The sequence below is a fragment of the Pezoporus occidentalis genome, unplaced genomic scaffold, assembly GCF_034315485.1.
Source record: "Pezoporus occidentalis ecotype Australia unplaced genomic scaffold, CSIRO_AGI_Poc_V1 ctg259, whole genome shotgun sequence".
In the NCBI taxonomy this organism is placed as follows: domain Eukaryota; kingdom Metazoa; phylum Chordata; class Aves; order Psittaciformes; family Psittacidae; genus Pezoporus; species Pezoporus occidentalis.
In genome coordinates, this window is record NW_026914491.1 from 806,929 (window position 1) to 922,646 (window position 115,718).

The 115,718-nt window shown below is 59.5% G+C and overlaps 11 protein-coding genes and 3 long non-coding RNA genes across 23 annotated transcripts; 4 read left to right on the forward strand and 10 right to left on the reverse strand.

The window, feature by feature from the left end:
• Positions 1–584: 584 nt before the first annotated feature.
• POFUT1 (protein O-fucosyltransferase 1) lies at positions 585–3,998 on the reverse strand. Its single transcript, XM_062623860.1, has 7 exons — positions 3,763–3,998; positions 3,547–3,668; positions 3,266–3,448; positions 2,669–2,781; positions 2,011–2,203; positions 1,539–1,781; positions 585–1,122 (listed from the first exon to the last, which is right to left on the reverse strand). The coding sequence occupies exons 1-7, from the start codon at positions 3,887–3,889 to the stop codon at positions 934–936; spliced, it is 1,170 nt and encodes a 389-aa protein (XP_062479844.1). The 5' UTR covers positions 3,890–3,998; the 3' UTR covers positions 585–933.
• PLAGL2 (PLAG1 like zinc finger 2) lies at positions 3,947–11,493 on the forward strand. Its single transcript, XM_062623859.1, has 4 exons — positions 3,947–4,084; positions 6,541–6,650; positions 8,007–8,402; positions 9,256–11,493. Exons 3-4 carry the CDS (start codon positions 8,140–8,142, stop codon positions 10,475–10,477), a joined length of 1,485 nt encoding a protein of 494 aa, XP_062479843.1. The 5' UTR covers positions 3,947–4,084; positions 6,541–6,650; positions 8,007–8,139; the 3' UTR covers positions 10,478–11,493.
• Positions 11,494–15,761: 4,268 nt separating this feature from the next.
• On the reverse strand, positions 15,762–29,407 carry TM9SF4 (transmembrane 9 superfamily member 4). Its single transcript, XM_062623853.1, has 18 exons — positions 29,342–29,407; positions 24,855–24,965; positions 23,278–23,377; positions 22,702–22,870; positions 22,492–22,621; positions 21,905–22,028; positions 21,266–21,384; positions 21,043–21,154; positions 20,489–20,559; positions 19,923–20,055; positions 19,390–19,471; positions 19,220–19,295; positions 18,802–18,885; positions 18,410–18,585; positions 18,026–18,089; positions 17,177–17,296; positions 16,473–16,562; positions 15,762–16,210 (listed from the first exon to the last, which is right to left on the reverse strand). Exons 1-18 carry the CDS (start codon positions 29,360–29,362, stop codon positions 16,061–16,063), a joined length of 1,932 nt encoding a protein of 643 aa, XP_062479837.1. The 5' UTR covers positions 29,363–29,407; the 3' UTR covers positions 15,762–16,060.
• Positions 29,408–30,245: 838 nt separating this feature from the next.
• On the reverse strand, positions 30,246–37,363 carry HCK (HCK proto-oncogene, Src family tyrosine kinase). 7 transcript variants are annotated; one of them, XM_062623836.1, is made up of 13 exons: positions 37,347–37,363; positions 36,258–36,396; positions 35,852–35,894; positions 35,495–35,624; positions 35,251–35,349; positions 35,026–35,129; positions 34,793–34,930; positions 34,195–34,347; positions 33,766–33,948; positions 33,342–33,418; positions 31,614–31,767; positions 31,231–31,362; positions 30,246–30,816 (listed from the first exon to the last, which is right to left on the reverse strand). In XM_062623836.1, the coding sequence occupies exons 2-13, from the start codon at positions 36,393–36,395 to the stop codon at positions 30,614–30,616; spliced, it is 1,554 nt and encodes a 517-aa protein (XP_062479820.1). In that variant the 5' UTR covers position 36,396; positions 37,347–37,363; the 3' UTR covers positions 30,246–30,613. The 7 variants fall into 7 exon arrangements, with proteins under 7 accessions (XP_062479820.1, XP_062479815.1, XP_062479814.1 ...); XM_062623831.1 differs by lacking the exon at positions 37,347–37,363 and having other exon boundaries at positions 35,495–35,621; positions 36,258–36,534; XM_062623830.1 differs by lacking the exon at positions 37,347–37,363 and having other exon boundaries at positions 36,258–36,534.
• A 1,465-nt stretch (positions 37,364–38,828) lies between these two features.
• On the reverse strand, positions 38,829–43,088 carry CCM2L (CCM2 like scaffold protein). Of its 3 annotated transcripts, none has more exons than XM_062623855.1 (10): positions 42,957–43,088; positions 42,566–42,733; positions 42,303–42,386; positions 42,020–42,200; positions 40,983–41,407; positions 40,298–40,433; positions 40,128–40,191; positions 39,824–39,971; positions 39,550–39,688; positions 38,829–39,381 (listed from the first exon to the last, which is right to left on the reverse strand). In XM_062623855.1, the coding sequence occupies exons 1-10, from the start codon at positions 42,984–42,986 to the stop codon at positions 39,065–39,067; spliced, it is 1,692 nt and encodes a 563-aa protein (XP_062479839.1). In that variant the 5' UTR covers positions 42,987–43,088; the 3' UTR covers positions 38,829–39,064. The 3 variants fall into 3 exon arrangements, with proteins under 3 accessions (XP_062479839.1, XP_062479840.1, XP_062479838.1); XM_062623856.1 differs by having other exon boundaries at positions 38,829–39,345; positions 42,020–42,203; XM_062623854.1 differs by having other exon boundaries at positions 42,020–42,203.
• Positions 43,089–47,158: 4,070 nt separating this feature from the next.
• XKR7 (XK related 7) lies at positions 47,159–54,512 on the reverse strand. Its single transcript, XM_062623837.1, has 3 exons — positions 54,035–54,512; positions 49,163–49,362; positions 47,159–49,071 (listed from the first exon to the last, which is right to left on the reverse strand). The coding sequence occupies exons 1-3, from the start codon at positions 54,466–54,468 to the stop codon at positions 48,119–48,121; spliced, it is 1,587 nt and encodes a 528-aa protein (XP_062479821.1). The 5' UTR covers positions 54,469–54,512; the 3' UTR covers positions 47,159–48,118.
• Positions 54,513–54,877: 365 nt separating this feature from the next.
• On the reverse strand, positions 54,878–56,454 carry LOC134166334 (uncharacterized). Its single transcript, XR_009965827.1, has 2 exons — positions 55,537–56,454; positions 54,878–55,424 (listed from the first exon to the last, which is right to left on the reverse strand). It is a non-coding gene; the product is annotated as an uncharacterized LOC134166334 (long non-coding RNA).
• A 2,509-nt stretch (positions 56,455–58,963) lies between these two features.
• Positions 58,964–60,693, forward strand: PDRG1 (p53 and DNA damage regulated 1). Its single transcript, XM_062623862.1, has 5 exons — positions 58,964–59,169; positions 59,246–59,321; positions 59,412–59,486; positions 59,971–60,051; positions 60,317–60,693. The coding sequence occupies exons 1-5, from the start codon at positions 59,086–59,088 to the stop codon at positions 60,397–60,399; spliced, it is 399 nt and encodes a 132-aa protein (XP_062479846.1). The 5' UTR covers positions 58,964–59,085; the 3' UTR covers positions 60,400–60,693.
• A 923-nt stretch (positions 60,694–61,616) lies between these two features.
• LOC134166314 (uncharacterized) lies at positions 61,617–68,741 on the reverse strand. Of its 2 annotated transcripts, XR_009965823.1 has the most exons (4): positions 68,341–68,741; positions 66,692–66,754; positions 66,189–66,298; positions 61,617–62,230 (listed from the first exon to the last, which is right to left on the reverse strand). It is a non-coding gene; the product is annotated as an uncharacterized LOC134166314 (long non-coding RNA). The 2 variants fall into 2 exon arrangements; XR_009965822.1 differs by lacking the exon at positions 68,341–68,741 and having other exon boundaries at positions 66,692–67,176.
• On the reverse strand, positions 63,233–64,412 carry LOC134166315 (uncharacterized). Its single transcript, XR_009965824.1, has 2 exons — positions 64,246–64,412; positions 63,233–63,467 (listed from the first exon to the last, which is right to left on the reverse strand). It is a non-coding gene; the product is annotated as an uncharacterized LOC134166315 (long non-coding RNA).
• Positions 68,742–71,032: 2,291 nt separating the features above from the next.
• Positions 71,033–83,597, forward strand: DUSP15 (dual specificity phosphatase 15). The gene is given in 16 exon segments (XM_062623884.1): positions 71,033–71,498; positions 73,038–73,071; positions 74,791–74,873; positions 75,251–75,300; positions 75,826–75,900; positions 76,293–76,464; positions 76,624–76,834; positions 80,280–80,368; positions 80,371–80,595; positions 80,960–81,149; positions 81,721–81,761; positions 81,862–81,961; positions 82,269–82,370; positions 82,453–82,848; positions 82,930–83,048; positions 83,150–83,597. Coding segments are annotated over 16 exon segments (2,049 nt in total). The 5' UTR covers positions 71,033–71,477; the 3' UTR covers positions 83,291–83,597.
• Positions 83,598–83,940: 343 nt separating this feature from the next.
• FOXS1 (forkhead box S1) lies at positions 83,941–85,683 on the forward strand. Its single transcript, XM_062623857.1, has one exon. It carries the CDS (start codon positions 83,995–83,997, stop codon positions 85,642–85,644), a length of 1,650 nt encoding a protein of 549 aa, XP_062479841.1. The 5' UTR covers positions 83,941–83,994; the 3' UTR covers positions 85,645–85,683.
• A 2,897-nt stretch (positions 85,684–88,580) lies between these two features.
• On the reverse strand, positions 88,581–97,202 carry MYLK2 (myosin light chain kinase 2). The gene is made up of 13 exons (XM_062623839.1): positions 97,054–97,202; positions 95,747–96,265; positions 94,617–95,677; positions 94,197–94,495; positions 93,298–93,403; positions 92,982–93,075; positions 92,705–92,814; positions 92,168–92,309; positions 91,963–92,033; positions 91,623–91,751; positions 91,218–91,370; positions 90,756–90,888; positions 88,581–90,268 (listed from the first exon to the last, which is right to left on the reverse strand). The coding sequence occupies exons 2-13, from the start codon at positions 96,206–96,208 to the stop codon at positions 90,188–90,190; spliced, it is 2,841 nt and encodes a 946-aa protein (XP_062479823.1). The 5' UTR covers positions 96,209–96,265; positions 97,054–97,202; the 3' UTR covers positions 88,581–90,187.
• A 4,378-nt stretch (positions 97,203–101,580) lies between these two features.
• Positions 101,581–110,872, reverse strand: TPX2 (TPX2 microtubule nucleation factor). The gene is made up of 17 exons (XM_062623840.1): positions 110,638–110,872; positions 110,272–110,394; positions 109,989–110,097; positions 109,324–109,449; positions 108,776–108,826; positions 108,070–108,192; positions 107,509–107,642; positions 107,055–107,212; positions 106,507–106,678; positions 106,221–106,359; positions 105,480–105,696; positions 105,170–105,268; positions 104,281–104,457; positions 103,992–104,138; positions 103,404–103,515; positions 102,614–102,801; positions 101,581–102,252 (listed from the first exon to the last, which is right to left on the reverse strand). Exons 1-17 carry the CDS (start codon positions 110,741–110,743, stop codon positions 102,142–102,144), a joined length of 2,292 nt encoding a protein of 763 aa, XP_062479824.1. The 5' UTR covers positions 110,744–110,872; the 3' UTR covers positions 101,581–102,141.
• Between the last annotated feature and the right edge of the window lie 4,846 nt (positions 110,873–115,718).

The window sequence follows — 115,718 nt, forward strand, 5'->3', positions numbered from 1 at the left end:
AACCGAGGGATTCACCATCGGTGAACGCTGCCCACAGCCCTTTCAGGCAGGGCTCTGTGTCAGGGGGGGCTACTTCACAAAGTACAAAACCAAGAACACAAACCATTACCACAGACCAAGGTACAACCTTCACCAACCCCGCTACAGCTACTCTACAAGTCCCAGCTCAAAACCAGCTTCACTCTGACCACGGATCTCCACCTGACAACAGCTATGGGACCTCTAACACTCAGCTGGCTATGGAAGCTCTCCCAGCCAGGTCTCTGCCAACACCTTCTCCCCAGTTCAATACAGAGGTGGGCTGAGCAGCTGCCATGTCAAAACACACTTCTCTCTCTGCAGTGCCTCCAGCACCACCACGCATGGGTGTGAAGTCCCCTATGACAGGGGAATGGAAACAGAGGCACTGCAGTGACACGGGGCTGCTGAGGCCACCACAGTCCTTGGTAAAACCCAGAGCTCATCTCCAGTTGTAAGCTTTGTCCTGTGCCCACTTACCAGGGACTGGGATGTGCCTGGCAATACTCTGCAGTTAAAAAGAAGTTCTGGTCTGGTTTGGAGAGGAGCTTCACAACATCTCCAGGAAAAATTAACGGAATAAAATACTGGAGCAGCAGCAACCCGAGCAGCTGCTTCACCACGAGTGCTGGTGAGCCCTGAAGAGCAAGGACAGATTGCTCTATAACTACATCATAAAAACTACATCAAACTGATAGTTTCCTACAAACTATGCAATTTAAAATCCCTTTTCTGTCTGCTCTCACACTGGAAATCCAGGAGAAGCCAGACAGAACAGTCTGGAAGCAACTGTGAGGAGGAGCAGAGGGTGCAGCAGCCCTGCAGCGTGCCCTGCATGCAGGAGAGCACCAGCAGCACCCAGGCAAGGCACCGAGCTCAGCGCCATGAGAACCACGGAGCCCGTTCCAGTTGCAGTCAGAACTCATCCCGTAACCTCGGTGGGTGATCCATGCCAAAGAACGAGGAGGGTTTTCCATGCACATCTCGCTCCCTTTTCACAAAAGCTGTAAAGGAGGAGACGCAGTTCCCGATGAAGTGATCGGACTGGCCAAGAATGTACAAATCAACCTGAGGCACCTCTGGCTGCAAGCTCACAACCTTCACCTGCAGAGAAAGGGGGAACACAGAGGACTCCAGTCAGCTATGATTACAACCAAAACACCTTGGCATGATATTAGTAATGGGAAGAAACAACAGAGTGGATTCTCTCTTAAGTTGACCTAGAATTCATTTATGAATGGATAAATATCAAAAAATTTCTGAAAATCACTTTGGTTTATTTAACCAAAGTCTTTTACAAGGAGAAATTTCCTACATGCAGGACAATGCTCTTCAACCTCTAGGAAAGGAAGTTCCACAGTCTAATTTTTCTTGCTATGAACAAAATTCACTCTGAGATGTCAGTATGTGCCTGGGAATAACACATCACACAACCCCCTGCCTGCTGTCCACAGCAGTGATGGGCCAGGATCCAAGGGTGGGTTTATTAAAGCCCTCCGGCTGTGGGGGTTCAGACTCACCTTTCCCTGGAAGAACTGCTCTATTTCTCTTGTGTAGGGCTCTGAATCAGTAGCGATGTAAACAGATTTAGCTTCTGTCTTCTTCACCCAGAGCTTGAGGGCACGCTTGATCTCCGTGAGGTCGGGCAGGCACATGTCCATGGTGAGAGGTGCTGCAGTGCTCCGGTCGTAGCCCACACACTGTGGGGAAGCCATGAAGTGGGGCCCGGCCGTCCCATCCTTCAGCATATTGCAAGCATTTTTCTGTGGGAAGAGGAGAAAACACCATGTTTGAATGGCAAATGTGAGGAAGCTGCATCCCCAGCTCCAACAGCAGCGTTACAGCCCACTGGAAGGGGGAATCCCAATGGCATTGCTAATGCACAGAGCATTAACACGGCAGGGCTCAGGCTGGGGCTCCCACAGCACATCCTCCTCAGGCAGCTCTTCCCACAGGGCGTTCCCAGTGGTCACAGCAGCACAGGATCCGTACCCAGTCCGAGCCGATCCTCAGGTGAATTCCCACGTAGGGCCGGAGAAGCAGGGACTGAATGTAGGAGTCTCCTTTCTTCACCATCTCATCAGACCACACCATGTACTTGTGGAGCAGCCGGTGCTCCTCCAAGACTGGGAACTGGGCTGGAGCTCCAGGTAGGGCGAGTACAGGGTGCTCAGAGGGGGGAAACCTAAGGAAAAAAACCCAAACAGGTGGTCTGCACCATGACACAACCCTGCGTGCATCCCTAGCACAATTACTGTCATGGTTGGACAGGAACTATGAACCCCTGGAACATGCAGCACCTCCTGCTCCAAATGTAGATCCATTTGAACTGGTTTGCCATCTGAACATACCACTGAAGGAAACAGGTCCTACAGTTAACCTCAGGCCTCATCTTTGACACGCAGACTCTCACACAGCTCATAGTGCTCAGCTTATGTTTTCACCCCAGCCCAGAGCTATTCCACCTAAACTTACTGATAGCACTGCCCACAGAAGAGCATGCCATGGGAATATGTACTGGAAAAGGCATGAAGATATTTAATCATATCACTAATCACTTTAGACTCTCCGCCAAAGGCTTTTTGCCATGATGAGCATAACTGTTTTCCTGAGGTGCTTGTGAGCACTCTTCCACCCTCTCTCTCACTACCTTTGGATCCAGTGGTCCTTGTATGCAGGACTGAAGGAAATTCCCTTGAAGAGCTCAGACTTATCGAAATCCACTTGAAACTGATCCCAGAAGGGGCCAAACGGGTTCCCGTCCTGCAAGGGGAAGACAAGTGTTTGTTCAGCAGAGCCTGGAAGAGCACCAAGCTGAGGAGCTGTTCTGGCACGGGAGGAACGCAGCAGTTTGTCACGGACCAGCTCCACAGGAAGGACTTGAAGAGCTTAAAGAAACTTAACCAAGAATTAATGCAAAAGCTGCTCAAAAAAGTGAGACCACCTCAGCTCCCGAGCTTGTGTTTTAAAGTTGCTTTAAAAACATCTGGGCTGGACCACAGATGGGAAACAGGCAGAGAGGAGGGGCTAAGCAGCAGTTCTGCTCTTACAGCCACAGTCAAGTCTGAGGTGATAAAACCTACTTATGCAGCCAAGCAAAGCAGGACGGCTCAGCCAAGGAATGCAGCACAGGTCTGGGGGAATAACGCCTCAATTCCCGAGCCAACAATGCCCCGGATGAGGCAGCCCGGCTGGGGCAGCCCTTCCCTGGAGCCCAGCGGCTGCCGGGCCCGCGGGAGGTGCTCACCTTCATGGGACAGGTGGCTTTGTCCGCGCTCCGCTGCGCCGCCGCCTCGAAGCAATAGGCCACCCGCCTGCCCGGCGGCCAGTGCGCGGGGGCCAGCTCCGCCATGAACTGCTCCAGGGCCACGACGCGGTGGTACCGGCGCAGCGGCTCCAGCCGGAACAGCTTTGCATAGGGAACGTGCAGCTGCAGAGACACGGCCCCCATCACTCACGGGACGGCGCTGGGGACCCTCCTCCCTCCCGCCCGCGATACCGCCGCAGCCGCCTCCCCGCGGGGCTCACGTTGGTGTAGGGCGGCCGGTGGTGGCGGTACTCGATCCACGGCGGCACGGCCAGGGTCCGGTTGAGGGCGCGGGCGAAGGCGAGGGCTCCGAGGAAGTGCTCGGCCTGGTTCCCGAACCGGCCTGCAAAGAGGGGCGAGAGCGGCGCTGAGCGGGGACTCCCCCGGGGCTCACCGGGGGGGGATCCACCGGGCCCGCCGCGGCGGGAGGGCCTCACCCATGCAGGGACAGTAGAGCAGGTAACCGGCCTCGTCCCATGCGGGCGCCGCGCCGCCTCCCGCCGCCGCCATCACCGCCGGGAGGAGGAGGAAGATGAGGAGGAGAGCGACCGGCAGCGCCGCCATGGCTGCTCGGCGGAGGCCAGCGAGGGGCGGCCCCGTCCCGGCATGCCCCGGGGCCCGCCGGAACGGCCCCTCTAGCGCGCCGCGGCCGCCATCGAGGCGGAAGCGGGAGGGCGACGTCACTCCCACAATGCCCCGCACAATGGGGCCGCCGGGGCCTGGGCCGGAGCCGCGCCTGGCGGGGCCCGGGGGAACGGGGTGAGTGCGGGGGGGGGGGGCGTGCGGGGGGCGGCGTCACGGGGGCCCCGGCCCGCGGCGGCGGGGACCCCGCAGGGAGAGGGCGGCCTGCGGGGAGGGGGAGGAGGAGGAGGCGGCGGGGGGCGTAGGCCGGGCCCGCCTCTCCCCTCCCTCCCCTCAGGGCTGCGCCATGGTAACGGGAGGAGGGGGGGGGCACCGGGGCGGAGGGAGCTCCCGTTGCGCTCCCGGGGCACCCGGCACCGCCGCGCTCTGTGCTGGCGCCTTTCGGGGCTTAGCGGGTGGGAAAAGCGGGTTCTGTAGCGGCCATGAACCGCCCCGAGCCGTGCCGGTGTGTGCGGCGCTGCCCGGGCTGCGGGAAGGGCTCGGGGCTGCTGCCGTGTCAGGGAAGCGGGGGGTGAGCGCGGAGCGCGGCCAGGTGCCGAAGTGACCCCGCGGGGCCGCTGCGGCCGGTTACACCGGTGGGGAAGGTACCGGGGCCGTGCAAGTAAACGCAGGTTTTACACAGAGTTTTCCCTATACGTGATCGAGTGGTGGAAACTGATACCGGGGCTCGAGCAGCTCAACAGGTCAATAATGGGGTTAGTAGGGAAAATCAGGGAATGGTAACAACGGGTGAGTCAGTGTTTGTGCCTGTAGGGAAACTGTAATAAAAGGGTCATTGCGAGAAGTGCAGAGTGGTGGCAGAGTGGGTTTGCCATCAGGTGTGGATTGGCCAGGCTGGTGCTGTGTGTCTGGGTCTGGTGTCCACTTCCCTCCCTTATAATTGAAAGAAATCATATTGGAAAATGACAGAAGATGCAGAAAAGCCACCAGGTGACCCTGAGGTGTGGAAGCAGAGCCTTGATGTCATGGGTCAGGCCTGGACTCGGTCAGAATTCCCTACAGGAAAGTGGGGTTGGTTTTGTTAATGATGCTTTGAAAGACCTGCTCCAAGGGCTGCTGCTGCAGCGGCTGAAGGTGCTGTGGTCACCGGCCAGTGTTTAATGTCTGTAAGGAATGAGGGAGCCTGTGCTGCCCACAGCTGGGATCACTGCAGAAGCTGGGGTGGAGGTGAGACAGGGTCTGAAGCTCTGCTCCCTGCCGTGGAACTGGTACCTTCTGCTTGAACAACTTAAAATAAGCCTAACAAACCTGAGGGGGCCCTGGCCTGCCTGGGGGAGGAAAAACTGAAGAAGAAGTAACTTTTCAGCTGGGTGGGTTCCTTCAGCCACGGTCATGCAGCTGGAGAACAGTGGGGCCCATGCGGAGCAGAAGCAGGAGTGAGGGCTGAGGGGACACAGGAGTCCCCGGGCCAAGACTGTCCCTGCAGGAAGAAAAGCGACAGCAGTGGAGCAGCTCCTAGCAAAGGGACCACAGGACACAGCAGGTAGAAGCTGGGGCAGACAAATCCAAGTCAGGCACAGGAGATCCCTTTAGGACAGGGAAACCACAGCTCCGTGATGCCGGGGCTGGATAGGATCCCTGTCAGGCCGTGTCCCTGCTCCCGCTGCTGCCGTTCCCGCTTTCCTCAGGAACTCATCCAGGCTCCTTTGTAGTTTTCCCCCTGGTTATTTTTAACCTGGCAGTCCCCTGCTCTGGTTCCAGCCTGGGTCACCAGGTTTTCCCCACAGCTGTGGAATGCTGCTCTGTGTCACCGGAGTGACTCTGAGGGGCAGGAGCTGTGCAGAAGTGCTCTATCATTCACCCACACTGCGGGACAAGCTGCCAAAGCAGGACTCAGTGCCAGGGACTTGCTTTGGAACCTGAGAGCTTTCCTGTACCAAGTACCAGCACAGTCACCTCATTGCTTTCTGTGCAACGACAAGTGGCTGGAAATCTCATACAATCCAGCAGCTTATACAAGCTCTTGTAGCTGCAGTTTGCACAGCCCTGACGACTGTGGTAATGAAACATTTCATGTAAGCGGGCAACCACTGGGAATGCAGATAAATTGAGGTGGATTGAATTGTTTGCTGGTAGCAGCCTCCTGAGGTACAAGATGTTCTTTGAACACTTGGGGGTGATTGTGCCTCTCTGGTGGCTACAGAGTTCCAGTGAACAGGAGCACATTGGAAACATTCTGTGGGGAAAGGTTACTAAGAAAACAAGTCGAGTTTCTTACAAATGTGACTATGCAGCTCAGGCAGAGAGATTTCCAGCCAAGTGTGAATTACATTGTTAACCTTCCACAGCTACTCTATGCCACTGACAGGATGCAAGACCTTCACCTTGTTTTTCTAATTCTGGAGCTGTCAGGGTGTCCTAGGACGTGCATTTAGACTTCGAAAGGATCTTAAATGGGTAGAGAAAGTGGTTTTTGTTGCTACACCCTTACAATTTTAGAGGGAAGATGATAAAACTTTACAAAAATGTTAGAGATTACCATATCTGAACTCACTTGTGTTTGGGTTTGTGCTCTGAAGGCGTTGGCTTGTGCATCTCACTACTCAAGACAGCAAAACTCTCTTTTCTTCCAGGTAGCTTCGAAGCTGGCACAGATGGCTGGGCTCTTTCAGAGGAGAAGCAGCAACTACCTGGTGAAGGCATCAGAGGCTCCTGGAATGTGTGTGCAGCTCTGAAGCAGGAGGTAGAGAACAGTTATCTCTTCCAACACACATCTTGTACACAGGTGACATTCACAGTTGTAGACGCCTACAGAAGAAGACTGCTTTGAGCCACGACACTCTTGCACCCCAGGGGCAGGAGTCCCATCCCATCACACGGGGTTGTACCCAATTCTGTCCTGAATGGGTATTTCCAAACCTCATAGTGATGCTTTTTCTCAGAGTCATCCCCCTTTCCCATGTTTCCATCTTGAGTGAACCCCTCCCAGCCCTGTGAGGGATGGTGCAGTCGCAGTCATTGTCGTTTCAGCTCCTCACAGCGTTCAGCGGTGCAGGTTCCTACCGGGGCGGTTTGTTCCCTCGCAGTTGCACATCCTGCCCACAACTGGCACTCGTGCTGCCGTGCAGGCAGGAAGTTCCTCCCTCTGAAGCAATCATGGAGTGAGAAAGAGCTTGAGGGTTTGATGCTATTTTAAGAAGAGCTTCTCGGGCAGCTAGGTTCAATGGCAGAGCGCTTCTCTGAGGTTACTGGGTTAACTGTTGGTAGGACCCTTTAGAACTGCAGTACTTTACCAACAAGGCAAACACAGCTCAAGAAGAACCTACTGAGAGATTAACGTAGACCTTCATCAGCAGAGGATACAGGGGGTAGGTGCTGTTGAAGAGGAAACAATTTGAGCTTCCATTAGCAACGGCTCATTACTGTAGAAAACTGTAATGCAGAGAGGCAGCCTCTGCCCCACAGCAGACAAGTGAGACTAGAATGACTAATCACACCCTGGAGAAAAGCAGCATCTGTTGCCTTCCTGAAAGAGGTGCAGAGTTGCTGATAACAGCAAGTTTTCTTCCCCAGCCCCGCTCACACACGTGTGGTAGGTCAGATTGGCTTGCTAAGAGATGGTCTCACCAGTGCATTGGGCTGGTAGAAGAGTGGGTGGAAAAAAACCCATACAAGAGAACCATGGTTTCTCTGAGAAGCTCTAGAAGGAAATTCCATGTAAGGAAAGATAAAGAACGAGTAAGAATAGACTTGTGAATATGAAAAAGGGAATGAGAAGCAATCCACAAAAGACAGGAGGGGAAGTTGAGGTATTTAGAGCTGTAAAGAGACACCCATCTGCAACATTTCAGGAGGAGATGCATGTAACAGGTAACACTGGCTCTTAATAGCTGCAGAAATGTAATTCAGAAGAGGTTTAACATCATTTATTCAGGTAACAGGTTAAGGGAGAAAAGAGCCAAAGGCTTTCAGGGGATGGGAGTTGCTGTGTCTCTGAACACACATCTCCATGTTTAGGGTGCTTGCTGGAGGCTCACCCCTGTTTGTGTGCAGAGGTGAAGGAGGCAGAGTCTTATCACCAGCCCTTCTGTGATTTCAGGTGGAGATGTTTTGCTATTAAAGGAGTTTGGTCACAGAGGGATCCAACAGGCAACTGCACTGGGACAACATCACAGCAAGACACCCGCAGGCTCGAGTTCTGCTGGACATGGCCATGTTCTACTAGACCTGCCATGACGGCATTTTTTCCCAGTGTTCCCAACTGGATTCAAGATGCAAAGCAGGAGGAGGAAGAGACAGGCTGGAAATTAGTCCCCAGACCAAGAGGTGAAGAGCCGGAAAGTCAGGGAAAGTGCCAATGTGAAATATCAGAGGCCTCCTTCACAGCCGTGGACAAGCTGAGAGCTCACACGCTTCCTCACAGCGAGCAGAGGCCGTACAACTGCCCGCAGCTGCACTGTGGCAAAGCCTTTGCGTCCAAGTACAAGCTCTATAGGTAGGTGACTGCTGGGTGCCTCTCTGAACTGTGCTGCTCTGCCAGAGCAGGGGAAATACCCCCATCGTGGGCTTTGCTTGAATTTCTGAGAAGGAGGAGGAGGGGGAATGCCCTGGTTACCTTGAGAAGCAGCCGAGTCCCAGACGTTACTGCACTTGGCATTTCTTTAAGTGTTTTCCTGAGAACCTCAGATAATACTTTATCCTGAGCTCAAGCTGTTTTCTGTTTTACTAAGGAGGAAATTGAAGCAGAAAGTGAAGTTTTCAGAAGTGAAGTGCACAGATTAAAAACAAGACGAAAAGCAAGAACAGCACTTTCATAAGCTCTGCCTTTAATGGCAGGAATATTTCTGGGGCAGCTGTTATTCTAGCATGAAGAGTAGGGTTCTCATTTCTGTACTGAAATACAGCATAGAATAATTCAACTGTGTGATCATGAGGAACTTGAAACTAGATGAACCACAGTGTCAGAGAGGGCAAGATACCAAAGTGAAACCAGCCCACAGTGGCTGTGGACACAGGCACTACCAGTCTGGTACCTCCTGGTGACATGAGGCTGCCTCAGCAGCAGATGAGCATTCTTGTCATAAACTCCCCAGTTTTCCTTTGTCCTTCCCCCTTTGACAGCCTCAGCGGGGAGAACAGGGCCTGAGCAGGTGGCTGAAGTGTCTGTGTGTGGAGGTGATGCGTGCTGGGGGGGCCTCTAACTTCCTTGCAGTGTTCTATGTCTGTGCAGTGTTGGGTGCCAGCAGTTTGGGATTTGTGTAGAGAACAAGGTAATGTGTTGAGGAAGCAGCGCGTGTTCTCTTGGGGGTCAGACACTGGCCTGAACTTTCCTGCTTTCCCCCCCAAAGGCACATGGCCACGCACTCTGCTCAGAAGCCTCATCAGTGCATGTACTGCGAGAAGATGTTTCACCGGAAGGATCACCTCCGGAACCACCTCCAGACCCACGACCCCAACAAGGAGGCTCTTCACTGCCCCGAGTGCGGCAAGAACTACAACACCAAGCTGGGCTTCAGGCGGCACCTGGCCATGCACGCGGCGGCCAGCGGGGACCTCAGCTGCAAGGTGTGCCTCCAGACCTTCGAGAGCACCCAGGTCCTGCTGGAGCACCTCAAGGCGCATTCGAGGCGGGCTTCTGGTGGAGCCAAGGAGAAGAAGCATCCGTGCGACCACTGTGACAGGCGCTTCTACACCCGCAAGGACGTGCGGAGACACTTGGTGGTGCACACGGGGCGGAAGGACTTCTTGTGCCAGTACTGCGCCCAGAGGTTTGGCAGGAAGGATCATCTCACCAGGCACATGAAGAAAAGCCACTCCCAGGAACTGCTGAAGATTAAGACGGAGCCAGTTGACATGTTGGGCCTCCTGAGCTGTAGCTCCTCTGTTGCAGTGAAAGAGGAGCTGAGTCCCGTCCTGTGCGTGGCATCCAGAGACATGATAGGTGGTAAGAGCTTCCCAGGCATGCTGCCCGTGGGCATGTACAGCACTCATCTCCAAACCGTGCCGAGCTCAGGGATGCCCCATTCTTTGGTTCCTAACTCTCTTCCAATGGGAGTGAGCTATCCTCTGGAGTCGTCTTCCCCCATCTCTTCCCCACCGCAACCTCCTCCAAAGTATCAGCTTGGATCTACCTCATATTTGCCTGAGAAACTACCCAAAGTAGAGGTGGACAGCTTCTTGTCAGACTTCCCTGGCAGCCTGTCTCTCTCATCTGGTGAGCCTCAGTCCTCTTCACCTCAGCCACCCCCTCTGGATGAGGCTTTGCTTTCCAAGAGCCCTGCGAACCTTTCAGAGGCTCTCTGTGCTGCTAACATGGACTTCTCTCATCTTCTCGGCTTCCTCCCCTTAAATCTTCCTCCTTGCAATCCACCTGTGTCCTCAGGGGGATTGGTCATGGGCTACTCACAGGGGGAGACACAGCCACTGCTTACCACTTTGCAACACCAACCTCAAGAATCTCCCGGAGCTGGGGCCTCGCTGAACTTTGGGCCCCTTCATTCACTGCCCCCTGTCTTCACCTCCAGCTTGAGCACAACCACGCTGCCACGTTTCCACCAGGCATTCCAATAAGCTGGAAACAGCACTGGAGAACAGATCTTTCAGTCACCCTTCAGTGGAGAGCCTTAAAAACGCACAACTCTTACTCCCCTTTGGGGTGTGAAAGCTTGGCAAAGCTGTTTCCGACGGGAGGTTTCTGATCTCTAGAGGGAGCACTTGTAGACTGGAACAGGAGATACCCCCCTGCGAGTCTCAGTCCTGTACAGTGAGAAGATTTCAGCTCAGAGACTGGATCCATTTGATGTAATTGTTAATCTGTGAATCAGGAGCCGCGCTTAGCACTGACCTTCCCCTAGCCCCCGGAGCTGCCCGTGTTCCTCCTGGGGAAGGGACTGTCCCTGAGAAGGAGTTGAGACTCTTTCATCGTGGGCTAAACGTCTGAAGAGTCCAGCTTCCATTTCATGTTCCCACACTGCAGTTCTGGCCCAAGAGCCAGCACCTCCACATGGAGGAGGAGACGTCAGGATACCCACCCTGTATGAAGCCATGGGGAAGAGGCCGACCTTCCCCACTACCTCTCACCCATCACCTAACAGCTTACTCCACCCAGCGCCGCTTACTCCACATCAGTGTTAAGCAACGAGACCGTTTACACGGTGACTTCAGAGCCGTCACCTCATTCTCCTCCACGGAGCCCTTAGGTTAAACTCAGCACAGCGCCATTGTTTACACAACTCAGATCTCTTCCTGCCATTACAAGAATAGGAGGCACCAGAATACACCAGGATTATCCCTGGTGGAACTAGAACACTGTTTACACGACGAAGTCAGGTTGCACTGATTTCTCTTCACTGCTCATGTTCTTCCCCCATGGGGAAACCCTCTGCTTCTGGACCACTGCAGCCCCTGCACCGCCGCTTCCCGCGTGTCCCTCTGGCTGTCCACGTCTCGAGGGGATGGAGCAGCGCTCGCAGCTGAGCTTGTTCACATGGGGTGTGGGTAGAGCCCTTGAAACCTCTCCCACAGGCAGACAGATGGTGCATCTGTTCTGGAAACCAAAGCTGGGTTGGGGCTGGGGGCATTGCGTACTGTCAGCGAGAACAGGCTGCAGGGGCCCGCAAGAGGACTAGCAGAGGAGGAGTTCCTACGTGGGCTTTTTACCACAGCAGTTCAGTGAGGTCAGAACCCTTTTGGCTTATCCATGAAGCAGTCTCGAGGTGTGATTTACCTCAGTCCCAGGGTGATAACGGCCAGGAATCAGGAGGAAAAATCAGTCCCAACTTCACATACGCTCTGTCAGTGTATTTGAAGCATCCTCCCCAACACTAGTACTCTTAACAAAGGCTGAGGGTTTGGGCTGCAGTCAGCCACCCTCTCACTGAGGATTTGGTTCCATCAGCCTTTTTGTTCTCTCCCTCCCCAGCATTGCCTCCTGAAGTTAAAGCCCTGCTCCCTGCCCCTCCTCGTACTTTCTCCCACAGCCTGCCTACTGCCAAGACTTACACTGGGAAGTGCCAGCCCCACTGCTGGTGCCATTCAGCATCTGCATCATCTCCTGCTCTCATTTCCCTGGGCACTGTTCCTGCAGATGGTAACACACAGAGGTCGATCCCACTATGTATTAGTGCAAATCTTCACACCTCGGCGTGGAGGAACCATTGTAGGGCAACACAAACCAGGAAATTGGTCAATATTTTTCTCTATAAATGTAGAAAATGCAAAATCTACCTCTACTGTGTCTCTCAGCTCCTCAGGTGAAGCTGATGCTGCCCTCCCCAGAGAACATCCCTTCTCCCTGCCACGGAGCCCTCAGTGGGACATTGGCCATGCCTCGACTGCCCCTTGGCTTCTCCCCTTCTGCTCCAGAATGTTATTTTGAATTTAGCTTAGTAACTCTTCCCAGAATGACTGTTTAGTGATCCACTGATCTCCGGCCATCCAGCAGGTGCGTTAGGTTAGCCAGCAATGCTGCAAATACTACTTTTGTATCAAAATGTAATATAAGATTTATTTACCTCAGCAATATCCTGTGGCAATGATCCCCCGAGTTAAATGCAGTACTTCCTTCTCTCCACTGGAAAACGTTGCCTTTGAAGTTCAACGAGTGCCTTCTTGTTCTCTAACAGAAAAGGTAAATGGGGCATTTCAGCCAGTCTTCTGTTTACCACCACTGAATACCTCAGGCCTGTCTCCTGTTGCTTTTCTCTTTGCAAAGTGAAGAGTCCCACACTGTTCCCAGTTATATGCAAACCTTCTGCCTGTCTCCAGGTGAGAGGATTAGTATTTTTCTTTTGTAAAGTAATAAATGGTGAGAACTGATCCCTTCCTGCAAGGGAGGAGTCCCAGATTTATGCAATGCCACCATACACCTTCCCCTGTGTCCGGAACATCCAGCTCGCTTGCTTGGTGCCTGCATTGTACCTGACAGATGTCAGCACTGGAATTTCTTTAGCAGAGGTAGCTGAATTAGAGCCAGGCAGCTTTTTCCTCCCAGTAGTCTGTCAAAGAATAAATGGATTTCATTTTGCTATTATTTGCACGTGTGATTTGCTTTCCCAGCTCTTCCAACAGCAGAACCGCACCAACGGGTCAGTGCAGGGAAGGGCCAGGCCAGCAAAGGGAGCAGCATGTCTGGAGGCAGCACACTGGAGCTAATGCCAAGTGTTCGGGCTGGGAAGTGGATTCCAAGTGCCCATTCCACAGCAGTTTATAACCTGTAAGTACCTTGTCAGCAGGTCTAGAGCTATTGAGGCTGCTCCCATTGGAAACACCAAATACACAATTCACAACTGATTTCCTGAGGCTGGTCAGTGAGCTCTTACCTGCTCATAGAAAATACTTAGAGCATCTCAGCTCTGCTTGGGACTGTGTCCATCAGGAAGCGTGTTCCAAGTGTGCATTAGGAAATACATCCTGAGCCATGAGGAGAATCAGGAGTCGGCTGAGACGAGCACGTGCCAGTGGCACTGTGGGCAAGACACAGCAGGAAGCTGCTGCAGTGCAGCCAGGAAAGCTGCTGGGGCGGGGGTGCATGTGTGCACAAGGGGATGGAGCCATGAGGCTCCTCCTGTGCTCTGAAGGGTTGGTTTGAAGCAAAGACAGAATCCTGAGGCCAAAAGTCCAGGTCCCTCCATGAATCCAGAGATTAAGTTTCTTTCAAGCAAAGAATTAGACCCAAAACCAGACTCAGTGCCCTGCTGGGGACACAGACACAGCAGAGACTGTCACCTCCTGTCAGGGAGAGCCATGTTTGGTAGACAGAAAGTTGTGGTTACTGGGGCTCACGGGGGTTACCGGCCATGTGGCAGCATTTCCCCTGCAGACTCTTCCAGTGATTGCTGAGCTTTCATTCAGGTATCTGCCACCCCCAGCCCCAGCAGCAACACACAAGCTCTGGGAAAGGGATCAAGCCGGAAGCCAACACTGAAGATCCAGCTCCCACAGCACCAACACACCTGCAGAATGCTCTGGCTCCCATCCGACCCCTACTCTCACCTCCATCTGCTCAGCACTACCAGCCTGTTGCTGTCCCAGTCCAGCTGCTCCCCCATTGGCACTTCATGAATCAAAGTATTTCACACACGGGGGATGAGTCGCTGAAGTCCCACGGGCAGCCCACGAGAGCAGCCCAGCGAGACACAGTGCTTGATCCAGGTGCACAGCAGCACACAGGATGTGCCACACCAGGAGAGGCCTCAAGCTCAGCCAATGTTACCAGGAAGAAAAATGTTACAGAAAGAACCAGGCTCATTGCAGGCTCTGCTGCTGCTGAAGCCACACGTCAAAGACCATGCGGGTGCTGATGAAAAGGCAATCCCCAGAGGTGGTTTAGGACAAGGCAGAGAGCAGGACAACAGGACAATGGCCGATTTATTTACAATAGGACACAGAGAATACATACATTAATTAAAAATTACAAAGAATACAGAGAAAACACTTTGGGGAAGGGAGAGAAATTAAATCACTGCTTGCAGAGCCCCTCCACTGGGGCAGCACGGAAAAAGGGGAAAGAAAAATCAACCAAAAGCTAGAGAGGGACCTCAAATCAGAACCGACACAGACTCCACAGCACAGCTGGCTCAGGCATCCCCTGCTCCCTCTTCCCATCCTTGCTTCCTGGTGGATTAGGCTTTGGCACGATGGAGGCCAAAGAAGCCATCAGGGAAGGCTGGAGGGGTAGGTGCCAAGGACTTGGCTCCCCAGCAGTGAGAGATGGGTCCCTGAGGGGACCTGGTGGAACCTTCTGGCAACTGGGGTTCAAAAAGCCCCCGAGCCCTCACCAGAGCACAGCAGGGCTGGGAACAGGGGGCTCAGGACAGCTCTGGTTGGGTGTCACCTGGCTGGTTGGAGCCCATGCTGCTCACAACAGCAAGGAGCACAACGTTCATAGATGTCACTACACCTCCCCTGCAGTGCAGAGTGAACCGGCTGCTCGGGGCTGGAGGGAGCCTTTGCTGTGACCTGGGACCTTTCACAGGTAAAGAGCATTTACGTGACCAAAATAACAGAAACCACTTTTCATCTCTTTCAGAAAGAGCTTCCCATGGACTGGTTCGGGCACGGGGTCATGGGAAGAGAGGAGCTGCAGGAGAGCCCGCACCAGCCATCCTGAGCCCTGCACCAAAGTACAGCTGAGGGGAGCCCGCGTTTCTGTTCCCTGGAGGTAGAGAATCTAAGAGGAGGAGGAGGGAGCAGCAAGGGCAGGCAGGGAGCCAGCCTGGCCCTGGCCATGGGAGCGCTCCTGGGGCCCGTCCCTGCACACACCTCGGGCCCAATACTGCATCATTGCTTGGCACTGACGTGACAGCAGCGGCGCAGCCGTGTCTCAGCAAGGCTCCCAGGAAACCTCCTGGAGCAGAGCCATGGACAGGACAAACCCTTGTAGTTACCTCGTGCTTCCTCCCAGTCCTGGGCTCCAGCACCAGCACAACCACGGCACTTCCATCCTGCTGCAGTGGCTGCGCCGCCCGAGCGAGGGGAATCCCAGCAGTGCAGCATCCAAAGTGGCCTGTGCCGGCCCAGGCTGGAGGGAGGGAAAAGTGATGCTGAAGGCTGCAGTTCCCAAGTGCTCCCAGGGTGAAATTGCACTTCCCAGGCTCCAAATGGCACCTCCATTGAATTGTAAACAAGCCAAAGGCTCGGCTCTGAAGCCTTCAGGCTCCTTGGATTTTGCCATAGTCAAGCTCCCTCTTCTGTGCAGACACAAAGGCAGGAAAGAAACCCAGTCTGGTGTTTGTCTGAAGAGTCTCCCTGAATCCTAGAGCACCCATGGGGCTGGAAGAAAACAGCTTCACAAGTGTTTCCATTGCTGTCCCAAATCCATTCGTCATCAACATAAAAAAAAAAAAAGGATGAATTAGCAAAAAAGGGGTTTACTTATACAGAGGGGTATTTCTCTGCTAAAAAACTCCCTCAAATATGGAACAGGATAATAAAGTTAAAATGTAAGGTATCTACAGACCCCTCTTCCCCCCAGAAGTAGCCCGGAATCCATGTACACTGTGCCACAGTTACATTCCAAAAAAGGAGGAGTTATTTATTTCTCTTGTCACTCTCCCATGGGATTTTGTTTCCTTAAAAGAGCTGGGAGAAGATGTCCCCTTGGCTCCCAGGACACACGTTCAGGTGTCTGCTTCCTGCTGGGTCTCTGCACCTTCAGTCTATTTTCACTGCGGCGTAGATCTTCCGGACAAACATGTAGGCTGCATAGAAGCCAATGGTGCCAGTGAGGAGCCAGAAGGACAGGACCATGAGGGCCGTGTAGCCGAAGTATAGTAGGGAGGGAATGAACTCAACAATATCCAGCTAAAACAAGAGGAAGAAAGAGGCAAAATCAAGCAGAGGTAACAGTTCTCTCCCCAGACCAGGCAGTGCCCTCTGCAAGGGGACAATGGGAGGAATCCCTCCACTTTGATGGGAACTGAAAAGAGATTCCCTCAAGGCAGGGACTGGGAACACCCAGAGGCACTACCACCCTCTCCCCCACTCTGGAAGGCCTCTGTCCTTTCCCAAATCCAACAGTCTCCTCTGGTAAGGCTGCACTTTCACACAAGGGGAAGGACAATACCTTGTTCACAAAGTAGAAGACCGCATAGATCAGCACGTAGAAGGCAGAGCCTCCAGACACCAGGAAGGTTCTCCACCACCAGCGGTAATCCTGACAGGGCAGAAAGCATCATTACCCCTGAGGCTGCCTTCTGTGCCACTGCCCCAGGGAGCTGGGACCTTTCTGGGGCAGGGAGAACACCCATTTCCTTCAAGGCCACGCTGGACAGGGCTTGGAGCAAGCTGCTCTAGTGGAAGGTGTCCCTGCCCATGGCAGGGGGTTGGAGCTGGAGGAGCTTTCACCCTCCCAACTCAAACCATTCTATGGTTCCATGACTCAAAGGAAACCCAGTTTGGGGCTGGGGAGCTATTGTGGCACAGAAGTGTTTCCAAACGGAGAGGACAAAAAGCTGGCAGTGAAGTGAAGATCACAGCTACTGAGGAACACTGCTCACTTGTGGCCATGTGTTTCATTTACTATGTGGAGGGAATAAGACAGTTCCTTTGGGAAGAGATGTCAGCTCAAAACACCCCACACTCCCAGCAGAATTCCTGGGATGAAGCCACAGTTTCCAGCCTAGCAGGTATCAGGTAGCTTCAATTCTCCTTGAAGTTCAGAGCTGTTAACAACAACCCCCCTCGGGAAGCCGGGCTGCACCGGCTTCCTATGGAGCAGCAGCACTAACGTGAGCTGACCGACTGAACCTACAACCACGGAGCTCTCACCTCAGCACAGAGCTGGAAGTACACCATGACAATGCTGATCTGGGAGCACGATACCACCAGGATTATAAACACCAGGAAGAGAAAGCCAAAAAGGTAATAGAACTGGTTCTCCCAGATTGCCTGGAACAAAGACACAGAGGAGGTTTGTTTCCACACTACTGGCATCAAGCAGCAAACATGAGACTAACTCTAGCAGTTAACCCAAGGAAAAACAAGGCCTCGTGGAGCTGCAGGTTTAATAAGTTTCACAACATTAGTTCAGAGGAATCTGGTTGCAAAAAGGTGCCCAAAGACAGCTCTGAGGTAAATTGTTCATTCCCTCCATCCCCCAGCAATGGAACAGCAAATTCCTCCCTGTCCATAAGAGCAGCAGCTGGAACAGCTCAGGGAATGCCTCCAGACCAGGACCCCTCCCTGCCATAATGTTACAGCACCTTTCAGCCCTACCATTGTCCTTCACAGCCCCTAGGAGCATCCTGAGACACCTCCAGGTGCCTTCAGCAAGGAAACACTCCAGAGACCCACAGCCCAGCTCTCCCTGAAACAGCCTGGAGGGAACCTGCTGCTGCCCTGTTCCAGGGCAGGAACAGCCTGGAGGGAACCTGCTGCTGCCCTGTTCCAGGGCAGGAACAGCCTGGAGGGAACCTGCTGCTGCCCTGTTTCAGGGCAGGAACAGCCTGGAGGGAACCTGCTGCTGCCCTGTTCCAGGGCAGGAACAGCCTGGAGGGAACCTGCTGCTGCCCTGTTCCAGGGCAGGAACCAGAGACTGATCCAGGGGAAAAACCCTCCCTTCAAAAGCTATGGCACAAAACGGACCCTGAATAGGAGCAGAGAGGGTTAAACGCTTACACTGAAGATGAAGAACAGCTCAATGAACATTGCTCCAAACGGCAGAATTCCAGCCATGAGAATCCTACAGAACAAGAGAAAAAGCTCATGAGCAGCACCATACAACTGTCCGGCCATGACGTGTCCCCTGTGACCACACAGAGCACTGCCAGCAGAAGCTCTGCAGCCCCAGGGCACCAGAATGAGTTTCACACTGTAACTGGCACAGCTGCTCCACTGTTGAGCACGTACCACTGCCACAGGCACCAGTCCTGGCACGGCTCTGGTTGCTCAAGGAAACCCATTTGCCATCTGGCTGCGCCCAGAGACCAGCAGAAGGCGACATTCAGCAGCACAAGGAGACCGAGGGGAGGAGCCTGAACTCACCAGACGCTGCTTACTCACCCCACGAATTTATTCATGTACCACCTCTGCTCCGGGATCTGCCTGGGAATCTGGTTTGTCCGAACAGGGTTGTCATAGGGCTGTTTGCGAAACCCAAAGTAGTAACCCAGGTAGACCAAGGGCAAGGAGATGCCAAACCACATGCAGAGCAAGGCCACCATGGTCGGGAAAGGCACCTGGAACCACACCAAGAGTCACAACATGAGGCTGAGAACTCAGCCTGCCCTGGAGACTGAAGTTGCCAGCCAGACCAACCCTCTGCTCACCCGCTGCACTGACAGCCACATGTGGGGAGATGTGGTGACACCAAGTGATCCCTGACAGCCCAGCCACCCTCTAGGGTGATCCCTGACAGCCCAGCCACCCACAGGCTCCAGGGTGAAGGTACCCACCGCTCCAGAGGAGTGCTTCCCCCAGATGAAGCAGTTCAGGACGAAGCAGATCCCAAAGACGACGCCGGGATACAGGGTGGCTGTCTGCAAGAGCAACACAGGGTCAGAGAAAGCCCTGATGGAGCAGATGTTTCTCTTTAATGGTCCATTGCTGGGACAAGGCACACACGGAGGAAGCAGCCCTTTTCCTTAGCACTAAGGGGCAGTGGAAGGGCCCAGGGAGGATCTCAGACAACCCTCCTGCTGTGCTGTAGTACAGGCTCTGGCGTTTGCCCTTTCATGTAAAGCTACAAGGACTCGACCCACCCCACATCCCTGCAGTACAGCCAGGCCGTGCCCAGCTACCCACAGGTACGTGTGGAGCTCACCCACAGATCAGCAAATGTGGATAAACAGCACAGAGCACCACAAGACTCACACAAAAAGCTCCCTTCTTCCATCGATGTCCTTTCAGAGTCCGGTATAAGCGGCCAGCAAAGAACCCTCCAAAAACCCTGCACAGAAACAAGACAGAGAAAATCAGTGCTCATTGCTGGGGAGAAGGGCAGGCAGGACAGCACTGCTGGGGGAAGCAGTGGAAGCACTTACCCCATGAACATGAAGAGGAAGCAGGCTGTAGTCATCAGCGCACCCCGGCTGGAGGGCGACAGCATCCCCAGCATAGCAACAACTGCAGAGGGGAAGAGGACAAAGAACAGCGGCTCTGATGACCGTGTGCTCACCAGCACCTGGAGAACAGGGGCATCCCCACACGCAGACCACAGCTGCCTGGAGCCTGCCTCATTGCCTTTAAGGCACAACACATCCACAGCCTCCAGCACTGGCCAGAGGGAGGAAGCCCCGGCTTTAGCCTCAGTTTCCCCAGGGATCTGAGCAGGTGCAGCTCTGGGGTGGAGTGCACACATGCAGGAGCCTCTCAGCCCACTGTGACCCAGGGTTTGTGTCTTGATTACAGGAAACAGAGAGACAAAAGATGCCTCAGCTGGGAAATGCCACTGAGAGACTCAGGAATGCCAAGCACAGACCCTGATCCAGCGAAGGTGAGCATCAATGGGAGCTACACACCCCCTCAGGCATTGTTCCCCTTCTGACAGCCACCCCATGCAACTCCTGCCACTTACAGATGACAATCAGGATCATACAGAAGAGCTGAATTCCAGAGCCCAGGAGAGAGCTGAGGATCATAGGATACTGCGGAGGCCTGAAGACATCTCCATGGACAAGTTTCCAACCAGATTCCTCCATCGTATCTTCCTGTAGCAACAACAAGAAAAAGAAGGTTATTCAGGTGTGATATTCCAGTGGAAATTAAGGTCCTACCGCAGCCAGGCTGAGGTTATTTCCCTGTATCTGGTTCTTCTACAGAACTTTATCCCTCTGCTTAAGAAACTTCTTTCCTCTTGAGCTTAGAACACTGAAGACCAGAACTGCCAGTGCCAGGACACACATTTAGGGACCTGTCTGCTGTCATTGCTTAGGTCTGAAGGCACCTGAACCTGAACTGCTGTTGTACACAGACAGCCAGAGGTGTCCTGAGCACACACGACACAACTTTCCCTCCTGTTTCCAGGGCTCCAAGCAAACCAGGGGCAAAGAAAGAGACAAGACATCCAAGTCTTCATCCTAGATCCCTCCTCATCCATGCTTCCCTCCCTCTCTGCTCCCAGCCCCCGGAACACACACTCACAATGTCATCTTCCTTGTTGTAGTTGGCAATGTCCTTCCGGAGCGTGCGGATGATGATCATGCTGAGAATACCTGAAACAAGCACAAAGTGAGGTTGGCTCAGAGGCTCCTGCATGGCTCTGCTGCTCTCATGATGTGCAGCTACACAGTGCCCACCAACACACAGTTCTGGCTAGAAGAGGAGGTCTCAAGTCATCACCCATCTCCCCAGCCTTCAGAGAGACAGAAACAAACCCCAGGGAGCAGGGGGTGGTATTCCAGCAGGAATGGGGCACTCTGGTTGTTTTTTTTTTCCTTAAATATGGACATGCAAGATGGGCATTAATGACATTCTGCTCCTTCAACTGCCCTACTCAGAGAGCAGAAGTGGGTAAAACTGTCTGACCCCAGGGGTGCTGCCTGAACAGGAGGTTTCGTGTGCTGATGGCTGTTTCCTGCCCCTTCTGACCAGGTTCAGACACGGCCACATCCCCTCGAGGCACCTGCAGCTGAGGCTTACAGGAGGCTCCCTGCACACTAATGGCAAAGGCTTCGCCCTCCCCAGTTCTCACTCACCTGAAAGGAAGAAGACGACCACAACGGAGTTAATGATGGAAAACCAGTGGATCTGCACGTCACTCATGGTCAGGTACGTGTCCCAGCGGGAAGCCCATTTGATGTCACTTTCCTGAAAGACCAGCAAAGCCCTTCTCACACCAGCACATTCCCAGTGCCTCCCACCACACCTCAGACACACACAGAGCAGGGCGCAAGCTGCCAGCCAGCTTCTGTTCCTCACCTCCCAGTGGACAGAGTAGGTGAAGAGCAACTGGTTCTCCTTAGAAGGATCTATTTCCTGAGGGGCAGAGCCGGTAGCTTCAGGCAGGGTGCACATACTCTTCTCATCAGCTTTCAAGTCTGCAGGGGAAAACGTGGCACACCGGAGATCCAGAGGTCAGCCCATCCCTCTGGACCACCTCCCGCCTGGCCCATCCTCATCCCAGGCACCCATAAGGTGCTCCTTAATTGCTCCAAACAGGGGAAAAACTTCCCTTACCCAAAGTTAGAGGCTAGAAACCAAGATCTAGACAGGGAACAAATCCCCTATTCCACGTGATATGCTGGGAAACAAGACCTGTTCAGCAGAGCCTGCTGCTGCCAGAGGGATGCTACACACTATGAGCAACTTCCCTTCAACACACGTTTCCCATTGAGCTCACACACGTAGGAGCGTTTTCCTCCCAGCTTTTAAGTTCAATTTTCCATGGATTCCGTTTCAAGGATCTCTCTCACTGTTGGTACTTCCTTAATAGCAAAGGGGTTTATTTATCCTGTAATTTGGACTCTCTCATTTCTGGGCCTCTGACACATCAGTGGCATTCAGCTCGTGGCCCTACGAGACTTCTCTCCCTTGTGCCCCTCCTGAAGAGCCTCTTACCTTCTAGTTTAATACTTTGGGGAATGACTTCAAAGCGCACAACCCTGTAGGTGTGCTCCTGGTTCTCTTCCACATCCTCTCTGTGGTAGTAAAGGATGAAGGAGAGGTGGTTGTGCAGGTAGAACTGAAAGAGATCAACATTAAATAAAGCGTTAGCACCCCAAGGGAGGAACGGGGAAGGTTTAGAAAGAACGAGTTCAGAAAGCAGCTTCAGTGAAGGAAACTAAAGACTCCAACTGTTCCCAGATACACTGTGCTACAGGGCAACATCAGGCTAATGCTTTTCAAGGCTAAAGGAACAAGAGGAGTGAAAAGAGATGTTGAAAAGGTAACACCTCAACCACCCCAAGCACCAGGGACAATGCTTTGGTCTGCTTCTGGCCTGAAAAACATCACTGTATCTCACATCCCAACCACGTGGCAGCCACCCGCTTCTTCCAGTGAGAGACCTCTCTCTCATCTTCCCACTCTTTATAAGAGCTTCTGGTTGCATGCCCAACTCATACTCCCTGGCAGACTTCTAACACGCCCTGACAGACACCCCAGTCCCCTCCAGGCATCCCTCAGACAGCATCTGGATTCCCTACCTTGTTACCATCCATAAAGCCAAGCCTGTATCCATGCTCAAACTGCACATCCTTCTCCTTCTTCTTCTCCTCTTCCTCACGATTGGAATAGAACTCCAGCCGTGTTGCCACAGGGAGGTTATCGGCAATGCTGAAAACAGAGATTCCAGATGAGACTTGGCCACAGCACCGAGTCCTCACAGACACAGACCCACACTTGAGGTGACTCACAGATGGACATAGTAATCCTCCCTGATCCGCTCGGCCATCAGCTTGCTCTGCTCCACTGTCAGAGTGACCGGTTTGTTGGGGAAGTTGCACAGAACTTCACATTTCTTCTCCACGTTCATGGAGACCTGGAAAGGGGTATTTACAATTCGGTCCCCCCGAAGAACCTCACCTGGAAAACAGGAAAACAAGGGCAGGGTTGGAGACCACCAGGCTTCTCAGCAGGGATCCTGCCCTGGGTGAGCAGTGTAAGCAGGAATGACGGCAGCACGTCCGCTCTGTTAGCACAGATGCAAGGGTGAACTGAAGGACAGTTCAGCTGCTGTGTCAGAAGCATCAAGCATTACTTGTGCAGCAGGTTACAAGCCCTCCGTGAAGAAAGGCATTTCCCCTTTCCACTACAGCGAAATCCCAGCTTGCAAACAGCCAGCACATCATGGATTAGAGGAAGCAGGCTCCCCACAAACAGTTTATTAGAGATGACATTTGCAATTGCTTTTACTCCTGTAAACACCCTCACACAGCTCATGAACGGCAGCCCACTGACTGCTGGCAACATGCTGTTCAACAGATACATACCCAGGTTCTCAGCCTTGTATGTTATCTTGGTGGGCTGGCAAAAGGGCAGGGAGTAGTACTCGTACGGGAGCTGGGTTCGGGAGCTGGTGAGCTTCACAGCCTGCAGGAAGAACAGAAGGATTATCCCCATGAAAGGACTGAGTTCTCTGTCCCCTCTCAGCACCAGCCAGCAGCTGATACAAGGCACCTCCCATAAAGCTCACTTGAAGCTGTTAAATAATGGAAAAGGAGACAGATGTTCCTGGGAGAGCTCCAACTCCCTTTCCTCTGCACGGTTCCTGGGTGCACATTCTCTACGCTACGGTTTAGTAGTGGTTCATTCACAAAGGAACGCTTGAAGAAAGAAACACTGGGGATTGGCTTCACAAATTTATGACTCAGTGGAGTCCTAGGAAGCAACAAAAGCCTCAAAAGAGGCTCAGGAGTCATGTTTCCTACACTAAGAAACCAACCAGGTCACACTGGCTGCAGGGCTCGGGCCTCCTGCGATAGGTTTTATCTCTGGAGCCATCATATCGGGGAGACAAGGGACGGTGACAAACCCCAGGCATTTCTGGAGAGCTCCCACCAATCGCATGCCACAAGGAAGCGGAGAGACCACGATAGCCAAGGCCACGGCTGCTCTAAGAACAGAAGTGTCTGTATTGCTGCCAAGCTCACTTACTGGAAGAGGGCTGGCAGTCACTGACTCGCCTCATCACTTGAGGCAGCATTTGGCTCCTGAAATCCCTTTGAGAACAGCCATTCCAATGCCCCCTCGGCTGGGAAGCTCCCTGTAGCCACAGGCAAGTCTCTTTTGCTTAAAAATAGCCTATGTCTGGCAGCCTGTGGCCAAAGAGAAAACTGTGCTGTGCTTCCCGTGGGAGCCCCAGCCTCAGCATCCCCACAGGGGCTGCATTCTGCTGAGGCGAGGCCACAGCTTCAGAGACATAAATGAAATGGGCTACAAGTTGCTGATGTGTGGAAAGGAAACCTGGCCTCCTCCTGCTCCATCGCTCCCTCCCAGCAACACTGCACAGGACCAGCTCTGCAGCCAGCCAGGCCGGCAAGATCTGCTCAAGGACAAACACCTGCACTTGGAAAGGGTTTATCATGGACTTCACTGGACTCGAAGACACAACACGAGCCAAGCAGAAGAGCAGGAAGAAGAGAGAACTGAAAAGGTCTGATTCAAACCACTTCTTTATTCTATCATTCACCTGAAGGTCCAAACTCTACAAGCACTGAGAGGCAGTACAGCGCTGGAGAAAAGCCTCTGAGAAATTCACTTCACAGCTATGGTGAGAAAGAGAGCTCCCAGACAGAGCCACATCTCGAGGGCTCTGGTGCAGCCACTGAAGGAACTGGGTAGATTTCAGAAGGAAGGAAGAGAATCCTGTTGGGCACTGCAGGGCAAGATGATGACAGCGACCACCAAGCGCTGCTTACTGTGAAAAAGAGAAAGTACCTGCCCCCAGTTTAGAACCAGGATCCCCACATTTGACTTCCTAGTCCCACTTATCTGCTGTGATATAAAGAAGAAAACACAAGAAAACCCAGAAGAGGCAGACTAACAGTTCCGTCCGAGTTCATCCTACCTTAATTTCTACAGGGTCATTGCGGTGGAAGTTGATAGGAGCCACCCCAGGTACATAGAAGGAGTCTGTACTGTGCAGGAACAGCAGGAGCAGTGTGTACCTCAGCCTTTCCTGCGAGAGGAGAAGAAACATCATCACAACAGAAACATGGAAGAACACCAGAGACGGGCAATGGCACCGAACGTGTCCACCCCAGGGCTGGGAAGGCTGCACTCAGGTGATCAAACACAAACTGAATTCAGAAGAGCTATCCTTGACTTGTTTTGTGATTCCCATCGAGTCCCTTTCTGCTCTCTGCCTCTTCATCTGAATTAGGAAAACACTGGCTTTGCTCAGCCACTTCTCTGTACCCCGCTCCATCCAGCGGGCTGTCAGCTGCGTGTTGCACTCTCCCCCAGCCAACACCCCTGTGTCAGGGTCCAGGGGTCGCCAGAGAAGGGGGGCACAGCCCTGGGGCTGGATTTCTGTCAGCCCTGCACATCAGGAGTTAATGCAGGGTAAGCTCTGACAGCGAGATAACCACTCGCTGCACCCACAGGACGGTCACATCACTGCTCCCCTCTTCTTCCCTCTCCCCTCCAGGCTAGAGCACAGCTCAGTAACATGACAAAACAAAATGAGCTTCCACCCCTTTGTCAGGGTCAGGCTGGAAGGTTCAATTCCATGGGGGCTCCAACCCAAATCAGGCCCCGTACACCAGCAGCAGCAAACCCAGTCCCAGACTTTGCTGCTTCCTTGGTCTCTCATCACCAGAGGTGACCAGCCCCCTCCAGCACGGTGGGAAAGCTGTGAGATGAAAATCAAGCTTTAGAGTATTAGAAAGCAGCACCCTGGCTGGGTTCAAGCACCAGCCCTGCTGTAATCTCACTGTATTACAGGCTCCAGCCCAGCCTCTTGACCCCTCTGTGTGTACGGCACCACTGGATAACCACAGAAACCCGGGGTCTGAGTTGGGATGCCTCCTGAGCTCATGCTGCAGCCACAGTAAACCCAACTGCTGCCTTCCCCAGCAGCTCCGTGACCCACTGCCCTCCCACCAACAAGCAGGGGCTTGGCAATCAGGGCTGGAAGACAAATATAGACGGGAAAGGGAGAGGAATCAGCCTGAAGAAGTGAGGCTGGAACCAGACCGAGCCACCTCCACCAGCCTGGTGCCTGCTCTGGCTCAGCTCTACCCTCCCACCAATAGACACAGTCTGTGCAGGCTGGGAGGGAAGTAAACCTGAGGCTGGCTCATGGATACAAGCTGGATACCACAGGGAGCAGAGAGGAAAGCACACGGAGCTCCAGGATCCCAGCAGCCGCCCGCAGAGCCTGTCCCAAATGGATCCTCTGTGTTTATGGCCCCACAGCCCCTTCCTCTTCATCACATTCCCTTTGCCTTATTCTGAGCCTGGTAAGGTACATTTGGCCCAGACACCAGCAAGGGTCAACAGAGTATCCAGAATTAACTGCAACGGAGCAGGATGAAAGGAAAAGTCATGAATATCAGGGGGTTAAAATGTAAAACGTACCCAAGATGCAAACACGAGGCACCTCCAGAAATGGGTTAGTACTAAATCATAGAATCATGATCAGATCTGTTTTCTGACCACGGAGGTTTTCAGATCTCTTCTAAGCACCTCTTAATGGAATCGGAACCAGCAGAAAGCTTCCTCTGGAAAGCAGGTGGGCAGCACTCTTTCAGATTGCTTAGACTTCAGTCCCGCTCTGCCTCGGAACACTGTGGAGCTGTTCTCTGTGCTCCACTATGCTTTGCCTTCTCCCATCTGGTAAAAGGGGACCCTGTGAGGTTCTGACCAAGCAGGACAAGGCTTGGTGCCCAGGGCAGGTGCAGCACGGGAAGGACACCACACTCCTGCCCTCCATCACGCTCCAGAGCAGCCACTGACCTGTAGCTCCCTTTGTCACTGAAGTGCCAGGCATCCAGCGCAGCACCCAATAAAACCCAAACCACACCAGTGCCACCCGTGCACTAAGAGCCTGTGGGCGACAAGAGCAGGCCAGAACTGGGGAGGTGCTCAGGAGACCTGCAGGCACGGGGAAGATGAGAGTTCTGATGAGCTCTGGCAGCAATGAGGCTCCTCGCATGCAGATGACGATGACTCAGGCAGCACCCGGCAACAGAAAAGCCACGAGGGGGACCATGGAAAGCCTTGCCAGGAAAACACATTCGGTAGCAAGAGACGGGAATGGTGCTGCTGTGCAGCAGGTGGGCAGCTCGGGAAGTGGGATGTGAAGGAAATGGCCAGTGCAGGTTCCTAAACCACAGCTCACAGCCCAAGGTGAAGCCAGGGCCCCTCCTTCTCAGGCTCTTTGCTTTCATACGGACCGACACATTTCATTTTCTCCAGATGAAGGCAGGAGCTCAGCAAGGAGAGCACAGCCCAATGCCAAAACACCTGCACAGCTCCCGGGCCTGGCCGGGCCATCAGCCCAGCTGGGGGATGCTGCAGGCCAAGTTATCCCCCCTGCAAGGTCACAACTCACGGGGCAGAGCCCTGCTTCTGTTCAGTCACAGAGCCCTGCTGCGGCTCCGACCCCAGCAGATGGGAGGCACCTTTGTGGCCTTCACCAACTGCTCCTACCCCAGAACACCCCCAGGAGGCTCACAGCTGAGGGAATCGGAACACCAAACGTGCACAACACTAGAGCACACAAACCCCACTGCACGGGGACACCACCATAGGGACTGACTAAGCCTGATGATTTTACCAGATGAGCAAATGCAGTCGCAAGCTTGCAAGAGACCCTTCCTTAGGAGAAAAGGAGCTGAATGAGAGGATCAACCCCTCCTGCGTCAGCTGCTCTCCCCCTTGGCACACACCGTGTCACATGCAGCCTCTGAGGGCAGCAACAACCACCCTGGTGTTTGTGGGGTCTCTCGGGGGGGGACGACTCTGAAATAGATTTCTGTGATTACCTTTGGCACTTGGCTCTCAGAATAAGTTAACTCCACCCTTCCTTGCAGCCATTCTACAGGCAGGGACACCTTCCACTGGAGCAGCTTGCTCCAAGCCCCGTGCAACCTGGCCTTGAACACTGCCAGGGATGGGGCAGCCACAGCTTCTCTGGGCACTTACCAGGAGCTTTTCCTGTGGTGACAGAAAGGGAGGAGACACAACCCACAACTGGGAAACAAAGGACCCACAGGTAACAGAGCAAACTGGAGCTCTCTCCCCGCTGTGTACCATCCATTCTACTGTCAGGCACACCAAGAGGACACACACAGCACTAATGGCACCTGCTCTGCACCCCCTGAGGACCAGCCCAGTGCTCACCCCCTTTCCCCAGCGCTGCCTCCTCAGATGCTCTCAACAACTGCTTGGACAAGCTCATCTTTCTTGTGCCTCTCCCTGCTCACCCCTGCACCCAGAGGAGTCCCTGAAAGCCTCTGAAAGGAGACAAGTGCTGCATTCACATTGATTTCAGAGAGCATCTTTGATGCCTGGAGAGCTGGCAGCAGCCTTCTCTGTTGCCACAACAGGGAAGGCCTCAGGGAAGTTCTCAGCAGGACCATCCCCAGCCCGCTCAGGCTCTTCCCTCCTCCCTGCCTGGGAGAAAGCCACTGGAGTCTGAAGGTGCTTGAAGCAGAACGAATGGAAACCTCCGCTCTTCCAACATCCCTTGCAGTTTCTGCCAATCTTTATGCTGCCTCACATCCCCTACCCCAGCCAGCACCGACCCTTGCATCAGCACACATCCTTTCCTCATGTGGCTATTCCACAACACGACATTAAGGACACATCCTTCTGTGAAAGCAAGGAGGGAAATCCATTTGTCTGCAAAACTTCAGAGAGAAAATTAACATCTCAGAGCTCATTTCCTCCTCCGTGAGGTGGCACCGATGCTCTCCTACCTCAGCAAATCCCCATGGGAAACATCTCCAGCTCCCCAAGGACTCGGAATAACTCAGTCATAGTAATTGAGACGTGGGGAGGCAAAGCAGCCGCTATCACTGCCGAACGCTTGTTAAAACCGCACAGAACACAGCAGCCCTTTGCCTGGCACCAGTACCTGGTGCAAGCCAACGCTCCCCTTGCAGGGAACCGCACGGGAGCAGAACACGGCCCGGTGCTGCCGGGTGCTCGGGGCAGCCAACAGCGCCCGAAGTCCCCGCCCCCGGTCCCTCCCGCCCGGACAGCGCCGTGAGCGGAGCACCCGGAGCCGGTTCTGCCGCCGCGGGGCCAGGCAGGGCTGAGCCGGGCCCCGCTCCGCCCCTGCCCTCCCCCGGTGCCACCGCCGGCCGGGCCGCGGGGACACCCCCGGGAGAGGCGCGATCGCTGCACGGCCCCGGGCGGACGAGAGAGCGCTCCGCGGGCCGGGCCCGGCGCAGCCCGCGGGGCCGGGCGGGACGAGGCGCGGGGCCGGGGGGGGGCTGCGGACCTGGAGCCGCGTCCTCCGCCGCCAGGGGCCCGCCCGGCCCGGAGCCCCCGCGCCCAGCGGGCCCCAGCGGACACGGGCCCGGCCCGGGCCGCCGCACTCACCATCGCCGCCGACGCCGCCATCTTGGATCCACGTGTCGGGATGCACGTGACGTCAGCGGAAGTCAGCCGCGGGGCTCATCGCCATGGCGACAGCGGCCGCGCCGCGCCGGGCCTAGCGCCGGAGCTCCGGGGGCCGGGCCGGGCCGGGCCCAGCGCTGCCGCCGGCCGGGGCCACAGTTCCGGTGCCCGGCGGGACCGGCCCTGAGGTCAGGGGAGCAGCGCCACCATCTTTGCTGAGGGCAGCGGCCTTCGCGAGCAGCGCGGCCACGACGCCGCGGGCGCCATGTCCGGTGCGGGCACTGCGGCTCCGGGGCTTTGGGGCGGCCCCGACCCCGCTGTCCCGCTCCCAGCGGTGCTGAGGGCTCCGGCACGGCCGGAAAGGCGGCAGGGTGAGGGCTGCATTGATCACTACTTTATTGGTTACAGAAAGCAGCTCCCAAATGGGCACTAAAGCTCATTAGCACCGGACTTTGCCTCCTTGTAGAGGGAGAACTAACGGCTGGAAGGGCCCTGCTGGAAGGCGTGCAGGGCGGTCCCGTAGAAACCAAGTACTGCTTCTTCCCTTTCCCCAGATAATGCGTTATTAAATAACATACAGAGAGTGCAAGGGGGGCCGGGCCCGGTGCTAAGGCTGCGAAGCTCTGGCCGATGTTAAATCAGAGCTGGGAGCGGAGCAAAACTCCGTCTGGGTTCATCTGCACCAGTGCTGCCTCCCTCCTGCTGCCCTGTGCAGAGCGGGCACCATGAGCAGCCCCCAAGAGCGAGCTGGGGCAACACATCCCATGGGAACCCACTGGGATGCCCCTGGCACACAGGGGCCAGGGGCTATGGGTGCTGAACTGCACACCCGGAGCGTAGCAGCAATGCACAGGGCCGGTGCAGCTGAAGTACCTACTGCTAATAATAACAATCTGTGTTTGTCTCTTTGCAGCTGGAACAGGCCCAGTCTTGGCCCTCCTCGGGTGATGCCACTGGTGCAGGCACCCACTGTCCAGCCCGTGCTTCCCAGAGCAGTGGCACTGAGGCCACTCAGGCACGTGTGAAAGGCACAAGGTGCGTGCCTGGGTCACATCTCCCTTCATCCAGCTTCCTCCTGCCCCACTTCCAGCCCAGCCTCAGCAGGAAGGCTCCAGCTCCTGGGCCGGGTGGGCAGGGGAAGGTGGGAGCAGGCAGATCACAAGTGGGATGGAAAGAGCAGGGAGCCTGTGTTCACTGCCACCAGCGCAGCGTGCATAGTGCCAGGTATCCCCTGCCTTCCCCAGGCTCCCTGCATTATGGCTGCTGCTGATACTGGCTCTCTGTGGCAGTGAAGAAATCCTCCAGAATGCTTTGCACGTACTCAAAGGTGGGCCGGTCCTCAGGTTTGGCTCTCCAGCACCTCATCATAACATCATAGAGCTCCTCGGGGCAGTTCTCGGTGCAGGGCATCCGGTACCCGTGCTCCAGTGCCCTGATCACCTCCACGCTTGTCATCCCTGGAGGAACGGGGCCGGTTGGTGAATGGGGCAAGATTTAGCACTGCTTGCTTTAAAAAGCAATAAAACCCCCAAACCACCCTTTGGGCAATGGCACTAGGAAGAAAAAGGACAGGTTAGGGGGTAGGGAAGGGGGATCTGCAGCTCCTGGTCAGGGAACTATGCAGATAACCGTGGTGCCGAGTGCGCTGTGGCACACAGGTTTGTACCCACTTGAGTGAATCAGGTGGGAATTCTAAGAGTTATATATAAATTTAACAAATAAAGGCTATGCTTCTCCATCTGCTGAGCCTTAAATGAGCCATTCCTTCCACTAATGTCCCAAACAGCCCTTCCTGCACCCCAGAGCCAGCAGTCTGTTTGTGGCAGCATTTACTTGTCTTGTACAGAACCATTTCCCCCAAAGGAAGGTACCTGGGTAGGGCACACGCCCGTAGGTGATGATCTCGGTCAGGAGGATCCCGAAGGACCAAACATCTGACTTTATAGTGAAAGAGCCGTAGTTGATGGCTTCTGGCGCAGTCCATTTGATGGGAAACTTGGCACCTGACAAAGAGATCCCACGGGAAACATGAGCTGTAACCCAACTGCTGAGGAACTGGTGGGGAAATATGGGGAACAAGAACCAAACAAACAAGAGGAAGATGTGGAGTGATGCAAATGAGGAGCTTCCCTCTTCGGCCCGGTTACACAGCGCATCCCCAAGGGGCTTTGCACCGAGGTGACGCCTTGGGGAGTGACTTCAAGGGGATCCCACAACCCCTCAGCACCCAGAGGGCGGCCAGCCCCCCCCGCACCTTCCCGTGCTGTGTACTCATCGTCCTCGATGACCCGCGCCAGCCCGAAGTCCGCGATCTTGCAGAGCAGCGCCGCTGACACCAGCACGTTGGCAGCTCGCAGGTCGCGGTGGATGTAGTTCCTCTTCTCGATGTAAGCCATCCCTTCTGCAATCTGCACAAAGGGGGAACACAACGTGCAAAGGGGCCTTGAACTGACACAGCCCCCTCCGCGGGGGGGTTACCGGGAAGGGAAGGGGTTCGGCTGCCTGTGGGCAGTGCTGGTGGAGGGGTGAAAGGAACCGAGTGGCAGCAGGGGCTGACCCTGCTGCGTGGGACTTGTTCTCTGTTCAGGGAAGGGGTCAGGCTCCGGGTGACCGGCCCAGCACCACCCTGCAGCAGAAAAGCAGCAAGAAGGGGCACCCGCGCTCATGAGCACGTCTGTGGATGCTGCAGGACAAGGTGCAACTGCTTCATCCCTGGCTATGCAATGAGGGGTAAATCAGCCTCTGCTCAGAGACAACGCGAGACCAGCCTCTAAACACATAAACTCGAGGGGAGCAGGGAGTGATTCCCTCCCTACACCAAGGGAACAGCAAATGGACCTGAATCAGCAGCACTGCAGAGCCTCCAGGGCGAGGGCAGGAGAGCACGGTGCTGGGTCTCTCAAGGAGGGTGGGGAGCCCTGATCCATGCAGAGATGACCCCGTTTGTGCCAAATAATCCCATACCTGGATGCTACCAGCATCCGTGAGCGGAAGGGGCTGGAGCAGACAGGGGGAACCCCTCCCCATCCCCATCCCGCCTGCCCGGCCAGGCCAGGGTAAGGTGCAGCAGCTCCGAGCCCCCCCCACAAAGCACAGCAGGAAGCAGGCGCTGCAGGAGCAGGATTGTTTCCATGAGCACAGACACTGCTGCGCTTGCAGTGACTCAGCCCCAGCACAAGCCTGGGTGCCAGCCCTGCTGCCTGCACATGGCAGCTCTTCAGGCTGTGCTCTCGGGGCAGGGATGGGCTGTCTGCAGGAGCCAGCTTCCTGGGAGCAGATGGGGCAAGACTGCAGGGCTCAGTGCAGCCCTGGCACAGCCGCCCCACAGGCAGGGACCTGGGCTAAGCCCCCAGGGCCTGAGCTCCTGGCCCTGCTTCCCTATTGTGCTCAGGACCCTCCATGAGTTCTCTCACAGCAGCACCGAGCTTAGCTCAAAGGGTCCCTGGATTTGGCTGGCGCCTGGGGACGCTGCAGAAGCGGCAGGGCCAGGACAGGGGTTGTGCCCATGGAGCTGGATGGGCAGCCCTGAAACCAGCTCCTGAAAACATCCCTGCTCGGGAGTTCCCTGGGGTCCTCCTGCCTCCCGCAGCCCCTGACAGCCCTTCGGCAGGGAGCAGATTGTGAGCACCCACAGCCGTCCCGGAGGCATTCCTGTGGGATCACACAACACGTTCCTTCTGGAAACCATGCCCAGGCACCGTGAACACAGCAGCACCGCGCTGCAGGTCTGCTGCTAAACCACAGAGCTGCAGCCGCAGCTGAGCCCTGCCCGGGGCACGGTGAGGGTGGCTCTGCTGCACGCAGGGGGCAGGCCGCAGGTAACCATCACAGCAGCAGGGGATGCTGAGCCGGCAGCCGGGTCCCCGCCGCCCTGCATCCCCCGCCCCGGTGTTGCCCGGTCCAAGCAGGCTCTGCCCAACCCCAGCGGAGACCTTGGGCTCCTCTCTCGCCGTTCCCAGGGGCAGGTCTGCGCCCTCCTCACCTGGGCGGAGAAGTCGATGAGCTTCGGGAGCGGCTGCCTGTGCCCCTCGCTGCTCTTCAGGAAATCCAGGAGGCTCCCTGTGGAGGCGGCAGAGAGCGGCTCAGGGCCCCGGGAGCCGAGCACGACGCGGGCACTCGGGATGCACACCTGAGCCCCCATCCCGGTGCCGTGGGTTGGGAAGAGCGGCAGCACCGCTGCAGGTGCCCTCCGTGTCTGTCCCATCCCCATCCCTCCATCGCACAGGGCTGTCCCTGCATCCCCCATCCAGCACCCTCAGATGTGCCGTGGCAGGAGCTGGACCCGCTCCCAGTGTCCCAGGAGCCAGCACAGAGCCCGTGGCTGACCCCAGGGGTACAGGAGGGGCCGGATACTGCTGCGCCATCCCTGGGTACCACCAGTGACCGCGCAGGGACGCGGGCATCACCTTTCTCCATGAACTCGGTGATGATGTAGATGGGCTCATCCCTGGTGACCACCGCGTGCAGCCTCACCAGCTTGTCGTGCTGCAGCGTCTTCATCAGGCTGGCCTCCTCCAGGAAGGCATCCGCAGACATGCTGCCCGGCTTCATCGTCTTCACCGCCACCTTGGTGTGCTTGTTGTAGGTAGCTGGGAGACGCACAACACACCATTCCCAGTGCCCAGGCGCTGGATTCTGGAGCCCAGAGCTGTCCCCGTGGCCCCAGCCTCAAGTAGTCCCTGTATTAAGGCCAGGGCCACCTCCTCTTCCCTGTGCTCCTCCTGCAAGTCCTCCCCTCCCTGCCTCCTCCACCCCACCACCTCCTCTCCCATCCCTCACCCTTCATCCCTCCTCACCACCCTCACCTTCCTCCCGGCTGCCCCCCCCACTCTCACCCATCCACACTTCTCCGAACTGCCCGGCTCCCAGCTTCCTCTCCAGCCTCAGCAACTCCCGAGGGATCTCCCAGGCATCTTTCTCCCAGGGTTTCTGGGGTCTGGGCACGCAGCAGGGGTAGGTGAGCTTCTGGCACAGCCCATCGCTCTGCCCTGCGGGGAGCAGCCACAGCCATCAGCTGGTGCCTCTCACGGGGTGCTTCGTACTTGGAGCCCACTGCAGCCTCCCTGGCCACAGGCCATGTCCTGGCACCATGCGCCACGCACCACGCTGCAAGCCCTGAGGACACATTGGACACCAGCCACTGCAGCCTGGCCCCGACAGCACCGCTCTGCCCTGCCCTGTGCTGGTGGTCAGAGCCCAGGTTGGGGCGTCCTGGGCACTGGGCATTCAGGGACACAACACCCCCAGATGTGACAGCCAGCAAAAGCCAGCCCCCTGGTCCAGTGCTCACTGCACATCCTGGATGGAGCCACAGCAGGAGCCCAGCGGTGATGGGCAGGAGCCCCATGGTCTCCGAGTGCCCCTGGCTGCCCCACAGCCACCCAGGGGCACAGCCCCATCTGGGATGCAGGATCCAGGCACCCCAGGGCTCACCTCTGTAGTACTGGACCAGCTCCTGCAGGGTGTCAAAGCTGCTGCGTGCGGACACGTAGAAGCCGCCAGTGTCCAGTGTCCGGATCTTGTAATGCTTCACCGCGCTGTCCCCGTCCCGCACTGACAGCGAGTAGCAGCCTGTCCGGGGAGGGTGAGGGCATCGCATCCCTGTGCCACCCATCCCGCACGGTGCCATCACCCAGCGGAGCCAGCGCCGTGGGCACCCTCCAGACCTTTGCTTGTCTCGCTGTCCCGTATCATGAAGGATCCGATCACGTTCCCGGGACCAAGGAGCTGCCGCTCCGCATCCTTCCGGCTGATGCCCTTGAAAAACCACCTGCAGAAAGGAATGAACCAGGGAATGGGGCTGGGGAGCTGAGGCTGGCGTGGGGCAGGGCTGGGAGCAGCCACAGCAGGGGACCGTGGCACCGGGATGTGCCACCGAGGGCTGGACTCACTCCTCCGTCTCCAGCGAGTCAGCTCGGGCAACGTAGTTGCTGGGGATGAAGCCTTCGTGCCCCGTCACCAGCGACCGCGCTCGCCACCACTCCCCTGACCTGCGGCAGGCACGGCACTGGGTGATCCCATGGCACTGGGTGATCCCATGGCACTGGGCACTGCTGGCAGCTCCAGGGCAAATTCCATAAGGAGACCCCACCCCAGCAGGGCCGCGAGACCCTCGGGAGCCCTGGCAGCACTTACTGCTCCAGCACCTTCAGCCGCTCCCCTTTCTGGAAGCTCAGGTCCCCGGCATGCATCGCCTCGTAGTCATAGAGCGCCAGCACCACAGCGTCCCCCGAGCCTGCAGCGAGGGAGCTCCCTGGGCACCCTGCTGGGGTGGGACGGGGGGGACCCATCCCTGCCATGGACAACCAGGACACCGGGCAGGACCCCCGCAGCACCCAGCGCCTCCGGCTTCACCGTGCCACGGTCACGTCTGGCCCCCAAGGAAGCCCAGAGCTCCCATCCTGCCTGGACCGGCAGCGCTGGACCCAGGTTGGAGAGGAGCTGACACGCACCCACCCCTCGCACCCACCTTCACCCCCACCCCAGACCTACCATCCTCGGGAGGGGGCACGGCCGCGCTGGGGACGTTATTGCTCTGGAAAGTGGGAATAAAGCAGAGAGCGACATTGTGGGGGCAGAGATTCGTACCCCAGGGGGGTCTCAGTCCCTAGAAGCAGGCTCAAGGGGGCACCCGAGGGGCAGCACCAGCACCACCAGCGCACCAAAGCGCCAGCACCTCTGTCCCACCTCCCAGCACCTTCATTTTCCTCTCCCTTTCTCCATGATTCCTTAATTCCCAGCAGGATCACTCTGTGCTTTGCTCCAGCATGGACGAGGCTCCCATCCCATGGCCAAGCCCCTGCTGGCACCCGCATCCAGCCCCGCTCTTGGTGCTGGGAGCTTTGGTGGGAAGTGGGGCTGAGCCCCACAATGGCTCAGCCCTGTGCCCCCAGCTCACCCAGTGGCTCCCACTCACCCTCCTGTTGGTGGCGGTGGGGTCCCTCACGTAGTGGCCCTGCTGGAGGCTGGGGCTGGGGTCAGGGTCGGTTTTCATCTTCTCTTGGACACCAGCTTCCTTTGACTTCAGGCAACCCATCCTGGAGCCTGGGGAGGGGAAGTGAGGCCGTTGCGACAGAGGTGAAAGCCCCACTGCACCCCCAGCTATGGGGCGCATGGCATGGGGCTGTGATGCCGCATTGCCACGGGCAGGGAGGGCTCTGCTCCCATCAGGGAGCCGGGGGGGGGGCAGCATGTGGAGGGGAAAAGGAACCTCCCTGTGCAGAGAAAGGAGAAGCCACAGGAGGCAAGGTTTGGGCAGGTGACAGCGGCTGCCATGGGGCAGCTTCACAGCCCTTCCCCAGCCAGGGATGCAGGCACTGAGCACCACGGGGGCCGAGAGCCGCTTGGCTTGGTCTGCAGAGCGGGGCCCCCATCACAGTGGGGCTCCCCCACAGCCCAGGGCTCCGCACCCAGCACCAGCCCAGGGCAAACGCAAGCGCTCAGCGTCCTGCAGCTCCCCAAGGAGCACCCGTGGGGAAACGGCTGCAAAGAGCAGGGGGAAACCCCACAAAGGCTCTTCCCTTGCTCGGGGAAGAGCTCGGTACGGGGAAAGGAGAAGGTGCCCAGGGTGACAGTGAAGGAGGAAGCTCGGGGCTGAGCAGGACCCTGCGGTGCGCCCAGCACCGCTGGCCTTGCTGCATGGCTCTCGAGGGACATCGCTGTCGCCTCCCAACCACTGCTCCTTGTCCTTCCCAGTGTGGCAAAGCCTGGCTCAGCCCCGCTGCCCGTGGCAGGGCCGCATTCAGCCCTGCAAAGCACAAACAGCTCTGAGGGTCCCCGGCGGCCCCTGCAGGGACACCAGCAGGGACCACAGCGAGGGGCTGCACCGGGACGCACCGGGACCGCTGCCACCGCCTCCCCTCGGGCACCGCCGCACCGAGCGGGGCCGGCACGGAGCAGGACCGGGGCAGGGACGGACCCACCGGGCTGCCCGGCACCGGGGCTCCCCCCGCCGCTCCCGGGGTCCCGCTTTCGGCTCCGCTCTCACCTGCGCTGCCGTCCCGGGTCCCGGTTCCCGGTCCCCGGTCCCTGTCCCGGCTGCTGCTGCTGCCGCCGCTCCGCTCTGCCCGGCTGCGCCCCCGCCGCCCCTCCCCGGTAAATCCGCCCCCGCCCGGTGAAACCACGCCTCTCCCGGTAAGGCCCCGCCCCTGTCCCCCGGTGCTGCCCGACGGGGAGGGCGCGGCTGATACCGCGTGTCCCAGCGCCGGGGTCCCAAACCGGGACAGGAGCGGGGATCCCGTTGCACGCAGAACAGGACCTCGCGCTCCAAGCGGGGCACCCATCTACTGAAGGCTTTCGAGGGCACCCGTAATGCCTGCAGGGACTTCCCATCCCACCCCGGCCCTGTGATGGGTGCCAGAGCCCTGCTCGCCCCCCCAGCCCTGCTGCCCTGGAGGGTTCGGGAGGATTTGGGGTCCGACACCCCAGAGTGGTTCCTGGCTGGCAGCAGGGATCGTGGGGTGAGCCCAGGCTGGTGTGGGGTGAGCCCAGGCTGGTGTGGGGTGAGCCTGGTTCTCCACCCCTGCAGAGGGGAAAGAGGAGACCCCCAAGCGCTGTCCCGTGATGGGGTGCAGGGCACAGAGCAGTGCAGGGCACGGGGCTCCTGCTCTCCTGGCCCTCGTGTTCCCATGCCAAAATCATCCCAGGTCCCCTCTCCAGCCTTTGCTCCGGTTCAGCCAGAGCAGCCCTGAATTTGGGGCCGGGACAGCAGCAGCAAAGGGCCCTGCGGTGACACCCCCCATGGTGGGCAGGCCCAGGCGGACCCAGGCCGTGCTCTGGAGCATCAGAGGAAGCGGCCGGGGCCTCTCCTGCACAGGGTTTGCATATGGAAATCAAAGAGAGGAAAAAGAAGGTGCTGCGGTAACCCCCGCGTCTGCTGCCCACGCTGCGGCCCGGACCCCATCCTGCAGCCCCCAGCGAGGGACATCGGCCACGGGACATCATCCGGGGCCGGGCGTGCGGGAGGGCAGCGGGAGGGCTGCGGCAGCGCTGCAGGAAGCCGGTCCCGGGGCAGGAACTTCCTCTCACGGAACACCCTCGGCCGCGGCCGGGCCGGTGTTGCGGGGCCGTCACCCGCGGTAACGGGGAGCGGCTGCCCATGGCATGGCCCATCTCGGTGTGCCCCAGCCCGGCCCTCACCCCGGGGCTTGGCAGCAGGATGGGGGCAGCCCCACAGCAGCCCCTGCTCAGGCAGGCAGCCCCAGTCCCTTCCTGTCCCGTCCCGTCCCGTCCCATCCCACCCTCTCTGCCCCCCCCGGGTTGCTCCGGGGGTCCCGCGCTGCCAGGACTGTCCCCGGGGAACCCCGGCTCTGGGAGCAGCCTGCGTGTGGGTGAGCACTGGGGTGAGCAGCGTGCCCCAGCCCAGCAGCCGCACGGTGCCTGGCAGGGCTGCAGCAGCCCCTGCCCCGCTCAGCCCCAGCCATAGCATCCCATGTGCCCCGGCATGTCCTTTGCCCAGGATAGAACCTGCTCCACTCCCAGCTCTGGCATTTAATTGCAATCCGCAGCGATTACAGCACATGGCGCTGCTGGCCGGGGGCTCCCCCACCACCATGGGGTACCTGCGATGCCATCAGCCCCGCCGAGAGCTGCCAGGGCAGTGCAGAGCCCCTGTCCCCTGCCACAATGACAGAGAGGGGTACAATGTCCTCCCTTCCAGGCACGGGGGCAGAGCTGGTCACCTTGGGCAGCAGGGAGGGCACCCCCTCACAGGTAGTTGTCCTCTTCCTCGTCCTCCTCCTCCTCCTCATCCCGCGCCAGCGCCTCGATGTCGTGGGTGATGTCCGTGATCATGCGGTTGAAGGACTCGGACTCGGAGCGCAGGGACCAGCTGTCGTAGCTGCGCACGGCTGAGGCTGAGGTGTTGCTCATGCTGCGCTTGATGCGGCCGAAGCTGTCGGTGAGGATCCCGCCCTCCCGGATGCCGATGCTCTCCAGGAACGTCTCGAAGTACCCGATGTCTTGGTCGGGGATGAAGGGTCTCATTCCTGCCATGGGCACCGTGAGTGCTGGAGTAGCCCTGCCTGGGTGGGCAGCACTGGGGTGCAATGCCAACCATCCCCACTGCTGGCTCATCCCATCCCATCCCATCGCATCCCATCCCATCCCATCCCAGCACCCCCCAGAGCACACCCAGCGCACACACCCCATCCCCAGGATGACACGCTGACACAGGGAGCCCAAACCCTCACCCAGGAGGAGGAATTTCCTGCGGTCCCCATAGAGGCGCAGGAGCTCGGTGCAGTATTCCTGCACCGGCGTGCCCAGGCGGTATTCCCGCAGGAGGAGGGCGAACTGCTGGATCTCCTGTGGTGACAGCTTGTTGCGCAGCTGCAGTGACACAGGGGCAGGTCAGGGCTGGGGGTACCAGCAGCACAGAGGCCCTGCTCCCTGTTGGCTGCTGGGCACAGGGCCTCAGACCTGCCAGCACTGAGCAGGGCCCTTCTCCCGTCCCTGTCCCCTCACCGTCACCATGTAGTCCTGCAGCTGCTCCAGCCCCGCGCCGCTCTGGTCGCTGCCGCTGCAGGCAGTGGCCAGGCTGTGGTGGGACCGGTGGAAGGAGGGCGAGGAGGCACCGCTGTAATACGCCTCGAAGGTCTCGTGGGAGCTGTTGCTGTGGGAGAATGGGGGTCAGGGGGTCCTGGCACCCCTCATCTGCCTGGCTGACCCCATCTCACTGCACAGCACCCATCGGGGCATCTCTGCAGTCACCCATCCCAGTGCAGGGAACCCACCCGGGGCACGGGCATCCTGAGGGTACCAGACTCACAAAGAGCTGCAGCAGCTGAAGTCAGCATCATAGGCGTACGTCCCGTCTGTGCGGCAGCTCTCACCTGGGGAGGGAGAAATGAGGGTCTCAGAGTGGGGCCAAGCCTCTGCCCCTGCACACAGCCCCATGCCACCCGCTTGGTGTCCCCATGCCTGCCCCCCACCACTCACTGCGGCTGGAGAGCCAGGGCCGTGTTGGGGTGGAGGTGTAGTGGTACCCGGCACGATCCACGCACTCGATGCTCTGGTCCCCGTAGATGATCTGGAAGACCTGGCAGATGAGCGCACAGGACTCCTCGGCAGCATCCTGCAGTGGGAGGGACAGGGAGCACATGTGCCATTGGGTGCCCAAGTGCCGTTGAGTGCCCAAGTGCCACCGGGTGCCCATGTCCCATTGGGTGCCCAAGTGCCATTGAGTGCCCATGTGCCATGGATGCCCATGTCCCATTAGGTGCTCATGTGCCACTGGATGCCCGTGTGCCGCTGGATGCCCGTGTGCCACTGGGTGCCCATGTGCCCATGTGCCATTGGGTGTCCATGTCCCATTAGGTGCTCATGTGCCACTGGGTGCCCATGTGCCATTGGGTGCCCATGTCCCATTAGGTGCTCATGTGCCACTGGGTGCCCATGTGCCATTGGGTGCCCATGTCCCATTAGGTGCTCATGTGCCACTGGGTGCCCATGTGCCATTGGGTGCCTGTGTCCCATTAGGTGCCCATGTGCCACTGGATGCCTGTGTGCCACTGGATGCCCGTGTGCCGCTGGGTGCCCATGTGCCGCTGGGTGCCCGTGTGCCGCTGGGTGCCCGTGTGCCGGCAGGCGAATGCCGTGTGCCGTGGGTGCCGGCGCCGCTCACCCTGTTGGGCACGGCGAGGATGATGAGGTTGGAGTAGGCGTCAGGGCAGGGCTCCTGCGGCTCCAGAGGGTTGCTGCCCGCGTGCCGCCGCTCCCAGCTGCCGAAGCCGGTGCCGCGCTCCCAGCTCCCGCCGGCGGTGCCCGGTCTCCGCCGCTCCCAGCTGCCCGAGGGCCGCCCGCGCTGCCGCCGCTCCCAGCTGCCGCCGCGGCGCCGCTCGAGGCTGCCGCCCTGGCGGCCGTCCTGCCCGCCCCGCGCCGCCCGCCAGTCCAGGCTGCAGATGGTGTGCCGCCGCTCCATGGCCCCCCCCAGCCGCCCGCCCTCCGGCCACGAGCCCCCCGCCCGCTTCTCGGCCGGGAAGGCCTCCGGTAACCCGGGGGGCGCCGCCTCCGGGTGCGCTCCGGCGGGAACCGGGTCCACTCCCAGGCCTGGGGCAGCGGGGAGAGAGCGGGCATCAGGGCGGGGGCTGCGCTGCCCACCCTGCCCCGAGCCCTGCCCCTGCCCTGGCTGCCCCAGGGGATCCTAGAGCCCCAGGATGGGTTGGGTTGGAAGGGACCTTAAAGCTCCTCCAGCTCCAACCCCTGCCACGGGCAGGGACCCCTTCCACTGGAGCAGCTTGCTCCAAGCCCCTGTGTCCAACCTGGCCTTGAGCACTGCCAGGGATGGGGCAGCCACAGCTTCTCTGGGCACCCTGTGCCAGCGCCTCAGCACCCTCACAGGGAAGAGCTTCTGCCTGATACCTAATCTAAATCTGACCCTTTTTCAGGTTAAAGCCATTTCCCCTTGGGATGGGTGGGATGGAACGGGGATGGGGGAGCCCCAGTGGGTTGGAGGATTAGGGACAAAGATTAGGGGACTGCTCTGTGTGCAGGCTGGAGCTCAGACCCCACCAGCTCAGGGGGGCAAGGTGGGGTTTTTATGCCCCAACCGGACCCAGCACCTCCCCATCACCCTCAAAGCTCCAGCCCCTCATGCCCTGGGCACACTGGGTGCTCGGGGCCAGCTGTGCCGCACCGGTGGCCCTGTCCCAATGCCCGCACCGGTTTTGAGGATGAGGAGGTGCAGGGCATCATCCCGCAGGTAGGACGCGGCGGCGATCTCGTGTGTGGGGATGCGCAGGATCAGCTCCTCGTTGTCTCGCCATGTGAGCAGGAGGCAGCGGGCAGAGAGGCTGAGGATGCTGTCCTGCTCCGGCGTCGTCTGCAGCGGCAGCTCCTTCAGCTGCTGTGGGGCAGTGTGTGCCATGGGGCACCCGGTGGCATGGAGCACCCGGCACCCACCCTCTGGGCAGCACTGGGGGCAGTCCAGTGGGGCCCCTCTTACCCTGGCTGTGTCCAGCAGCTGCAGCACCTCATCCCGGCTGGAGGGGTTCAGCGAGGCTGTCACCCACGTCAGGTGGCCTAAAAACTGGGACACAAAACCCAGGGCAGCTTGGGGGTCCCTGAGACGGGGGCCCCATCCCACCACCCCCTTACCGGAGTGTTTGTCTGGGCAGGAAGGGGACCAGCACCCTCCTGGCCACAATGGGCAGTGCCTTTCAGCGTGCTGTGGACCCGGGCACCCCTGGGGCTCCCCCACCCCTTTACCTTCACCTCCTTCTCCACGTAGTCGTGCAGCAGGATCTGGGGGTCGATCAGGTAGTCGGGGGGGTAGAGGGGCACCGAGTGCAGCGGCCGCCGGTAGACGCTGCTGCGGAGCGCGTGCCGCCGGGCTGCCTTGGGGAACACCAGCCGCTTGATGGGCGACACGAAGCCCTGGGGAGAGAAGGGGTGCAGGGACACATCAGCACCCAACCCCGGCACCCAGGGCACCCCTCTGCTCCCTGACCTCCCTTTGGGTGGGTGGGAAACAGCAAGTGCAGACCCCACCTCTCCCCAGCACCCTATAGGAAGGGCTGCAAGGCCCTTTTGTCCCATGAGTCTCGCCCGCTCCCACCTTCCCGCAGCCCCCCCCGGACACCACCCGCGGCCCCAGCACCTTCTTCCCCTTCTTGGCCTCGCAGTCCATGGCGGCCGCGGCGCTGGCTCTCGGCACGGCCGCCCCGCTCGGCGCCGCTGCGCTTTCCTGTGTCGGAAACTCCACCAGGATGGCCGGGATGTGAGTTCCTGCCCCTCCTGCGGGGTGCTGGGACTGGACTGGGCTGGGCTGGGACTGGGATTAGGAGTGGGAATAGGACTGGGACTGTGGCTGCATCTGGGATTGGGACCAGGACTTGGACCAGGATTGGGACTACGCTGGTACTTGGGGAGAAACGGGCCGAAGGAGGCTGGGATGGGACTGGAGCAGGGGCTTGGGCTGGTGCTGGGCTGGAACACGGGCTGGGACCAGGGATGGGATTTGTGCTGGGAGTGGGCTGGGATTTGGTCAGCAGCAGGGACTGAAGTGGGCTGGATGGGACCGGAGCAGGTGCCGGGCCTGGGTTTGGGGCTGGGGGTGCTGGTGGGACCTGACTGCAGAGCAGCCCCTGCCCCTCACTGCTACAGGGCTCCCCCCGGGCTTGGGTCTGGTTCTGCTGCCCCATGGCCCCACATCAGCCATATCTTCATGGGCAGAGCTGGCAGCTCCTGGCCCTCACTGCCCCTTTCTCGCCGTGCCCATGGGACCATGAGGCAGGGAACGGCACCAGCAGGATCCTGCTCAACTGCACCCAGCTCCTCATCCCCACGGGCACCCATGGGGCCCGAGCCCACCGTGGGTCTGGGGGCTGCGCAGGGCCTCCGGCAGGGAGGAGGTTGGTCCGGCAGCAGCCCCATCCAGCGGCTTCCTGCCCAGCATCCTGCCCGCGCACCCCTTCGCTGCCGGCCAGAGGCACCGCGCACACAGCACCACCGCAGCCATCCTGCTCCATGGGGAGCACCCCGGGACACAGCGTCCCGCCCCGCTGCAGGGCGCTGAGGCGGGGCCGCGGCAAGGAGCGGACCCGCAGGCCGGGGTTATTGAAATGAATTTAATTTCTCATGTTGCAGCAAAATTAAAAATATACAAAAAGTTCGTGGAGTACAAAAAAGTCTCGGTCCGGCCCCGGCCTCCCCTCGACCCTGCCCGCGCCGGCTCCCAGAGAAGAAGGTGGCACACACAGTATTTACAGTACGTGACAGCGGCCGCCATGGAGGGGGGGGACAGGGATGTGGCCGACACCCCCCCGGCAGCCCCCGCCGGGATCCAGCGACCCTGACCGGGGGCAAACCCTGACCAAGGGCCCCATCCCAAACCTCTCCCCGCTCCCTGACGCCGGGGTGGCCCCGGGGACACCCCCAGGGACCAGGACCCCCATCTGCAGCGGGAGCTCGAGCACCCCCAGCGCTGCCCCATCCCGCAGCACCCAGCTCGGCCCCAGGTCGTGCCCCCTCGCCGTGGTCCCGGTGCTGCCGCTGGCTCCGGGGCGCTGGGTTTGGCTTCCCCTGCGGCACAGGCTGAGGGGGCGGCTGAGCCCTGGGGCTCGCTGCTGCTGAGCCCCCTGCCCGGAGCAGCCCAGGGCTGAGGGTACCGTGGCTTGAGTGCATAGAAAAGTGTCCCTCTGTGCCCAGGGTCCCCGCGCAAGCCCCAGGGCACTGGGGGGGGGGATGCGGATTGACCCGACCGGTGGCTTCTCTCTGCTCTGGGGGGAGACAGGGAGAGGGGCTGGGGCAGAGGGAGCTCAGAGGAGCCCCCCCTGTGCTGGCACCCGGTCCCCATGCGCAGGGACCGCAGGGACGAGCCCCGGCCCCAGCCCGGCTCCCCCGGCCGCTGCCCCCGACCTTCCCTGAGGAAATGAGACCCCCCTAAAGCTGCCCCTGGCACCGTCAGCACCCGCCGCGGGGTCTGTGGGGTGCAGCTCACGGGGAGCCCGGCCCCAGCCAAGTGCCGCCCCCCTCCTCCGAAACGAAAGGGATTCCGAGGCTTCCAGTTAGCACCAGTTAGCACCAGTGTCCCCAGCGCCGGCCCTGCCCGCTCCCCCCCCCCCGCCCCCGGCCTTCCAGCTACAGAGAAATGGGAAAGAAAAACGTGATGACACCGACACCGCGCTGCCGCCGCCTTCCCAAGCGCAGATCCCACGATCCAGCCCTCCCCGCGGCTGGTCCCTTGTGCCGCTCCTCATCCCATCTCATCCCATCCCATCCCATCCCATCCCATCCCATCCCATCCCATGGCAGGGCTTGGCACCGCGGCACGGGGCAGCCGGGGGCCGGGACCCGACGTGGCTGTGGCGGGGGGCACAGGGGACACGGGGAAGGCACAGGGGCTGTGGGAGTGGGCGGCAAAGGGCTGTGGGGTCCGGCAGCATCACAGCCCTGCAAACCTCTGCCAGCCCCTGCACACGCACACACACACGTGTACACACACATGCACACACACACATGTACACACACACGTGTACACACACGTGCACACACACACGTGTACACACACGTGTACACACACATGTACACATTCACACATAGAATCAGAGAATCACAGAACAGTTCGAGGTGGAAAGGACCTTAAGATCATCCAGTTCCAACCCCCTGCCATGGCCAGGGACACCTCACACTAAACCATCTCACCCAAGGCTCTGTCCAACCTGGCCTTGAACACTGCCAGGGATGGAGCATTCACAACCTCCCTGGGCAACCCATTCCAGTGCCTCAGCACCCTCACAGGAAAGAATTTCCTCCTTAGATCCAATCTAAACTTCCCCTGTTTCAGTTTGAACCCGTTACCCCTTGTCCTGTCACTGCAGTCCCTAATGAAGAGTCCCTCCCCAGCATCCCTATAGGCCCCCTTCAGGTACTGGAAGCTGCTCTGAGGTCCCACACAGCCTTCTCTTCTCCAGGCTGAACAGCCCCAACTTCCTCAGCCTGTCTCCATACAGGAGGTGCTCCAGTCCCTGATCATCCTCGTGGCCTCCTCTGGACTTGTTCCAACAGTTCCATGTCCTTTTTATGTTGAGGACACCAGAACTGCACACAATGCTCCAGGTGAGGTCTCACAAGAGCAGAGCAGAGGGGCAGGATCACCTCCTCCGACCTTCTGGTCACGCTCCTTTGGATGCAGCCCAGGACACGGTTGCTTTCTGGGCTGCAAGTGCACACTGAAGCCGGCTCATGTTCATTTTCTCATCCACCAACACCCCCAAGTCCTTCTCCTTGGACTGCTCTGAATCTCTTCTCTGCCCAACCTGTAGCTGGGCCTGGGATTGCTCTGACCCAGGTGTAGGACCTTGCACTTGGCATGGTTAAACTCCATGAGGTTGGCATCAGCCCACCTCACAAGCGTGTCGAGGTCCCTCTGGATGGCATTCCTTCCCTCCAGGGTATCAACCGAACCACACAGCTTGGTGTCATCGGCAAACTTGCACACACGCATGTACACATTCACACATGCACGCACACACATGCACACACATGTACACACACATGCACACACACATGCACACACGTACACACACATGTACACACACATGCACACACGCATGTACACACACATGTACACACACATGTACACATTCACACACGCACATGCACACACACATGCACACACACATGTACACACACACATGTACACACACATGTACACACATGTACACACACACATGCACACACACGCACACACACATGCACATGTACACACACACATGTACACACACACATGTACACACACATGTACACACACGTACACACACACATGCACACACACATGCACACACACATGCACATGTACACACACACATGTACACACACACATGTACACACACGTACACACACACGCACACACACATGCACACACACGTGCACACACACGCGCACACACATGCACACACACGTACACGTACACACACACACATGCACACACACGTACACACACACACACACATGCACACACACGTACACACACACACACATGCACACATGCACACACACACACATGCACACACACGTACACACACACACACACATGCACACACACGTACACACACACACACACACACACACGCACACACACGTACACACACACACACACATGCACACACACATGCACACACACGTACACACACACACACACACATGTACACACACATGTACACACACACACACACACTCCCCTGGGACGTGCCTGGCCCTGGGGACCTTGACTACATTCAGCCCTCTGGGTGGGCGCACACCAATGGGTCCGGACCAGGGACACATTCAGACCCGGAGAGCGGGGCAGCCCCAAGCCTGGGGCAGGCAGGATTCTCGCTCAGGTTCATACTGGGGAGCTGGAGGGGGCTGATGCTGATGGGGGGGTGAATGGGAACACTCCTGGGTGGATAGAGATGCCGAACCCGGGAGGGGGGAACCTCTGGGGGTGAATCCCACTTTGGGGAGCCCCTGGAATGCCGGTGCCTCCTCAGTGGTGCCAGACCCTGCCCCCCGGCTGCAGTGGAGGTAGAAAATGTCACACAAAATGTCACCATTGCGGTGAAAACAAACCCGATGAGATGAAGTGGTTCCCGCGGGGACAGGAGGGACAGCGGGGGCCAGGTGGAGCAGGGTCCCATGAGAGGACCCCAGGACAGGATCTGCACCCCACAGCACAGACAGGACCCGTGGGGCTGGGGACATGGCTCAACCCTGAACCGGGGGGAGCAAGAGTGGAGATAAAGGGGCTCCCCTGGGGCAAGAAGGTGACATGGAGGGGCTGGCCGGACCCCGGCTGTCCCCTACTCCAGCTCCATGGGGGGTGAGGAGCCCCACACACAGCCCGGTTCAGCCACACTCCAGCCCCATGGCGCTGCTGTGACACAGGCACCCGTGTCCCCAGCTGCTGCCCTCCCGGGTCACGCTGTGCCCCTCCGTGCCCCAAGCCCCTCACAGCTGCCGGCCCCCACTCAGGGGTGCCCCCGACCCCCATCCTGCACCATGGAAACTGCTGAGCACCGCGGGGCCGCAGCACCCCCGCCTCGGGCTCAGGCACCGGTGAGGTATTTGGCAAGGACGAGCCCCGGGCGGGGGGGAGCCATGGGGTGGAACTGGGGTCTCGGCTGCGGGAGGGCGGCGCGGGGCGGGGATAGCACCAAGAGACCCCCCCCCGGCCCCTTCCCGCTCGGCAGCGCCCGCAAACCCAACAGAAAGGCAAAGGGCTGCGGAGCCGCGGGGTGCTCGGGATGGCACCGGAGGACCCCGCTGTGGCCCCGCGCCCTACACGGTGGTCTCGTACTCCAGCACCTCCTGGGGGGCGCCGGGGGTGCGGTACTGCAGGCGCGGGGTGCTGGGTGACGCGTACTCCAGCGCCAGGATGGTTTTCCGCAGGCGCCGGTCGATGAAGTGGGCGTCCCAGGCCGGGTACTTCTTCCTGGGCAGGTCAATGCGGATGACGGGCCCCTCTGTCCGCGGGGCGCGGGCGGCCGGCGCCGGCGGCGCGCAGGGTCTCACCTGGAAGACGGGCACACAACTGTCCCGCTCCCCCGGCGCCCCGTCCCGCTCCCCCCCTGTAGTCCGCGGCAGCGAGCGGGGCGGGCTGGTGACGGCGTCCACGGGGGACCCCGGCACCGGGGCCGGCTGCTGCCGGAAAATGCACCCCCCGCCGCTGGAGCTGAAGATGGGGCCGTTGGGGTGCAAGAGGCAGTAGTAGATGAACATGAAGAAGATGCCGAGGGCGAAGCTGGAGCTGACCACGCAGACGAGGATTAAGGCGTCGAAGTCGGAGGTGGTCTCGCGGTCGTAGTAGAGGAACCAGAGGATGGTGAGGGCGGCGTTCTCCGACAGCGTGATGATGTAGTAGATGCACATTCGGTAGCGGCTCCGGCCCTCCTTGACGTTGAACCAGCAGAAGATGTAGATGATGCCCACCACCATGTTGTAGATGATCTCCTCCCACTTGGACATGCAGAAGTCCGTCTCGCCCTGGATGATCCAGAAGGTCATGATGCACCAGTGGGTGACGATGAAGATGCCGAAGTAGAGCTGGAACACGGAGGCGAAGAGGGCGAAGGCGATGGCACGGGCGGCGATGGTGAAGAGGTGCCACAGGATCTGCACCACGGCCCCCTTGTAGGACATGGGCATCTTGTCCTCCCGCGAGTCCCGCAGCACCTTCTGGTAGGAGGCGATCATCCACGCCAGGGACACCAGCGAGGCCGAGGCCGAGAACCCTGCATGGGGAAGGGGCAGTGAGAGCCTGCAGCAGCCCCAGGTCCCCCCTCCGGCCACCCCGTCCCCCTGCCGTGGACACCATGCCCTTACCCTGCAGGGGCTCGATGCTGTTCTGCTGCACCATGATGCTGAGCTGCAGCACGAGCTGGGGCGCGCTCTTCAGGAAGGTCTCGAGCAGCCGCAGCATGCTGATGTCCGCGCTCTCAAACATCATGCGCCAGTAGAAGTGCCGCCGGCGGTGCTCGGCCTGCCACCGGCTCTGCAGCCCCAGGTACAGCGTGCGGAGGTACCTGCGGGGGGGTGGGAGCGGAGATGAGCCCCAGGGCACAGGCAGCTGAGCTCAGCCCCTGCCCATGCCAGCCATGCCCTGTGACCGCTGCCGACCCCACCCAGAAGCACTTCCCACATGATCTGGGGCCACAGAAAGCCCCATGCACCCAGGATGCAAGGGGGCTGCAAGGTGTAACCCTCCCATAGAATGGTTTGGGTTAGAAGGGACCTTGAAAGCTCTTCCAGTTCCTAAGAGCTCAGCTCAATCTCCCCTCGGGCAGGTTCAAGCCATTCCCCTTGGCCTGTCCCTACATCCCTTGTCCCAAGCCCCTCTCCAGCTTTCCTGCAGCCCCTTCAGGCACTGGAGCTGCTCTCAGGTCTCCCCTTCAGGAGCCTTCTCTTCTCCAGGCTGACCCAGCCCAGCTCTCTCAGCCTGGCTCCAGAGCAGAGCTGCTCCAGCCCTTGCAGCAGCCCCGTGGCCTTTGGACCCGCTCGAGCAGGTCCACATCCCTCTTGTGCTGGGGGCCCAGAGCTGAACGCACGTCCCTGTCCCACCCCGAGGTGCCAGGGAGGAGCAGCTTATGCAAAGCCAGCTCAGCACCCGGGGCTCACCCGGCCACCACCTCTGGGTGCTGCCCTTGTGCAGTCTCCCCCATGCAGGATCTGGCTTCCCCCCACCAAGTCAGGGATCCGGCCCCTCTCTCCGGCCACCCATGGACTCGGGGTGCCCCATCCCAGCACCGCGTCCGGCTGCTTCCCAAAGGGGATATTTTGGTCCCATGGCACGGATCCCCCCCACGTCCCCTGCCCTGGCCAGCACGGAGGCACCAGCTGGTCGTGCGGCGCTGCCGGTGGGAAGCACCGGGAGCTGGTGCCGGTGCTGCCTCGGCTCTTGGCACTGCCGCGGGCGCAGGCACACACTGGCCGCGGCCATCTGGTCGTGGGCCGGGGTCACTGGAGGTGTGTGTGGCACCGACCCGCACCGGATGAGTCACCGCCGCCGGGGACCCCTCCCCGTGGCACGGGGATGGATCCGGGCACTGCCGGAGGGGCACGGCCCGAGGGGCAGGACATCCCCGCAGCCCCGCCGGCACCACGGGAAGGCAGGAAGCTGAAGCAGGAGGATATCAGGCCATAAAGCTTCTCCCAGCCCCATCAAACCCTCACACAGAGCGACAGCCTCTCCATCAGCTCCAGAAGCGCTGCCAGCCAAATCCATTATCCCGGAGCGCAGGAGAAACCCTGATCCCAGCACTTTCAGCTCATCCGTCAGCGGAAGGAGCAGGAGCCAGCCCTGCTCCCGCTGCAGGGACAGCCCCAAGACCACAGTGGGGGCCGTCAGCTGGGAACACCCCACTGCAGCCATGGGAGGGCAGGGGGAGCATCCTGGGCCCATGGGGCTCCCGTGGTCCTCCTTGGTGGTCCTGCCGGGTGTCAGCAGCCCCATCACCATCTGCTCCATCCCCTACAGCTCCCCCCGCCCCCCGAACCTCCCCCAGGAGCCGGTGGCCAGGCAGGATGTTGCTGTCGTCAAACAGCACGGCTTCAGTAGCTCTGCCCCGGTTGCAGCCGGTGCCGATGGCTGCAGGGGCCAGCCCAGCTCCGGGCCCTCCCTGCACTGGTGACAAAGCGATGCTTTAACCTCCACCTCGGGGGGCGCAGCTGATTTTAGGCTCTGCTGCTGCCTGTCCCTCGCTGCTCGGAGGGGGAGGCTGCAGCTGCTCAGCTCCTGGCACAGGTTTGCACCCTGGCACCACTGCCCCGGCCCCCCTCCTCACCAGCCCCCAGGGACAGACTCCCCCCTTCACTGGGAGCAGAGCAGGGATGGGGGGCACAGCTTAGGGAGAACACAATGGGAGAAGCAACACAGAGCCTGGGATGCTGTGGGGCACCACTGCTGGTCCCAGGGCACCCATTCATGAATGGGCCCAGGCAGCAGTGACCTCACCCTCTCCCTGCAATCAGCCTCACCAACTGGGCTCTGCAGCTGTGAGCCCGCTGCCCGCTGCGTGCAGACCCCACAGCCACAGCGTCCCCGGCCCCTCCACTGCTCAACAAGTGACCTGCAGCCTCCCCCAGCCTCCAGAGAGGGCCCCGCTCTCCCCCGCCTGCCCATCAGCTCCACGGATCTCATTAACCCGAGGCTTCATCTCCCATCCACACATCAGAATGAAACGCTGGCTCCTGTTTGCGATGCATTTGATCACCCCGTGGGGGTTCAGCCCAGAGAAACATCCCCGCGCTGACAGCGCAGGCGGGCGCTCCCCAGCCCTGCACATGGTGGGAAACACGGAATCAATCACGGAGGGGGGGACTCATTTCACTTTCAAAGAGCTGGTGATGAGGCAGGAGCTGAGCGTGGTGCTCGCAGCGCTGATTGCTCCCTGCTCCGTGGGGCACAGAGGAACCCAGCGCAACCCCTGCAGTGGGAAGGTGCTGGGTGCTGACGGGTGCTGGGTTCGCCAGAGCCCCACCATGGATGGGGTTGTCACCAATGTCCCCATTTGCCACCAGCTCCCAGCGACTGACCCCAGTTTAAAAGCGTTGGAACAAACAGAAGTGTAAGGAGAAAAGGCCAGCTCTGGTTATCACCAAATGCACTACTCATCGTCCTCAGATGGAGCAGGATGTGGGACCCCTGGGTTCACAGAGCATTTTCCTAGGAGGCAGTTTGGGATATCAGCCCTGAATCTTTTATTCCAACAAGGAGATTGCTTCCCTGTTGCAGCCATTTTAATCCCCACACATCCCACCAAGTCAGGTCATCAGGGAGAGCCAAGGAAAGCCCCAGGTGCCACCATCCCTGCACCCCAGTATGCCTGGGGCACCCGGGTGCTCAGGGACAGGCTCGGCCCAGCCCTATAAAGTGGAGACCCCAGGGAGTGACTGCCCCAGCAGCAGAGCAGAGGGGCTGGTGGGGACCTGTGTGTCCCAGATCTGCCCCCCTTCATGAGCCCAGGGAGTGTCTATGCCCCAGGGGGCTGGCACCAGGACCGAGGGGTGGCACCGGGTTCCCAAGCCAGAGGATGGGGGAACTGATGGGAGGCCCCTGGGGAGGACCTGCAGGTGCAGAGAGCACCCCAGGTCTGCTCCTGGGGACCCCCAGGCAGCCCAAACCCTAACCCTAACCCTGGGCTAAAGTGGAGACAGGGCACAGCGGGCACCAGCAGGGCTGTCCCCCAGTGCAAGGGGATGCACAGAGCCCCATCAGCTGCCAGCCCATGGGGGTGTCAGGGACCCCGGCACGCTGCCGGTGGGAGGCACACGCGGTGGGTTTGGTGGGGGTGAGCCCTGCTGAGGCAGGGGGGAGGCAGGGAAAGGGGGAAGGGGGAGGCGTTTGGCCAGGGCAGAGCCTTCCCTTCACACGCAGCCTTCAGCCGACACTTCCTTAACTGCCACATCCACCTGCACCGGATCCAGCCTCGCTAATGGGTTTAGCAAACTGCATTTCACTGCTCACCCGAGCTAATCCCAAATCCCAGGTTTAGGAAGAGCCTCAGCTGCAGCTTGAGACCAACATGTCCTGGAGGGTCAGTGCTGAGTTACCGCTTTAATTGGCTTAAGAGGCTCCGTGGTGCAGCAGATCAGGAGAGCGTGGCTGACACTACCGGGAGCAAAGACCCAACCACAGCCCAGCCCCAGCTCCAGCCAGGACCGGGTCATTGCCTGCAGGGTGCTGGGGACAAGGCCGCTGCAGGCAGGCTCCTGTCCCCTCCCTCACCAGCTCCTCCTGCACACCATGGCAGGGTTTGCACCCATCCTGCCCCCCGCATACCCCGAGGGCTGTCATGTGGATGGGCAGCAGCTGCTGGTGAGGGAAGGGGCAGGAGCCCCCCCAGCACGGTGCTTACTGCACTGTGAAGCAAAGTTGGACATCCCAGAGCATCCCGGGAAAAGCAGTGGATGAAGCAATGCATGCAGGCAACAATGGGAAGTGGAGGAGCCTCGGTACTACAGAAGCCCAGGAGGGGAAGCAGCATGGAAACCCGAGCTGAGCACTGCCTGCTCCATGCATTGTTCCCGGAATTTGCCATTGTCTCCACTCCCCTCCCAGCACCAACCCTGGGAAGCAGCTCAATGCCAGAGCCACGGCTCTTCCCCAGCACCCAAGGATGGAGCTCAGCAGGGATGGGGGGAGCAGGGCTCCATGGCACAAGGGAGGAAGGTGCCAGCAAACCCCCAGCTCGGTTTGGAGGGGCTGCAGGGACTCAGGCAAAGGGCCTCCTGGCGCCTGCTCCGCTCTGCCCAGAGCTGCCTTCCCCGGGCCCTGCACAACCAGCACCTCCTCACCTGCACCCACAGCTCCTGCCCACCCGCACCCACAGCAGGGCTGTGCTGGGGCTGTCCTGGGGCTCCCCCCAGCACCCATCCTGCCGTGCATGCAGAGGGGTCGATCCCTGAGCACACCCCGGATTGCATGGGCTGCACCTCGCCATCCCAGCCCCTGCCAGCCCCTGCTCAGCCCTCCCTGCTGCACCCCACCACTCCCTCCAGCCCAGCCCGGCTCCGCCACCCCAGACCTGCCCCAGCTGCAGGAGGTGGATGAGGCCCTGCAGCACCCCCATACCCCCCCTGCACCCCCACAGCCCTGCACCCCCGTACCTCCAGACCTGCCCCAGCTGCAGGAGGTGGATGGGGCCCTGCAGCACCCCCATACCCCCCCTGCACCCCCACAGCCCTGCACCCCCGTACCTCCAGACCTGCCCCAGCTGCAGGAGGTGGATGAGGCCCTGCAGCACCCAGACGCAGAGGCGGCAGCAGCCGCGGGGGCCGCGGGCGCTGTCCTTGGTGCTGCCGGCGCTGTCCTTGGTGCTGCCGGCGGCGAAGTCGTAGACGAACCACCTGAAGCTGAGGAGCTGCACCACGAGCGAGGGCAGCAGCACGAAGAGCAGCGTCAGCCCGAACCACCACCGCTGACCCCGCACGTAGTAATGGGCCGCCAGCCACAGGTCCGAGGCACCGTCCGCGAAGCAGACGAGGAGGGCGCAGAGCACCCAGCACCCGTCCCGCAGCCGGTACCGCCGCGCCGGGGGGGCCGCGCTCCCCTCCCGCCGCCCGCCGCCGCCGCCCCCCGGGCTCTCCAGCAGCACGGCCGGGCCGCCGCCGCCGTCCGACTTCGCGGCCATGTTGTCGGGGGAGAGGAGGAGAAAGGAGGGAGCGGGAGAGACTTCCGGAGGGAGGACGGAGCCGACGAGCCCGCCCCGGCAGCGCCCGCCCCGCCGGCCTCGCCCCGCGGCCCCACCGAGACCGGCCCCGGCAGCCCCCGCCCCGCCGCCGCCGCCAGGTCCCGCGGGAGCGCTCGGGGCCGCTGGGCGCCGCCCCGCCGGGAAGGGGAACCGGTAACGATCCCCCGGGGCTCCCCGCCCGGTGCCGGCAGGACCCCCCCGGGGCAGCGGCCGCGCCGCCCCGGCGCCCCCCGCCCGGCTCATCAAGGACCGGGGCTCCCCGGGCAGCCCAGGTGGGACCCCCTCCAGGGAGGTGAGAGCCCCCCGGGGCTGCAACGGGAGGCTCCGGTCCTCGGGGCAGGGGCAGCGCCGCAGGGCACCGAGCTCCTGCCCGAGGGACTCCCGCAGGGAGCTGCTGCGCTGGACCTGAGCCCCGCTCTGCAGGAACAGCCCAGCCTTGGGGAGGCCCCCAGAGGCGCTGCACAAGCCGGTGAAGTGCCAAGGTCATCCAATGGACCTGGGGTTTGGGTGCCCATGAGCCCAAACGCTGCCCTGCTCCTTGGTTTTGCCCCATCACCTCTTCTCCTTTGTTGCCCGTCGCGACTGGGATGCCCCATGGGCAGCACGAGGGGTTGGTACCCCTGTGGGACACGTGAAGCAGCTCTGGGCTGGCATTCCAGCACTGCTAGGAGGGGAAGAGCTTTTGGCTCCTTTGCAGCAAATCATCTCCATGGACAGGCTCTGCCTTGCTGCATTTCAGTCCCCAAAGCTCTGTGTGCCTGGGGAGGAACCTCATGCATGGCCCAGAGCCTGCCCCACGGTGAGCACACGGCAGCACGCAGTGAGGGGAGCATGTTATATCCCAGGAAACAGCCAACATCCAAACCTGGGCTAAGCCTGGATCCTGGCGCACAAAGCTGAGGGAGCACAGGGGGAAGGTGTTAGTCGGCACAAGGGAGCAGTCAGGCCCTCTGTGAGGCTCTCTCTGTGCTGCATGTATTAGCATGGGTAATGCAACAAATACCTAACCTTGAGCTGCTCCTGACAGATCCCCTCGAGAGATGCCTGCCTGGGGGAGGGGATGCTCCCAGCATCCCAGAGCCTGAGGAACGGAGCCTTTCAGGAGCCTGGGCCCCTCTGGAGGACGGGCACTGCTGGCCAGAGCTCCCCAGTGCCAGATCAATCCCAATCTGTCCTGGTTGGCCAACAGAGCAGAACTGGTGCCTCTGCAACAGTGGGCACAGCACCAGGGAGAGGGGACCTGGAAACCAGGGAGAGATGGACCCACTTTCCTTCAGTGGTCCTGAAATGCCCCTTCTGAAACAGCGTTAAAGATCCACAGCCTGGCAACACAGGGACAGTGGTTTGAAGTCTGATCTATGAACAACAGGCCCCAGCAGGCACATGGTAAAATGAGAGAGAAAAAAAAAACCATAAACAGCCCCTAAGCTTCCTGTGCAGCTGCCAGCAGGCAGGGATGGGTTCTAGCTGCATACATAAAAGAGCTGCAAGGAAGAAAAAGGAACAGGCTGAAACCAAACCTGCTCTTTGCACAGCGAAGTACAGAGCGAAGCAGAGCAGCCCTCAGCAGCGGGCGGGTGGCTGGTCCCTGACTGCTGGTCCCCAGCAGGGCACATCAAGGTGCATCTGGCCCTCGCAGACCTCTGGTCCCCGGGCTGAGTCCAGCTCCCAAGCAGAAGGCCTGTCCCAGCTCCAGGAGGAGAGATCTGGGATGGTTTGCAGCTGGCTCAGAGCTTGGCTGGGGAGAGGCCGCAGAGCTCAGCACCAGCTGCTGCTCCCTGCCCAGGAAATGTTTCCCAGGTGCTTTGAGATCCCTCCTGCTGCAGCTCAATCTGCTGCTGCTTCCCCCATGCCTGTGCTGAGCTGGGACCCCCTTCCCAGGCTTCCCCTGCCCCTCTGCAATTGGAGGGGGCAGGTGGCAGCCTGTCCCCATCACTGTCCACTTCTGATCCCTGTCCCCGTCCCATCCCCATCCCTGTCACCATTACAACCCAATCCTTGTCCCCATCCCATCCCCACCCCTGTCACCATTACAACCCAATCCTTGTCCCCATCCCATCCCCCTCTCTATCCCCATCACTGTCACCATTCCATTCTAGTCCCTGTCCTAACCCAACCCATGCCCATCTCCATCCTCATCCCATCCCAGTCCCTGTCCCCTCCCACACTGACTTTGAAAGCCCTCCCTCCTCCCAGTGTGCATAACAAGAGCTGCTGATGGACGTGGTGGCAAGAGGTCTCCAGCCCACCAAAGGGGATGGGCACCACCCGGACAGGACACACATCCCAAGCACCACCTCCAGCTCTGGAGCCAAACCCCACCTGTGTCTGCAGCAGGATGGACAGTTTGGCTTTCCCTGCCCACAGAGCTTTATGCCACTGGTCCCCAGGAGGGAAATGCAGCTCCAGGTCCAGGTGGGTCCCAGCACTCAGCATGAGAATCATCAGGCTCTTCTCCCATCCCACCAAAGCAACAAGGATCAGATGCTGCCTTTGTGTCTGCAGAAAGCTGAAGGGAATCGCTCCATGGTGGATGCTGTGGTGCGAGGCTGCAAGAGAAAAGCAGATACAGGTCCTGCATCCTGCACCCCATGTCCTGCATCCCACCCTGCAGCTGCCCCGGTGCCCCCATCCTGCTGGGATGCCATGGGAGCCAGCCCTGGGACACAGGATGGATCCAGGCTGCAGGTCTCCAGCCAGACACCCCCACTGAAAAAGGAGCATTTTCCAGTGTTGGTGCCAGCCCCGATCCCACTGCTTCACATCAGGAAAAGCTCCAACCAAGAGCATGAATGACTTCATCCCGGGCCGGCCGCTCACTGCCACCGCTGCCCTGGGAGCGCCTGGTCTCAGTGCACGCAGACGAGATCTCCCGTTAACTGCAGCAAACAACCTGATGGGATTAGGGAGGTAATCTTCCCGCCTGGTAATCTCCTTTAAGAGATTATTTGCCCACAAGTGCGGTGACCACCGGCCAGACGCTGCCTCGCTCCCTCCTTCCCCATCCCCTGTGGTCCCTGTGTGGTGTCCGGCAGCACTGGGGTCACCACGTGCCCTCGGGGAGCTCCTCACCCAGCTGAGTCCCATGGAGGGCAGGAGCCAACAGGCCCTGTTGTGTCCCCACCACCGCTGGTCCTCCTCTCCCCCAGCCCACGTTTGGTGTCACTGGGGCTCCCTCCTACAAAACCCCCTCTCCAAGACTGGACGTTCCCCCACCATCAACGTGGAACAAACAGCGTCACCGGCACCATCACCCCGCGATGCTGAGTGAGCGGCAGCACCAGGCACAGGGCTGCTTTTGGAAACCCAAGAGATGGTTCTGAGCACCAGCACCCTCCTGCTGAGCAGTATGCCCAGAGCAGAGGGGAGCCAGAGGGGCTCGTGCTGTGCAGTGCCCTCCACCCTGGCCTCAGGGCTCTGGGGGCCCAGTGAGGCGAAGCAGCTCTCCAGGGCTGTCTCACAACAGCATTCCCGGGTGGAGCTGCTTTGGGCCATGGGATATTAAACACGGCTCCTGGGTCCTCCCCTCCCGCCAGTCCCTGCCATCGGGGCTGGGGCTACTGAGCCCCCATTTCTCCATCTCCTGCTGCTCACGGGCTGGGAGGAAGGGAACAGAGGCCGTTCCGAGGTGCGGTGCTTCCCCTTGCCGCGGGCAGGGTCTGTCAGGGCAGGAGCCTGATGCAGCCGGGGCCGCAGCCGTGTCCCTCCCTGGGGACGCAGCCCTCACCGCCGAGCCCCGGAGCAGCCGCTCAGCTGCACCAAAGGCAATCTGAGCTCATCGCCCCGTGCTTTTAGCGCTGTTTATTGCCTCCTGGGGAGAAGAAGGGGATGCAAAGGCCACTCCGGGCTCTAAGAGCACAGCTGCCCGGCACCGGCGCCATGCTGGGAAGAGGCGAGGAAGAGCCAGAAGTGCAGCGCTGGTGGGGAGCGGGGACGGGCTCTGACATGGTATAAATCATGGAACGGGTTGGGTTGGAAGGGACCTTAAAGCTCCACCAGCTCAAAGTCCTGCCACGGGCAGGGACCCCTTCCACTGGAGCAGCTTGCTCCAAGCCTCTGTGTCCAACCTGGCCTTGAACACTGCCAGGGATGGGGCAGCCACAGCTTCTCTGGGCACCCTGTGCCAGCGCCTCAGCACCCTCACAGGGAAGAGCTTCTGCCTGAGAGCACATCTCAGCCTCCTCGGGCAGGTTCAAGCCGTTCCCCTTGTCCAAAGCCCCTCTCCGGGGGGGACAAATGGGATTTGGGTGAGGAGGGCTCTGGCCTGGAGGGCTCTTTCCCCCCTGCCTGGGGGCGCTGGGGCTGACCCCTGCCCTTATGCCCACACGTGTGAGCCGGCAGAGCCGGGGGCCGTGCCCCGGGTCCCCGCTGTCCCGCGGGTCCCCAACCCCTCGGCTCGGGGCCGCGGAGCGCTCCGGGGGTGAGCGCCAGGGGGCGCGCTGCGACGCGGACCCTTCCGCCGCGGAACCCGGCGCTGCGGCTGCGGCTGCGGGGGGGAACGGGGCGGGAGCGGACACGGCCCGTGCCCGGATCCGCGCGGTAACGGAGCCGGCGGCCATGGCGCGGGACCCGGCCTTCGTGCTGCGGTACCTGGCCGAGGTGGAGGAGCTGGCCGAGGACGTGCTGGCGGCGCGGCAGCAGGTACGGCCCGGCCCGGCCCGGCCCGGTGCGGGCTCCGCCGTTGCCGGTGGCCGCGGCTGCATCCCTCCCGTTACAGATCGTGGATCTGGACGTGAAGCGGAACCGGAACCGCGAGGCCCTGCGGGCGCTGCACAAGAGCCCGGAGCCCGAGGGTGAGGGAGGCCGCGCTCCCCGGTGCCGCCCGGAGCCCCGGCCCGGGAGCGGCCGCGCTCACCAGGGCCTTTCCCGTCCGCGTCCCGCAGGCACGGCCATGGTGTGCTTCGGGAGCATGTTCATCGAGCTGCCCGCGGCGCAGACCCGGGACATGCTGCGGAAGGGTACGGTAACGGTTAACGGGGGTCACCTCGCCCTGTGCTCCCGAGGGCCCCCCCAGCACACAGGGGCAGGGCCTGGCTCTTGCCCGGCTCTGCCGGCTCACACGTGTGGGCACAAGGGCAGGGGTCAGCCCCAGCACCCCCAGGCAGGGGGGAAAGAGCCCTCCAGGCCAGAGCCCTCCTCACCCCCATCCCACTTGTTCCCCCCAGAGAGGGGCCTTGGACAAGGGGAATGGCTTGAACCTGCCCGAGGAGGCTGAGCTGAGCTCTGAGGCAGAAGCTCTTCCCTGTGAGGGTGCTGAGGCGCTGGCACAGGGTGCCCAGAGAAGCTGTGGCTGCCCCATCCCTGGCAGTGCTCAAGGCCAGGTTGGACACAGGGGCTTGGAGCAAGCTGCTCCAGTGGAAGGGGTCCCTGCCCGTGGCAGGGGCTGGAGCTGGAGGAGCTTTAAGGTCCCTTCCAACCCGAACCACGCTGTGATTGTCTCAGACCAGGAACAGCTGGATGAGGAGATAAAGAACCTCCGCAAGGAGCTGCGTGTGAAGGTGAACCGCCTCTATGAAGCCCAAGGTAACACTCATGTTCTGGAACCTTCTCAGCATCAGATGCCACATGCCAGCAGGGTCCAGAAACTCCTGAGCTCTGTGTGCTCCTGCAGCCACTTTCCCACTGGCTGTGCAGTTCCTTCCCTGCTCCAGCAGCACTGGTGCAGAGCCATCAACCAGGATAATCCCACATCAGCTCCCAGGGCTGCCCCTGCCATCCCTGCAGCTCCTCAGGGGTTGCTGCACTGGTTGTGCTGCAAAGTCATGATTTTGCCGTGTGTTCTTCTCAGGTAAACCTGAGCTGAAGGGGTTTAACCTGAACCCCATGAGTGCTGAGGAAATGAAGCTGATCAATCGCATCCTGGAGGGCTGAAGCGGCCTTGCCGTTGTCACTGTGTGTACTCGGGCTGTCACCTCTGCAGCTCACACCACAACATCCTATGGGGTTTGCTGGAGCAGATCCATGTGCCTGGAGCCTGCCTCAGGTGAGGTCCCTGTAGCCAGAGTTGGGGACTGGTTGGCTTCTCACCTACGAGGCTGCAGCTTCCTTGGATCACAAACCTTTTCCTGCTCCTTCCCACTCTCAGGCATGGGCTGGGACACAGCACTGGGCAGTAGCCCATGGCTGGGGTGGAAGTGGGATTATTAAAGTGAGAGCAGTGGGACATTGCTGACTCTGTGTGTGTGTGTGTGCTTCTTGTTGGGTTTTTATGCGAGTGCTTCTGGAGCTGGGCTTCAGAGCTGGCTCATTGTCATGTTGGGAACAGGAGTAGGAGGAATTGGGAATCCACAGCACGCCTGCAGCACGGAGGAGGAGTTGTGTGTGCCCGTGGTACTAAAACAAAGCCAAGCTGTACATCTGAAACACGTCAGGAATCTCTGAAGACGGGGTGGGAGGAGGCAGCATCCTTTTAGTCTCACTGGGAAAATGTGTTCTGCTGTTCAGTTGGAAGGCAAAGACCAAAGACATGAGGGATAAAACATGTATATTTAAAAAAGCTTGAAGAGAGCGGAGGACCAGCCTTGTAGTACAAAGACAATTGATTCAACCACTAAGAGTTTCTTCAAAGGATTTACAGTTTGTCTTTAGACCACCCCCTTTAGCCTGAGCTTGAACCCCAGCACAACTTGGGCCAGACCGTAACAGGATTTAGAAAACATCAGTAACAGGCTACAGAGGGTTTGATTTTTTGCTGTGTAAGGAAAGTGTCTGGGCAAGGGCAAGCCCTGAAGTTTCTGAACTGCTGTAAAGGTGTTTCTGGATATAATTTTAAGGCTTCAAACAGCCATTGTCCTGCTCTCTGCAGCTCTCAAGGGAGCTCACCCCTTCTGCCAAGCTGGGCCTGATCCTGGGCTCGCTTCCCCTCTGCACACACATCCAGGGCTTTAAACCCAGCACTGGCATCTTTCCTGGCTGCCTGAGCACCTTGGAGCTCAGAGGCACCTTCACCAGGTGGCCTCATCCATTCCATACATGCTCCGATTTACAGTTCCAAAACCCACCCTGTTTCCAACTCCTTACATCTGAGGTGGGATTTCTTTAAACCCACCTACCATTGCTTGATCCGCTTTAGAACTCCGTAGCTAAGCCCACATCTGCACAAACCGAGGCTGCCCACTTCAGCTTTAAGTGTCACGTACACAGGTTAAAACTCACATGGACTTATCACCTGAAGCTGTCAGAGAGCCACCTCCCTGCATGCACGGTGCCAGGTCCCTGTGTTGGAGCCACTCACACAGCCCATGTAGAGCAGCCACTCAGCGTCTCCACAGTGGCTGACACCAGGTTATTTTTACAGTATCATGGCAACAGGTTCTCTTCTCTGACATGTTTCCATAGTAGTAGCAGTGGGAGGATCAGGTGCCTGCCTTCCCTAAACGCTTTGGTTTGCCATGCAGAACGTGGTTAGCCCCTTCATTTTCTTACCTGGTACAGAACTGAGCTCTGCAAGTGGGGCTGGACAGTCGGGAAGCCAGCAAGGCTTGGGTCCTGGGTCAGCTATTACCAAATAGCTCATCCAAGCCCTTCACAGCTTCAGAAGGAAGAAGGCCAGAGCCTAGTGCTGAGCTGTCAGCGTCCAGAGAGAAGTGGGAACTGCTGCTGCTCAATGTGAGGAAGTGAACTTCAGCCACGGTGATGTGTCCCATCCCAAGCTCAGGATCAGTGTTACACTTGCTGCTGTGCAGTCGTTCATGGTAGCAGCCTGCAGTGAAAACATTAACAGGAGTTACCCACCACCTTACTCTTCCTTTCTGCAGAGGCGAGGGAGCTGCTTTCAGGTGCAGCTGCACTTGTGTGTTGTTAGTTAGAAACTACACCTAGAGACAGCTGTAGGCACACTGAGCCGTGTACTGCAAATTAGAGTTACAATACACGTCAGCCTCTTGGAAGTGTGACTTCATAATCCAAGTACTACCTCCCAAGAGTGAACTACACAACCAGCTTCAGGGAAGTGCCCAGTGAAAGGCCACCAGTGACTGCAGAGGGGGTTTTGCTGGTGCATGAAGGACACTGCTGTGATTTAACACTTGAAAAGCAGCACAAGGAACAAAACTGTTCCTGCTACATTTACAGGTCTCCAACAGTGCTGCTGCACTTTGGTTGCTCACACCCACTTTTGGGGAGCATTTGCTCCTTTGGGTCTCAATCTCATAAGAGCTCATAGCTCCCTCTTGTTCTTCTCTTGCTGATGTGCAGGATGCGAGCAGGGCATCCTGCCAGCACGGGATGGACACACAACTAAATGTGTCTGTGGTGATGCTCTGGTTCATCAGAGTACCCAGGCCTCCCCCTCCACCGTTGTCCTGTATCAGGTCAAAGCCCTCAATGTGCTTTTCCTTACCCATTAGCCTACAACATCAAGCACAGGTACTGAAGTACCTGAGCAATGACCACTACCTGTCTGCACACAGGAGTGAACCCCCAGCAATGGGAGACAAAGCTGAACAGCTGAAAGCACCAGACATCTCCCTGCTATTAATACCCGGGGTTAGCACGTTGTGAAGTCAATCACAAGATGCTGCAAGACAAGCTGCTTGGAACAGAGTGCTCCAGAAGCAGCAAGTGTGGGAGGCACAATGCAGGAGGGCCTCTGAAAGAGAGCTCTTGTGCAAAGCCCGGCTCTGACACAGACTCCGCTCCCTTTGCAGCCCCACGCTGCTCCATTTCCCCACTCTGCAATGGCCACTTGCTTGCTTTGCTCTGCTTCTGGAAATCCATCATTTAATCACTATAGAGTATTATGAGCAGTTGCCAAGGCAGAGTTGGAACCAGACCATCCATTCCAAACATCTTAACCCCCCTAAGAAGGTAATAAACATCTCTGCCTGCCTCCTCTCCCTGTCCACAGTATGCAGAGTGTCTTTGAGATGTCCCCGAGTTCAGAGTCTTCCTGGCTGCTGGTAGTGAGGGAAGGGGAAGCATTTACCTCCAGAAATAAGCTGAGAAGATACAGCAGTAAATTAGGGAGAAACAGCCAATAGTTCATGCAAGAGAAACGCCTGTGCACAGAACTGTCACCCTGCTAGCAGGCAGGAGTAAGTGTGAAGCAATAGGAAATCCAACCCTAAATCTCTTTCCCATGCACTGAGCCAAAGAACATTCTGAGCTTATTGCAAAGTTTCTATTCCTGTTCTTGATGGTACTAGAGAAAAAAAGTCCCTCTAGCTTCCAGACAGACAAGTGAAACCCCAAGTCTAGCTGAAGCAGTAAATGCTGAGTATTCACAGCAGGAGCACTAGCCCTTTTTTTAGCAGTAGAATGTGGATGTCTCCTGGGAACAGCTTCCCAGCACAACACAGCGTTCAAATGCTCTCCTGCAGGAGCCCAGCAGCACTACCCAGCACCGTGCCCACCTCCAGGACCTGCATTCTGCCTCCTGAGCCACGGAAGTTACTCCAGCTCTTTATGTGCAGGCTGCCTGAGGGGCAATCTGGTCTGGGGCTATGAACAGAGCAGATTGTGCACATTAGAGCTATAGGCCCACAGCTGAGCTGCGTTTGCTCATTTGAAATCAAGCTGTCCCCAGGGGCACCGCATTAAATCCGGGGCTGAAGCTGCCAGGACACGGGGCTGTAACAGGTACCTGCTGCCACGTCCTCTTAGAGGGGGGAGTTGAAAAGAGACAAATCAGGGAAGGCATTTCACAGGAGAGCACTGTCAGCATCAATCACATGGAAGGGGAGTTTCCCCACCTGCGGAACTGCTCTGCGCTCCCACAATTAAGGCTGAAAGAATAATGCTGATTTGCTTGTCATTTCTGGAATGCCATTTGCTGTTTGCTGCTCTCGGCTCCTGCAATGACAAGGCAGCTGGGCGCTCGGGATCCTGCTGTTGCAGCGCTTGGGCTGTGTGTGCAGTGGGTGACTCTGAGAGTTCCAGCTGAACTTTTTACTGAGGTGTGTTTTCCCTCTCAGCCCCGAGGCACCGAAATGCTGTTTGTGTTACAAAAAGCCATTCCCAACAGATGACCACACGTTTAGCCCTGCTGATCATTTCCCACTCACCACCGTCCAGTCCCACAGCCCAGCAAGAAGCCTTAGTAAAAAGGCAGAGAGCAGAAGGTAGAAGCCACCAACCCCCAGTGCAGTTAAACCCTTCAGGCCTGACTACTGAATAGCTACAGGAAAAAAAGGGTCCCCAGGTCCCCATCAGACTTTCCCCCAGCAGCAATCAACATCTCTTCTCTCAGGGTACTGCAAAGACCCTCCTTTCCCCACAGACAAGGGATTTATGGAAGTGAGCAGCCCATAAAACAGGAAGCTCAACACCATCCTCCATTAGCATTGACCCCATCTCAGACTCATGAGGAATCTGACATCCCATTTAGTTGTTTTTCTTCCTCCTCTCTTTCCCTCAGCTGCCACCTCCTGAGGCTCAACAGTGACAGTAGTGTGCAGCAGAGCCAGCCCTGCTGTACTGCTGAGCACTTGGAAGTGAAGGGCTAAGCCGAGATGCATTTTAAGAGAGCACTAACCAGAAAGTTGTTAGGTTTAAAGTAAAAAAGATCAACCTTAGAGATGCACAGAGCTGCAAAGCAAACATTAAGGCTCTCCCCTAAAGCTGCTATCAATGAAATCACATTTATAGCCATCAGGAGACAAGGCAGCAGTTAAGTGGCTGCCAGGAGGAGTTCAGCTCATTCATGTTCACAGCAGAGCCCCAGCAGGCAGTGTGTACCCCACTCCCCAGGAGTGCAACTGGGTGCAGGCTTCTGCCTTGCCACATTTCACCCCTGGCAGTGTTCAAGGCCAGGTTGGACACAGGGGCTTGGAGCAAGCTGCTCCAGTGGAAGGGGTCCCTGCCTGTGGCAGGGGTTGGGACTGGAGGAGCTTTAAGGTCCCTTCCAACCCAAACCGCTCTGGGAGTCTGTGATTTGAGAGATGTAATCTGAATGAAGTAAAGATAAGGATCAAAGAGACACTGAACAAGCAAATACCTAATTCTCACTCTAAATAGTCCTGCCCCAGTGCCAGTTAATTATCTTCCCTGTCTAATCACAGGCTTCAGCCACCTGAGCTTAAACCGAGCACCACATGATGGTCTCACTAAAAACCGCAGGGAATAATAAGAATCAGAGGCCATCAAGGGTGGGGTGTGCAGAAAATGAATGAGTGACTGCTCGGAGCTAGTACAATACCTCATGGCTGGCCTGAAACTCTTCATGTCACTGTGCCTCCAAACCTCAGCACCCCTTCACCCAAGGCAGCCTCCTGTACCCCACTCCCAATGGCTTTTAATCACTCAGAGCAAGCATGAACTCTGCTGAACTCTCCCAGGCAGAAGTGATGGATTTTCCTGTCTCCTAAGCCATCAGTTGGAGGTGGGATTCCTTTGGGAAGACGTGTGAATCAAATGAAAGCTATCAAACTCAGGACAGCAGCAAGGGGGACATGTAGGAAATCAAATCACTCCCTTCCATGAATCACTCTGTTCTCACAGTCTGCGAGGCTGAGGAAGAAGAAAGGCTGCCAAAATTCAACCACTAGCAATAAAAGGAGTGATATTTCAGCTTTGGTCCTAACTGATCTGTCAAACTGACATTTCCAGCACTCTTGTGACACCAGTTTTCCAATGGAAAGAGAACAAAAGGTGACAGTGACAGCAGAGCCAAATGCTGAAGGTGTGTGCAGGAGCTGGGAGTGACAAGGTCCTTTTCTTACCCCACTTCATGGCATGCACAGACAGGTGGGATACAGCCATCATCTCTGCTCTTCAGAGTAAAGCCTGTGTGAGCAAAGTGACTGAATCACCAGGCCTTCAGTGGGATGTACTGGGAGAAGAGGAAAGGAGCAGCTGAGTGTGAAGGCAAGGGAATCCATTTCTGGCACAGTAGCAGTGGTTTGCACTTACAGACATCACTAGAACATAGACTCTCAAGTCAGGATTCCAACCTACGAAGCAGAGAAATGTCTAATATACCCCAGCTGCTGATACTGCTGCCTAGTGTTAACTGTACCCAAGATCAGAGGTTTATATATGAATATGTACGGAGTGTAAGAAGTCAGATCCCAGATAAAGTGATGCCCGTTTGGGGAAACCCACCTTGAGCACACTTTGGTGTTGCCCTGGGGAATTGCACAAGATGGGCACAGAGCAGGAGGAAACGAGCCAAAGAACAAAATACCTGTTGGCTATTCCCCAAAGAGAACAGAGTCCTTCTCACCTTCAGTCAATGATATCCTTCAGGTTTAAGGACAGGAAAGCTTCCCCCCTGTGACCTGCCAACCTGCAGATGGAAGAGCAGAGTTACAAGCTTTAACATCAGCATTTCCCCAGGGCTTCCCAGAATTTCCATGCGCAGCCCAATGCATCATCTTGTGTTTGTACACAAGAACATTTATTCAACGTTATGGGGGCAGGGGGATCCCCGGTGCAAGAAGCTCAGATTTGGCAGTGCTGGGAGGGTTCCTGGAGGAAAGAGCAGAGCAGGCAGCCCGTGGGGAAGCACCAAATAAACTCTGTCACATGCTTGCGGCGATAGAAGCAACACAACATATGTTGTTGGAGTTTTGTGAAGTCACATTTTCAATCTGTGTGCGTTGCAGAGCTTAATTAACCAGGAAAGTCACGAAAGGTGCCAGAAAAGTACGGTGAGCGAGCAGAAAACCCCTGCAGACAGCTTCGGGTACCCCAGGTACAACAGGCTCCCTCCCCTCAAAGTCCTGCAGCCCCAGGATGCGGCTCTGCATGCCCTGAGCTGCTCCTCGTCCACGTGTGGGAGCAGCACCCAGACACATCCCAACAGCACAGGCCCCCAGGAGCAGTAACACGGAGCTTATTTTGACTCCGAGTTTTGAGGTCAGCCACAAAGGAGCTCCTTTAAGTTGGGAGCATTTCAGTCACCCCAGGCTTCTCACATACCCTTGTTTACTGTGTTCTGGTTATTTACCACGTTAATTGAGGTTGTGGGCAGAAAATCAGCTTAATGTAAGGTTTTCCATTGCCAATTAACACGTTCCTATTTGCAGTTAGATAATCACTGCCTGCCGTCCTCCTGGCTGTAATTCACATCTTACTTTGCATAATTACCTCCCATTCACTGCTCACAAGCATTCCCTTACCCACAAGCCTGACTCTGAGGTGAAGCCTCTTCACCCCACCTGTGAAGTGACCCCTCTCCCGCAGGTCTCACAGATGGGCTGCGTTCAATTCTGCACCACTGCATGATACCCACCGTGTTAAATGGCTTCAGCCATCTGGGAGAAGCAAGGAGCTTCTCAGCATCAGGAATTGTAATTTCTAAAGGAATCACACTATTGCCTCGGTCCCCAGGATGCTGCCTGATGTGGAAGTTGCTGCAGTCAGCACGGCTCCAGGTCTGAGGGGATGAATGTCATTTGGAGCATGAGGCTACCCTTCAGGTCTCCGCCTGCAGAGCGGAGAGAAGCTAAAGCCAACTAAAGCCACCCCAAAGTGCACTTTTGGCTGCTCATGGAGTCTCCCAGCACCTCTTCATGTCAGGATGAAGTCCACTTACCCCAGCTGGCATCTCATGAGTGGGGTTTCCCTGAAGCCAAGCAGATGTCACAGCTCCAGCGTTAGGGGCTGCCCCGGAATGCTGCTTAACAAGAAGCCAAGGAGGCAGCGGCCCTGCAAAACCCACCCACCTTCTGCACACCTGCAGCCAAACCTAAGGAACTCAGAGCATGAGCTTGCCCATAGCCCCACAGTGAGAGCCCCCTGAGCACTGCTCCTCCACACCTTCACCACTGAGTTCACGTGGGCTCCACAATAAACCAAGCTGCGTTTCAAGTGAGGGCACAAACCGCTGCACAAGACGTGCTTTGGTGGTACGTGTTGATGAGGAAACACCTCGCTCTGCCCAGCTCTTCCTGTGGATTTCCCGCATGCTTTCCTCTCCCTCCACAGAATGAAGGCCTCATTCATCTGGGTCTCACTTTCCTTGGGAGAGCACACACTTACCGGCTTCGTCATGCAAGTGATGCCAGGGCTCTTGCAAAATCCTGCCAGAACCAGGGCTCTCGGAAGGCATTTTGAAAGCCTGCAGAACAAAGGCACATCTTGTTGCCTCAGGCTTTCCTGCTTCTAACTGCTTCCGAAAGCTCTTCGCAGCCTTCCCTCAGCAGCTCCTCTGACTCAGCTGGGTGGAAAGAGAAATACAAGGTTCAGCACAAGAGCTGCTCCCACAGGCTGACTCACTTGAGCTGCCCTTGAGGAGCTGCTGGGCATCCAGTGCACCGCAGACTCTTGAGGAGAAATCCATAACTATGGACACCAGGGAGAACTGCTTGCTCTGTGCGTGGCAAAAGGCTCCGTGTTGAGTTTCCTTATCTCTACATGGCCATGGGGAGTGAGAACAGGCCAGGTCTTACAACCCATGCTGCTCCATAGGCTTCCATGCAGCCAGCACCCTCCTCGCCAGGGCAGGCAGCACTGATTGCTGCCCAAGCTGACTCTGGAGCAGGTTTAGCCCCCAGCAGAACCACTACAGCTTACAGCCCAGCACCACAAACCACCCTCAGCTCCATTCGTGCCAAGGCTCAGAGCAGGAACACAGCCCTGCTACGGAAACAGCGACCTGGAGGGCACAGGGCAGCAAGAGCTTTCCCTGCTGCCTGCAGACACAAAGGAGACTGCCCAGAGAGGAGCTGCTCCAGAGGCCCTGCATCCAGTGCAGCATCCCCAGCAGGGTCCAGTACCGCATCCCCAGCAGGGTCCAGTACCGCATCCCCAGCAGGGTCCAGTACCGCATCCCCAGCAGGGTCCAGTACCGCATCCCCAGCAGGGTCCAGGGTCGCATCCCCAGCAGGGTCCAGGGTCGCATCCCCAGCGGGCTCCAGTACCGCATCCCCAGCGGGCTCCAGTACCGCATCCCCAGGGGGCTCCGGTACCGCATCCCCAGCGGGCTCCGGTGCCGCATCCCCAGGGGGCTCCAGTGCCGCATCCCCAGCGGGCTCCGGTACCGCATCCCCAGCGGGCTCCAACGCGAACCCCATGTGCTGGGCAGGCAGGACACAGCGCACGGCCTGGAGCGGGAGGCTCTGCTGGTGCTGCGCTCGCCCCCACCTGCACTGAGGTTGAACCGGGGACGTGAGCCCCGTGGGTCCGGCTCTGACCCCCGGTGCCGCCCCCTCAGGCCCGGCTCTAGGGCTCGCTTTAAGGCCGCGCCTGCGCCGTCCAGGCCGCAACCATCACCATGGCAACCTGCGCAGCAGGGGGCGCTCGTGGGACCGGAAACCCGGTGGGGTCCCCCCCGCCCCGGGGCTCGTCCCGGGTCCGCTCGGCTCCCCCCGGCCCCCGGTGCCGCCCCGTGGGCTCCAACCCCCCCCGCACCACCCGGGTCCCACGTCCCGCTCATCCCGCCCCGGGTGCCTCCCCTCCTGTGCCCCCGCGGGCACCCGCACAGCGCAGGGGGGCACGGACGGGGCTGCAGGCAGCGGGGACCCTGCCCGGGCAAGGACGGGGGTCCCAAGCCCCCCGCTCTGCTCTGCTGCGGTCCCGCTGCCAGGCAGGGGCTGGGATCCGCATTCCCTCAGTCCCAGAGACCCCTGCAGGACCCCCCCCTCCCGCGGTGGGACCCCGCTGCCTGCCCTGAGGTGTGCAGGGCCGGGGGCTCGCACACGGTGGGCATGGCACAGGGTGGGCATGGAGGGCAGGGTGGGTATTGCCAGGGCAGGATGGGCATTGCCAGGGCAGGATGGGCATGGAGGGCAGGGTGGGCATTGCCAGGGCAGGATGGGCACTGCGAGGGCAGGGTGGGCATGGAGGGCAGGGTGGGCATTGCCAGGGCAGGATGGGCACTGCGAGGGCAGGATGGGCGTTGCGAGGACAGGGTGGGCATTGCCAGGGCAGGATGGGCACTGCGAGGACAGGGTGGGTATTGCCAGGGCAGGATGGGCATGGAGGGCAGGGTGGGTATTGCCAGGGCAGGGTGGGCATGGAGGACAGGGTGGGCATGGAGGGCAGGGTGGGCACTGCGAGGGCAGGATGGGCACTGCGAGGGCAGGGTGGGCATTGCCAGGGCAGGGTGGGCACTGCGAGGGCAGGATGGGCACTGCGAGGGCAGGGTGGGCATGGAGGGCAGGGTGGGCATTGCGAGGGCAGGGTGGGCATTGCGAGGACAAGGTGGGCACTGCGAGGGCAGGGTGGGCATTGCGTGGGAAGGGTGGGCATGTAGGGCAGGGTGGACACTGCGAGGACAGGGTGGGCATTGCGAGGGCAGGGTGGGCATTGCCAGGGCAGGGTGGGCACTGCGAGGACAGGGTGGGCATTACGAGGGCAGGGTGGGCACTGCGAGGGCAGGGTGGGCATGGCGCAGGAGGGGTGGGCATTGCGAGGGCAGGGTGGGCATTGCGAGGACAGGGTGGGCATTGCCAGGGCAGGATGGGCATTGCCAGGGCAGGGTGGGCACTGCGAGGACAGGGTGGGCACTGCGAGGGCAGGGTGGGCATTGCGAGGACAGGGTGGGCACTGCCAGGGCAGGGTGGGCACTGCCAGGGCAGGGTGGGCACCGCGAGGGCAGGGTGGGCATGGCGCAGGAGGGGTGGCCGCGCTGCTTCCCCGCGCGGTCACACAGACCTTCCTTGATGGAGCGGGACAAAGGTTTTGTTCTTCTCCCAACACTGCAGCCTTGTGCGGCCGCGGCGGGCAGCGGCGGCAGGCAGCAGGCAGCGCGGGCCCCGTGCTCCCACGCCACGGCGCAGAGGGGGAGCTTCTCCTCCTTTGTCTGCTCCCGGCCAGAGCCGCACCGGAGCATCCAGGGAAGGGCCTTGGCAGGAGCCGCCCAGGACAGCGGCCAAGGTCCGCTCTGCCCCGGCACAGCCGCCACCGGCTCGGCCTCGCCGCGGGAGCCGAGCTCTTCATGACGGAAACCCGACCGGAGAGCATCCGGAGCGGGGCCGGCAGCCGCGCCTGGGGCCGGGGAGGACGGCAGCATTGGGGACAAGGACACCCGCGCCCCGTTCCCCCCTCGGCGCCCGCTGCCGGCCATGGGAAACGGCATGAGCCAGGTAACGGGGAGCGCTGGGGCGGCCATGCCGGGGCGGCTTGTCCCGGTGGCGGCGGCGGGACACGCTCTGCAGTGCCAAGCGGCGTTTCAGCTCCCGGCACCGCATCCCAGGCGGGCTGTTTGCTGCCGGCAGAGCAAAACCGGAGGAGAAGGCGGCGGGGACGCGGCCGGCAGCGGGGGCTCGGTCCCACAGACCCCGGGGCTTGTGGAGGGCAGCGAGCCCCTCCGAGGGAGGGGGGAATCCTTTAAAGCCAAGGCACCGGCTCCCGAGCACCCACCGGGAGCCCTGTGTGACCCCAGACCCTGCAGTCTCGCACTCCCTGCTCAGCGGGGCCGGGCTGTGCGTGGGGCTCAGCACCACGGGACGGAGGGGACGGGCACCCTGTTACGGTGGTTTGAGATTTTCCCTGTCAAAGCTGAACAGAGAATTCTCCCTGCAAAAATCTCCAGGTTCTGAGCTTTAAAGACCCCTCCTACACACCCCCCCCTAGCCATTCAGTAGCTGGGGAAGTGCCCAGTGCTGCAGACTGTTCTGCCCCATTATCCTCCAGTAAGGAGCGGGTCAGAAGGGTGCTGGGGACAGGAACGTGTCCTTATGCATGGCTCAGTGTCCTGCCCTTGGGAGCTGCCCTTGCCGGCTGGCGCTCTCCCACCCACTCCTCCCAGTGCTGCAGCTGATAGAAAACTGAGCCAGAATACTATGAATCATAAAGAAAACCTTTTTTAAGCTGTTCAGGCAAGAGAAACGTTTTCAGACGTGGGCAGTGGGATAAGTGGGAGCCCAGCTGTGCTGGTGGGAACGAGCTCTGCTTGTCCGGGTCCTGGGCACCAAACATCACCGGAGGGAGAAGCTGCAGGGGAACCAGCTGGAACACGGGGTGAAGAGCCCGGGAGCCTCACTGCCCAGCCTGGGAGATAGGGAAGTATAAAATAGCTCAGGGGAAGAAGGTGTCCTCGTGCATCTGCAGTGCTATTAACAGAGGCATCGTCACGTAATTATCTTTTCATCACGAGGAGTGGAATTTCCCAAGGAAAATAAGATGAAGACACGATGTCCAGAGCGAGCTATTCCTGGGCTGCTAGGAACAGGCTCCCTGCAGCACAGAGCGAGGGGAGCAGAGCCTGGGGCTGGCACGGGGAACTGCTGCATCCCCTCTGGCTCCCCTATGCCTGTTGCTCCCTGTCCCTCGGACAGCAGGGCTTCTACAAGTCACGGGTAGAGTGCGGGGCTGTACGAGGTGTGCGCTGCTTGCTGAGCTCAAAGTTTTGATAACGAGGAAGAGCTGGCTTGCAGCACCCATGAGGGTGCCAGGGCTGCATCCAGCCCCGTGTGCTGGATCCCAGGGAGCCTCTGGAGCACACAGGATCAGGGGCACTGGCTCTGCTCCTGCCCTGTGCGTGGTCATGGTCCATTAATGGCAGAACTTTGGCCTTTCAGCCGAGGCCGCTGCTACCCACGGGGGTCCTGGCGTGGTGGGTACGGGTACCATGGCACAAGGTCACTGCTCACCCTGCCCTTCCTTCCCCTTGTGTCCCACAGATCCTGCCCGGCCTCTACCTGGGGAACTTCATCGGTAAGCAGAGCCCTGCCGCCACACAGACGTCCTCCAGTGGGGAGCTGGGCTTGAGCTGGTGCCTCCCTGCCTGCGAACGCTGCCCAACGCCCTGCCAGCACCCGCAGGTGCTCTGCCCTGTGCTGGGCTTGTGCTGACAGCAGTGGAGGCACGGGGGGAAAGAGCAGGCAGAAACCCTCCACCTCCGCTTTGGTTGGGGGTTTCCCAGCTGTAGGTGCAGGAGGGGGCTGCCCACCCTCAGGGGGGGAATTTCTCCCAGAGGCAGTCACCCCTTCTCACACCAACCACTATTTTAAGGAGTTTTCATTCTCCAGGGGCGATTCATGACCACGTCCTGGCATCTGCCACACCGAAGCGGCATTTATTAGTGCTCCTGCCTCCCTAATGGCTCTTTTGGCAGCTGGATTCCTGCTGGAAGTGTGAGAAAGTTGAAAACCACTGGTGGGAATTGCCAAGACGATGTCACTGGAGCCAGAGCAACAGCCCCAGTCAGGGCACCCTGTGCTCCCCATGGAGCACGCTGGGATGGGCTGGGGGTGCTGCGGCTTGCTGGGAGCAGAGGGGCCCAGGTTCATCGTGGGGGATCATGCATGGGGGCTCTCGGCCTGATGCCACCCGAGCATCACTCTGCCAAGCAATGCAGGGCGAGGACAGAGATTTCAGGCCTCCTACATGAAGCTCTGACTGCTCAGAGACGTTTTCTCCATCCAAAAGCTGTTCCAGCCGCTGTAAGCCTGGATGCCAGTGTCACCAATCGCTGGCAATGCCTGCCCGAGGCGGTGGGAAGGTGATGGGCACCGTGCAAGGCCCCACAACGGTCCCCAGCTCCATCCCCACATGCAGCCCGCCCGGCGCACCCGCAGAACGTCCCTCTTGAGGCTCTCTCCTATTAAAATTCACATCACGCCGTTGGCACATCACGGGCTGGGTTCCCGAGCCAAGGTCTTAACACCACGTGAACATTTACAAACCCAAAGCGATGAGATGGGAAACACTGCTCCTCCTCCCAGGCTGGTCATGGCATGAAAGGGAGGGAGCTCCAAAGCCGCCCAGCCAGCAAGAGGAGCATGCTCCCCTCCCAGTGCAACCACCGCTGCGCCGGCCAGTGACCGGGACCACAGACTGGGATGTGGAGCGTTAGCAAGAAGCAGGTCATTGCCTTAGCTGAGGAGGCCCGGTTTCGATGCATGCAGCGGCAGAGAGGGCACGGAGTGCTGCAGGTCACTGCTCAGCTGTGCTCTGCACACCCCAGGTGCTCAGGCAGCAGGAGCTGAACTCGTGGTTGATCCAAATCCCTGCAGCTCCGCTCCCAGTTGACAAAGCAATCCCCGCGGGTGCAGCGAGTCCCATTGCCACGGGCGTGTTTGCACAGGGGGGTGCAGGCAGCGCATCTCCTCCCCACGCTGGGACAGGCACAGGCAGGAGCTGCTGGCTGGCAGAGGAGGGAGTTTTCCATTCAGGTGTGAATCCTTCCCACAGCAGAGCAGCAGGGTCCAGTGCCCTCCCAGGCAGGAGGATGCGGTTTGGTACCACAGGGTTTGGGCTCCGGATTTCCAGGGTGCATCTGAGTGTTCGCCCATGTCTCACTGCTGCACGTGGCGGGTGTGATGCTGGAGCAAGGCTTTGTGTGCTCTCTGTCTGCAGAAGCACGGTGGATTTGCTTGTGGGAAGAGAAGGGTAAGGAACAAGCACGTGCTAATATCTAGTTTTATCCTTTAGATGCCAAAGACCTGGAGCAGCTAACCCGGAACAAGATCACACACATCGTTTCCATTCATGAATCTCCCCAGCCCTTGCTGCAGGTAGGGTCCTGCACCCAAAGCCACCCTGTGGATCCCCCCAGCTCCTTCCATGCTGCAGCACCTTCCTTTGCCCCAGGCATCCCACAGCACGTGCACCTCTCCCCGGTCAGTGGTGCCAGAGGAGCTGGGCAGCCGGCCCGCATGGGAAACCGGCCCTTGTGTGGTTTAACCCGGCCTTGAATGCTAATGGGAAACAATTTCCAGCCTCCAGCTTCATCTTGTTTCCCACCCTCTCCCATGAGCTGCCTGTCCCGCACTGCCCTCCCCTGCCAAGAGATGCTGTGTTGGGGGAACAAAGCTCCAAAGGCTGGCTGCAAGCATCCCTGACACCCCAGCCACAGCACCCACATTCCTCCTCTCCCTTTTGTGTCTTCCAGGACATCACCTACCTCCGCATCCCCCTGCCTGACACCCCTGAGGCCAACATGTGAGTACCCCGGGGGTGCCAGGGCTGACCTGGGGAGAACAGGGAGCTGCAGGGCATTCAGGGCTGAGGCGCTGCCTCCAGCTCCCCAAGCGCAGGCTGATGTCCCGGTGCTGGGGACCAGCTCAGGACCATGACAGCATCCCAGCTCAGTGACTGCTGGGGAGCAGGTCCTGGCCCGAGCGGGTGGAGGCTGTGGAGCCAGCCAAGGGTGCTGGCAGGGCTGGAGGTGTGAGCAGCCAAGCTCCTGCTGCCCCAGCCCCAGTCACACGAGTCCCAGGGCAGCCCCACACATCCCCAGCACCACGTCCCCATCCCCAGTATGGCCTGAGCTGGCCCCTGCACCTTCCCTTAGGGAACAACAGCACTGAGCTGCCCAGGTCTTGGCAGCTGCTGGCAGTGCCTGTAAAGCAGCAGGCAGTTTGTTAGTGCTTCATCCCCAGACACGCAGGGCTGCTGGGCCTCCAGCCTAAAAAGCCCCTTCCACCCCTGAAGTCCTTATTCCACCTGCTTTGTTTCTCCTGCCAGCAAGAGGCACTTCAAGGAATGCATCACTTTCATCCACCAGTGTCGCCTGCACGGAGGGAACTGCCTCGTCCATTGGTAACGTTTCCATTTCCCATGCCTGATGTTGTGGCCCCCCCAGCACAACAGAGCAAAGCCAGCCCATGCCAGAGGGCCCCGTGCCCATGGATCCACCCTGGGCTGTGCCTTGTGACTCAGAGCCAGGGGCACGGGGCAGCCCTGGAGACGGGGCAGCTCCTGCTGCCGCTGGGCAAGCAGCAGAGCAGGGTTTGGGGCAGGCAGCCAGGCTGCAGCCGCTGCTCTCAATGCCCCGGGACCAGCGGGTATTTATAGGCACTGATGGAGGGGACCTTGGAAGGGCTCAGCTCTCCCAAGCTCCCGGAGAAGAGGAACTGAAATAGCTGGGGATGAGGGAAGGGGCAGGCGTGGGGTCAGCATGCGCTGCCGACAGCGGCCCTTTCCCTCGCCAGCCTCGCTGGCATCTCCCGCAGCACCACCGTGGTCGTCGCCTACGTGATGGCCGTGACGGAGCTGAGCTGCCAGGAGGTGCTGGAGGCCATCAGGACCATCCGGCCCGTGGCCAACCCCAACCCCGGCTTCAGGCAGCAGCTGGCTGAGTTCGGCGGCGGCGCAGCCCGCAAGGTGGGACCGGCCTCTGCCCCCCTGCTCTGCTCCTCAGCAGGGTCCCGGAGCAAGGATGGGTCCCCACGGGACCGGGCTGCTTCCCTGCTCCCCCTGTGGGCAGGCTGGGACCTGCCCTTGGAAACAGGCACCTGAGTTTGCTTCTTCCTCCTTCCCCAGGTCCGCAGGCACCTGAAGCAGAGGTACGGGGCATCCCCTTTCAACGATGAGGAAGAAATAAGAGCTTTGCTGCCAGCAGGCAGAGGGGGACCCTCCAGGACAGAGGGAGCACTGCAAGGACGGGTCCCAAGGGGCAGAGACATCAGGAGCACAACTCCCTTCCTGCTGCGGGTGAAGAGGACATTCTCCTGCATCCCGGCTTGTCTGAAGTGACCCCAGCCACGGGAGAGGAGCGAGAATCACCCAATAGCCTGGGGGAGACGAAGGAGCCGCTGCACAGGGGGCTGTGCAGGGACCCACACCAAGCCCAGCTCCTTCTTCTCTTCTGGGGTGCGAGCGTGCCGTCCCCTGCCCTGGCTCGCAGGCAGGGGTTCACATGCACTGCTGGGCTCCGCAGCGCTCGGTGGGCTCAGCCTCTTCACATCCAGCATTCCGGGGACGCCTGGTGAGAGGCACCGGTCTCTGTCCCCACAGGGCCACCAAGGGGGTCAGCACCCAGGTGATGCCAGCAGCAGCTTTAGCACCTGGGTACCCGCTGCACGGCCCTCGGGGCACACAGGGTGTGGGTTTCCCCACCAGCAGCACAAGCTCCCAGAGCCGAGGTGGATGTGGAGCAGGGGCAAGCGGGTGCATTAGCAGGTAACGGCACCATAGCAAGGGGCCAGCTCCAGCCCGGCCAAGCACAAGCCCTGAGCGAGCACTGCAGCTTTAGGAGCCCATTGCACCCCATTCCCACCCATCCCAGGGCACAATCTGTACAAAAGGTGGGAACTAAGCATTTAACCTGGCCAGACCTCACTAAAGCAGAGCCTTAAGCCATTTTGCTTAAAGACTTTCTACGTCCCCCAGTAATAAACACCTTTTCCCCACGATCCGCCTGGGGCACAGTTGTACTCCCCTGCGATAGCTGGGTCAGAAGGGAGATGCTGAGGAGGAAGGTCCCAGCATGGGGAAGGTCTGGAGCTGCTGAAGCAGGCAACAGTGGGCTGGACAGGGTGGGCTGGGGACCACTCTGCTGCCTTGCAGGCAGATTACGGGGGGGGTGGTGTCAGAAACCCAAGTGCCACAGCAGGGCTCTGTATGGGGACAGGTTCTGCTCCAAGAGGGCACTCACATGGAGCCCATTTCACTGCAGCCCCTTCACTCACCGGGTCCAGGAGCCTGCTGAGAGCCTGGCACCAGCTGAGCATCACAAACATCAGCTCCCTCCCGGACCTGACCTATTTAAACCTTTCCCTGGGGCCCAGCCCCAGGTGGGGAAGATGCTGATGATGCCCAGCTGGGTCATCAGCCCCTCTGCTGGGAGCCAGAGCATGGTTCTGGGGTCCCTGTCTCCCCTCTCCCGCAGGGGGATGTGACCCCGAGGGGAGACAGGGACAAGGACAAATGCCAGCTGTGTGTGATGGGCTGCCAGGGTGAAAGAGCTTCCTGGAAAGCAGGGACTGCCCGCTCCCCAGAGACACCAGCATGGGGCAGAGCGTGCCCATCAGTCACTAATAATCACTGCTTCAGCCCTGCATGGTGGCTGAAGGTGAGCCCCCAGCCAGGCATCCCGAGGGTCCCTCGGTGTCCATGGTGCTGGTGCTGGGGCAGTGCAGGGCCCCCCATGCTGTGAGAGCTGCAGGGGATGCACCGAGTGCAGGGCAGGAGGGGCTGTGGTGGTTATGGTGTTACTCCCACGGCCTGTGCCACACCGAGCTCCACCTTTTGGCACCCTAAAGCTCCCTTTTGTTTCGGGGAGGGTAATTGAGTTGCTGCTGGGAGCCCCGAGGTTCCTGTGTGAGCAGCTCCTTGCCAGAGCCTCAGGTCCGTGGTTCCTCCCTCTGCCTGCAGGGCTGGTGCTGCTTTGGGGTGACCCACGAAGGCCAGGAGCCCAATTCCCACCTTGCTGGACAGGCACTGAGCCCATGGAGAGTTACCTGCACCCTCCACCGCGGGGTCCCACTCTCCTCCAAGCTCCTTCATCCCCAGGCCAGGGCCCTCCAGCACCATTTACCCCCCCAGCACCCCAGGACCACGCACCCGGCATGGATGTGTGCCCTATACATGGCTGCACCCTCCTGTCAGCCCCATGCCAGGGCACGCTGTGGCGCAGGGTTTCCCTGTGACCCCACTCAGAGCAACGGCACCTCCAGCCCAGCTCTGCAGCCCAGCAAAACGTGTTTAGTTTGGCAGATGTGGTTTGCACTGCCCAGGCGAGGGCAGAGTGAGCCCTGAGTTAATGTTTGACTCCTTCAGCAGCTCATTTTGGCATGAAAAGTTTAAGGGTTAAGCAGCTTCACCTTCCCTTGCGCAAAGCACAAATGGAGCTCCGAGGACCCCGGAGCATCCTCACGGATGCCGGGGTAATCAGATCCGCAGGTCCTGTGGGTCACACGAGATGAAATCCCTGCTGATAGAGGCTTATCCCGTCAGGCTGGGGCCGGCTGCCATTGTCCCCTGGCCTTGCATGTAACCCGTGCAAGGCGCTGGGAGAGGCTGTGCTGCCCCCCTGCCATCGCCCTGCTTCCCAAGGAGAGATGCGGATCCTCCATCAGTGAAGGGGCCACGGGCGGGCTCAGTAAGGACAATGAACACCTCTGTGTGCTCCATGTGCCATCGGTGCCATGTGGCCACGTCCCCTTGTCCTTTGGGAAAGCCCGGGGCTGGGTGCTGTGATGCTGCTTATTCATTTCAAAGCTCCAGAGCCCTGAGTGTGCCACCACTCATCCTCCTCCCTGCGAGAGGCGACTTTCTCTGACTCAGAGCTGGAAAGGAAACCCAACGGGCTGCAAAAGGAGACCTGGTGGCTGCAGGAGGGGCAGAGCCGGGTTTTCCCGTGCAGCCACACGTGGCTCTGCAGCAGTGATCGCGGAATCGTTGGTTTGGGCTGGAAAGGACCTTGAGATCACCCAGTTCCAACCCCTGCCATGGGCAGGGACACGTCAGGGTGAAATACCTCTTCCTCCTAAAAGGATGGCTGGGAGGAGAGAGGGACAGACCCTGCTGGTAGCTGTGGCATAGGGAAGGATGCTCAGGAGCCAGCCGGGAGCGATGGGGCTGCTCGGGACCCTCGTGGCGCCCAGTCCGGTCCCAGTGCTGACACCCCGCTCCCCGCAGTGCGGTGTGGGTGCGGGAACCGCTCCCTGAGGCATGGGAAGGTGCCCAGAAGCAGCACCGTGACCACGGGCGCCGGTTCTGCCCGGAACCCGGGGCCAGCGCGGGATGAGTCAGGCTCCATCCCCGGCCCCCCTCAGCCCTTGGCGCTGCCCCTCTCGGCTCTTCCCACCCCGTTCCCGTTCAGCTCAGCAGCCAGAGCCCCGCGAAGCACGTGCAGAGCAGAGCAGAGATCCGGGAGATGGGGCAATGTCCCTGCTCGCAGCAGCCTGGAAACCCTGCGCCTGGTCCCACAGCCCCACACACCCACGGGCTGAGATGCTGGTCCCATGGGAGGACACGGCCCCGGGGCAGGGAGATGTCCTGGTCCCGGGAGCAGGAGGATGGGGGGAGCGGGTCCCTTGTCCCCTGCGGGGGGTGTGTGCGGGTCCTTAAAGTCCGAGAGGAGGCACCCGGGAGGGGTGCAGAGGAGTCCCTTGTGCTCCCTGGTGCCGTCCCCTCTCCCGTGCACTGCCCTGTTCCCTATCCCATGGGTGGCCCTGTCCCCCCTCCCGTGGCAGCCCCGTGTGTCCCGTCCCCCCCCCCCCGCGGGGCTGGCAGCGCAGCCGGAGCCGGCAGAGTCGGGCGTGAAAGGGAAAGTGAAAGCCGGCTCCGCGCTTTCGTTTTCTCAGCCCCAGCACGTTCCCGGGGCGCGGGGCAGCGATGGCGGCGCCGGGGGGGCCCATGCGGCTCAAGGAGTGGCTGATAGCGCAGATCGACAGCGGCCGGTACCCGGGGCTGCGCTGGGAGAACCGGCGCCGCACGCTCTTCCGCATCCCCTGGAAGCACGCGGCCAAGCAGGACTACCGGCAGCAGCAGGACGCGGCGCTCTTCAAGGTACCCCCGGAGAGCAGTGACACCCCCCACACCCCACACCCCCCTCCGGGAGCACCCCCGGGATCCGCCACCCACCGCCGGGTGCACCCCCCACGGTTCCCCATTGCCCAGCTCCTTCTACTGCCCCATTTGGCTCTATGAGCACCCCTGGGATCCCCCACCAGACTCCATGTGCAACCCTAGGGCTCCCCATAGCCAAGCTCCATGCGCTTCCCTAGGACCCCCCAACACCCAGCAGCCTCCCAGGACACACAGCCCCAGTTGTACCCCCCCAAACCCATCCCCAGCGGAACTCTTGTCGAGAAGAGCTGGGGGCCCGGATGCTGGCAGCCCCCATGGCATAGGGCACCCTCTGCTCCCCCAGGCTTGGGCCATCTACAAGGGGAAGCACCACGAGGGCACGGACAAGGCAGACCCATCCACATGGAAGACGCGTCTCCGCTGCGCCCTCAACAAGAGCACCGACTTCCAGGAGGTGCCCGAGAGGAGCCAGTTGGATATCTCCGAGCCCTACAAGGTGTACCAGATCGTGTCCGACGGCACCTGGGCTGCAGGTATGTCCCTGCCATCCCTCCTCCTGCGCAGGACTTGGGGCTGATGCCTGCACTCTGCCTGTACAAGCCCCGTGTCCCACAGACGTCACCCTTCCTGGAGAAGAGAAGGTGCCAGGAAGACCTTACAATGGTCTTCCAGTGCCTAAGGGGCTACAAGAAATCTGGAGAGAGACTTTTTGTAAGGGCCTGTAGGGACAGGCCAAGGGGAATGGCTTTAACCTGCCCGAGGGGAGACTGAGATGAGCTCTTAGGCAGAAGCTCTTCCCTGTGAGGGTGCTGAGGCGCTGGCACAGGGTGCCCAGAGAAGCTGTGGCTGCCCCATCCCTGGCAGTGCTCAAGGCCAGGTTGGACACAGGGGCTTGGAGCAAGCTGCTCCAGTGGAAGGGGTCCCTGCCCGTGGCAGGGGTTGTAACTGGGTGAGCTTCAAGGTCCCTTCTACCACAAACCAGTTTGGGATTCAGTGATTCCTCCCCATTTTTTCCTCTCTGGGTGTCCCAGGCAGGCAGGTATCTTCCCAGGGGCTGTTCCTGCTGTTTGCTAGGAGCTCATCAGGTTTCCTTGCTCTCCACAGAGAAGGATGGTGACACACAGTCCCCAGCCAAGAACCAGCAGGTGAGCCAGGCCCCCGGAGCTGCCTGTGGACTGGAAAAGGTGAAAGCCCCAGATTCCCTCATGGCCCCCACTCATCCCTCCCCACCGCTGCTCTCCCCAGGACAGCACCGTGGGGAGCCCACAGGAGGATGCCCAGAAGGGCTCAGTGATGTGCCACGTGTCTCCATTGCCCCTTCTCTCTACCCACCAGACAGAGCAAGGTGAGGAGGGTCCCTGGTCCCTGGCAGCGGGATGGGGCTGGGGACAGGGGGCACCCGCTGCCCGGCAGGAGGGACCTAGCTCCCCACAGCTCTGCACCCTGTCCTGTGTGCAGGCAGTGCCCATGGGGATGGACACCACGGCTGGGGCTCTGTGTCTGCCCCAGATTAGGGGCTTTAGGGGCCCAATAATGAGCAGCAGGAGCATGAAGGACCCTGCTGCCCATCTGGCCCAGGGGCTGGAGCCCTCGGGGTCCCCTGGGGACAGCTGCCCATGTCCTTTTGCCACCTCATCCCTGCCCTGGCCCAGGGTGCCACTTGAGGGGAGTCTTCTACCGCTGGAACCCAACCCACGGCCACGTCCTCCCCAGGCCGCCGCCCTCCCTCCCCGTGGAGGACATCAACCACTCAGGTAGGAGCCGCGCTGGCCGGGCAGTGCCCGGGCTGTGCCCCCCGGCCCGCGCTGCCGCAGGCTGAGCCTCCCCTCGCCCCAGACTCCTGGCTCCACGTCCGCCTCTACTACTGCGACTTGCTGGTGAAGGAGGTGACGACGCGCACGGCCGAGGGCTGCCGCATCACCTCCCGCCCCGCGCCGGCCGGCAGCGAGCGGCTCTACGGCCCCTCCTGCATGGAGCAGATCGAGTTTCCCCCGCCGCGGGCGCTCGGGGGCAGCGGAAGGGTGGCCGGGATGACCGATGTGCTGGAGCGGCTCCTGCCGCACCTGGAGCGCGGGGTGCTGCTGTGGGTAGCACCCGAGGGTGTCTTCATGAAGCGGCAGTGCCAGGGCAGGGTGTACTGGAACGGGCCCCTCGCCCCGCATAGGGATGGGCCCAACAAACTGGAGAGGGAGAAGACCTACAAGCTGCTGGACACGCAGCAGTTCCTGCAGCGTAAGTGCCCAACTTGCCCTCCCAAGGAGACCTTGGTCCTGTGGGATCCCCGTGTCCCCTGACGGTGCCGGTGTCTTGCAGAGCTGCGGGGGTACCTGAGCCATGGGCAGCCCATGCCTCAGTACCAGATCCACTTGTGCTTTGGGGAGGAGTTCCCCACCAGCGCTGGGCAACACTTCCAGAAGCTCATCATGGCCCATGTGAGTACACACTGGAGCTCACAGCATCCCTGAGCCGGGCACAGGGACCGTTGTGGTACCCAGACCTGCATCCGTCCTCCATCACCTCTGTGCCCCCGCAGGTAGAGCCGGTGTTTGCCCGGGAGCTCCTCCATCATGCTCAACGCATGGGGCCGATGCTGCTGCGTGACTGCCCCCAGCCCTGTGCCCCCAGCCCCTCCAGCCACATCACCCACGTCCTCAGGCAGCTCTGCCAGCCCTGAGCCCGGGCAGAGGGAGGGGAGAACCCAGGCGTGACAAAGCCTCCAAGCAGGATGCTCATCCTCCCCGCGGCCCTGCTCTGGTGTGTGTGGGGCTCAGCACTGTGAGGCTGGATGCAGTCCGGCACTGACAGAGGCGGTTGATGTCTGCAGCCCCCCTCAGCATCACTGTATTTATTCCCGGGGAGCCATCCAGGTGGGATTTGCTGTGGTGGTTGGTGAGCTGGGGCACAGCCAGCTCTGCCCTCACTCCTTGCAGCACCAGGACTCACCGTTTGCAAACCTTAGAAATAAAGGTTGTGTTTTGGTACCTCTGGCTCCAGTGGGGGGGCGATGCCGGTCTAAGTGGGGCAGAGGCAGCTGGGGGAGCTGGACTTGTTCTGCCGCGGGTCCAGCCCCTTGGTAGGGGTGCAGGCAGCAGCGGGGTGCTCATCAGCTGCTCTTGAGCCTGTCTCAGAGGTCCTCAGTGCCCGTGCCTCAGTTTCCCCTGGTGAATGGAGTGAGAGGGCTCCTAGGAGGTGGGGGCTGTGCTGTAACCTGGAGCACAGTGTGGGGACCTGGCACAGAGCAGAGGTCCAGCACACTGCACACCATCTGGCACAGCCCCAGGCTGGGAGAAAGCAGGCTCTGGGGTGGGCAGGGGGCAGCAGCCCCATCCCCATCAGCAGCCCCATCCCCATCAGCCCTGTCCAGGTCTCAGCTGCTCAATGTGGGCAGCTCAGGATGAGACCCAGCTCTTGGGAACTTCCCATGGGAAAAGAGGCTGGGGGACCCGAGGACCATACCAGGGGCTCAGCCAAGGCCAATACTGCCCATCTCTGCCCCGGGAGGCCGCGTCGTGCCAGCCCCGGGGCCGCCGGCTGCTGGCCGCAGGCCTTGGCAGTGCATCCGTCCGTCCGCCCGCCCGCAGGGACCAGCGCTGGCCGCCGGAGCCCTGCTCCGCCCTGGGAGAGGAGGGGCCGCCAGCGGGTTTTAACGGCCGTGCCGGGGCCGGGCGGCAGAGCGGGAGCACCGCGGCTGCCGGGAGGATGCAGCCGGACCTCCCCGTCGGCGACACGGTGCTGCGCAGCCCAGCGGCCCCCGAGCCGTCCGGCGGCCCCTTCCCCAGCGCCGAGGCCACCAAACCACCCTACAGCTACATCGCCCTCATCACCATGGCCATTCAGAGTGTGCCCGAGAAGCGCATCACCCTCAGTGGTATCTACCGCTACATCATGGGCCGCTTCACGTTCTACCGGGAGAACAAGCAGGGCTGGCAGAACAGCATCCGCCACAACCTCTCCCTCAACGAGTGCTTCGTCAAGGTGCCCCGCGACGACAAGAAGCCGGGCAAGGGCAACTACTGGACGCTCGACCCCGACTGCTACAACATGTTCGAGAACGGCAGCTTCTTGCGGCGTCGACGGCGCTTCACCAGGAAAAGAGGCCTCCGGGATGCACCGGGCACCGATGGGGACGAGGGGCGCGGGAAGCCCCCGAAGCAGCGGGCACGGGGGCCGCCCGCAGCCCCGCTGCCCGAGGAGGGGAAGGCAGAGGGGGGCTACCCCTCACCGGTGGCCACGGGGCGCCTGCCAAGCCCCACCACGCTGCCCGAGGGGGCCGGAGTGCCGGGGTGCGCCGAGCCCTGTGTGCGGGGGCAGCCCCCCAAGGCCAGGCAGCCCTGCCTGTACCTGCCGGATGCGCCGCAGCCCAAGGGGCCGTTCCTCGCCCCCCCGGAGAGCCGCCTGCCCAAGGACACTGCCCTCGGGGGGCTCCCGGCCGCGCTGCAGCTGCCCCGGCCAGGTCAGTACGAGCGCCCGGCGCCGCACGCTGCGCTGCTGCCCGCCCTGCTGCCCGTCCAGCACAGGGACCCCCAGCAGGACTCGCCGGCCCCCCCAGGCACCCCCCCGGGGCAGCTGGAGGGTGAGGAACCGGCCCCCCCGGGGCTGGGGCCAGGCCAACCCTTCGGGCAGGTGCCCCCCGCGTTCCCCAGCCCCCTCCTGGGCACGGGCAAGCCCCCCCCGTCCTGCTTCTTGGAGGGGGAGGGCTACGCGCAGCCCCCCCTGCCCGTTTTCGGCTCCTTCGGCCGCTCGGGCCCCGAGGCGCTGGGCAGCAGCTACCAGTGCCGGGTGCAGGCGCTGAGCTTCTGCGTGAAGGAGCGGCCCTGCGGCACCGCGCTGGAGCATCTCCTGGCCGCGGCACCCCCGGCCCCCGCTGCCCCCCGACAGGCGCCCTTCGGGGCCGTGGGGCCACGGGCGGGTGAGCAGAAGGAGCCGTGGGGGCCGGGGGGGGCGATCCCGCTGCAGGGGGGCAATGGGTACCCCCTGGGGTTGCCCCCCTGCCTCTACCGGACACCCGGCATGTTCTTCTTCGAGTGAGGGACCGGCCCCCCGCACCGAATAAAGCGCATTCCCCAACGCTGCCTCTGTGGTCTCAGTGCCCCGCTCGGGGTGGGCAGGGGCGAGCTGGGGGCCCTCTGCCCCATCCTGGGCGCTGGCTGGGGCACACGTGTCCCCCAGGCCACCGGCACAGCCTTCATCTCCGCTGGTCCCTCCATTGGGGATTTCTGGGTGGATGCGGTGAGGCAGCAGGGGGATAGGGCATGGCCTGGGTCAAGGCACCCGCATCCAGGTCCTGTGTCCCTGGGAGATGCTGGGGACAAGGTCCTGCTCCAGCGTGGAGCCAGGAGCATGAGAAGCCCTGTCCTGGGGTAGCAGGAGGGAACCACATCCATGAGGGGCAAGAGGATGTGCTGCAGCAGGAACGAGCCCCCACGGAGCCCTGCTGCTGCCTCACTGTGCCTGGGACCACTCAGAGCGCCTGGATTCTCCCATATGCCACACACGGCACAACCAGCACCAGCCTCAGGACACGGCCGCAGAAAGATGCCGGTGAAGTGGTGGCACTCTGCATGGGGCTTTGCTCTGTCGGGACAGGGCTCCCGCCCCACTTTGCCCCTGCTCAGGGCTGTGCCGGTGTCCGCCTGGGGTCCCAGCAGGTCTCTGCAGATGCCCCGAGGCCAGGGCACCCCTAGAGCCCGGCTGTGCCAGGGGCTGCGGTGGGAACGGGCAGGGAAAGCAGATTCCTCCGATCTGAATCACACCGGGCGGCTGCTGGTGAGGAGGCACTGGCTGAGTCACCGCTGCCGGCACCGGGCTGGGCACCGGGGAGGGCTGGGGGGCACCGGGTGGGCAGGCTGTCACCCAGCCACCAACATCTTTCCACTGGAGCAGCATCTCCTGCAGTGCTGGAATAGGGGCAGAGCGATGCTGCCAAGTGGGGTGCTGAGCCCATGCCCCCATTCTGCCCACCCCAGACTGGGAGAGAGGACCCCAGGGCACAGCAGCCTCAGGCACGCACGATGCCGGGGCTGAAGAGCGCACCCCATGCTGATGAGGGAAGCTGGTGTGGGGCTCCTCAAGCCCAACGGCACCTCAGTTTGGCCAATGCAGGGGGTCCCTGCGGGGGCTGCTCTGGCACCGAGGGACAGCCCTTGCGTCACTCAGGGACAGGGAGCACTGTGGCCGCGTCAGCCCCGTTATCAGCCCCCAGACGGCGGGGCCATGGCTGCGTCCCAGCCCCGGGCAGGGCAGGGCAGGGCAAGGGGGGGCCCGCGCCGCTCAGCCCCGGCCTCTCTCTTCTCCCGTTTTAGTTTTTCCCTTCCCCAATGGAAAACAATATTTGAGCGCCTACATCATGCTGGCGGCTCCGGCGCGGCGAGCGCGGCTGACCTCAGCCCCCTCCTGCGCGCTCCCCCGGGGGCGCCGGAGGAAGCGAGGCCGCGGCTGTGCCCAGGGGCCGTCTGGTTCCCACGCAGCGTGGCCAGGCCCCGCGCCCCCCCCCCGGCTCCCCACGGCGCCTGGGAACACGGGGATGGGGTCCCTGCCCTGGGAGCAGCGCGGCACCGCATGGAGCATCCCATTGCCCCGCGAGCTGCAGCCCCCGGGGACGGGCAGTCCTAGCGCTCCCCCCCCCTCGACACCCAGCCCGGTTCATGGCTCCGGCTCTCCCTGCTCCTCCCTTGCTCGCAGTGGGTGGCCTGGCCCCCGGCCCGCTCGCCCGTTCCCAGCATGGGCCGTGCCGTGGATGGGGACTGGGCTGCACCTGGTCACAGGCTGAACCTGCTGCCGGTGGTGCCGGTGCTGGAGGTCTGCCCGCTCCCCTTCCCTCCCTGCAGGAACCGGTGCTTGTGCAGGCAGGGTGGGTGCCATGGGGATGGGTGCAGGGGTGGGAAAAGGCTGAGTGCGAGTGCTCAAGGCTGCAGGATGGATGCTGTGGGCCCTCATGCAAACACCCCAGACTGAGCCAGGTGTATGTGGGGGTGACCAAGACCCCATACAAAGGGTGGCACTGGTTGCTATAGCCTTTGCTGGACCAGGATCAGCCCTATCACTGTGCCCACTGACCCCTGCGGAATGGGTCCCTTCCCCCGGGTTCTGGCGGCTCCCAATCCCCATTCTGCCCCTCATTTGGGTGCATGGGATAGGGCTACGGCTGCTTCCACAGGTAGCAGCCCACAAGCCCCCTCTCCTGGCTCTGATAAAGGCACAGTGGGTGCCCCTGTGGGGTCTCGGGGCAGGAGAGGCTGGAGAAGTGGGTGGGGTGGTAGGGGTGGGAGTCCCTTACCCTGTGTTTGGGGCACTGGGATGTGCTGGTGCCTCTGCATCCCTGTGCCACGTCCAGGAACAGATCCCCTCAAGCAGCTCAGGATGCCCGGAGCAGCCGTGGGTGAGGGCCTGGCCGGGAGCCCCATGGGCCGCCCCACGGCAGGGCCCTGCAGCCCCCGGGGCCAGACAGGAAGGAGACGTCATCGCCGCGGAGCGTAACTCAAACCAGATGGGGCCGCGCTGGCTTCCAGGCCCGCGGGGTGGTCACCGACAGGAACCGGCCAAAGGCTGCCGGCAGGAAGCGCCTGGGAGGGAAGCCCGCAGCGGGAGGCAGCGTCCGGGGGCCCCGGCGGCCTTAACTGCTTCGGGGCTGGCTGCACCCCCGGGCGCAGGGGCACCTGCCCCACACCAGCCATTACCTGGGCATCCCACCCCACACGGGCAGATGCTGAAGCTGTGAGGACACCTTCGACCACCCATCCATCCCCTTGCCCCGGTACCCTGGGGTGTTCAGACCGCTTCTGCACAGCCAGGGCCCCGTTCTGTCCCCTCTACTCTGCGGCCAAGACATCCCACCCCATCCCATCCCATTCCATCCCCTCCTCGGTTACCTGCAGCCCTCAGACTGCAGTGGTGAGGAGCAGAGGCACAGGGAGGTGGCCGGAGGGACCCCCCAAGTCCCAGGGAGGCGGGGGGCAGAGGGGGGCTGCGGGAAGACCTGTACATTTATTTACAAGAAGACAAGAGCCAGGTAGGACCCCACGAGAAGTGTCCCCTGCCCCATGGGGATGAGCCCAAAGCCCCCGGGTGGGGCTGGGGGTCTGGTGCCACTCCGGTCTCTCCCCAGGGTTCTTCCAGCAGGCACAGAGAGCACAGGCAGCCCTGGAGCAAACACACAGCCCTGGCCACAGCAAAAGCCAAAGCTGGAGGGCAAGGGAACCCCAGGACCCCTCCCCACCGGCCCCCAGCCCCGCACGGGCAGGGCTGGGAGCTGCAAAGCCGTGGGGATGCTCATCCTGCAGCAGCACCCGGGAGCCCCGCGGGCGCGGGCAGAGGGGAAGGGGTCCGGGGTGAGGCGGAGGAGCGGGGGTCAGCGCCGGCTCCCGCAGCGCGGCCGGTCCCGGGAGCCCCGTTCGCGGCCGCCCGGCAGTTCCGCTGTGTTGGTGGTCGGGCTGGAGCGGTGCTCGCAGGAGCGGGGGAGCGCGGTGCAGCTGCTCCGCATTTCCTCGCTCATCTTGATCCGGTGGCGCCGGGGGAAGCAGAGGTTGCGCTGTTCCCCCGCTGGCAGAGCCGGAGGGCAGGGAGGGCAGCGGGAACACAAAGCCTCCTTCTTCCCTCGCTGCCTCCCAGCTGGGGACGGTGCTGGAAGAGCGCTCGCCGCTTCCTCCCTTCCTGTGCGAGCCGCAGCTCGGGGCCAGCGCCGCGCCCGCACGCGTGGCCGGCCAGGGAGGAGGAGGAGGATGAGGAGCAGGCTCAGCCCCAGCTCCGGTGCCAAAGCGCCGGGGTGAGGGTCCACGCCTGCCCTCGGCGTCCTCACGCCAAAGCGCAGCGCTGGGAAGGGCGGCTCAGGGTCCAGAGACAGCGAAGGCAGCGCAGGGCTGCGGCATTTACAGGCAGAGTGGGCAAGCCTTGGGTCCGAGGGAGCAGCGAGGGCGCAGGGCGGCTGCCGTGGTTTAAACCCAGCCAGCAACAAGTACCACACAGTCCAAAAGCAGGACAGCAGCTCGGGCCCTGGGGCTCACGCCAGACCAGCCTCTCTCCTCCAAACCCACAGGAAGGAAGCCCAAACAGAGCAGAGATGCCGTGGGTTGGGCACTGCGCAGCCAGGCCAGGGATGAGATCGGAAACCACCGCTCAGGAGCAGCCTCGCAGTCCAAGGAAATGCAGTCAGGAGCATCGGCTCAATGGGGATGGGCAGGGATGCTTTAGGCATTCCCAGCAGCGGGTCCCTGGGGTGGGATGAGCTCAGTGCAGCAGCGGGTGCAGGTGAGCCCGGTGGTGTCGCAGCCCTGATGAGTCCCACAGGGGCAGGGTGCCAAGGCAAGTGCAGGCCCAGGAGCGCAGCGGAGCAGCACCCATGGAGGCGGTGGCGTGGGGCACAGAGCAGGGATGCAGCGTGTGCCACAGTGACATGGGATCCAGAGCATCATCTCGCAGCAGCACGGGCAGGGACAGGGCTGAGCAGCTCCAGCCCCTGGCCCCACAGTGGGAGGTGAGGACCCCAGCAGGGTCCTGCTGCCGTCCAGAAGCAAGAGTGACGTGAGACCCTCTGAAGCGGTTCCTCGCTGGCCTCGGCTCAGCGCGGAGCCCTCGCTCAGATGCCCAGCGCCGTCAGTGACCCCGAGCTGGTGATCTTCTTGAAGCGGTTGGCAGCGCACACCCCAATGAAGTTTTTCTGTGAAGGGGAAGCAGGGGCTGCAGCGCTGGATCCTGAGCCAGACCCTGCACCCGGGGCTGGGGACAAGGGGGGAGCCATCCGGGCACAGCTGAGGTGCATGGGACAGGAGCACATGGCTGATGCTGGGGCTCATCCCCTACCCTGTCCTGATGCTGTTCCTGCCCCTAAAAGGTGCTCTTGGGGTGGGCTCAGGGGAGATGACCGTGAAGGGACCAACACTGACAGGGATCCCGTCGTGGGGGCAACCACACAGGGGACCTGGGGCTGGGGAGCCCTTTCTCCAAGCTTAGGAGGTCAGAGAATCGTAGAATAACTGGGCTGGAAGGGACCTTCTAAGGTCCAACCCTTGCAATGAGCAGGGTCCCCAGCCCTTGCATCAGGCAGCGACACAGACCCATCCATGTCCCCCAAGCCACCCACCAGCACAGGTGGAGGCTGGCACCCCCCCAGCACCACTGCCCCTGCCCGGGCTGTCCCCCCGCACCTTCCAGCGCCTCCTCATGACGTATTTCTTGAGCAGCACTTGGGACTTGAGCCGCCGGTTGCAGCGTTTGGCCTTTTCGGCCAGGTTGTTGAGCCAGGGATGCTCCAGGCACTGGCTGGCGCTCATCCGGGCGCTGGGGGCGAGAGGAGAAGCATCACCCCCGATCAGCCCCTTCTCCAGCCACTCAGGAGCCCCAGAACGCCATGAACCAGCCAGAGGGGTGGGAGCAGGGATCAGAGGGGCTGGGCAGGACCCTGAGGGTTCAGCACATCCTGCTTGGGACAAGTGACACTTTAAAGGGACAAGGGGCTCTGCTGGGGACAGCCAACAGCAAGGGCAGGGCTCCGTGGGGCTCCGTTGGTACAGGACATCAGGAGATGCTGCTGGTGTGTGGTACCCAGGGGCTGGGCACACAGCTTGGATGCCACCCCAGGACCCCCATGGCCGCTGCCAGCCCCGCACCTCTTGTCCTTGATGATGAGGTTTGAAACGAAGTCCTTGGCCTCGTTGGAGACGCTCTCGAAGGTCTCCTCGTCAAAGTACCAGTTGGCAGCCAGGACGTTGTTGAGCGTCTCGGTGTCATTGTCACCCAGGAAGGGGGAGAGGCCGCTGAGCCTGGGGGTGCAGGGGGTGAGGAGTGAGACCCCCCCAGGCTGCAGCACCTCCCAGAGCCCCCAAATGAGCCAGCCTGGCCAAGGGCTGCCCCAGCCACACACACAAGGTGGCTGCTGGCCCCATAACCTGCCTGCAGATGTGGGCACAGACCCCAGCGCCCTTGCCCATCTCCCCGTCCAGCACCCACCAGCACCCCACTAAGGAGCCAGAACAGCTCTGCTCCCCAGCATGGCACCGGCAGCCCCGACGTACAGCATGTAGGTGATGACACCCATGCTCCACATGTCCGTGGTGTAGGAGACCTGCTCGTAGTTGACCACCTCGGGGGAGAGGAATTCGGGGGTGCCGAAGTTCACCTTCAGCTTCTCCTGGGGGTTGTACCTGCATCCAGGAGGGGAGTCAGCAGGAAGGGGACGGGCTGCTCCCCCAAAGCACTGCTGCCCTCCCCAGCCCTCCTGTGCCAGCCAGGGAGAGCCAGGGCTGGCAGCCATGACCAAACCACAGCCCAGAGCAGGTCCTGGGGGTCCCAGCACCCTAAAGGGCTGCGGAGATGCAGGATGGGAGGGAGGCAAGGAGGAGGGATGGAGCTGACCTTCGAGCCAGCCCAAAGTCAATGATCTTCACCATGTGCCCAGTGGCAGCGACGCAGAGGATGTTCTCAGGCTGTGGGGACAGAAGCCATTGCCCCACTGCCAAGGGGGAACGTGTCCCCAGTGCATGGATCTGGCAGCCCAGGGGTCCTGTGCTGACCCACCCACTGCCCCCCGTGTCCCTGCTGTCAGCCCCCAGCCCCACACCTTGAGGTCGAGGTGGAGGACACGCATGTGGTGCATGAAGCGGATGCCCTCACAGATCTGCCGCACGAAGACCATGCAGTCCACCTCCGTCAGCTGGTAGTCGTCATCGATGATCCGCTCGAAGAGCTCACCGCCCTCCACACTGCATGGGGACAGAGAGCGGGGTCACTTGGGGGCCCTTGCATGCCAGGGGGACCCTAACCCAGCCCCTCCATGGGGATGCTGGTGGAGAGAGAGGACACCGCAGCTCCCCAGGGTTCATAGAGCTGCATGGGAAAGACCTGGGTCACCTCCACCCTCACCACAGCCATGAGAGGGAGATGCTGTCCTGGCCAGGCAGAGCCTGAGGTTGCCTCTGAGCCTGGAGTGAGCCAGGGAGGTGCCCAAGAGGGGACGGGCAAGGAGGGGGACATTCCCTGGGGCCAACCCCTTCTGCACGGTCAGGGTCCAGCACATCTGCTTCATCTCTGGAGCATCCCCATGGTGGTGCCCCTCACCCAGGCACCAGGCCTCTCGCAGCACTGCCCCAGCACTCACAACTCCATGAAGAGGATGATCTCCCGCGGCGTCTCGATGGCATCATAGAGCTGGATGAGGTTGCGGTGGTTCAGCTGGTTCATCACATCGATCTCCAGCAGCACCATCTCCTGCAGAAGAGCCCCGTGGGGGTCAGTCCTGGCCACCAACACCGGGACGGGCTGTGCCACAGCATCGCAGACACACCACGCGTGACACTGGCACCCACCACCTAGGCCATGCCACTTGCGGGTGGCACCGTGGCCAGGAGGTGCCCCCGCTCTGCCATCGCTCAAACCTTGTCCTTGGCACCCTGCTTCCGGATCACTTTGGCCGCCAGCTTGAGCCCCGTCTGCTTCTCTGTGCACGTGTGGACTTCACCAAACTTGCCCCTGGGGAGGAGGATAGAAAGTGATGCCATCACCATCAGCCACCCAGGCTGATGGAGACCCCCGCCCTGTGCACCCCTCTGCACCTACTCTGCCTAAAGCACCAATCCATCAGGACAAGGAAAGTCCCATTGACCCAGAGCCACTGCCTAAGGCAGGATAGCAGCTTGAGCAGTGCTGGGGGGAATCCCGGGTGCCCCTCACCTTCCCCGGGCCCCTCCTTACCCCCCCAGGATCTCCTTGGAGCTGAGGTTGAACTGGGAGCTGATGCTGGCAGACCGCAGGGTGACGATGCGGTGAGCGAAGGGCGCTGGTGGCGGAGGGACATCATCTGCCCAGAGAGGAGGGTTGGGGTGAGCAGGGGGACGGCCCGGACCCCGATGATGGGCATCCCAGGGTGCCCTGGGCTGGGGACACATCCAGGTGCCGGGTGAAGTGAAGCACCCGGTGGCACTTCCCAGCCAAGCCTCTGGGTGCAGGATGCGGCCAGGTACCGAGTATCCCGCTGCAAATCGGGGTCTTCTGGCTGCCTCCTGCACCAGGGGATGGAGCATCCCCTGAGGGGACCCTCACCACTGCCCCAGCATCACCCCGCCGCACAGCACCCAGCTGCATGGTACCCACCCCGCTACACACCCGCTCCTCACCATCCCGCATGGCACGCTCGCCCTCTCCAGGCCACGCTGCTGCCTGTCACCCTCTCTGTGCCACCAGCCCTCCACTCGCCCAGGGCTCTCCAGCACCCAGCCCTGGGCTCTTCCCCAGGCGAGTGCAGGAGCCCCAAGGCACCCCCAGGCCCTGCGGCCCCGCAAGGGCGGTGCTGCGGGACACGGGGACGCGCTGTCCCCTGCCACCGGCCAGGCGGCGGTTGTCACTCCCGGGGCTCCTCTTCCTCCCGGTGCCAGGCTGAGGCCGGAGCAGCCCGGGGAGGGGACACGACGCATTTAGCCCTGTTTACAGTGCAACAGGAGCTCGAAGGCCACCGGGCAGGCGACGAGCCAAGAGCATGAGCAGGCAGCATGGGAGGGCAGCGCGGGCAGCAGGCAGGGTGCTGGGACCCCCCAGCTGCTGCCCCACAGAGGGTCCCGGGGTGCGGGGACAAGGCAGGCACCCCACAGCCTTACCCAGTATCTCGAACGGGTCTTCCTTCCCGAAGTCGGGGGTGAGGTAGGGGCTCGGGGGTGGCTCTGCCTCCGTCGAGGACGGTTGTCCCGCAGGGCCAGGCTGCTCCGCAGGGGCCTGCCCCGTGGCACTGGGCAATGTCCTCTCCTGTGGGGTGCCGGGGGGCTGCTGCGGGGGCTGCAGGTCCCCCTGGGCTGAGGGGACCGGGCCGGGCTCTGCCGGACCCTCTGCCGGCTCCATCACCGTGGTCTCCTCCAGTATCACCTCCATCGCCGGGCCCTCCGCCCAGCGCTGCTCGTCCCTGGAAGCAGGAGCAGGAGATGAGCAGAGCCGAGCCCGCAGCGCCCCGAGCCCAGCGCCTCTGCCCGGAGGGAGCCGGGGCTCAGCGGGGGACGGGACCCACCCCAGGAGGGTGCGGGTACCTCTGGCATGCGGCCGGGCAGCTCAGGCTCTGCAGCAGAGCCGGGCGCGGGGGCTCGGCGCCCCTCGCCTGCTGCTTGCCCGTCTCCTCCGCCTTTGCTGCTTGCTCCCCTTCACCCGGGGCCGCTGCCGCTGCCTCTGCGGGCTCCTCGCCTCCATCCCCGGCCTCTGCCGCAGCTGGGGGAGATTCCACCTCTGCAGCTTTCGCCCCTCCATCCTGAGCCTTCACGGCTGCCGGAGCCTCCTCCTTTGCTGGAGCCGTGGCTTCCTCCTTGGCAGGCTCTTCCTTGCCTCCATCCTCAGCCTTCGATGCCGCTGGGGTTTTTTCCACCTTTGGAGCATTCTCCCCTCCATCCGGCACTTCTGCAGGAGCCGGGGCTTTCTCCTTTGCAGGTTCCTCTTTGCTTCCATCTTGAGGCTTCTTTGCAGCTGGGGTTTCCTTTGCCTTTGCTGCTGCCTTCCCTCCATCGTGAGCCTTTGCAGCATCTGGGGCCTTCTTTGCAGGACCTGTGGCTTTCTCCTTTGCAGGTTCTTTGTCACCCTTTTGAGCTGTTTTTGCAGCTGAGGCTTTTTCTCCCTTTGCCACTTGTTTCTCTCTATCCTGAGCCTTTACAGGAGCCGGAGCCTTCCCATGTTTTTTATCTGCTGGGGTTTTCTCCACCTTTGCTGCTGCCTTCCCTCCATCCTGGGCTTTCACAGGAGCTGGAGCTTTCTCCTTGGCACCAGATGTGGGTTTCTCCTTTGCAGATTCTTTCCCCCCACCCTGAGCCTGTGCTGCAGCCAAGGCTGCCTCCTTGGTGGGTTTTGCCTTTTCTTCAGCCTCAGCTGCAGCTGGAACCTTCTCCTCCATGGGCTCTGCTTTCCCACCACCCTTAGGCTCTAACCCACCAGGAGCTTGCTCCTTCGTGGGCTCATCCTTCCCTCTATCCTGAGCCTCTGCTCCAGCCAGGCCCTTCCCCTCTGTGGGCTCTGCTTGCTCTCCTTTGGGCTTGCCTGCAGCCGGAGCCTTCTCCTCCCTGGGCTCATCCTTCCCTCCATCCTCAGCCTTAGCAGCAGCCGGAGCCTTCTGTATGGATGCTGCCTGCCCTCCTTCAGGCTTTACGGCAGCCGGAGCCTTCTGTATGGATGCTGCCTGCCCTCCTTCAGGCTTTACGGCAGCCGGAGCCTTCTCCTTCCCTGGCTCATTCTTCCCTCCATCCTGGGCCTTGGCAGCATCCAGCACCTTCTCCTCTGTAGGTGCTGCTTCCCCTCCATCGTGTTGCTCAGCTGAAGCTCCCTCTGCCAGCTCTGCCTTCTTTCCATCCTGGGGCTCTGGAGCACTTGGGGCTGGCCCTGCCTTCCCTCCTCCAGCCTCTCCTGCTGCCTTCTCCTGCCCATGCTCTCCCTTCCCTCCATCCTGTGCCACAGCAGCAGCCGGAGCCTTCTCCTGCCCGGGCTTGCCCTTCCCTCCATCCTGCACCTCGGTGACAGACGTCTCCATACCCCCTTGGGGCTGGGCAGCCTGGGGGGCCGCTGGGGCTGCAGTGCCCTCTGCTTCGGGGGGAGCTGTGCCACCAGCCCCGGGCTCGCTGCCTGCCCCACCGCCCTGCTCCATGGGGATGCTCCGGGCAGGAGGCGGCTGCCCTGGGGTGCTCCTGGCTCAGCGGGGATCCTGCGGGAGAGAAGACGGGAGCTCAGGGCTCTGTGGAGCTGCAGAGAGGCACGGCGGGACCCGGGCAGCGGCTTTGCTCCCTCAGAACAGGGGCAAGCAGAGGCCACCGAGCCAGGGACCGTGCCACAAGGCGGTGGCACAAGGCTGGTGGCCCCCTGTGGCCGCAGGTCCCTGCACTGCCCCATTGTGCCCCGATATCTGCCGCTCGATGACTGACCGGGGGCCCGATACCGGCACCTGTCGCTGCCACCGAGCCTCCGGAGCGCAAACAGCCGCCGCGGGGCAGCCATGGTGCCGGATTTAGGGCCACGTCCCTCGACGGTGGGGTAGGAGAGAGCGGCTGCGGGGTGGGCAGCAGGCGGGGTGGGCATCCCTGGCACTGCCCATCCCGATGGCTCAGCCCTGCCCGGTGGTGACCACAGCTTCTTTCTGTGCCCTCCCCACCAAGGGGACCTGTTGATGCCAACCAATTGCCTCCAAACCAGCACCCGATCCCCAAATCCAAGCTCTGTCCCGGGCTCCGCTGCTCTCCCTGCGCTGCCACCCCCATCACCTTGCCCCAAAACAGCCCCCGCGCTGCCTGTGCAACCACTCAGAGACCAGCACAGACCCAGGACAAGCCCACCAGCGACCGCAGTAAGAGGGGACGCACTTGTTGGTCTGACTGGGACAGGAGCTAAAGCAGAGCTGTCTCTGACGGAGCAATCCCACAGCTCGGAGCGGGGATGGAGCCTTTCCTCCCTGGCTGGGGGCTCCCGTGCCCCAGGGACCCCTCCCGGCCCCTTTACCTGTGCCGGTGCAGAGGGCGGTCAGGACGGCAGCATCCGCACTGTGGCAGCGCCGGGAGGGAGCAGCCTCTTCTATGCCGGGTGTAACGGAGCCGGATTAGCGCGGGCAGAGGAGGATCCGTTACAGCAGCGGGAGCCGGCCCTTTCCCAGCACCTGTCGCGCTGGAGCCCGTTCAAAGGACACGGCCCTGCCCCGCGGGCCGGGATGCGCGGCCTCGCTGCGGGGGGCGGCCCCGCACAGCACCCCCGGGCGGGCAGGCACCGGCCCCGCAGCGCCCCGCGACATCCCCTGGGGTGGCCCGGCTGGGATGGACACAGCCCAAGCAGCCAAGGGCTTCCACACAAGGTGGCCACTGCCCACCCCTGGGGATGGCAGCTGGGAGCGAGCATTGACAGCGCTGCCCCCCCGGGCAATGAGCTGTGGCCAGCTCGGTCCCGTCGGGCATCAGCCCTTTGGGAAGGCAGCTCCAGGAGCACAATGTGGCACCCAAGGGCATGGCCACAGGTCCCTGGAGCAGAACTGAGAGCAGTTGGGAACTGGGCACTCGCCAGTGGCAGCATCCTCTGGAACCTCCTGAAAGACACTGATTTCCTGCAAAATTAAGAGTTTTGGGGATTAGGAGAAGAAACAAAGGAGCGGGGGCTCCTGAAGGGGTCAGGCATCACCAGCCCCAGCTGAAGGTGCTGCTGCACCCCAGGGTATGGTCTGGCAGTGCAGAAACCGGGCATGGAAAACCCCTGGGGAGGGGGCACCATGGGTTACCCCATGCCCGGGCTGCAGTGGCCACAAATAAAGCTGGGCAAAGGCAGGGCCATGGCCACGGAAGGCGCTGAAGCTGGTGGAGTCCAAGGGCTACCCCAGGTTCCCCACTCAGTGGGAGCCCCATTTAAGCCTTGGATCCTTAAGGTGAGGAAAGCCTCACTCACAAGGGCACGCAGGCAGCTGGGGTGGAGGCATGCAGGGGGTGCAGGAGGAACCCCTCGTAACCGGACCCAGCGCTGCAAGGGGAAGCTCTCCAGTGATACCCACTATTAAAAACCCAGGACCTCATCTATCAATGTCAGGGCAGCAGGAACGGCTGCAGCAGGAAGGGCTCAGCCCCTCACTGCAATGGTGCTCCCCTTGGGGGGGACAGGGAGGCCGGGGCTCAGGGATGGTGACAAAGCAGCGAAAGCAGCTCCCGGTGCCCCCAGGGAGGCTGGAATTACTGGGGGCTCCTCCAGAGCTCTCTGTCCCACAACCACATGGAGCTCAAGTCCTGCCAGACCCTGAGCCCATCTGCTCCCCCCTGGGACTCGTGCGTGGCCGCCACCACAGGCGGTGGCAGCATCCTAAGAGTGGTGCACACATTGGGCTCCCCTATTCCAGCCCTCACAGCTCAGATTTGCTGCTTCAAGGAGCCCAGCTCCACACCGGGGGTAACGAGCCTCCTTCTTCCCGAGACCAGGGACAGAACCTGGAATGTGATGGGAAGCAGCAGCGAGCAGGCACACGGCTCCAACCAGCAGCACCAATGCAATTGTGCACATGCAGAGGTTGGAGCATCACCAGCACCTGCAGCACTCAGGGAGGGCAGCGCCCACAGTGCCTGTTCCCAGCACAGGCACTGCTCCAGTGGCAAGCAGGAGCCCCCCCAGCTTGGCCACCACAGGGAATGCCAGGGGAATGACTGGCTAACGCCATGCTCGGGGCCTCTGCCCACTGACTGTCATCGCCAGCATACAGTTTGGAATCACCTTTCCCAGAGCTGCCAGGCACCTGGAGGCCACCAATGTCACTCAAGGCAAACGCTGCCACTGCTCCACACTCCCCCAGCTAATCCTGGGCGGAAGGAGCACATCCACTCAGCAGGAGCTGGGATAAAATCCCCCAAGGACAGCAGGACCTGCCTGGAAGCCACCAGTCTTCCCAGGGCACCTGCAGCCTTACACACACACCAGGGCTGGCGTCTGGGTGCGAGGCCTTGGGACAAGGGGAGGAAGCAAAGCAAGAGCAGATGCAGCAGTGCTGGGGAGCCATAGGAATGGCTCTTCGAAGGGGACATGCATGAAGGATGAGCGTCCTGCTGTTATGAGATGAAACCCATTGGTGGGTAAAGAGAAACAAGCCAAAAACCATCCCCAAAGACGGATGTGCAGCGAAGGGCAGGAGCTGCTGCACACCGGGATGTCAGACGCCTTGGTCCATCAGCCCTCACTCACCGCAGCGCACAGCACCGGTGCTGCAGCGCTCTGCAGAGCCCAGGGCCAAACCCAGCCACCACCGGGGCTTCTCAGAACGGGGCCGGGCTCTTTTCCCTCCCCATTCACGAGCTTAAGCCAGAGTCCCCCGTTGGCTGCCGCTGGCACCCAGCCCGTCCCGGCAGCCCTGGCTCAGCATCAAGCCCGCGGCTCCCTAGCGACGGGGTTGCCACAACCCAGCAGCGCTCTTTAACCTTTCTGCTCGCACTGCGGGGAGAGCTGCGAGCGCACCCGGCCCCGGGAAACCCAACACCCGGCTAAATCGAGAGCAGCACCCACCGGAGCCCCGGCCGCGGCGCTCGGAGCCCAGCCAAGCCCGGCCCCGGGGGAGCGGAGCAGCACCGCGCCGCTGCCCTCAGCACCAAGGACTTCCCCGGCAGAGCTGCCCCTGTGCTGGGATCGGGCCCACTGAGGGGAGAGGGAAAGACAAGGAAAAACCACAGCAAAAGAGCTTCCAGAGCCCTGCGGCGACAGCAAGGAGCAGCCAGCATGGATCCAAAGCACCAGGACATGTCCATGCTGGCAGCCAACAAGGTAACCCAGTGGAGAGGCGAGAAGCAAAGCAAGCAGCATCACAGCTTCCCATAGAAACCCCATTCACCAGCTGATAAGATCAGCGCCCTGCTCAGCCACCCTTCAGCATGTAAGCCCATGGAAACACCATCTGCCTCTTAGCTCCAGCTCTAGGCCAAGCTCAAATCACCTCGGTAACAACACAACTATAAAGGCATCAGAGGAAGACTCCATCCCCATCTCCAGCTCTCCTGGGTCATCCCCCCCTTGCAGCTCCACTTGCTCTCAAATCGCCCTCAGGGAGGTGATGAGATGCGAGTCCTGAACACAGGAATGGTTTTGCACAACCCACCCAGCAATATGGGTTTTACACATCTGCCAGGCTGCCCTGGCTGCAGGGCCTGTGCTGAAGCAGCGCTCTGAAACCGCAGCCCTGGACCATTATTCTCCCATTTATAGTCCCCTGGGTCTGGGAATGGCTCCTGCCCCCATGGCCCTGTTGAAGCCTCAACCAAACCCTGACGTTCAGCTCCTCCAGGACCCCATCTTTTACATTTTCCTCACTGGAGCACTTTTCCAGCACATCAGCACTTTCCCCCCCCCAGGGGACAGGTTACACTGACACCAGCCTATGGGAGCCACAGCATGGCCCCAGAGAGCAAACCCCAGTGCCCCATACCCTTGTAGGGCAGAGCAGCCCCCATGGCTGAGGACTAGAGGAGGCCGTGTTTGCAGGAGGAGGTAATGCCTTTTATTAGACCCCATGAGACGGCTGGGGAACCACGGACGAGCTGTCAGGCACACAAAGCCTTCCTCAGGCTGCGGCAGAGGCCATGTAGGGCCATCACGGAAATCCTTGCTCCATCCTCGCAGGGTTGGCATCTGCTCCAGCTCAGCAGCCTTGGTCTCTCGCTTGCCTTCGCATTCTTCCCCAGCTCATCATCACCGAGGCTTTCCTGACTCACCAGAGGTACGTGCTGCTCCTGGAGCTGGCACTCGAGGCTGCAGCAGGCTCCATGACTGCACCATTGAGGTCCTGCGATGTCCCCATGCAGCAGATGATACGGAGCAGCTCCACTGTGCCAGGAAGGTGAAGGCAGAACAAGGGCCAATCCACACCCCTGAGGTGAGCCCACAGGTCTTTGCTTTCAGAAGAGCATCATTACAAGTTCCTCTTGCTCCAGTCTTGCTCCTTGGGCTGCATCTCAGCAGGGTCAGGCCAGGCCAGCCCCAAGAGCCTTACACATTTCCAAGCCTCAACCAGAGAGCCTGCTCCCCTCCTTCCTGCTGACAGCTTAAAGCACAGCTCCCAGCACCTGCCACACCAGCCTTTTCCTGCAAGTCCCCTTCTGGGCCACACCATCACCATGTTAGCAGAACAGTAACAGCAAAACAGGCACAACAGTGGGCAGCAGCATCATCCAAGATCATCATTCTGATGTACTTGTACCCCTAACCCCTTTCTTGCCCTCCCTCAGCCTTTTGGAGTTATCGTTCTTGCTAAGACAAGTCCAAGGAAAGGCCTAAACCCAATTTTACAAGGTAAAGAACCATCCTTAGTAAGTTTTAATCTAAGTTCGATCACCTCTCCACAATGCTGGAAGCTCTGCCCTCCAGCACATCAGAGCACTTGGTCTATATTTAGTTCTGGCTGCACTAGACTGGTGAGATGACGTTTATTCAGCCAAGAGAAGGGCCCTGGCAGGAGCCAGGGAGGCAGCTCTCAGTCATTTGCCAGTGAAGCAATTCCACAAATAGAATGACTTCAGCTATAAAACAGGAGAAGGTTTAATATTTGCATACACAGAGAACTATAAAATGTGGGCAAGATTCACATTAGTGCTCATCTACATAAACATCAACACGAAAGGTCAGACCTACAATATGCTGGCTTGCAGAAGCCCCACATTGCTGAACACAAATCAAGCTTAATACAAACCAAAAACCCAGAAAGAGACACCTGAAACCAACAGATGTACAAAGGCAGCTCCTCCAGATACACACAAGCAAGATACCAAAACCTCTTCTGCAGGAGAGGGATTCAGCCCACTAGCAAGAGTGAGCCAGCAGGCTGGGAGTTTTATTTAGTTCAGGTACACAATATCTGTATACAAGACCAAAACCTGGTCTAGTCTTTAGAGAGCAAGAGGTGGGGAGATGAAGTGAGGCCGTGTGGCAGGGCCAGTTGCTGTGCCTCAGGTGGAGGTGAGCTACTCAAGAGAACACTAATGGAACGAGGTTGAGACTGAGCAGCCACATAAGAACGACTGTTCCCTCTCTACCAAGGGAGCAGAGAAAGATGGCATCTCCCTCCTGCCATCACATGGATGTGAATCAGCACCGGAATCTATCCGAGAAGTTGGGAGACTTCGGCATGGTCAGTGGCTGCTCACTGGACTTCACTTCTAAGCTGCGGTATCTGCGTATCGGGTTTGCCTTGTGAACCTGTGGAACCAGAAAGAGAGGATGAAGTGAAGGCCACTGCTGAGGTGTGATGAAGCTGAACCCTGCAGGTGAGTAGCAGTGGAGGGAGTGACCAGGAACACACAGAGCAGTTTTGGGGCAGTGGATTGCAGAGATCAATCTGCTCCAGTGACAATGGGTACAGCTCCAGAAATCAGTCACCACAGCAGAGCTGCCTTTTGGGTCTGTTTAAGACCAGTTGTAAAGTTAACAAGGAGTCAGTTTGTAACAAGGAACCTTAGAAGAGTCTTAAGGCAGCTCCACATTGACATTAGCTCATTTATCCTATTCACACACCCCCGTGGGTTACTCTACAGCTCCTGTTCAGAAACAGCTCACTTACCATTTCTTGCCTTAGCTTAGCAACTTCTTCCTTCTCACGCTCCTCTTGCTCCTGTTTCACCTTCTCTTGAAGCCTCTCCTTTACGGCCTCTTTGTCTGCCAAGTACTTTTCAAACTCTTGCCGCTCTTTAGCCCTTTTTTCTGTTGCCAGCTCAAAGCTTTCAGGAACTACAGAACCAGAAAGGCTCTCTAAGTTTAGAAATAGAGGAGATAACATTGGTGCAAAGGCAGTCAGGAAAAGCAAAGCAGTATTAGTGTCATGGAAGCCTCCCTCTGGAGCGCTTCACCTTGCAAGGGTAGTTAGTAGATACCTCCAGCAGTGTTACTGCAGACATTACCCCATCATGGGTGTTCTCGTAGGAGGGAGCAAGCACACACAATTGTTAGTACAAACAAGCTTTGGGCTGGTTTATACCCTACAAAGTTTAGTCTACCCCATGGTGTAGATGCCTTCATCTCATTAGAGATGGGAGGAAAAGACTGACAGCTGCTGCAGAAATGCCAGCTGTCCCCACAGGGAGCTCCTCACACGCTATTTACCCTTCTCCCAAGCAGGCACACATCAATCACCCCCCAATTGCAGCATAGCTGCTAAATACAGCTGCCAGGTTACTGCAGGACAGGGGCAGCAGAGAGGAAACTCCCCCCGCTCCCTGGGGACACAAGCTGTTAGGGAATTAGTTGATTAAGTGCAAGGCACTACTGGTTGTGCTGATAAAGAGGCAACAGCCAGTCTAAACATCATTTAATTGCATGAGTTATCAGCCAAGCCAATGTAGCAAGTACTGCACCTGATAACAACTTATTCTCCTTCTTGGGCACAAAAGGCTCCTGGTACACCACTGTGTTGGGACGAGCTTTAAAACAAGCTGCCTCTTTCTGCTTTTTCAAGTCGTCTTTAAGCTGCAAGAGAAGAGAGCCCATCAAGTGCCAGCTATAGCAAGGAAGACCCCTGCCCATCAGTACTCACAACACTGGAAAAGCCACTTTGACTTGGATCAAGTCATTTGCATATAAAATTGTATTAAAGCCAACAAGTTGCATCACTTGTTCCTTCCAGTTACTTTTGCCAAAAATAGCCTGAAAACAGAGGAAAATTTCAGGAGTCCACTGCAGGCTTCACATGAGAAGAGCAATGTGGTATTTATATGTCAAGAAATCCCCAAGATGGTCACAGGGATCCAGCTGCAGGAAATCCCATCACTTACCATAAAGGGAGAAAAACCACCCCAAAAGAACCCGCTAATCCTTAACCCATAGCACGAGCCTCATGCTCAAGCTCAGCTCCTCACCCCCCCTCAAGCAGGACAACCTCTGAAGTCCATTACAGCTCCACCAGCGTTAAGCCGGGTCACCCCGTTACACCCTTCCCATCCTACCTGCTGTTTCCAGCTCTGGAGCTTGGCAGCTCCCCGCTCATCCACCTGCAGGTTGAAGGGCTCAGGCTGAGTTGGCTTTTTGACCTTCTTTTCTGGCAGCTTCACGTGGTCAAAGTAGGGCAGAGGCAGCGCTTTGAACTTGGGCACCTGACAGAAACACCTTGAAATGTTTCCTGCCCTTTCCTCAAAGGCACGAAGCTTTGGGAGCTTAACAGACAACAGCAAGAGGCAAGTCCTGCACGTCTGCATCGTTTAAGGGATGGGATCCAGGGCAGCTTTTAGTTCTCACCTCTTCCTTCTGCAGTTCTTCGATCTTTTTCTCTTTCTGCATTTGCCGCTCCTTGTCACGGGCGTCGAAAGAGAAGGGGCAAACTTCCACGTGCCTCTGCTCTGGCATTTTAGGCTTGAAGGGCACTCCATAATGTGGCATGGGGTTGGCTTTGATCACGGGCACCTCTTCTTTTTCCTAAGGGGATTTTAGCGTTAGGGTCTGACACAGCACTGGATTGTATTTGTAGGAAGACTGCAAGTCCTGCCAAACAAAGCCACGAATATTCAAGCTCCTTTAACCAGTGTCACAGCAGCACCAAGCAAGCACTCTGGCCACTGGGAGAATTACTACTCCCGAAAGTACCATAGACAACCTCTTCTTTCCAATCCACTATCAGTTCTAGTACTTATCTAAATTAGACTCTAACATCCTCCTCACAAGAGGAACTAGATGATCTAAAGGTCCCTTCCAACCCTAACCATTCTATGATTCTATAAGAGGGAAAGGAGGAAGGACTGAATGCATTCTGAAACCTACTCCCCATTTCCAGGGATCTAGGAAGTGTGAGTACGAGAAAGGTCATGTGCAATACCTGCCCTTCTCAATAACGCAACAGGGAAGGGCAACATCCTTTAGAAACTGAAGCTGTTCACTTCCCTCATTCACAGCAGCAACGCCCAGAACCCCCCAATGCCCTCGGTTAAACTGAGTTATTTTGTGTGAGAGTTCAGTTCCTGTTAGAGGAGCACCCTTCAGAGGGAATAGCACAGGGGAAGGTGACTGCTGGGGGAGCTGCCCTGCAGGAGGGGAAGGGCTGACCGAAGCAGCCCCCAGCCCCAGCAGGCAGGGGTACAGCAGTCACTGCAGTGGCACCATGAGGCCTGACAACAGCTTAGTCCCAAGTTACCTTTTCTTCATCTTTGCCAGACATTCGGGTTCTGCTTTTCAAGGTGAAGACTGGAGACTTGGGGACTGTAACAGGAAGAGCTTTCTTCTCTGGAACACCCTGTGCAGAAGAACCAGTAAGGAGTTAGCCAAGAACAAACACTACCGGGAAACCACCTGAAGCAGCACAGAACACACTCGTAGCAGTTCTTACCTAATGACAGACAGCATTTACTGCACATTATTAAACACATAACATAGCTAAGGACATTCAGATGCCAATCGCCACCTCAGTCCCAACTCCCAGGTCTAGGTATTACCAAACTTCTTACCACAACATCCTCCAGGATTTTCGTGGGACATGGCCTGGAATGGAATTCAAAGTGCTTTTCCTCCTGCTGCTTCTTACTCTCTCGCTCCTGAATCCTTTTTTCTATCTCCAAATCAAAGCCAATGGGCTGTGTGAGTGCCTTCACAGTGGGTTTCTTGGGCAGGAGTGGCCCACCCTCAAAGATCCTGTGATTGAGTTCTCGTGCTTTGAATTTGTACCTACACAGGAAAGGCGAGACACTCACAACACTATACATGGCAAGATGCAGCTTCTAGCAAAATGCTTCCTTCAGCATGAAGGAGTAACAGGCAGGTCCAGGAGGAATAGTGTCACACACAGGTTCCATAGTGTGCAGCTCTAGTTAGCAACTCCTTGGCTTTTGAAACATCAAGATTTCAGGAAAACCTTAAGGATTGTGTTCTTGGGAATCCAAAGCTTTGTCTAAAGGAGCTTTGAAGTGTGCGCAGGCTGTCCTGCTACAGTGGGTTTGCTTTACTAGTCATAAGCTGTACCCAACCCAAGATCAGCTTTCCTAAGAGCACTTCCTTCAAAATGAATTGGCTACTTCTCACATCCCTATCACAGCCACAGGGCTATGCACAAGCTAAAAGAATCCCAATAGTTTTATGCTACTCATTCACACAAGAAGAGTATTCCTGAGAAGCGGCATTTTGGCATCCAAAAAAGTGTTTCCAGTGTGGTACAAATATCTCTCGGAGGACTAGAATAATCCTTTACTTACTGTTGAAGTTTCTCCATTTCCTCTGCTTCTAACTCTGCTGTAGTTTTGCAGGTGGCAGGTCTGAAGCGCTGCTTTGTCAGAAGCAATGGTGTTTTAGGGTTGGTAAAGCGAGCCTTCACAGCCTTCCCTGGAGGTGGGCCTACAAATTCAAATCACAGGGACCAGCAGTCAATGGCAAGGCCTGCAGCAGCCACAAACTGCTCAGCAGAGCAGTCAAAGCATCCTTGCTGCTCTACCACCTGCACTGTGGGCAGCCTCCTGGCTGGACACTGCCAGGACTGCTCACCTTCATCAGATTTCCTGCTCCTCAAATGGTAACGAGGGGGTGTGGTTTTTTGGAATGCTTCCACCTGCTCAGCAAGGGACACATATTCGGATGTGTTCTCTTCAAGTTTTCTTTTGTTTCCCTGGGACAGGTTGAAAGGTTTGGCAATAGTGGGTCCCTTCAGCGTCCGCATCTGGAGACAGAACACACTGGTCATGATGACCATTTCACACAGGACACTGGGATGACATTTCCTTTCCCCATCAATTGACAGTTTCTATCCCTTCCCTTATTGAAAAGGTAACGCTCAGCATTAGACATAGACTTAAGTGTCTGAAAATGCTAGTCATATTGGGAAACTGTATGAAGTGGAAGATACAAGCACAATGATCTGACATTACAGGGTCCTTTAGAGTCTTAGCGGCAACACAGATACAGAGTGAGTTAACAGTTAGGTCTGCACAAAGCTTGCCTCTTCCTGGTCACCCTCTTTGCTTGTGTGTTGCAAAAGCAGAAAGGGTGATGTCTAAAAGGAGTCAGCTGCCTGCTGGGAAGAGCCCAGATCTCACCGGGGAGGGAGGATGCTTCCTTAGCTCTGCTGCAAAATCCACCTCCTTGTACTCATTCCTGGGCTGGCTTTCCACATGCTGTTTAATTCTGTCTTCTGTGCAGAAGTGGAAGTCAACTGCCTTTGTTACTTGACCAACAGCTCTCTTCACGGGTTGTCCTAAAGGAAAAAGAACATGTAAGGTCTGGAAGGGGTGGGAGGGAGGGAGGGACCTGGGGGCAAGGGGGGAAATGTGCATGTGAGGCATTTAAATTAGAACTTGGACAGTTTTAGAGAGCTCATCTGTAACCTTGCAAAACCCAACAAAACCCAAGCAAGCCTTTTTCTTGCCAGTTTAGGGACTGCATTACATTAAAAGCCTCCTAATACCTATTACAAGATCCATAACATCTGGAGTGTTTGTTTTCACAGGTGCTCATTCAGCTCTGTGCAGCCGCAGTGCAGGTAGAGCTCACCTGCTCCAGCAATGGCTGCTTTCAGAGACTCCTCATTCTTCCTCCTCAGCTCCATAACCTCCCGCTGGAATTGCTGCATCTTTTCCAGCTCCTGTTCCTCGGTACTCTTCAGCTTGCCAGAATGATTGGTCCTCCTGCAGAAGCATGTTAAAGGCTGAAACATGTCTTCCTGCTTCACTGGTTATTGGCACATTGGGGTTAGTGCAAGGAACATGCTTATCTGACTTCATGGCAAGAACATCATTACAGAGGTACATTCTTTACAAGAGAGCTGGCTGGATTTTGTTGGAGCTGAAAGCTCACAGCTAACTGCTGTCCTGCACACCCACGTGCTGTATGAACACCATCAGCAAGAATGGCTTTCTCCTGAAGCTAGAAACAAAAGCTTTCCTTTGCACATGTTCAGCTGGTGAAGTATATTTCATCCCAGTATCATTTGCCTTGGTCTGGGGTTTGCTAAATGTGATACCATCACATGCTGCGTTGAAGCTGAAAACACCCTAGCCAGGGCTGGCACCTAAATCAACTGTGATTAGCACAAGACACAAGAAAGATACGTACTTTAACATGGTTGGTGTGGAGGGCATGGTCAGTTTGCTTCTCCCTCTCCCTGGGGAGGGCCCACAATTCTGCAGGGGCTCTTTCTTGGTGGATCCTTCTGCCTGCTTCTCTCTGTTGCTAGAACTAAAGGTAAGCAGTTGTCATCACAGAATCCCAGACTGGTTTGTGTTGGAAGAGATCTTAAAGCTCATCCAGTCCCAACCCCTGCCACAGGCAGGGACCCCTTCCACTGGAGCAGCTTGCTCCAAGCCCCTGTGTCCAACCTGGCCTTGAACACTGCCAGGGATGGGGCAGCCACAGCTTCTCTGGGCACCCTGTGCCAGCGCCTCAGCACCCTCACAGGGAAGAGCTTCTGCCTGAGAGCTCATCTCAGTCTCCCCTCTGGCAGGTTAAAGCCATTCCCCTTGGCCTGCCCCTTCAGGCCTTTGTCCCAAGCCCCTCTCCAGGTTTCCAGGAGCCCCTTTAGGCACTGGAGCTGCTCTAAGGTCTCCCCTTAAGGAGCTGTTTCTTCTCCAGGCTGTCCCAGCCCAGCTCTCAGCCTGGCTCCTTAGCAGAGCTGCTCCAGCCCTTACAGCAGCTCAGTGGCCTCCTCTTCACTGTGACAAACCACTTAAGTGTGCTCTAAATGAAAGGTCACCTGCAGTGCTCACCCCATGCACACCACCCTGACACTGCTGAGTTCCAAGCTGTGCCAGACCAGCCTTACCTCACCACATGCCCCGGGAGAGAGCGCCTGGTTTTCCCTGGTGCCCTAGGGCTGTAGAAGGCAAATGAATTACTGAGTTATGGGAACTGCGGCTTTTCTGGAGGAGGCAGATGTACTGTAGCTCATTTAAGCCCAGCAATGGTTAAAAGATCACAGTTCAGTTTTGTGACCTCAAGCTCATCCCCATAGGGTGATCTTAGTGGTTACATTTATTTGAGAACTATTTTGGCTGTGACTTTCTCCTAGCTTGTGACTGTAGCCCAGTGACTTCCTGATGGACAAGTTAAGCCCAGTTTCAAGCTGGCTGGCAGACACTGACAATGCAGCAAGGAGGTTCAGAAATCCAAGCTTGTTTCATGCACATCTCTACCTCTAAATAGTGTTTCCTTCAGGTCTTACAGCCAATTCTTCTTGTTTATGAAACCAGCATCAGGAATCAGGTTTCAGTCACCTCCTAACCTTCCTGCAAGAACCCTCTCGCCATGTGTAAATCCTTTCCAATGGAACACTTGTAACCCCCTTCCCAGCCCCAAACCCTGATGACGTACATTCTCCTTTTCTTTGGAGGTGGAACCTCTTCCTTATTAGCCAAGGCATTTCCCTCTGCTTTGACTCTAGCTGGCTGGGTGTGTTGCTGTGCTTTTCTCTGCCTCGTGGCCTGTCTTCTGCCCGCTCTAGAGGAGAACAGAAAACAGAGGTTAGCTTTCCCACAGCTCTGAGAAGACACAGGGTCCACCTAACACTTTTCACATCAGTGCATCACCTAACTCCAGCATGACCCCTACGCAAAGTGGGTGTTTAACAGCCCAAATGCAGCATTAATTACTTCAGGTTAAGAATCCATGAACTTAATACTCTTTAGAATATATGAGAATAGAGAACCCCTTGCATGTATACCACAAACGAGTTCTGCCCAAGTCCAGCAGATATAAACAAAGAAACTTTATAAGCCACTTCAGTTTCAGATGTCCTCACATTCCAGGAGCTCCTGGTGCTGCCGAGCCTCGTTTCACAAGTATGTGAGACACTGCATTACATTTCCACCCTGGAGATCGTCCCTCCAGCTCAGCGAGCAGATCAGATGTCCCAGTATAAGATCTCTTGCTGAAGAAGAGCTTCAGGCCCACAGGATGCCCCAAGAACAGCAAGCACTGCAGATCCTGGGAGCACAGACCCGCTTAGTTAGTTATCAATGTGAATAGAAGTACTTCACCTTTGAGGGGCCTCTGCAGGAGCAGCAGCTCTCCAGTTTGTCAGCGATCCAATGATATTCTGAGGAGCCTCATGGGGCCGCACACATTCTGCTTCCCCATCGCCTTCACCTGAGGACAGTGACAAACACCAACTCCTATGTGCACATACATACACAGGCACAAGAGAACGCTCCAGTGCGGCCATGTGAGACCTTGCTAGACAGCAACATACAAAGATGGTCCCACAAAAGCCAGGCTGAGCAGGTAACATCTCTTCCCCCCCTGCATGCCACGCCAGCTTACCCATTGTTATTTCTTGTGATGTGACAGACAGAATAATATCAGGCTTTGAAAAAGCAGGGCTGCTCTGGGAGCCTTTTGCCAGGTTTCCTGCAGGAGGGATGTTCTCCAGGTTGGCTTTTTGGTCTGTGAGGAAAGAGAGGCTTTCACTGTATGCTTTTAACAATACCTCACAATATCATTAGGATGTTAACAGTCATCTGACAAGGTAGAGATGACAATCAAAGCTTAAATACAAAACCACCCCCAGGCATGAGGCACGAGGCAGGGAACAACGTGACAAATCAACTGGCACAGGAGGCCCAAACAAGGATCACGCCAAGCCCTCTCCCAAAGGGAAAACCCAGCCAGGAGCTGGAAGCAACTTACCAAACCAGGAGTCTGCATTGGGTACATCATCCTCCTCACCCAGAGCTGCGAAGTCGATGCAATTGTTTGGGACATCGAAGGAATAGCGAGATTCCGGGCGGGACATCTTCACCTGCAGCCCCACTCGTGCTCCTTTGGACAACAAGCACTGGTCACCTGCTAAACCAAACCCCAGGCAGTGTCAGCTCACTTCGTCCCCACCTCTCTTCCTCTGTGCGGCTTCTAGAGAGAGACACGGGAGAGGTCTGACCCCATCTCGTAAATCCCAGCCTTTGATGGTTTGCTGTGTAGCTGTAGGTGCCAGAACTGTGTTTTGAAAGGGAAGCACAAAGGCTTCCCAGGGAGTGACCAACTTGCACAGTCCTTACCCTCAGCAGGGCACAGGTTTAGGAAGCAAGAGCCCGGTGCTGAGGCTGACCCCAAGCACTGCACAGCACAGCCTTTCTTCCTCTGCAGGGCTACAGACAAGAGCTAATGACACCAAGGGGCTCTTCTGCAGGCTGAAATGATGCTCAAAGCAGGAAGAGAGCTCTGCAGAGCACTGTTACAGGGCAAGAAGCAGGAAGACGGGCGGTGTAGGGCCCTTCTGCATTCCAGGGCACTACCCCGGGCTGGCCAGGCTATAAACAAGCCAAGCTCTGTGTCAGGAACAGTTATTTAGTGGAGCACTGACAGCAGGAGGAGGCCCTGTGTCAACAGGTGATACCGAACCCAAGGGAACAGGAACAAAGCCAGTGACAATTTATAAACCCTTATAGATTGTAACAAACCCTTCATTTTGGGAAGGTGCTTTCCTGCTGCCGCACACAGCTGCAGGGCAAGGCCCACGAGGACGCATTCCTTATCAAACACTCCCTGAGGAAATCACCTGAACTCTGCTTCCACGAGTCCAAGCAACTTCTAAAGCAGCATACTCTTCATCTGCAACATCTCGGACCCAAACCATCTGGCCAGGCAGACCACACATTGCTTAACCCCCACGGTACACACCACAAATGGGATGTTCAAGAGTAAATCAAAGCAGAGGTCTGGGGGTGCCCCACTCCTGAGGGTGGGTGCACGGAGAAGCCTTCAGCTCCCCATCAGCTACATGGCTGCAAGGATGTCCCAAAGAAGGCAAACAGGAGAACTGGAGCCAAAACCAACTGTAACAGAGCTGGAGACAGGGCTGGGACCGAATGCTTTCCTACTGCCCTTCATCAAGATAAGGTTTCTGTCAGCACTATCCACTTTTTCAAAATCAAATGCGTCATCTGCATTCCTCCCTCACCCTCCCAGTGCCCAGAGCCGGGCTTTGGGAATCATGTTTCACAGCTACTTGTGTCCACTGCTGCTGCTTCCAGCTTTTCACTGCGCAAAGTCCATGTTGTGTCCCAGCGGCAGGACCCGGCCCTCCCCTCCCTCCATCCCAGGCAGAAGTGAAAAGTCATGGAAAGAATAGGAATGCATTAGTGCTATGGTTTCGTGCTCTGGAAAGAGCCAGTGGGAGGTGAGAGTTCTGCCTGAGCTCCCGGGGGTCCATGGCAGTCAGATGAGCTCGCGGCATCCGCTCCTCAAATCCCTCCGTATCCCTGCGTGCTGCGCGGAACAGGAGGAGCCGCAGTGCACCGGGAGGCATCTCACTCCTGCAGCCATGGGCTCAGCCTGGGACACGGCTCCTGGCAGCTGGGAACGTTCCAGTGATTTATCGCTGCGATGTGTCCACTGCAAACGCTCCCGAGATCCCAACAGGCGCCACGGAGCTGCTGCCCAGCCCCTGGAGGCACGGCCGTAGAATCAAGGGATGGTTTAGGTCGGGAGGGACCTTAAAGCTCCTCCAGCTCCAACCCCTGCCACGGGCAGGGACCCCTCCCACTGGAGCAGCTTGCTCCAAGCCCCTGTGTCCAACCTGGCCTTGAGCACTGCCAGGGATGGGGCAGCCACAGCTTCTCTGGGCACCCTGTGCCAGCGCCTCAGCACCCTCACAGGGAAGAGCTTCTGCCTGAGAGCTCAGCTCAGTCTGCCCTCTGGCAGGTTAAAGCCATTCTCCTTGGCCTATCGCTACAGTCCCTGATGAAAAGTCCTTCTTCAGCATCCTTGTAGCCCTCTTCAGATACTGGGAGGATTCTATGAGGTCTCCACACAGGTTCTCTTCTCCAGGCTGAAGAAGCCCAGCTTTCTCAGCCTGCCTCCAGCCCCCTGATCCACGTGGCCTCTTCTTAAAGGCAGGAGACAAAATTCCCTCTCCACACTGGGGCACTTTTCCACCAGAAGTGAGGTGCAGAAACATCCCCTCACTAATAAGGACATTTGCTAATGAGCAGGCACTGCGTGCATTCACCACCCTGGTTACACCACATAGCTCCAGTGTGGATTTCAAGCACCACCCTGCTCTCCCCACATCCATCACCCTCCCTGTTGACACGAGGGTCCACAGAGCGTCACAGGGAGCCAGGCAGGGAACCCTCACCCCTGCTGCACAGGATCAGCTTTCTCCTGGTTCACAGGAGCTGCTCACACCCCGCTGGTGCTGGGGAGGAAGGAGGAGGAGGACGATTAAAACCTTCATGTTCTTCCAGGGTTCCTCTCGCAGCCCCACACGAGCAGCGCAGCCGTGTCCCCACAGAGGAACTGATGAAGGGCTCCTCTGCACATCAGGTTTCTTCTGAGCAGCCCCACTTTGACACGTTCCAGGAGTGCCTTGGCCTGCTTTACATTAGCTAGCTTTGAAAAGGATTAAGCTAAATTGGAACAAGCATTCCCATCCCAGAATAAGACTGATCCAACGGCAAGTGCAACAGGTATTTCAGAATAACTTCACACCTCACTGTAATCCATATTAGCTTTGAAATGCCAACACGATTCCATCATGGATGCACTCAGCATCGTGGGCTCAATGTAGCTGTTAATTTATTGCCCAAAACACTTCTGCCACCCAAGGCTGGGGAGGAGGACTCCAACCAGACCTGTGCAGCACCAGCACGTCAAACTGCACCAAGCGCATTGTAACAGACACAACCACGTATCCCGAGTTACTGCAGCAGATGAATCTGAAGCCAGGTGAAGCTCAGGCCTCAAAACCCGAGATGGACAATTGGGAACAAGCAAGAGACGTTTCCCAAAGGCTAAGAAAGCTGCTTAGCAGCATGCTGCAGTAACTCCAGTGCCTTCTGCTGGGTGCTCAACACCAGCTGCAACCAGTTTAATTCAGCCTGGAAGGCTCTTGATTGTCCTGCAGCCCAAAGCTTTCCCCTCCCCTTCATAGGGACAATAACCCAGAGGTCCCAGGCGCTTTTCAGTGGTTAATATGGGAACGGGACCATTGCAAAGGCCTGGAAACAGCCTCTCCATAGGTACAGCCCTGCCACCACAGCCTGGTGGGAAGCTCCCACCCCAAAGCTGTCCCTTGAACTGCTCCAGCACAACACCAGCAGCCACTAAGAGGCCTCATCCCTGCTCTTCCACGGGTTAAGTGATTTCCAGCTTCTCCTTCCCCTCCCTCAATGCTTTCACCTGCTTTTCCACAGCACATCCCCCGGGGTACAGGCCAGAGGCAGCCCTGCTGCTCCACCACGACACTCACACCGGGAGACAAAGCCTTTGCCTCTACGCAGGCAAGAGGTGAGCACGCAGAGAGCTTGCCCACGGTACAAGGGGTGAGAGGCTGGAGCTGAGCTTCCCCTGCAGCAGCTTTGGCTCTGCTCTGGGCCCAGCCCCGCGTCCTTTCCAAGAGCCCAGAATAACCCAGGCTGACGCCTCGCACTCCATAAAGGAGGTCCCGCAAGCCTCAGAAGACAGGAAGAGGGGCGGCCTAAGAATAGCTGTTCAAGGAAAAGCACGTTATTTTTAGCCGGTATAACCTCAACTCATTGTTAGGTTAAGCTGAGGCTCCTCCAGTATTAAAAACGCACTGGATAAAAATAACTTCCTTAATACCCTTCCTGTCACTTGAGCCGGGTTTTGCCCGGGTTGCTTCCCTCCTTTCCCGAGGAGCAGGATTTACTTGGAGCAGAAGCCACGTCGGTTTAGCCTCGATCCAAACCGGAGACACGAACTGCTGCAGGCTTCGAGCAGCGGCCGATGACAGAGCCGAGCGGGCAGCCCGGATCGGGTCAGCACGGCAAGCTCCGTGCCCAGCTCAGCCCTGCCACCCCCGGCCCCACGGAGCTCCGCCGCGACCCGCCCGACACCCACCGGCTCCGGACAAGGGCCCAGAGCTCCGACCTGCTTTGGGCCTCCGCTTCCCAGCGGAGCCGCGTTACCGGATAGCCGGGAGCGGGCCGCGGCCACCGCTCGGTAACCGCAACACCGGCTAGGGAAGGAGGAGCAAAACCGTGCCCACGCAGCACGGACAAAGGAAGCCGCCCGGTGACCCCCGGCCGCTCCCCCCTTACCTCCGTGCAGCGGCCGCCCCGCACGCCACCTCCACCCGCCACCGTTAACGGATTTCAAACGGGGCTCGTTGTTCCGAACCGACCAATCAACGCCTCGGGAACGCCCTCGGTGCGTGCCGATTGGAAGGACCGCCAAGAGGCCAAAGAACCCGGATGAGCAAACACCACCTTGTACGAAGCCGGCTGCCCGCAAAGGCTGATGGGAAATGTAGTTCCCAAGCGTAGGGTGCCACAGGGGGGAGGCGAGACGTAAACAGCAACTCCCATAAGGCACTGCGCAGTACGGCCCAGCCAATCAGGCGAGGCAACGGGCTGAATGGTGTTGGGTGAGGCCTATCAGCTGCCGGTAGGCGGGTCCCCCAGCAGGGCTGGCGGGGCGGGTCACCGGTGCACGGCTGTACTGCACGTGGTTACCGGGGCAACTGGCTGCGCTCCCCGGTACTCCGCCTGCAGCAGCGGCATCACCCACAGGGTGGCCGCGGTCTCCCGCAGCACTCTGGAGACACAACAGCGATCACACAGAGAAAGCCAGGCTGCTGTGAGGGGACAGGCGGCCGCGGGCTCTACCGTGCCCGTGCTGTGTGGCACCGGCGGGGGCTGGAGCCACCGGGGCCGCCGCGGGCCGGCGGGGCCAACAGGGGGCGACAAAGCACCGCCCTCCGCCCCGTGCCTGCGCACTGACATCGGCCGCTCGGCGCATGCGCCCCT

What these genes read in the sequence shown, in the direction of transcription:
- POFUT1 (XM_062623860.1), bottom strand. Translation starts at nt 3,889, where the DNA reads ATGGCGGCGCTGCCGGTCGCTCTCCTCCTCATCTTCCTCCTCCTCCCG. An exon ending in AAGGACCACTGGATCCAAAG is followed by an intron (nt 2,204 to 2,668) that starts GTAGTGAGAGAG and finishes TTTTTTCCTTAG; the next exon opens with GTTTCCCCCCTCTGAGCACC. An exon ending in TGAGGATCGGCTCGGACTGG is followed by an intron (nt 1,782 to 2,010) that starts GTACGGATCCTG and finishes CTCTTCCCACAG; the next exon opens with AAAAATGCTTGCAATATGCT.
- PLAGL2 (XM_062623859.1), top strand. Translation starts at nt 8,140, where the DNA reads ATGACGGCATTTTTTCCCAGTGTTCCCAACTGGATTCAAGATGCAAAG. An exon ending in TCCAAGTACAAGCTCTATAG is followed by an intron (nt 8,403 to 9,255) that starts GTAGGTGACTGC and finishes TCCCCCCCAAAG; the next exon opens with GCACATGGCCACGCACTCTG.
- TM9SF4 (XM_062623853.1), bottom strand. Translation starts at nt 29,362, where the DNA reads ATGGCGGCGTCGGCGGCGATG. An exon ending in GGTCGTCTTCTTCCTTTCAG is followed by an intron (nt 20,560 to 21,042) that starts GTGAGTGAGAAC and finishes TGCTTGTTTCAG; the next exon opens with GTATTCTCAGCATGATCATC. An exon ending in TCTTCTACTTTGTGAACAAG is followed by an intron (nt 16,211 to 16,472) that starts GTATTGTCCTTC and finishes CTCTTGTTTTAG; the next exon opens with CTGGATATTGTTGAGTTCAT.
- HCK (XM_062623830.1), bottom strand. Translation starts at nt 36,473, where the DNA reads ATGCGCCCCATAGCTGGGGGTGCAGTGGGGCTTTCACCTCTGTCGCAA. An exon ending in CGTGCCCCCTCCCGAGGATG is followed by an intron (nt 35,625 to 35,851) that starts GTAGGTCTGGGG and finishes GTCCCACCCCAG; the next exon opens with CAGGGTGCCCAGGGAGCTCC. An exon ending in GACTCGCTGGAGACGGAGGA is followed by an intron (nt 35,130 to 35,250) that starts GTGAGTCCAGCC and finishes TCCTTTCTGCAG; the next exon opens with GTGGTTTTTCAAGGGCATCA.
- CCM2L (XM_062623854.1), bottom strand. Translation starts at nt 42,986, where the DNA reads ATGGACTGCGAGGCCAAGAAGGGGAAGAAG. An exon ending in TCCTCGCCGTGCCCAACAGG is followed by an intron (nt 40,434 to 40,982) that starts GTGAGCGGCGCC and finishes CTCCCACTGCAG; the next exon opens with GATGCTGCCGAGGAGTCCTG. An exon ending in GCCCTGGCTCTCCAGCCGCA is followed by an intron (nt 40,192 to 40,297) that starts GTGAGTGGTGGG and finishes CTCCCTCCCCAG; the next exon opens with GTGAGAGCTGCCGCACAGAC.
- XKR7 (XM_062623837.1), bottom strand. Translation starts at nt 54,468, where the DNA reads ATGGCCGCGAAGTCGGACGGCGGCGGCGGCCCGGCCGTGCTGCTGGAG. An exon ending in CAGCTGGGGCAGGTCTGGAG is followed by an intron (nt 49,363 to 54,034) that starts GTACGGGGGTGC and finishes ACCCCCCCGCAG; the next exon opens with GTACCTCCGCACGCTGTACC. An exon ending in CAGCATCGAGCCCCTGCAGG is followed by an intron (nt 49,072 to 49,162) that starts GTAAGGGCATGG and finishes TTCCCCATGCAG; the next exon opens with GGTTCTCGGCCTCGGCCTCG.
- PDRG1 (XM_062623862.1), top strand. Translation starts at nt 59,086, where the DNA reads ATGGCGCGGGACCCGGCCTTCGTGCTGCGGTACCTGGCCGAGGTGGAG. An exon ending in CCGGGACATGCTGCGGAAGG is followed by an intron (nt 59,487 to 59,970) that starts GTACGGTAACGG and finishes TGATTGTCTCAG; the next exon opens with ACCAGGAACAGCTGGATGAG. An exon ending in CCGCCTCTATGAAGCCCAAG is followed by an intron (nt 60,052 to 60,316) that starts GTAACACTCATG and finishes TGTTCTTCTCAG; the next exon opens with GTAAACCTGAGCTGAAGGGG.
- FOXS1 (XM_062623857.1), top strand. Translation starts at nt 83,995, where the DNA reads ATGTGGGCAGCTCAGGATGAGACCCAGCTCTTGGGAACTTCCCATGGG.
- MYLK2 (XM_062623839.1), bottom strand. Translation starts at nt 96,208, where the DNA reads ATGGAGCAGGGCGGTGGGGCAGGCAGCGAGCCCGGGGCTGGTGGCACA. An exon ending in CTCATCATCAAGGACAAGAG is followed by an intron (nt 90,889 to 91,217) that starts GTGCGGGGCTGG and finishes TCTCGCCCCCAG; the next exon opens with CGCCCGGATGAGCGCCAGCC. An exon ending in TCATGAGGAGGCGCTGGAAG is followed by an intron (nt 90,269 to 90,755) that starts GTGCGGGGGGAC and finishes TCCCCTTCACAG; the next exon opens with AAAAACTTCATTGGGGTGTG.
- TPX2 (XM_062623840.1), bottom strand. Translation starts at nt 110,743, where the DNA reads ATGTCCCGCCCGGAATCTCGCTATTCCTTCGATGTCCCAAACAATTGC. An exon ending in GGAAGCATCCTCCCTCCCCG is followed by an intron (nt 106,679 to 107,054) that starts GTGAGATCTGGG and finishes TTCTGTCTCCAG; the next exon opens with ATGCGGACGCTGAAGGGACC. An exon ending in GGAGAATAAGTTGTTATCAG is followed by an intron (nt 102,802 to 103,403) that starts GTGCAGTACTTG and finishes TTCTAAACTTAG; the next exon opens with AGAGCCTTTCTGGTTCTGTA.